At 39.6% G+C, this 144,179-nt stretch overlaps 4 protein-coding genes and 1 non-coding gene across 13 annotated transcripts; 2 read left to right on the top strand and 3 right to left on the bottom strand.

The window, feature by feature from the left end:
- Window positions 1–8,086: 8,086 nt before the first annotated feature.
- On the bottom strand, window positions 8,087–78,745 carry PARG (poly(ADP-ribose) glycohydrolase). 4 transcript variants are annotated; one of them, XM_086616251.1, is made up of 19 exons: window positions 78,574–78,745; window positions 75,286–75,352; window positions 72,471–73,442; window positions 70,625–70,627; window positions 69,781–69,967; window positions 68,495–68,617; window positions 67,105–67,188; window positions 65,939–66,013; window positions 48,726–48,818; window positions 46,072–46,229; window positions 32,728–32,807; window positions 30,516–30,576; window positions 29,761–29,836; window positions 27,163–27,310; window positions 21,468–21,546; window positions 20,541–20,649; window positions 16,134–16,239; window positions 11,369–11,497; window positions 8,087–10,603 (listed from the first exon to the last, which is right to left on the bottom strand). In XM_086616251.1, exons 1-19 carry the CDS (start codon window positions 78,743–78,745, stop codon window positions 10,440–10,442), a joined length of 2,886 nt encoding a protein of 961 aa, XP_086472377.1. In that variant the 3' UTR covers window positions 8,087–10,439. The 4 variants fall into 4 exon arrangements, with proteins under 4 accessions (XP_086472377.1, XP_086472375.1, XP_086472379.1 ...); XM_086616249.1 differs by lacking the exon at window positions 70,625–70,627; XM_086616253.1 differs by lacking the exon at window positions 70,625–70,627 and having other exon boundaries at window positions 69,781–69,964; window positions 78,574–78,643.
- A 427-nt stretch (window positions 78,746–79,172) lies between these two features.
- Window positions 79,173–98,547, top strand: LOC104381328 (mitochondrial import inner membrane translocase subunit Tim23). Of its 2 annotated transcripts, none has more exons than XM_086616434.1 (7): window positions 79,173–79,269; window positions 79,829–79,887; window positions 83,418–83,511; window positions 83,734–83,818; window positions 86,128–86,186; window positions 88,773–88,883; window positions 97,886–98,547. In XM_086616434.1, exons 1-7 carry the CDS (start codon window positions 79,173–79,175, stop codon window positions 97,999–98,001), a joined length of 621 nt encoding a protein of 206 aa, XP_086472560.1. In that variant the 3' UTR covers window positions 98,002–98,547. The 2 variants fall into 2 exon arrangements, with proteins under 2 accessions (XP_086472560.1, XP_086472561.1); XM_086616435.1 differs by lacking the exon at window positions 79,173–79,269 and adding an exon at window positions 79,598–79,747.
- On the top strand, window positions 85,305–85,507 carry LOC147528261 (small nucleolar RNA SNORA74). The gene has a single exon (XR_015222350.1). It is a non-coding gene; the product is annotated as a small nucleolar RNA SNORA74 (small nucleolar RNA).
- A 3,949-nt stretch (window positions 98,548–102,496) lies between the features above and the next one.
- Window positions 102,497–115,703, bottom strand: NCOA4 (nuclear receptor coactivator 4). Of its 5 annotated transcripts, none has more exons than XM_086616310.1 (10): window positions 112,167–112,371; window positions 109,448–109,601; window positions 108,856–108,996; window positions 108,646–108,734; window positions 108,031–108,139; window positions 107,350–107,421; window positions 106,523–106,666; window positions 105,287–106,291; window positions 104,867–104,956; window positions 102,497–104,271 (listed from the first exon to the last, which is right to left on the bottom strand). In XM_086616310.1, the coding sequence occupies exons 2-10, from the start codon at window positions 109,586–109,588 to the stop codon at window positions 104,266–104,268; spliced, it is 1,797 nt and encodes a 598-aa protein (XP_086472436.1). In that variant the 5' UTR covers window positions 109,589–109,601; window positions 112,167–112,371; the 3' UTR covers window positions 102,497–104,265. The 5 variants fall into 5 exon arrangements, with proteins under 5 accessions (XP_086472436.1, XP_086472435.1, XP_086472433.1 ...); XM_086616309.1 differs by having other exon boundaries at window positions 106,523–106,669; XM_086616307.1 differs by lacking the exons at window positions 102,497–104,271; window positions 112,167–112,371 and adding an exon at window positions 115,656–115,703 and having other exon boundaries at window positions 104,278–104,956; window positions 106,523–106,669.
- A 13,004-nt stretch (window positions 115,704–128,707) lies between these two features.
- Window positions 128,708–130,513, bottom strand: GPRIN2 (G protein regulated inducer of neurite outgrowth 2). Its single transcript, XM_009985023.2, has one exon. It carries the CDS (start codon window positions 130,511–130,513, stop codon window positions 128,708–128,710), a length of 1,806 nt encoding a protein of 601 aa, XP_009983325.2.
- Between the last annotated feature and the right edge of the window lie 13,666 nt (window positions 130,514–144,179).

Below are 144,179 nucleotides of genomic sequence, written 5' to 3' on the forward strand. Positions count from 1 at the left end.
AGGCGCTGCCCGTGTCTGCTGGACACCGACTGAGCCGGGGACCCACACGAGTCCCTCACCTCCTCCCGGCTCATTCTTTCATGAGAATTTCCCCCACCTGGGGATGTTCCAAAGACTCATTTTTGGAAATACTTTAAGATACAAACTACTAAATAAAATGTTAGGCTACTTTGGCCGCCAGTTGCTGCTCGCAGTATGTCTCAGCCCTAGAGAAATAGGAAAGTGGCAGAGAATACCTGGCGTTTTTTGTTGTTTCAAGATGCTGGTTGTGATCCATACGTTCCTGCACACACCGTTCAGTAAAACATTAGCCAGGTATTGCTGGAGAACAGAGTCCGAAGTCGGATTTAACTCCCTTACGTCGTAGCTCTGCCAGGTCAATCGCCACACGAATTTTCAGAACAGCAAAGCCTTCCTCTGCTCATTTAAGTATATAAACACATTATTTTGGTTATAGATTAAACAGTTTTCATAGGTACAATTTTACACAGATCTGTCAGGAGCTTTTACTGGACTGCAGCAGAAACCAATCTCAAAGTAATTTATTAACATTTTGAGGCTATCTGAAGGTCACATATAATCAAGATTTGAGGCAAAAAGAGGGTTGTTGGCTTGTTGGCAAAAAGAGGGTTTGAGGCTTGTTTAAAGCAAACAGGAATTTGATTAGCCTTGAAACACTTCAAACTACTGGGGCCAAAAGCTTTCCTAGCAGGCAAAGGGGGTTCCTGCTGTCAGTCAGGGTAGCAAAACCCTTCCAAAACTGACATGCAGAAGGTTCAGGTTCATCTGAGTGTTTCCAGCTCTCATGCCAATGACTGACAATTTTAAGACTTCAAAAACTTTAGAAAAGCAACAAAAAAAAAGCCAGTCAAAAGATTTAGAGCCCCAGATGCTGAAGTCAGACGACTTCAGGAAGTACTTGTTTATCATTAAAAACATCTAGTCCTCATGATTGCCTGCAATCAGACGGTCAGGTTTCAGATAGGAGAAAAAAGCTCCAGATCTGTTGCATTTTAAATTTGATCTGCTGAGTTTGGCTGCTAGTTTTTGTGTAGATGGAGTTGGCGGAATGAGGGAGGGGTGGACTCAATCAGTAGGTCTTTTTTTTTTTCATTATGAAAGCTCAGGGAATTGTCAGCACCAACAGTAAAGTCTAAACACCACTTAGCTGAAATTTACAACGTGGAAGAATTAGAAGCCTCCTTTTCTCAAAGTTATGGTATGTTCATTCCTTGCTCAGACAACACTGATTTATTTTTTTTTTACCTTTCTTCTCGAAACACAAAAGTTCTGATTTTCCACAGAATGTAAAATCAAACATCCCTTCCTTCCCGACCCACATTTGCTGCAGGTCAAGTAATTTTGAATGAAAATGCCACTTTGTTTATATGAGTTCCGTTTATGACAGAGATTAAGCTATGAAATTTGTACTCCTGGCATCTTATTAATACTGCTCTGCTGTAAAATTCCTCAGGCAACAGGCAAAATAATGACTTAAAACTCCAACAAGATAATTACCTTACAATATAGGCATTTTAAAGATAGAGTTAGCTCTGGATTTGAAAATACAATTTTTTAGGACCTTATCCTTTATATAAAAGGGTGTGAAACACTTACCTTAATTATTTAATTATTACCTTAATTTATTTCCATGACATTTTGGTTTCAATCCAATCAATTCCTAGTACATTAAGGAAAATCTTGTCATTATTCAATAACAGGGTTTAGCTATTCAAAGCAATTTTCTTAACCTTTAATTTTGAAAAGGTAAGTCTTCAAATCTTAGCAAAATTAACTTCATGCTGTGGTGAAACACTTTGACCTACGCAATATCTTTATTGCATCTGGTGTGCCAAGATGCTTTGATGAATGAAAGAAATTAGCAAATTCAGCACTTCCTTTCAACTCCCAGCGTACGCATGCAGAGGAGCAACGTCCTCACTGATATAAGGCCACGTAGAAAGGTTCTTCTAAGCATCTCTAAAGCAGATGAGATGAACTACATCTAAACCTTAAGTGGACATTCTTCAAAATTAGTTGATTCGATTGAACCTCCTATGCTTTCAAATGGAAGTAAACAAAGCTTCTTTCTGCTTAGTGGTAATCCACACTAACATCATAGTTCAAGATCATGAACTTTCCCAAGCGACCCTTTGTAGGTAACAGCTGATGTGGAAATAGCACAACAGATTAATTCCACAAATGAATTTCCTTCATACTTGTGGGTCCTGCAAAGCCACTACATGCCAGTGGGGACACCCAGCCTTCTCTGCACACAGATATAGTTTCTCACTTGCCCAGTTACTGAAGATTACAAAACGGGACAGCAGCTACTCAGGACCATTAACATGGGGAACATTGTTGCTGATGAAGATGCACAAGCCTATGGAAATACTTCACTGAAAACCTACTTTCTGGTGTTCCAGCTACACAAAGCAAAACAACTTGACCTAACGAGGCAGCCTGGAGAAAACTTTCCATGAATTTCTTATTCCCAATTCTAAAGTTGCAACGTTCTGGCCATGTAAAGTGATTACACTTGTTGTTTCCCCACTGGGCTCCAAGATGAACGTGTCTAACTCGGACATGGTCATAGCTCGCGTTACTATAAGCCTCCAGTCAGGACAGTCCTTCACAAATGAAACATTATTCAAACAGGCACCTAAGGAAAGCCATACAGGTATTTCTTCTTGGACACCAACATGTGGGAGATGGGAACCCAGCAAATGGAAATACAGAAACAAAAATCAATTGCCTCCCTAAAGCGTTTTCTGCCCTCTTTGCAGAGACATGCCCTTTCCTGTAACTAGTCTTGATAATGATTGTTGAGAGAATCTAAGCATTATGTTTGAAGAGTATGAGCATAGCAGATTCCTGTAATAAATCTGAAAATGTTGAATTTACCCCACATTCTGCCTTTGTTTTCCTGATTTGTTTTTAACAGGTATTATTAGCAATTTCTAAGAATGAATGTAACTGTTCCCTAACAATCAAAATAATGTTCTATATCTCCATAGAGTGAGTGTAAAAAAAGGTGAAAACACTGGCTTTGATCAAGAAAATTGCAGCTTTCCCCTTTTAACATGCTCCTCCACCCTGAAAAGCGGATATCAGATGCTCAGTAGCCATTACAGAACACATTGTGGACTGCATCTAAAGCAGCGTGGCCAGCAGGTCAAGGGAAGTGATTCTGCCCCACTACTCTGCTCTCGTGAGACCCCAACTGTAGTACTGCATTCAGCTCTGGGACCTCCAACACAAGAAGGACATGGAGCTGTTGGAGCAGGTCCAGAGAAGGGCCACGAAGATGATCCAAGGGCTGGAGCACCTCTCCTATGAAAACAGGCTGAGAGAGCTGGGGTTGTTCAGCCTGGAGAAGAGAAGGCTCCAGGGAGACATTCCAGCAGCCTTCCAGTACCTAAAGGTGTGGAATCATACATACAGTTACAGTTGGGGTTTGACCTTGATGATTTAAGCCTGTGCTCTTTCTGAAGTTGGGAAACATCGATAAAGAGGATATAAAAAGAAAAGGGAGTATGAGCAGCTGGCATGGGGAGTGTGAGAAGCTAGTGCAGGGAGTGTGAGAAGCTGACATAGGGAGAATGGGAAGATGATATAAGGTGTGTGAGAAACTGATATTTAGTTTAGTAATGCTTTTTTAGGCATAGCCAATAGTAAAGCTCAAATAGGCGCGTGCACTATTGTTTGTAACCAATCACAGCTGGGTAAGGGGTGTGTGGACACATCGTGGCTGGAGTGATGATCTATAAAAGCTGCTTGTAAAATAATAATAAAGGTGTCTCTGCTATCACATCTACAGAGTCTGTGCATTCAGCCGTCACATAAAGGAGGCCTACAAGAAAGCTGGAGAGGGACTTTTTGCAAGGGCGTGTAGTGATAGGACAAGGGGCAATGGCTTTAAACTGAAAGAGGGGAGATTTATATTAGATATAAGGAAGAAATTTTTCACTCAGAGGGTGGTGAGGCACTGGACCAGGTTGCCCAGAGAAGTTGTGGCTGCCCCATCCCTGGAAGTGTTCAAGGCCAGGTTGGATGAATCTTTGAACAACCTGATCTAGTGGAAAGTGTCCCTGCCCATGGCAGAGGGGTTGGAACTAGATGATCTTCAAGATCCCTTCCAACCCAAACTATTCGATGATTCCATGATTTACAGAGGTTTAATTTCTCACACACTTCATATGTTTTTCCTAATGTAAATTACAGTTTACACTAAAGCTAGCAAACATTGTACTTCCAGGCAAAAATACCAGTAATGTTTTAACCTTTGGCTAAGGTCAGACATGTTAAAAAAAGGGACAACACAAGGATACATGAAAACAAGAAGTTTGTAATTTGTCAGAACTTCCTACAAAAACAGCCTTCAGAATTGAAGTTCAACATTTGTGTAGGGACAGTGATCAAATGCTAATTCATGTACATATGTCCAAACTGGTAGCATCCTGTGTGGCACTACATTCTATTTCTTGGTAACTTTTAACATGGACTTTAGCAAATGCAGTTTTCACCTGTGCAGAATCTCACTTTGATAATATTAAGTGCAAAAGGAAACAGCTATAGTAGGTATAGGAATTCCAGGCAGTTGCAGGAGATATCTCTTTAAAGAACAACAACAAAAAGAGCTGTCATTGAACTGGGCCTTCTAAGAGAATATAACTGAGAACAGGGTAGACAAATGTCTGTAGAAAGTTCTGTACAGAGTAGGTAGGTAGTTACTTGCATGTTACGTGAGCTCTCCAAGAGGAGATCTACCCAAACCAACATTTACCACTCAGGCTGAAAGAGGAGTTGGGGCTTTTCAGTAGTCTTTACCTAATCAGACAGGCTTTTACCATTTTAGACCCAGTGAAGAAATCCCCTCATTGTATTCCACCACTCTGAAAACTTGAACATTAAAGCGGTCCTCTTAGACACTCAAAAAGAAAAAAAAAGGTAACAAATCTCCCATTTTTAATATCACCTGTTCAATTTACCATAAAAAAATTAGCAATCCATTTTTTCTGTTAAGCAAATAAGGTATGGAAAGGATTATCAGTGCAATCCACTTGACAGGAGAAGGGCTGGCTGTAAAGGCTGGGGTGTATGAACTGTAGACACCAACCAGCCAAGCCAGACCGTAAAGATACTGCAGTATCTCCTTATTGTGCACAAGTTCCACCGTCCTCTGCTTGCTAGATGTACACCTGATTACATACTAATGATCTGTACTCCTCGTAGTTTGTGACCGCTTCTTTAAGCCTCTGCAATGCAGGTATGAACACGCCAGCACGCACAGCAGAGTGTACGCACATCCTACGCATCCACAAACACCACCTTCAAGAGCACTTGGAACATACCAGCCCTTCTTTTAACTACGTACCAAGTGCCACTTACCAGAACTGCGTAATGTAACCCCAGCTGACAGCTCAGTTTAGCAGAAATTGATGGCATTGCTGTAATGGAGTTATCAGTGACAGATACCGCCTATGCAGCTTCCAGGTCACACTCACTTAAGCAATGATAAACGAGCATGAAACACTGTTAGCACAAAACAAGATCATAAATACTCAATTCGTAGTTAAAAAAACCCACAAGAACTTCAGACAGCTGCAGCATCTTGCAGTCTCCATGGTTTTATGGATGTTCTCACTCTTGTCAAAAACGTACCACAAAATAGTAAAAGGAGACTTTCTGCAGATTTGAAAAAAAGGAAAAAAATCTCCCAAAAACCTCTGTCATGCATCCAGAGCAAACATTGCGTCACCCTACACTGACTAATACACAAATACATTGGTGAATCTTTCAGAATTTATAACAGCTTTTGATATCCCAAGGTCTGACATCCATCCATCCTTTTGTCACAGAAAGCTGCTTAGGCTGAGAGGATGCAGACTGTTTGGAATGTAAGCATCAAAAGTTGTGAAATCCATTTGTCTGGGATCCCTCTGTCTGAGTACTGACATAGGTGGGAAGCCAATGGCTTGCAACAGAAAGAAACAGAAAAAGTCCATGGGGAAGCAGCCCTTGCAAATGTGCTTTATCCCTAAGGAGTTACCTCCACAGGCTCTGATTGCTTTTAAGAATTAATAAAGTGTATTCCTCCAGGTGTTTGCTTCTTGCAGTTAGATCAGTGACAGCTTGGGACAGGAGAGACTGGCAGCTGCTTCCCCACTGCAGCAGCAGAGTGCGAGCACCTTCTCCTGTTTCCCCATCACCTGAGATTTACAAGGGTACAACAGGAAGGGCATCAGCCCTTCTCCACCCAGTCATCATGCCACCGGAAGTCTGTCATCTCCAGGTTATCCAACACTCAGGCAAACATGTCTTGCAGAGAACGGTATCCTTTTGGCCATTTACATGAGAACTAAATCCAAAGCCAGGAATGACACAAGTCGTGCTTGAGGACGAACGGAGACCCGGCGTGTGGCAGCCCGCATGCTGGCACCCAGAGAGCGCATTGCACTGGGTGCTCCTGCTCAGCCATGACCAAGCTGCTCGGTCCTGCTTCGGCGGCCGTGCTGCTGCACTACAGACTAAATCCTTCAGTGTTAATGCTGCAGACTTTGCTAAGCTTGGCTACCTCTAAAACCTTAGGAGCTATCAGAAATTATATTTTATCCTAAATTTCTGTAATGCTAAAAAAGGAGTTCCTTACTGGTTTAAAACAAGATTTTTAAAAAATGGTTGTAAATCTTTTCATTTAAGACAGGATGTCAGTCCCACTTTTACAAACCATGCAAACATTTATGCAACATGTTAACGATTTCTATTTTTTTCGGGTTTTGTTCACTTTTATTTAGTTACATGTCCTTTATGCAGTTCGAAGAACAATCAAAACGCTTGCTTAACAAAAAGTAAATTGGGAATTAACATAGAAATGCCTGCGAGTGGCCATACACACGTATGAAATCCCACACTCCTGCTAACATCCTTCCAATTTGCAGTAGTTACTTCCTTTTTACATTGCTATGCAGACAGGAGAAACTGCTACAATATCATACCGTAAGAACAAATTGCTGAGCTATATTTTATGGGTTAAAATACTTGAGTTATTAAATCTGCTACTAGAACTATCTTTAGTATTGTGCCATGTACATTCAAGTGTCCTGGAATTTCTCTGTCCTGGAAAGTATATTATGAGACAAAGAACAGTATTGCTTCAGTCAGAATTTTTTAATTGTATTCCTACAAAATCATGTAAACATTCGCATACAGATCCAGAAAAAACAATATAATATAATGGTGCATAAACTGCAGGTTTAGAAGAATGTCAGGAACACTTCAACAGTTTATAAATTAATATATACAGTAATGGGTACTCATCATTAGATAAGAACACCTCAAAACCGAGGAATTTAGGTGCAAGAGCTGTAAAACAACAGAAGTGCTCCGACACCAACTGACTATTAGGCAACACTGCAATCTACATGACTGCCTGTTGTTGTTTCATATTAAGCATTCAATTTAACTGCTAAAAAATATAAACCAAACGTTTTGGTAGGAAGTTTATTTTTATTTTAAATCATATAGCAAACACCCCTAAAGTAATAAAAAACCCAAAACCCAGAATGCTCCATAAACAGGTTTCTAGAAGAGTGAAACTGAATCTTACTAGGCTGCACAAAGAGATCATCAGCATTCTCCATTCCACACTACCTCAAACAGAGCAGCACCAAAAGGCATCTCCAGCTAAAGAAAACATTTCAAATAGTTTATAAATGAAGACTGCTGAGTGGAGGCAAATAGAAAGAGGGATGCAAAATTCCTGCTTCCAACATGCAGCATTCTGGGCAGTTTAGCTCTTCATTGAAATAGAAAGTCATAGGAATGTAACACCATTGTTAATTTGTTAACTCTGGGCTATTGTGCTTAAAAAAAAAAATAATCCCCAAACAACCAAGAAAAAAAATAATCTTCAGCCTGTCTGCAATCAAAGTCATATTCAAAGTGTTCTTACAACATTGCTCTTTATGAGATCATGGACATACAGTAAAATGCAGGATATATCACTCTTATGCATTAAACAGAAAATGAGTTATTTTCCTTTGCTCCTATCCATACAACCATATTTCACGGGGTGGGTGGGTGGGGGAGTATAGTAAACATATTCTAAAGAATGATCTCAAATAAAAGGCATTCTTCCCCATATTAGAAAATTCTCAGATATCACTGAAAATACAGACTGTGTAAAATAATTAGGATTATCCTGGAAACACTTGACACTGCAAAAACTCTCTTAACTGGATACCCTGTAATATAAATTCCCGAGAATCTTTCCAAAGTTAAATATATTTTTATGTTTCTAGAGTTGAAGTAGAATTTTATGCCATCTTATTTTGGTACATTTTTCTTACCTGACGAATCACTTCCCCTCACAATGAAAATTAATATTGCACTAATAAAGATGTATTTATTTACAATAAAGGGGAGGCCATATCTACCCACCTAGAGCTTTTGCTATATTTTCCAGTTGTTTAGGAACAAATTCTGTTCACCTTTTCTATAGGAAATCCTGAGTAGTAAGGTGAAGAAGGTTTGGCAGATAGCACCAATTTTCCATCACCTATCTTAATTAACAGGGTACATATATCATCGGCATTGCATCTAGCAGCACTATCATAGCTGAACCTAAATGCCCAAATAAAAACTTATTACAAGACACTGTTATTCCTATTGCCAGAATCCAAGCCGACACTGAAACACCAGGAGCCGGAGAGAAGATTTCTGCTGAGGACACAAGTTGCAAACACAGGAAAAGGCCCGAAATTCTATCCCAAATCTTTTTCTTATAATGGACAGGGCGGAGAAAACTACAGCTGGTGGGAAGAATAGGAAGAAACCCTTAAGCTGCTGTGTCTGCCACCTTCTACGCAACACACTTCCAAGCTGCCCGCTTAGCATAAATCCAAAGATGTAGCACTCTGAAGGTGTTTATAAATGACCCAAACTCTTTGCTGTTGCTTCCTCCAAAGCAGCTCAAGCAGCGAGTGCTTTATTAGAAGCCAGACTGCCAACAGCATTTAATTACCATGTCGTGTTTTAGGCTTGGAGAGGTTTTATCCGATATTAGCCGAAAGGATTTGTTGATACTAGAGCCTTAGCTCACTACATTTCGTGCTGTGGTTTTTACCTGTATTGCTAGACTGGTAGTAGCAACCATGACAGACCAGAAAATCTAACACAGAAGAGGCTAAACTTAGCAATTTGGGCTTAAACTTAAACTAGGTTTAATCTACTAAGAGACAAACGTTTCATTGGATTGGCCCCGTACATAGACCTGGAAAAGTTTTATCACAGATACATCTGAAGTTTTGTGTAAACTATTAATGTACTACATCAACACTAATTTGGTATTCACAGATGATAATAGCACAGTTTTCACACATCTTTTGCCCTCTCCTCGTTGTTGTCATTCCCATGCCTAAAGACACAGGCACAAACTCCTAATAAGACCTTATTATCCGTAGCCTGCAGACTTTCCTCCCACTGATATGTAAGCAATTTCCATTTCCTCACTTACATTGTTCCATGGGGTTCTTATACTCACATTTATGCATATTGTGATAAAGGAGAACGGATATGACAATATAAACACAACTAGTAGACCTTAATTCAAATTATATCGCCAACAACAGTGAAACCTGAGACACTTCAGATGCACTAACGTGTCTAAGACCTTGTTCAATGTAACAGCACCAGCAAAATGGTTTTGAAGAGTTTCATGTGAAAATGTTTCCCTCTGCTTCCAACTTTGGTCACACTCTTCCTTTTCCCATCCTCCCATACTTTGTTTTTTCTCTACTTCTTCGTGCTAACTTTTATGTCTGTTTTGATAAAGACAATGCAGTTTTGAAATGCATTATAGCTCCTTCAGTATCTTTCCATTTTTAACCATTTATTAAAAAAATAGATTAAACCCAGGACATTTTAAATTAAATGAATGAAAAAGTTGATAAGAACAATGAAGGTACCGTGGTAGTCTTAAGGAGGTAATCAAGTTACGACAATTTTCAGTAAGAATGATCATTACAACGCTTCTCTAAAATCACTCCAGGAGTTACATGGCTACCTGTACTCCAGCAGTAAGCTTACATGAGAAATCCAGGTAAGATCTCTGAAAAATGAAGACAAAGGAGTACACAGAAATCTGCTGCAGTCTTTCAGCAATCTCTTGACTGAAATACAAATATGTTCCAAAATATCCTGCTTACAAGGTGTAGCACAAACCAGATTTACCAAAGAAATCTTTTCTGTACATACATGAACAAGGTTTTCATGTATGAAAACATAAACCAAAAAAAATCTTGTCTCTCAAAGGTGGTTTTTTTTTTTCATTTGGATGCAGTCAATATATACTAAGCCAATTCATACATTATACTTAGCAATTCAAACAATATACCAGTGAGAGGAGATGAACAATATTCTGATCAAATACATTTATTTTAATCCTCAATGCATAACCCTTTTTCTTCATCATCATCATCAGAATCTGCATAGGACTCAATGGTGTTGTATATGAAAGAGTACAGCTTGACATCTGGTCCTGAAGTAGAACAGCTTCTGCATTCTTCATTGTAATATCTCAGTAACAGCCTATAAACGTCCCCTTAAAAATGAAAAGAAATAATTTTTTAAAATGTAAGATCATTCCATAAGAACGTATGACTTGAACTGAAGACTAGAAACACACACACACACACAGTGGTTAGGAACATCTCTTTAAATTAACAGTGGAAGAGGAGGTAGACAACTGTGTAAGGGGAACACAACTGTTTTCAAGTTTGTTCAGAACAGAGTGGGCTCCCCCAACTTTCAACTGAGCTTTCCGCACAAGCTATCCAAACGTTAGGCTTGCGTACATGCTACTTACACTGCCGATTGCCTAGCTTTGTGCTTCTGTCCCAGAAATTAAAGACTTTTAACAATTACAGTGGGGCAATGGATACAGTGCTTCTCTTGTATTGCTACTGGATAACACTTCTGACTGCTAACTCATCTTGCAGGATCAAGCCAGAACCACTGTAAGACAATTCTATATAAAAAACACGTAAACAGATTTTCCCTTTTTAAAGCATTTTGAGTGATATCAAAAACTTCTGCAAATCTCCTGTCTACTGCATGTATCTGCATTTTCCAAATTCTGGAGTGTAACTCAAGTGAGTTACAAAAGGATTCTAGAAGTCTTCTAATAGTTTAACACTGTGCAGTTGACCCTGAATCAGAAGAGTTCCCTGCTCTGGAAACAGGTGCAAATAAACTGAGATGCATTTACTTGTGTTCAGGACTTGATGACAATAATTCTTATTGGACAATGTCCAATTGTATTGGACGGTTGTTTCTCTGCTGCACGAAAAGATTTCTTTATGCTCACCAATAGTTTGGCCCTTCTCACAGAGAAAAGTATGCATGCTGTAAATATCCCGCATCAGCTCCGCATCTCCAAAAGTAAAATAAACAACATCACGTCCAGCTTCAGCAGCTGCCAATATCTGTATTAAGGCTGAAACAACAAAAAAGATTACACACATGAATACAGGGTAAAACAATTTGCTGAAGGGAAAACACACAGCCTAAGTTTACAGCAAATAATGATACCACCCATCTCCAGGTGAAAGCTGCAAAACAGTTTGAACAATGGGTAGATAAGCACTACTTCCACTTTTAAAACAACGTAAAGAACACTGGGCACTGCAGCTCAGAGTGTTGAGGTATTCTGGTAGAGTCACTAGTGACAACCACCCTTAATTTCCAGATAACCAATGTGCTTAAAAATAAAAGGTTTGGTTTTTATTTGTACATGTCCCTGCAAGCAGCGTGCAGCCATTAATTATCCAATAAACTTGCACAACAGCATAAGAAGACAGAGCACCCTCCTACATCCTCATTTAAGCTACTTGCATCAAGTCACAAACAGTGAGGTAAAATGCACCCATTAGCACATCACAGTTTCCATTCTTCCACCTGTCAGAAGGAAAGGAGCCAGCCCTTCCACTAGGTAAGCTACACAAAGCAGGAGCTGATCTCAACTTCTAGCTCTCAGGAGGAGACCTATGGTTCTGCAGCCTCTTACTGTGCAGTTTAAGGTGTCCATTTTACCTATAATAGAAGCATGCAACATGAGATGATGGCTCATTCTGACCTATAAAAAGTAGGTGGTGATGCTAAGAGCCAGAGCTGATGCAAGGGAGGGCACCAGACCATACAGCCAAGAACAGGGAAGGGGAGAAGAGAAACCAGGACCCTTTTACGTAGCACCAGACTATAACAAAAGTGCAGCTTTTTCAGCAACCAGTACTGCGAGGCCGGAGCGTCACAGACGCAGGCAATCAATCACATCTTAATTTCAAGTAATGTTACAACAGTCCAAATAACGTACTCCCACCAACTATTTAATCTATTGCGGCTTGTATTATTTCAGAGCCTATGGATGCAGTTCCGATATTAATTCTTTCCTTTTCTACCTAGTAGAGTTAATTAAAATGTGATTAATATTGTATTTGTAAAGACTAATTTTAAATAAAATAGCATATTTACTGCATTACCACCTGCTAGTGGAAACTAAATAGAAAGCTGTTCACAGCTCAGCTCAAGAATCTTTCACATTTTTTAAATAGAGACCTAATAAAATACTGCATTCTTTAATCAAAAAAACTGCTTGTAAAACCATAGATAAAATTATAAATTACACGATTCCCATGTGAAATTAATCTCAATCTGGGAATGATATTTTAATTAAACTACTGAACCAGCTGTGGATTTGGTAAAGCTTCAGTAGCTCAGCTTTTAAAGGGTCTAATTAACTAGCTTGCATAGGGGAACAGAACCTAATGAATCTTATTATTCATCCAAACAAACAATGCAGTTTCACTTCACAGAAGATATTAAAAATATCCTACTCTTTATTTTGAATTGCTATGAATCTTACGAAACAAGGGTCGACATTTCTGTCAAGAATCAGGCTTCACAATCGTCTGGGCATTAATGATGCTACCTGAAATTTCCACACTACTGATACAGAAAGGAGCATCACAGGAAGAGCAACAGGGCCTGTGGTACATGGGACTGGAGGGATTTGGGCTGTCTTGCCCCTTGTACCCAGATGATGTAATTCTATTTAACTCTTATGGACTCACACTTGAAGGAACAGCTGTGCTGACATACCTTCTTCTACCACCAGCAAGGGTGGTAGAAGTATAATACAAATCCTTCCGGGGACCCAACTATCCTCACAGGCCCTAGATGCTCAGCCCCTTTTATCCAGAGGAAAGGATGTTATCACCAAGGACACTCCTACTGCAGCACAGCCGAAGTCCAGAGACTGGTGCAAGGCAAACGGCACCAGAGACACAGCAGGGGCGAGCAGGACAAAACTCCACTGCCGCGGGTGCAGCAATGCTATGCTGGGTTAAACACCCAACACTCCCTGTGGTGTTGCCTGTTGTGTAAGTTCAGAACTGAGTACTCTCATGGTAGCACCTTGATATCGCACACATTTACATGAGGCAAGATGCATGATTTTCTCTCTTTCCACTAATCCTACAAGGGTCTTTTTAAAGCTGATGGCAGTCTTCCTATTGACCTTTATTTTCTCAGGTAAATAAGAACACCAATTCAGCTAAAGAGTACTTTCTCACAATCATTAGAAGTTAAATTCATGTATTCGTGAGATGCCTCATCAAATCCTTTGCATTTTCAATAAAACAACACTTTTCCAATCTTTAGACGTCATCTGTAACCTTGAGTGAAACCATATTTTATACACAATCATATTCCTTTAATTCATGACTAAAAAAAATCATGATAAAATATCATAATGTATTATGGCACTTATCCAGTTATATCCAATTACATCAAATGCTTCGGTGGTTCTGAAGTCTCTGTTACAGATCCAGATACTACTTCTGAAAGGGCAAGGATGTATATTTAAGAACGTTAAATGAAAAAGAAAGATTTTAAACTATGAAAACTATTTTGTCATTGCAATACACTGTCAAGCCTGTGTAGCCAAAAGCTATTTATCTGGGTTCAGTGAAACTGACACCAATAATCTCAGAGTTTTCTAAAACACTCTGAAACGAAGAACTTATGACTCCCTATGAAGTGTAAAAGATTATTCTCCAGTGTTAAGAAGTTTGCTTATAATGAAGGGAAACCATTAAGAGAATTTCCAGTTCAGAATAACCCTATAGAGTATTTTAGAACCAAAGGGAGAAATGCTTTGGCACTTATGACTGTGCAGGGAGTATCTGTGAACTAGAACAGACTTCATTTGGTAATCACACATCAAACGCAACTCTATTCTGACAAAACCACACATGACAAACTACTGTACTCTTTTTGTAGTTCAGTTTACGAAAAAAGAACGAAGCCATCTTGTTTCTAGTCAGCATCAGCTCAGAGAAAAAGGTCATATAATAAATGACTAGCTCCATATCCCATAGCATACCACCATCATTTAATTCTCTTTATTAAGTATGAGTTTTTCATAGTCAACTAAGAAATCAAGATGAGTTTACAAAAAGAGTAACTTAATTGCAAGTTAAACCAAAGTCTGTCTTTGCAAGGTCTGCCAAAGGAACAGAAGACTTGAGAGTACACACATAGATTTAGATAAATTTTTCATAACAGCAGCAGTGCTGTAGCTTACTGTTAAGTGTTAATTCTTGCAGACTTTGGGAAAAAACAATAAGGTTGATTCAAAACCAGAGGAAAAGTTACATAAATGAAGGCTCAAACTAAAATCTTAAGTTAAAATAAAACTGAGAGAATGCACAACTCTTTACGTGCTGTTGTTCTGCTCGGAGTTCATATCCAAGTTACGAAGCACCACATTTCATGGCTCATTTCTTTGTCTACAGCAAGGACGTTTCTTATGGACTACCTCACCAAATGGACTTGGCTCTGATGATCTTTGTCAGTAGGATTCAGTTTTGAGCTCTGACCGATGGGGAGAGGAAGTACAGCACTGCAGTGTGCAATCTCTATTCTAAAAGTCACATCTAGTGTTGAACAAAATGGCTTAGATCAGATAAGCAATATTTTTATCAGAAACTCATACATTAAAAAAATCCAAGAGGAAGCCTTATGCAAATAAAAGCCTTTATTAAACCTTCCTAACAATCATCAGGTGTGATCAGATCCTGCAGTAAATAATACTTCTGATATTTATGATCTGCACTTGGCAGCCCATTTTATCTAATGGAAATTAAAAAACAACTGTCAGGAAATCGATGAGCATTGAGAAAAAAAGAGATGCTCAATGAATAAAACACATTAAGAAAGAAAACTAATGAAGCTGGCAGCCTGATGATTGTTTGTCTCGATGTAACTAAAGCTGTTCAGAAAAGCATATTAAATACTCTCCAAATGTTTTAAAACAACAAAATGTAAATTTCTACTTAGAACTATACGAATCAGGATATCAATTTAAATGTCAGGACCCATCAGTTCATGACTTGACAGGAAAAAGTCTTACATGAAGGTGGGCATGTGATATCTGCTGCATTATACATACTCTCATTAAAAATAAAAGAACATGAGAAAGTGAGTGACATAGCAGGCAAGTCAGGAAAGAAAGAAGCATGTCTGAGTGACTGGAGAAAACTGGCATACAGCAACATATTAAGGAGCAAAACTAAACATTAAGCATTGCCAGCAAGTTTGTGAAGCCTTGCAAATTACCAGGTACCTTAAACAGCTTTCCTGAGATAAAAGTTTTAGGTATAATCTAAAACAACTGCTCCAGAAAGATCAACTGATTTATATGACTGAGGACTGCAATGAACATGTTATTTTGTGAACTAATATTGCGTGTCCGCGCTTTTGAAGATTTCAGTGCTACTGGTCCTTATAAACCCAGCATTTCACCATCACGTACTTACCTCAAACTTTAAACTGAAAATAGCATATAAAAGAAATGTGCATTTTTAGTGTGTAAGGCCACGTTATTCATGGCCTAAAGATCAAAGCTAATGAACCAGTTCTATGGACAGTTTAAGTATTATTCTAATCCTTGGTTAAAAAGTATGAATTCAAACAAAACAAAAATGTACTTGAACAACAACAAAAAATTAAGGCCAAGAATCAAAGTCTAAGTTATTTGATTCATTTGGACCTAATGAATTGCTACAATTTACCTTTTAATCGGGAGTCCCCTCCAAAGGCACCACATCCCCAGTTTCCTGTGGCTATTGCAGAGAGATGTTGAGGTGGAACATTGGGTCGAGAGAAGCCACAGTAGGCCTGTGGGCAGACAAGAGTCAGAAGATGAAGCTGACAGGCAATCTGATGTGATATTTTTGAACAATAAGATAATACTAATTAGTATTATCTTCTAGCAATACCAAATCCAAACTACTCCAATACACCATCAGTCTTCCATTAAATTTAATGGTCAATCACTAAACAATTTAAGGTGAGAAGAATTTTGCCTTATTTGGATCCAAGTGAAAAAATTAGATACAGGTGCTGACTCCTAGGGATTTCACTGTAGCTATGGGAAACTTTTCAGGATAGCTAGAACAGAGAATAACTTGAACAGTAGATTGCATCATGTTTGCTGCTTTTCAGCCCATTTAGCACATATGACAGCTGAACTGCTGTATCCAGTATTACTGAAATTCCTCAAAACTGGAAACAAAATACAAAATAGCATCTTAAGAGCACAGGTTTAATGCAAAAAATAAGGGTAGGAGGAAAAAGTGTGATATTCTCTAAGAAATCTTGAGTAAAGGCAGGTGCTTCCATGTAGAGGAAAAAGGATAAATCTCTTATTTATTGAATTGGTACAATCACCTGGTACCGATTGAAGTACCCACTGTTTCACTCCAATCTGATCTAAGCTGCAAATTCAGACTTCCATTAGTTATAATTTAGCAGGGTACCATGATACAGTTTGCATAAGGAAAGCTTACACATCATCAGGTGCATGCAGCTTCTTGAGCTCTCTCAAGTCAGAGCTATGAGTGTGCTTAATGTCCAAAGCAGGTTTGTATGAAACTAGTGGGCCAAGCAAGCTAGTATTCTGGCTATGTGGCTAATAATTCTTCAGATTCCATCCTCCCAGTGAGGGAAATGGATTGGTGTTGCAACAGCACGCCATTTTCTTTCAGCTTTTACTTAATGGGCATGTATTTCTCAACTCGCCAAGACATGGAGAACAAAAACTGTCTTGTCAGACACAATAAGAAAGTCAGCAAATATGTAGAAGGACTTCAGAGGTCATGAAGAAAAACATCTAAGTGGTCCTCTGTCATTATCCAGCAAAAAAAGGATAAAGATAAAACTAATCATTTTTTTTTTAAAAAAAGAGACGATGGACCAATATTTTAAGTAGGTTTCATCTAGGAACACAGGAACATGAAAGCTTTCTGTGAAGTTTTAAAACAGTTGCTCCATATGGGAAGCAGAGGAGCTGTTCCTTTTTAACTGAATAAGTGAATCTGGTTTTAAGTTCGTGCAACTTCAAATATACAGTATCTCATATTATTTAGAAATTGTGTGATATTTACAATTGGTTTGTTTTCATATAAAACTGTTATATATAGTTCTCATAGTTAATGCCATTTGAAACATAACTGTTCTGTGTACCATAATTCTTAGGGAAGCATTTCTTGCCAAAGATGAAGCTGTAGCTTTTTTTAATCAGTGACTTTCAAAATAGGTTTAAATGACATTTATGAGTGGGATTGCAAGCCCAACTGTAAGTCAGTTGTTTCTTAGGATTTGGAAAGCGGAACTTGCAACTAGAAAAATTACTGCTAGTGAGCGTCTTTATTAGGCAATAATCTCAAGGGGCTAGCAAGGATGAAACAGTGACAGCTCTTACAAATATATCTACAAAACTTAATGCTGAAATCAGATAAAATGATTTTCTATTTATTATTCTAAACAGTTGACTTTAGACAATATTAATCTTGCTTTCTGAGTATGGGTTAAACCAGAAACAAGGGTCAGCCTCAGACAGCTACCTTTTGAGAAAACTACCCGAGAGTGACCATCTGGTTCTTTAAGACAAAAGGATCTTATAGAGGAGAAATCATATAGGCTTATAAGAAAATGAAAGTTGTAAGAAGAATCACTTTAAGTTGTTTCAAACATTTCCTAATGTTTAACAAAACAGCAAACAAAAGAACCTCTGAAAACAAGTGGACACTGAGTTGCATCTCCTAATACGTAATACACTTGTATTTCACAGCCTGTGTGCATACACGGTGCTTACTGAGTCCTGATTTAGTAAACTGTAATAGAAATAGAGTTGCAGCTTATTCCATCAACTTGTTTTCACCCACAGGAAAATCTTAAGGCTAATACTAGTTTTAAATCAAACTGAAAAAACCCACCACAGTACATTCAAAAATATTCGATTTGTTAAAATATTATAGAACCTACAATAAACTTAATGAAATTTTTACTGTAGTAAACAGAATTAACTCAGGCTTAAAATTTTCTTTAAATACCAGACAGTCCTCATCAAACAACATGAGCCAAACTGACACACTGTATAAAAGTGGCATGAATCTACCATAATTTATTTTAAAAATCCAAACCCAATCAATAATATTGAAAACTGTAGGCAGATCATAAATTCACTAGAGTAGGTAATTTGGATTTTGAACTAAGATATCACTGAAGTTTACAAAATTCATTTACTGTCTTTTTCAGGGCTAATTTCATTACCAACCATGAAGAAACAAGTTGATGAATGTTACTTTAGTCAAGAAGCTAAGGTCTTATGACTAAATCAAATTAGTACTTCAGCACTGTACATCATTTCTGGGAGGGGAAAGAAAAAAAAATAAATTGGCTTTCAGGTATACTTCTTTTCCCTTTCCAGCTGAGAATTAGGAACACACTGCCCTATGTTTGAATTTATTTAAAACGCATCCTATATTATTCCATACCCTCCTATACTAGAGAAAGCAGGAGACTAACAACAGTAGTATTGTGCCCTTATATCTAACACTCTAGCCAAAGCAGAGGCCCACTGCATCTATAAACACAGAAGTGCACTAAGCAGACTTCATCACTAGTATGTTTTGAACCCAAATATAAGCACACCGATACAGTATAACTGTATAAGCATTCTCGTACTCAACTGCCCAGTAAAAATAGCATTGTCATAGCTGTAACAGGCCACAGACCTTTCACTACCTATGCCTTATACTAACCATGCAAGGCCCTCATTCTGGTCCATTAGCTGCCTTATTAACTTAAAAGAATTTGCTATGTGAACTGGAGATTGATACCAGACATCTCTTGTTAGGAGATAAAATTTATGCGTGGAATAATAGCAAAGGCCTTGAAAACATTGGCACACATTGAAAGCTAAAGCCTCCGAACTATAAACAGCTCACTGATGGCAATTACTAGTCATTGAAAAAGTACAACCTCAAGAGCTGGGAAAGGCTGCTATAGCTTCAAGAAAACAAACAGCAGCAAAGCAAGAAGAATAACAAACACCACGAAAATCTCAGCCACGCAACATGATAAAGCACCTGCCATGGCTTGGAAAAGTAGCCCCATGTTCCCAAACATTATGCAGCACATAGCCCAGGCCAGAGACCAAGGGCTAGGAACCATCTAGAACCCCAAATATCTTATTTAAGGACAAGATCCCACATTACGGAGGGTAGAGGAGACAAAAAAGATGCCCACCACAGTTCCATCTTCCCTTGCCAAAGAGCTCTTCAGCCTGGCAACCTCGATGACTAAGGCTACCAAGGACCACAGCCATTGGAGCTAACTATGCAGTTTTGTATACACACAGCTAGCACAAGGTTAAGGTCAGGGACTGACTGCTTTGAATACATACTGATAATGAATAATCATGGGCAAGAACTATTAGTAGGAAGTGTGCTGTTTCTGAATGTCAATCTAAAAGTTTTGTTTAAAGGACTAAACCCAGCCTGATTCATCAGTCTTCTGAACACCTCCATCACTGTAAGCTCTAACTGGCATGTATATACACATATTCAGTTGCAACAGCCCTTGCACTATTGTGCGAATAAAGACAGGAGATTTGTGAACAGCTGGATCTGATCTCAAGAAGACATCAATATACGAAAAGTTAAACTCCCAGGTAATACGGCAATACCCCAAGAGCAAACAAGAACGGTGGAAGAAAAGCAAGTGGCACTGTATTTATGAACTGTCACCGTCTTAAAACATGAGGCACTCCTTTCTCCACCTTGCCTGGAGGGCTGAGTACGATTCAGCAGAGCCAATCATGGGAAGAGAACTTAAAATCATAATTTAGAAGCAGGACAAGGAAGATTTAACAAAATGTACATCCAAATTTTTTATATTTTTGGAAGTTAAATAAAATACACCTTTGAATAGTGTATCAAAGGATAAGAGTCATTCTATTTGACAAGTTCTCTTTTAACACTGGACAGCAAAACCCTGGAATACACCTTTTATAAGAAACACAACTAAGCAAAATCTTCTTTGGTTGAAGATAATAATACAAAAATATTTGAAAAGATACTATAAACATTAATGAAACAGCCTTAGATTGCAGGCCATTATAAGAAGTTACTGGCCTTGTTGAGCTCTCTCCTAATTTTCTCCGGACTAAACTGATCAAGGAAACGTCGGAAGTGAAACGCATCTATAGCAACAATTTCAGTGTAGCGTCGCTGCCATTCATCCCTAAAATTGGAGGGAGGAGAAAAGTAGATGACATTAGTTGTTTAATATTTACCATATAATCATGATCCAAAACGAGCAATTCCCTGCAGAGCTTCTCTGTTAGAAGCTACTAGAAAGGCGAGCTCATAACAGACAATTGAGCATTTCTTTTTCCTTTGCAGGTTGGGAATGAAAGCAGCATCAGAAATGAGACAGGTCTCCCTATAAATTTAGAAATGCTCTGGGTAGACTTTAGGCATGAACTGAAACAAATCCAATTACACAGCACTATTTATTAAGTATCTAAGAACATCACAAGGTCAAAGAAAAGCACTTTGGCTCTCTGTCTTCCGCCAACATTTAAATGAGAGTACATTGTGTATGTTTTATACCAAATGAATAATTTTGTGTATATGCTATCATAACGTTGTTGGAGAAATAAATTCAAGAGCTCAGAGCTTTCTACTCAGATTCATGATATTAAATCTTATTTTGCCACACATCAGCTGCACTGTGGCACCTGAGGTATCATTGTCAAACTTCGTGTGACTCACAATCTGCCATTCAGCCAGTATCTTAACAAAAATTTGGATTAAATACATATAGCTGTGAAAGATGTGGTTTAAGAACTGACATATTGGCAGGTACCATTTATTAGCATTAATATCTCATTATTAATATAAGATAACTTTCTTAGCTTGTTGGCTCTACTGAAGAGAGCAGGATCAAACAGTCAAACTCTGTATTAAGACAAACGCTAGGAAATTCTTAAAGCACCAAGTTTTCAAATTTATAGCATTTATGTATTCCTTCACTTGAAATCTTTTTTGGAACTTTACCTTGGTGTCTTATCTTCGTGGCTTCTTGCCCACCGGTAAGTTTCTGCATAGCCTGTATATTCACTGTACTGCTCAGTACCTGAAACAAATGGTTTTCCATATTACATATAAAATATGTACATACTTTTTCACTCGGCAAATTTTTCATAGGAATCACTGCTTCTCCAAATGAACACGTAGCTCCCAGAAGCAATGGAAAATAGAGATTCATATCTGCACCAAGAATACAAGATCTTCTTGTAACCAGCAGAAGCTCATTCTCCGCAGATGATGTGTAGTATCCACCATAGAACATTACAAGTGCAGACCTATGTATGCTGTCCAGTATATAATAAGATAGTTTTCAACTTTGCCACTCCAAAGTTCAATAGCTTCTCAACAAACTGCCTGTCATCTTTAAAGTTTTACTGGCCGATATCTGGTTAACAAAGACTGCGAGCCTTTGCACTACCAGTATTTTGCTTTTCTTTTTTCTTTTTTGAGGCTACTACTGGTAAGCATGATGATAAAAGAGTCACTCCACTATTGAAAATGTGTCAACCCTACTTCAGCACAATTTAGCAGACATCTGGGCTGACAGTTTGGAAAATATGAGAAGAAAAATGTAAAGAAACTAAAAAAAAATCTATGTTGAGAGCTGTGTGTTCATACATTTTATTTCTCTAACAAAATTAAAAGCCATAAAGCCAAAGAAAACTCTGATGGTCAGAAACCAAGCAGATTTCCAACACATTAGTGTTATCCAGTTTGCTGCCCTACAGTCTCTTGAGGGCAGCCTTACATAAGGACAAGTAGGACTATTAAGCTTACTAGTCTCATTGCCCAATAAGTCACCTCTTTCCCTTGTTATCATTTTGTTTTGCATTTGTTCAGCATGATTGCTGCACTATAATTCCTGACCTGAATTCCCAGATATCACAGCAACTAATGGCACTGAATGGACTGAAAGACCACAGCTCTCAGCTGCGCAGTCAGTACCAAGAAGCTACTTCTGTAAAAGCTTGAGGATACACAAAACCATGGTATGGAACATACTTGGCTGCTCTGTGAAAAAGGCCAGCAGGGTACCTCAGCAAGCATTAAGGGCTGTAAGAAAGTAGCTCATTAAGACCTCCAGTAATTTTAGCTATTATGCTCTGCTATGCAAACTCCTTTTCAAAGGTTTATCCCAAGACCAAGGAGGAGAGCATTTTAACTGAAAGTAAGGATCATAACCTTTCTAGAAGATTGCCTTTCACCTCATTTTACCAAACTTCAAGGCCTTGCTTCAAAACCTAGGGATACACAAATGCTTCAGAGAAATACTCCTAAAGTAATGCCACATCAAAATAATAGCTTTCTCCCCTGTTTTGAGCTTGTAACAGCTGAATTTCAAAGGTAGAGGACTGAAAAGAACACCTTGTTTGCAAAATGTCAGCTCACACGGGAACAGTTTGGCAGAAGTTATAAACAATAAGAGAACTCTTAAGCAACCTCTTAATTAAAAACAGTGACACCAGCTATGCCTATAAATGCAACAGAAAAATAAGTTTTAGAAAGATATGTAAGCTGACAGCACAAAACATCTGATTACTAAGACAAGAGTAACACCTAACTACTGCACGGATCGGTGATACTCTGAGAATACAAACGTTTAATCTCAAGGTTTGGTTTTTCAATCTCTAAATAAAAATAAAATAAAAGTTGAACAATTAGAAACATAAAACTATTCACTTTTAACCTCATCTGACAAGGGAATTGGAATGCTTGCTTTCAGCATTCTCAAGTGTAGGAAACACAAGTTCTTAAAAGCTATTTAAAATTATGCATATACTTTAAGATATTTTCCCCATTTACTCAAATTCATTTAAACTGAAAAGACCTATCAGCACTTCTTTAACTCATCTGCCCTATTATTCACTCATTATTTATTTAGATTTGTCAAGATGATTAATCATACTGAGGGCACACAAACTCCACGCAGGGCTATTTTGAAAAGTTTCTAGGCAAAATGAGTAGGATGGTAAAAGACTCCTCACTAAGAATCCACTTCCTGTTATAAAAAACAAAGTTCTCAAAATTGTGATGGCAGAATATGCCTATATATTCACACACATCCATGCCCTTGTATGAAGGACTACTGTGAGCAGCTTAAACATTCAGAAGTCAGCCTTCTAATCAGATTGTAGGCTAACAACCTTCAGTATGACTTTTCTTAACATAGGTACAATTCAGTTTTAGTGATATGCTTGGAAAAAGTGTCTGAGCAAATAATAAGAAAAAACAGGCGAGGGAACCGTGTGACTTTTCTGAGAGCTCTCTTTAGGGGAAAACCTAGCAAAACTTCCAACTTTGAAAAAGCAGCATTTCCTTTGATGTCTAGCATGTGGAAAGAAAAGACTAGGTTATCAAGATATTGTAACAGGATCGATTAAATGACAGTCAAAGTATTAAGCTGAATTTTTCAATGTTCATTGTTTTCATTAACTTTTATGGAAGTGCAGTGTCTGATGACGAAAGCACCAGGAAACAAACAAGCAAGCAAATACACACACATATATTAAAAAAAAAAAAAAATCAATAACAGAAAAACCTCAAAGAAATCACGCAAACTCTACACTCATGTTCCAGAAACCCAGTGTTAATGAAAATCAATGGGTTTTCATAAGTGAAGCTCTGGAAATTTGTCAGAGAACAAGTTTTTCAATTGGCAGCACTTTTGTTTGTGAACTACTGAGGTACAAACTGCTGTTGCTGGGAGAACAGAAAGAGGACAGGATAAATTGGATATGATAATGTTTCTGGTGAATCTTTTTTCTTCCTATTAAAAAAAATAAATAAAGGGGTAAAAAAGCCAAGCCACAAATACAGTATAATAGCACAGTTCCATCAGAACTTTAAAAACAAGCTACGAGAACTGCAAAAGCCTATCTAAAGTCAAAAGAAAGTATATACAAGTATTATTCAAAAATACAGTCTTTGTAAAACTTGTAATAGTTACAGCGTCAAACAGTGAAATTGCCAAGTTTAGTGCTTATGGGACCTCATCCATCGAGAAAGAGTTGCAATAATTACTAAAAATAAATACACCTTCCTCAGACTCCATAGTCTAGCTTTCCATTTGCATACGATCGGTATGGCATTATAGAGTTCCTAGGGACTGGGGAAAAACCTCACCACACTGTCCTTCTAGTATTTCTGATGAGCTAGAAATAATACCTCTGAAGAGGCAGTACCACTAGCACTGAATAAAAAGGAGTACGTGTGAAAAGTACAAAAGCATAGTTTCACAGCCACCAATATAAACACACTTTTACTGCCAGAAGTGAGGGGAAGATCCGTCTCTCCCTTTCAATCAGTTCTTCTGATCCTTATCTTGCGCCACCATTAGTCTCAAGTCTCATTGGCTCTCCAGGCAACTGCACGATCAGCCCGCTAAACCCAGCTCAAAACCAATTTTTTCCCCTCTGAGTAAATTTTCAGCTGAACCAATTATCTGATCTCATTTGCTGCACGGGTAATGTGCTTAGAAGTCCCTGGAAACGCATCGCTAAGATATGGTCAGGACTGGCCATTGCTCAATCTGTAGATTTTAAGCAAACATGGAACACAGCTTCATCTGCTCTAATGCTGTCCAAGTATATGTGAACTCAGAGGGGAAAAAAGAAAAAAAAAAGAAAAAAAATTGAATGAAAAACACTGACACTTATTCACAGAAATGCAACTGTGGGAATCTTTGGCATTGCTGCTGACATTTCTGTAGGCAGATGTCTGTGTTGAAGAACTTGACTCTGCATGACCAGTCCCATATTCATTACAGCAGTGATCTTAGCCAGATACTGTGCAATCACAACAAATTTAATTTCTCTCCAATTTCTCGGACTCTTCTGCAAATTTAAGCTACACAGTTATACCCATTAGGCCACTGAGTCAAGATGCATCACAAAGAATGTAATTTATCAAGAGGATTGTGACACGCAGTGGAGACTTGGCTAAGAACCAAGGTGGAAGTGCTCCAGGGATGAAGTGAAAATGATGGAATGGCTATTTCCATTAGAGAAGACCAACATATCACAAATATTAATTGCAAAACACTATAAAGTACTCCAGAAAACTAAAAGAATATTGCTGCAGCAAAAAGACATCTTCACCTTTATTTGTTCATGCCAAGTCACTACTTTTTGCAGGGGAATGGAAGAAGGTCTTTCAAAAGCAACACTCCCTTAGTGCTTTCCCCCAATCAATTATTACCCAGACTGGTAGCTGCGCTCTTGTTTTTACCCCCCCGAGAAAAGCCTCACCCCGAGGACAGTGCTTCAATGTGTTCATCTTGTTACAGTATCATATCCAAAATACACAGCAGAAATCAGTGATGGTCAAGAATTGTCTGACTCATTTTTCAAAAAGGTAATCACAAAAGCCATTTTATCAAGAAGTTTTCGCAGAAAAGGCATTTATTTTGGCACAGTGGAAAACAATATAAAACATGGTCTTAAAAAGATTACCAAGTATAAGACTGAAAACAAAAGACGCTCTGCCCAGCACAATCAATAGCTCAGGACAGAGTAAGATTTGCAAGATTTAAGCTCAAATTTCTACTCTGTACGCGTGTGAGAGAAGTACTTTGGAAGGACTTTTTCAAGAAATGTGTTCTAATATCTGAACAAATTCCTGACTGTTGAGGCAGCTCAGGTAACTAAAAATCAACATTTTTACTGTAGCAGACTAAAAAAAAAAATATATATAATCTTACAATATTTGCCTAGAGGATCTCTCCAACAAATATTTTTTCTTTATGGCTATTCTTCAAGGTAAATAAAAAAATACTATAGCATCATTTTATTTTCCAGTCATGAAGAATGCTCACTGTGTTCCCATGTACAGAACTCAGACACACACAGCATGACCGAGGCCTCTCCAGTTCTTAATAGCAACATTAGGTGTTGTGATGCTAACTGTTTTGATCCAGCGGATAATAAAACATCTCAATTTCTATGACAGTGGTGGAAACAAAAGGAAAAACTTTCAGCAAAGCACTGGACAGACAGCACATCTCCATACACAGTCTCTCAATAACATACCGGAGGAGTCTCTAGGTTTTGATGTTGTACATCATGAACCCCTAAGTAACTTACAAGTAACACGAACATATGTTTGTAACTTACAAGATCAAAATCCTTAAAAGACATCTCCTAACTTTCTACCCTTTTTAATGGATGCTGGTTTTCTCCTCCTCTTTATGGTAACCAGAAGGCAGCAACTCTTCTCAAGAGTTTTCAATCCCACTGATCACATGCAAAGTTACAAATTCCAGACAGGCACAAAAAAAACCCACCTGCTTTAAAGTAACAGAAGCATTACCTGCTCTTAGCTGGGACTGGCTAAAAGCTGGTAATCGTAGCTTTTACTATATTGGCCAACAGTATTCTTTAGCTAGGCCTAAAGACACTGAGTCCTCAAACACATTTATACAGGATAAAAAAAGTTCTGCTTGCTTGCTGTCACTTTGTTTGTTTGTCTCCTTCATAAAACATCTATTAGAACAGCAGCCCCATTGTCTTAAGAGGTGAGGTGAAGCAAGCAGCTCTTTGTCAAAAGAGTATTGATATTTTTCCTTTTTTTTTTTATCCCTACAACGTTTAGACATACTAAGCTTTAATTTGAAATATTTTTGCTGACCAGAATAAGATGTGAAACACTTTGCACGAAGACTAACCTGTGATGATAAGACATTCATTGTGATCCAAGACTTCAGTGATGAGCCTCGATACAATCAGTTCTGGGTTGATTAAAAAACGAATTTCTTCTTGAACTAGTCCTGCCCCGGTCACGCCACCTCCAACAAAACGGTTTGCAAAATCAACCTAACAAAAATATATTCAGGAGGATTATGAGATATGCAAACAGCATAAAATCCTTTCATCTACCAAGGTAAATAAAGTCCTGTACAAATTTGTGTTGAAATTTGCCACTGTCACTTAAAAATACAAGCAGCAGAACAGAACCTGATTAACAGCATGCCTTTCTCTTTTTCTCCTTTCTACTTTTCAGAAAACTTAAAACTAGACAAGTGAGATATTACACAGTAAAATAAAGTTCTGTATCTCACGTGCTCTGAATCTAAGTTTTGCAGGTTTTTGTTGAAGAGCACATATTTAAGCATAAAACACATTTCAGTAAACGTGAAAGATGAAAACAGTAAATTACCACATTCTTTTTGCATTTTACGGACATTGAAGAATTATTAAGCTGTCCTTTAATAAGCATTCTGCCCCAGCTGTACACACTGAAGCATTTTTAGCTCAGCACTGCCCCTATACCAGTTGTTTTGTACCTAAAAGAATCTCTTAAGAATTCTCCTTGAAATGCACTTAAACAGAATCACAGAATATTAGGGATTGGAAGGGACCTCCCTGCCTGAGCAGGACCAGTCAGGCTGGTCAGTCATTTTGACCATTAAAGGTTTCTGCTTGAAACAGAGAAGCTCTGGACTCTAATTTTTGCTGCAATAATACATATTTTACAAATCACGCTTCTGTATAGACAACAGTTTTTAAATTAACTGGTATTCAGTAAAGTGATTACTATTTATGTAAATTAACTGCCTGTATGAATTTATTATTTTACAAAGTCACTTCATCTTTCCAATGTTATTAGCTTCTTACTGATTTTTATTTAGATAGCTGGTGAGAGCACATTTACAGGAGGGGAACAAAAGTTGCTAGAGCAACATGAACATCTGCATAGAACACAAACTGATTCAGGAGTCAGAGTCAAGGCTAAAGCACACAAAGCCAGCCACTACAACAGCAAGCGTTCCTGAAGCCTGTCCTGGACATACCAACGCACTTCAGTTGTTTAAGACTTGCTGAAACTTGACTGTGATGCAAAAAAGTAACATGAAAACCACTCAAATGTTCAGTGCATCATGGCCCCAAGTGCACTTTAACTGTGCTGAGCAGCCTCACCTTGACCCCCATCCTCACCCTCGGCACACGGGTCCAGTTCAAACACACTCCCTTGCTCTGGACCTTGCCTGAGACACATCACGTATGGGCCCATGCCCAGTCCTGTCCTCTGCTGATGCCTACTTGCTGACTGGACATCTAGGATTGACCTTGGTGATCCGACTCATCACCTTGCATTTGTCTGATAAGTTTGGCCTGTCAGCAGAAACTGTTACTGTCACCATCCGGCTCTGCTTGTCCCAGCCAGTGACCCCGCCAGCCTAGGCTGGGATCACTGTGGACTCCTGGATGGTCTTGTCTCTGTCATCTTGTTCCCTCCTGCAATGAGTGCTCTTTGTCTGAGCAGAGATATTTTCTTTGATAAGACTTGAAATAGCCAGGAGGAAAGATATCACTCCCTAGGCCACGCTCAATCTTACAGGGTGTAAGAGAAATTTAAACAGTACACGAAAAAGCTTAATTCAAGCGTCTTTTACCTCTGAGTTTATAGAATGGTTGAATAGGCACAGCAGAAAACTGAATATTGTTGAGCTGTTGCTGAGTTCATAATAACTTCAACACACACTTTGAGAGCTGAAGTTTCATACAGTCAAAAGACGTTTTAAAGTTTTAGGAAAAAGCATTGCAGAACACCAGACCAGTAACCCACCTGAGCTACAGTCTCTACTAGATGCATCTGCTCTTTCCAGAGAAAGTCCTCTTCTTCCTTTGCACCAATTGCTCCTGGTTAAAGAAGTTCTAAATTTCTTTTGGTAACTGAACTCTAGAAGGCAAACTGTTGTGGTTTTGTTTTCGTTTTTGTTTTTTAAACAAAACACACAAAAAACCCCAATCTACTTTGAAAACTCAAATGTGTTCCTTGCTGCAGACATGGACAGGATATCCTTCTTATGAATCTCTTTAAGCTAACTGGCTCTGAGACTGAAACAGTGACGTTCACAGCAGCAAGAAAGTCTCTGAACTACTGACCTGGTCACTGTCTAGGGCATAAGAATAATTTTTTAAAAATAAACTGAAACCCTTGACAACTCATCAAGATCACAGTCTGAAACTCATCTTGTCAATCTTTGATCTTGGTTTGAACCAAAAGACCTGAAGCTGTCCATAGCTTGTGATTTTCTGTCAGCTCTTTTTGTAACAGGTACATGTGCAAATCTAGATGAGCTGGGGAATACTGACAGTACTAAGACTGCCCATGGAATTAATTTTGATGTTTCTTTTACACTGCATAACATCTTGCCATTTAAGTCAATTGAGGATAAACAAATAACTTTGTTAAGCTGGCACATCATGAAAGTATGACAAAAACATGACCTAAATCCACATTTACTGTTATATGCGCTTACCTGTAGCATACCTTGTCCACTGCTTTCAATTGTGCCTTCATAGGTGACATGCAATCTAGACAGTTTTTTCTGAGATCTATCATTGAGGAAAAATATTGTACAAAAAGGATGATTACAGAATCTCCACAGAGACATCCATTTTAAAAGAAAATCCATCCAAACTCAAACTTCTTATACACTTTATGTTAAAGTGGTTAAAAAAAAACCCTGATGTTTTAAAGAACATGCATGTGCCTTTCCGAAACAATTTGTAAAGGTTTAGCAGTTTCTTCACCTCTTTCACCATAAACCCCCAAATTTGAAATTGAAGTTCTATGTTTTTCACACAAGTTTGTCATGCATTAACTTGTCAACCAGCAAGAAAGCTGCAACACTTCTGTTTTCATTCTGATTACTACCCATACTTCATTATATTCCCTGTCATTTCTGAAATGAAGTCAGCTCTCTCTTCCCTGCGCCCCGCCCCCACCCCACCCCCCCCCCCCCCCAACTCAAGCAACAGCAAAGATGTGCTACTGCTTTAAAAATTCTCTTAAGGCTTGTTAGCTTCATAGGCAAATAAACATATTTGAAAACTCAGGGTGCTCAAACTACTTGTGGCAGTTTACCCTCCTCCTTCTGTACTTCTCTCCATAACAATCCATACCAAACATTGTTTTTCATAGTACTTCCACGTCTGAATCAATTCCATATGAATGGTGTTCAGCTATCACCAATTTAAGAAATTTCTTAGATTATGGGGATGTTTGACTTACCTTTCCCAGTCTGGAAACTCCTGGAGACACTGCCTTGTAAACGTCACCAATCCCGTAGGTTCTACAGGCAAACCAACCCCAGAGGAAAACGTATTAACTGTGGGAGCTTTAGTCCTTAGATTATTTTAAGTGGTAAGGCTTTTAAAATTACAAACATCATTCTTGGCAGAAACACAAGAGCTTAACTTTCCTCAGGAACAGCTTTGAATCCTGCCAAATTCCAAATCAAACTGTTCTCAGCCCTGCCAGGATATTCGTGAAATTCACTGTACTGCAACTGGGAAAAGACTCCTGCCCTCAAGAGAAAAAGAGGAGCCATTGCTCATTGCAGGAAGGATGCATTATCATCTTCTCTCCTTACTTTACTCAAAAAAGTTCAGTTTTGCAACAGAAACTATCAATCTTTTGCTAGGTGATGTCCGTCATCCTAATAAAAACTTCATTTGAGACTTACTTCTTTGTTCCAGTGAGTTCACTGCACTGGCTTATGAAAAACTTTCAAAACAGTATGTAAAACACAAACATATCCTTCCAAAAACATTAAATAATCCTATGCTTTTCTTCAAATTTATAGAGATTTAGGTGAAAAAAAGCATTGCTTGCTCTTAAAAAAAAAAAGCATACAGCTTTCAAGTAATCAAATACTTTTTCACAAGGGAACTCTGGTATCAGCGGTGATATTTTACAAATTAAGCGTTCACCTTTTAAGGACAGAGCCTTCAGCTGATATAGTCACCACTACGTTCTTTCACAAGGAATTCAACTACCATTTACAATAAAAAGAGTTGCAAAATTACTACAGTAATTTATAGAGCTAGGTTACTTCAGTCTTACTAATTCCTTAGACAAAAAGAACAAGAAATGGGGTCTTCTAAAGGTATGATAGGAATTCGTAATTCAAAAGAGAGCATTCAAGAATCTCATTAAACAATATTTAAAGTTGTAACACTAAGAAATCTAATACAGTCGTTTCATAAAGCATGTTCCCAACAGATTTCATATGCACAGGCAGTCAGGGACAGCTGCATAAATTTAGGGTTTGGTTTGCATGAAAAATTACTCAAGTATAAAAAACCCCTAGTACACTATATCTCTTCTCAGTCCCACACATAGATCACAATTTACTTTTTATCTCAGAGATTTAGTTCTATTGACATCGCTCAAAGTTTGATATCTGAAACAGGATGTAGCTGCATTTAATTTGTGGTGAATTAAAATGATGAGCTGAAGATGGACTGAACCAAGTAAAGGGATTTTTATTTGCAATAGCTTAAAGCTGTCTTTCTTTTAAAACAAACCCTTCTGAAAGAATATGAAGCTAACTGGCATGTAAATACTGGCATGTAAAGAAAAAATTCTTGTAAAAAAATACTATAAGGATATTGCTGCAGATGTGATGCATGCTACTACAGTAAAATCTTTCTCCCACAAAATACAATATATAAGCTCTGATACAGTTCTCACAAAAATAAATCTATTCTTGAAAGCTTATGCAGATGTTCAAATTCACAGTAAAAACAGAAGATCTGACTACACACACTTAGGAAAATATCACACTAACTTCTAGAAGAGTTGGGATTATTCTCAAGTCTTGCTATCACTTGTTTTATTTGAACCCTGCAAACTTCACACAAGTTTGCTTTAGAAGAATAGAAGGGAGAAATCTGAAACATCAACACAAGTAGGGGAAAATCCCTCAGAACTACAAACATTGTCAAAGGACTAAACATGCATACTGCAAGAAAGTATTGATTCAGACTCTTTAAGCCTGTGATTTTAATGACTACGTATGGTGCTAAGGTCCCTCTGCATTCTTGCTCTGACATGGTGCAGCGAGTAGTTGCATATATTACAACAATTATACATATGTATGTTTATACAGACACATTTATATACACACACAATTTATATATGCATATAAATATACAAAGGGAGGTGAAAATATATCACTATTTCACACATCCCCTCAGACATATATTTCAGTAAAAAAAACCCAAACAAACCACATGACAGAATAAGCTCCAAGCAAAAAATTTAATTGCATGCATCATCTATACGAGAAGAAGTGACATTAATATGAATATCAGTGTACTTAGCAAGCTGGCTTTTGTTACACACTTCCATCATAATGCTGCATAGCCATTTCTAAATTTAATGGGATTAAATTTTTCATGTTCTGCTTTGTAGTTCAAAAAAAGAATAAAGGATATACTTTTTTCTGTGACTCTCCTAAAATAGCAGAAAAGGGTCTTAAGTTTCTCAGGCTTCCTTGGTGACCGTCCTTCAAACAATCTGAAAAACAAGAAATATAAGCAATTAATTAGATTTCAGAGATACAGGGCATAGTATTTTGGCTACTTATCAATTGTGATTTAACCATTATGAACATATTTCAATTAGCCTTGCATTTAAATACTCTACTTCAGAAAGAAATCTCTGGACAGCCCCTCTGTAGCACGGGTCTTTAGGAGTGACAAGTTCATTCACTTGCCAAGTTTCTGATGAAGATGCTAAGTGAATACCTATCACACACTGATTTCGTAATATAAAAAAAAATCATAATTTCAATATGAACATCCAGGAAAGCTACTAGTTTTATTTGCAACAGACTGGCTTGGGTTAAAATAAGTGACCAAGGGGTGAAGACATATATGTTGAGTAGTCCAGGATGCAAACGTCTTACCCTACTTTCAGCTCAGTGAGTTACAGAGAAGAATATAATGCAACCATACTGCTTTCAAGAGTTGCACTGCACCAGCAGCATTCTTAAAGAAAAGAATCCACCCCCAACAGAAACGGCTTCATCCACTGGGCTACTACTGGCATTCTAACATTCATTTGTAAAAACCTAAGCATTAAAAAGAAGCATCCTATTTTTAGCCATTAAGTGAACGTATTCTTTTAAGGTAGCTGAAATACTTTTCCTGCATCATCTACCCTGCAGCAACTTGAATACACATTACTTAATTCCACTTCCCACAGAGTGACAAGGCATTGTTATTGGCAACACATAATGGAATATATCTGGAAGGAAGAATAGCAGCGACTTCTGAGATAATATCCTTTGAGTAGGAGGCCCACTCAAAGATGTCTGATACAGTGAAAGCCCTGAGGATGTAAGATTCCCTCCCAGTAAAGAGTTTAAGTAGAGCAATGACACAACATTATTCATTTGTTTCCATGTACTGGAATGACAACCTGCCTTTAAAACCAGAATGCTGTCAGGCGAATTTAGTTTTCAGTAGTGAAATGAACTAGATTTTTTCAGTATTTAAAAATTCTTATGAAGTATACATGCTGAAGAGATTAGTTTCACCTGAAATCTATACCAAGTCACAGAAGACAACTACGAAAATGTTAAAAATCTTTACGAAAATTTTTTTGTTCTTTGAACAACTAATCAGGACTTTAGGAAGGTAAACTCCAGACTTATATAGTCTATTTTAAAATGGACCAATATACAGGTTCTTTTGAGAGGCTGTGCTTACACAACTAACAAGAGGTTTGTAAAAGAAAGAGTTGATATGTATGTGTGTGTGTCTGTGTGCAGGTTCTTGCCTAAATGCGTAAATTATCTCTGACCTTTTATCTGGAAGTTCCATTTGGTATGAATCCTTTAAACTAGTTAATTTATCTGTTAACCCAATAATGCTTTTACTAGTTTTTTGCCTCTTTACTTCAAATGGGAATCTTGCTTATGTTACAAACTCGCAGTAGAGAGTTCGTCATGTCACAAGGGCAATGCATGATTTGGCATAACTAGCAGACTGGGGAGGAGAAGTCCAGAACTAGAAAAACTGCATCTGGAATAAGCCAGATCAAGCTAAAAGGTAATGGCAAGGAAGATGAACTTGGTTTCATCCATTACAGCTACTCACCAAAATGCAGTCACTGTCAATTATGGAGTTTCAACCAAATATTTTTTTTTAAAATCTGAAGTGCTCAGCATTTGCGTGCCTTTTCTTTTGTTAAAAGCTGCAATAAATACCTCTCCTCTTTGTCTCCTGGTGTCTAAGCTAGAGTAATGATGATTAGCCTCTGAAAAATCTGATTTACAGCAGATAAACATTTCCAAAACACCATCTATAATTATAATAACAAGAAGAGACATCTGTATTTCTGTTCTAGCCCTGTATCGTTGGGTAAAAACCCCAAGGCAGCACAAAATAATTTGAAAGGCCCTTGGTTCTGGCACAGGCATCCCTTGCTGTAGAGGGATACTCCACACTATGGGGATAGAAGAATACCGTGGTGTTCAAAATTATCTACATTTTGACCTAGTAGCGATATGCATCCAGAAACTACACCCATCAGATCTTTTATAGCAGCTAGCACAAGAGCTCTCATCATCATCCTCTATCTCACAGTATTTACTTTTATTTGCTATGACACAACATAAATTGCACTTTCTCTTTGAAAATCCACTGCCATTGTTAAAATACTGAAAAATAAATATGTTTAACTGGTTAATTACTAAATTACTGATTAATTAATTACTAATTAATTACTAAATTAATTACTAAAACCAAAAGCAGGCAACACCAGTCCTGAATACACGTTTGTCCAAAGTAGAATACACTCATAAAAGAATAGCCATTTATGGCAGGTTGAAGACACCATGTCTTAGATTGATATGCTTGGATTCACCTCATATTTTCTGTGTCTAGAATTTACCTTTATTAGTGAGCTAGTGGCAAACTGAAGATGGCTATCTCCAAACATGCTTTTTATTACATATGTTTGCAATATACAAACCACTAGACTATTACTTGCACATTTTCATATAATCAAATCAGAGAACTTTTGTCCTCACCTATTTTAATTAAAAGTTCTTTACAACAATAGGAATTTGTTTTAAAGGCCAATTGGACCAGTGGAAAAATCCCCACAGATTTTAATGAGCTACAAATTATTCTTAGCATTATGGTATGTAATTATTTTAAGTTATTGATATTCATTCAGTTGAATCTGACTGCCTCATGTGTTTTTTTAAATTTCCACAGAAATCGTATCACAATGACATCAATGATTCAGCAGACTTCCAGCAAGCTATACTAGTCAGAAGCAGAAAGAAAAGCACAAGAGAAAAACCAAACCCTCCCCACCTCCAACACACAGAGGCAGCCAAGCCTTCTTAAGCGCAGCGCAAAGTAACCAGTCATCTTTGTGAATGCATTGAACATTGAGGGTGGTGAGGCAGTGGAACAGGTTGCCCAGAGAAGCTGTGGATGCCCCATCCCTGGAAGCGTTCAAGACCAGGTTGGATGAGGCTTTGGGCAACCTGGTGTAGTGGAGGATTTCTCTGCCCATGGCAGGGGGGTTGGAACTAGATGATCTTTGAGGTCTCTTCCAACCCTAACCATTCTATGATTCTATGCAACAGTAAAAGCAAATGATATTTACAAAATCGAAAACGGCCTAGTCCTGTCCCGTTAATTTGAGGATATAACACGGCAAAGTTATGAACATTTCAAACTTAAACTCTACTTCTAAAATGACCAATTAGGCAACATTATCAGTTTTACTTCTGAAGCAAGTATCTCTATTTTGAAGAGCAAAGCTAGATGAGGGCATCAATAAGATATTAAATAAAATTCTTCAAGCTCTGAGACACAGATCCTACTAAAAAAACCACCCCAAAATGTAAGCAGAAACCACATAATCAATTTCCTGACAGAAGCGCCCAAGGCCAAAACCCATTAATTCCAATTAAAGAACTCATCCAAATGAAGTGCACTGTAAATCAAATGCAAAGCACCGCAAGCCCACTTGCAGTCGAGGTAATTGAAATATTACTGGCAACTGCATATGTAAGCTGTTTTGCTTTGTACAAGATGTTCCCACTGCCAGGCAGCTAACTTGAATTTAGCAGATACAGGAGCAAAGAAAGCTTGCAGGGCTGATCATCAAACACAGCTGCAAATTTATCTCTGGCTCTCCAGCTTCCAAGCCAGGGTAGCGGTAATGTTAATCAAATAAAAGACTTCTACAGAGATACACTTAAGTATTCAAGGAATCAAGGTCAGATATTAAAAACCATGAGAAAGTAGATGTGTGAACAACGTCATAAACACAAAAGAGATTGTTAAAGTCATTGTAGCTAAACAAAAATTCTTTCCGAGCAAGTATTCAGACACTTCATTCAATGGTTCTGAAGAGAAATCCTATATATGACAAATAAAGTATTAAAAATAATAGGAACTGATACTGGGGAAATGTAAAAAAAAAAAAAATTAAGTTATTTAACAACTGTCGGTAATGATATAGTAAAGTTACAAGGCAATGGTTTATACTGTTTCAATAACTATTACGAAAATGTCTGCATTTGTTTTGCATTAGCATTTTCCCTAAAATTTTAGAGGGGAAAAAAGTATTTTAAGTGTAATCAATATTCTGTTTTTTGCAGTCTCATTGACTGCAAACTCAAAATTGTCTTAATTTCAACCAACATTTCCACCTTACAAAGCTGAACTCAAAAGATCTAAAGAACCTGCTCCTAAGTCCTCCAAGTGCTGAGACAAGCAGCAAGTCTGCAAGGTACTTCAAAGAGTGCATTTCCAATGACACAACATCAACACGATTTAATGACTTTAAGAGCTACACAAAAGTGACCCTGGCACACATACAGTTTACTGGAGAAAAGTTGAGCCAGCTTAAGTAAACAGTTCTAAAATACATTGATTCGATTAAGGTTTAATTAAAACACAGTAGTTTACTTGTAAAATTTAATTTCTAAGGAGTTAAATTGATCCCTTGATGTTACTTGAAGTACTGGCTCCAGTAATTTTTACAAGTAGAAGGAATCATTACAATCGCGTGGTTTAACCTCCCAGTTAAATAATTTCATATTGGTATTTCCATCCCCAGCTTGTATTTTCCCATCCCCAGGCTGGGCTTCCTTTGAATGTTTCTTTTCAAAGAGTATAATCCTGTCTTTACATTGAAATCAGAACCAGTCATAAGAGACAAAAGGCTGTCCACGCTGTGACAATAAGCAAAAACTTGTAGTATAATCATACTTCAAAGAATACTCCCATTCACAAATCCATGGCATTCACGTGTGCTGTTTGCAAAAGCATGGATACACACTTTTATACTTATGGTCCCCACAATTAACTATGTGTGCTTTTTCTTAACTACCACAGGCAGTGAAAAGTGCCTTTTTCTTTACTACTATAGTTGAAGACACGCTTGTATTGTTTCTTGTATTTCAGTGTGATCTCACTAAAGGTAACATAGCATCTAAGCAAGCGCAAGACATTTTCCTAAAACCTCATTTTTTCTCCTACAAATAGAAGGGGAAGCAGGATTTACAAGGAAGTAGTATGGATAGGTGAATCTCACCCAGAAAAGCGACTGAGCAGGGGGATGGATGGATGGAAAGTTAAGACAGAAATTAAAATACTGAACAGACATTACCTTCGACCTCAAGAAAAGAGCTAATCACTAAAGAGAGCTTTAGTCTAATCTATAGGATGACAGAACACTTGGAAAAGAGAATAAACCAAACACCTTGCTTTTTGTATCTTGTTGCATTTCAAGCCTAAGCTTATCAGATGTATACATGTAGGGGCTGGAAATACTGTGCTTACGTGTGTTCCTGTCAAACTTGTGTTACGCTCCATATGATTGAGGGCTATTTCCATCAAAGGCTGAGCATTCTCAATTGCTAGCAATCTTAATGGGAACTACTAAAATTTGACACTGATATATGAACCCTAAAAGAAAACTAATATAGTGTTGAATGGCACAATAAACTCATCATTTAGTATTACATCGGTGGCACTGGGGAGCATCTCTTCCATATTTCTCCTCTGATTTTTTTCTCCCTGGGAAAGAAAAAAGGCGGAGTTCCTGAACAGAAGAGAAAAATAAAACACTCCCCTTTTTCAAAAACAGTATTGTATTTTTAGTGAAGTATTCTTTTAAGCTTTGCTTTGCAATGCTAAGCACAGTTAATCAAAACACTTTGTTCTAGAGTTCTGTCACTATTATTTGACTTTTTTATTCAATTGTGCTCAAGGTAACCTTAGTTATGCACGCATTAAGGACTATCTATAGATTATTAGTGTATCTCGTGTCTAGCAAATCTGTATGCAAGAATGTGCACAGAGAGAGAGAACCTCATCACACAAGAGTTGGAATGTGTATATAATTATGTGTGCTTATCACATGATTGCACAGGATAGAGAACAATCTCTTTCACTCTCTAAATATACAAAAGGAATTCAGCCTGCCATATAGGAATAATTGGATTTACGTTAATTACCTGTATCCTTTGCCTGAAGTATTTTCTGAGGAAGCTGTTGAAATTGGTTATGTACTGGGTGAGGTTCCCTCCCAAACAGAAGTATTTATCTTCCTTTTCAGCCAGAGTGCTACATCACTAAGGCTTCACTTCAGTGAAAAAGATGGAAGACAGTTCCAGTCAGTTACTGGTCAAGGATTTTCCACGAAGAATGGAGCTGCAACAAGTCTTTCATTGGTACCATTTACACTCCCTTTATCAAGATAAATTAATCACACAATGTTTTGTTCCTGCTTACATACCTGTATATTCTGAATAGCAATACCCCAGACCCACTCTGGTCTCCAAAGCACCCCAGGGGGTGCGCAAGACAATCCACTAGGATGCAAGAGGAAAATATTTTCGGACCTTTTATAAAATAAAAAAAATATAGAATCATAGAATCATAGAATGGTTAGGGCTGGAAGGGACCTTCAAAGGTCATCTAGTCCAACCCCCCTGCAAGGAACAGGGATATCTCCAACTAGATCAGGTTGCTCAGGGCCTTGTCCAACCTGGCCTTGAACGTCTCCAGGGATGGAGCATCCACCACCTCTCTGGGCAACCTGTTCCAGTGTTCTACCACTCTCATAGTAAAAAATTTTTTCCTAATATCCAACCTGAACCTACCTCCCTCTATTTTAAAACCATTACCCCTTGTCCTATCATAACTGGCCCTCCTGAACAGCCTCTCCCCATCTTTCCTGTAGGCCCCCTTGAGGTACTGGAAGACCGCTATAAGGTCACCCCGGAGCCGTCTCTTCTCCAGGCTGAACAGCCCCAACTCTATATATATTATAGAGTTGGGGCTGTTCAATATATTTTTAAGAGTGTTTATTTCACCTTTATCTCATCCTTTTTCCTTTTTTATGCATGCTTTAGAATGTAATATATTAGTACAGTAGTATATGTATGTAATTCATAAATAAACAACCATGCATGCTAAAATTTTTTTTACTGATAAGTATGTGCGATCAAAAAAGTTTGGAGACCATTGCCCTAGGCAGCTTTTAATACTTCAACATCAATTACATAATGTAAGATGAGGAAACCTTAGCAAATTTGAAATGGGAAATTCTTATATCCAACAGAAAATATAAACCCTTTCTACAAAGTCCTGCAGCCATTTAAAATATTTTAAGTGAGAACTAAAAGTAAAGCTATTCAGAACATCAAAACATCGACTCATGAAATTTGGACTTAATACAAATTAAAAGCAGAATGATCCAGATGAGAAATTCCTCCCAGAGACAAAAGGCAGACAAATTAACTACCTCTCTGACAACACAAAAGGAAACACCACTGTCCAGATCTTGCACTTCCTGACAGGAAAATGCAGTGCAACCTTACACCAGTCACCTCCTCCCCCAATCAACCCGTGACGTACAGCAACGTCAGTTCTGCTATTCTGGTGACTAGTGTATGTCTCTTCCACTTAATAACATGAATTCCATCTTTCTGTATTAAAACTGCCTTCCTTTTCTCTGTTTATACAGGAAGTAATTTAGAGTTTTTGAATTCCCTTGGCATCAAGTAGGAGAAAAACAATACATTCAATAATTCAACCCCGTAGGCAATTTCTTATTTACTGTCATGTGTCATAGGTACAAGCTGTTGTCATCTCTAAGCTATTTAAGAATGTTGTACTATTCAACATCCTTATGTTTAATCACAACTTCATATTTAGATTGATTTGTGACTTTTAAGATTTGTAAAAACAAAAAACTGAACAACGTAATTTTGTTGGTAATCTAGACGCAAAAAACTATCTTTCCATCTCAGACATTCACATATACCCACATCTCTATTCTCTGTGCTTCTCATTTTGTAATTTTGTTTATTGTGGCACGTAGAGAGAGAGAACTTGGAGAATCACAACCTATTTTAATAAAAAGTTTTAGTGATTCCGGAGTCTTAAAATACATCCGATTGATACTTGATTTTGATGAAATGACACGATGCTAACTCCAAGAATGCAACACCAAGGAATAGCAGGGTAAAATGTTTTACCCTGAGGATCTACAACAAAAGACATGCCACAGCATGGTACAACTAAGTTCAGGACTAAACGACTATACTTACTAAGCTCACAAAAAATATTCATATTGAGTACTGCTTTAATCACTACAGCAAAGTAATTATGCCAGACTTTTCAAGAATGGTGTGCTTTCAAATTTGTCTATTTAAAGGGTACTTCATCATTTACCACACACAAATGCTGATTCTAAATTTTTCAGAAAATTATTCTCTACTTCAAGTATTCCATTCAAGGCTAATTAGAACATATACCTAAAGCAGGCGTAACAGAGTCAGTTTTGTAGGATCAGTGTCTTTAAACTCAGAAAACCTAGAACCAGTCTTCAGAGGAGCTATGCATCTCTCAGTCCAAATCAAGTTCTCTCAAAGTCTAGATAATTTATTCCCCAGAGAATACTCAATTAGTGTTGCAAAATTGATGTTGTTTATGAAGAGACAATTGCATTACTGGTGAATTAGATTTCAATTCTCCTGCATAAACATACTATACAGTTTGCCCATTTCCTTTCATATATTACACATTCCACAAAAGACATATATATCTTAACTAGTGGGTTTTCCCCCCTTGTTTCCAATCACTTCAAATTACTTTAAAGGTTTGTTTGATAAAGATGAAGAAATTAAGTCCTAGTGGAAATAATGGTGGTTTCAGACCAGAGCATCCACTAATTTCTGTGCCAAAAGATCCACCAGGCTTACGTCATTAGACATACTACCTTCAATTATTAATTCAATTTCTTTGATGGGAGCTATTACGGATGCATAGTATCTCCAGTTTAACTACAGTAGTTTTTTGAAAAACAAAAACAGAGGAATTATTGTAACTTGACACAATAGCTAAGAATGGATACATAGCAGGTCAAAGACACAGCAAAAGCAAACTGGGTCCTTGACAAACCTGTCTCCTTTTCAGTCATCCAGACCACTGACTCAAGATTGCAGGTTTTTTCCTTATACTTTGCTTTTACATACAATCAAACTAGGTTGTGTCCTAAATTACCAAATTCTATAGTGTTAAGGTACAGGTCTGATAAATTGGTCAACAGAAGGAAGAAAAACCTCTAAAGTGCAAAGCCTTGTGGGACAGTGAACATTATCCATTACAGCATCTTACAAAAAAAGAAATGCAGGAAGGCTTAGTTCAACCTTATCTTTAATATATTTCAAGAGGAATATATTTTTTATGAAAGTACTATGCTAAACCACAAACTATTCACAAAGAAGATTAATTATAAGCATCACCATAAGAAACTACTTAAAACTGTGCAACCAACATTGTAATTATAGAGATGATCTCAGAAGAGTCAATGCAATTCATGCTCTAGATTCAACCAGCATACAACTTCCATGGAAAATTTATCAGTAAGGAATGAAAAGGCAAGTTTAATTATTTCTTTCTTTTGTGATAGGATATTTTTGCATAAAGCTGTCTGATCTATTGTCATCATATCTATTATAAAAGTGTTTTTAAAAAGAATTTTAAAAATTGAGCTCTTTATATGTAGCTTGATATTTTGAACGGAAGCAGTATTTCATGCTACTTAGTATGATCTAATATTTGGCCACTGAATGGATGTCATTCTATCTACTAGAATTCATAAATACTGAAGTTCTCAAACTACGGATTCCATTTTATTAACTACGTTTGAAATGAAGTTATTAATGACTTAAGAATCATAACAGGCCTATCCTTGCCAAGTACAAAAGGGAAGAATTCAATTAGATTACTGAGTATTTCATTATACACAGGTGACTTTCAGTCTGTAGCATGATGAACAATCAAAATAGACAGTTGGTGTCACAACATACTATTACGTAGTTTCAGTGTAAAAAGAGGAAGGCTCACATTTTTTCCTCCTCTCATCTGGCAAGACCAACAGGCAAGAGAGGAGAAGAGAACTAAAGCATAGATGATTTGCATTAATGCTAACACGTACAACCGCCTTCCTTCCAATCAGCTGCAGTTATTAGCACACGCAACAACACTCAAGCAACTCACCAGCATCACTGTAGTCACAGGAGAAGAAACAAACAAAAGAGATGAAAAAAAGAAAAATAAAAAAGGAGTAAATTCTTGATATTTGGCACTGTTGTTTTTCCAACACATTTGTATGGGTGTAGGGGTGGAAGTCACAATGTTAGTTAGTACCGCATAAAAACCTAAAGCAGGGAGAAGTCTGCGAGGGAAGAGGGAACATGACAGCATTTAAACGCAGAAACTGTAACTATTTTATCATGTATAAAAAGGTACTAATGTTTAAGTCTGCATAAAGTGAATTGCTAAATGACTGCTGTGTAAAACTGGAAACACAAGAAAGAAACAGCTTATACTGTTCTGTTTCTAACTTAAGGCACAAATTTTATCTTTCAGTCCCAAAGAGTTGAGAGGAGGGGTGGAAGCCTTTTGTATGAACATAGAAAGGGCACGCATAGTGGAATCAAGGAACACATTTACTAAAGAAAAGAATCTCTCAAATGCTAGCATCCACTCAGTAATTTTGGTTCGTTAGGGAACCATGGCAGATTATTTTTTTTTGTACCCAAAGAACAAAGTCATTCATTCACAGTCATGTAGCAGATGAATTATGCTGAGGAAAGAAATAAGTCTGGAAAAAGCTGCAGACCATAATACTGTGGGGAAAAAGGGTTGCTGTATGGAAAAATCTGGTACGCCCATCCCTAAGCAGACAGAGCAAAGCAGCAGCCTCCAAAGCCTTTACATCAAAACACCATTATAAAGAGGAAAAAATGTCACAAACATTTTAACTTCAGTCATTGCCTATTGCCTTTTATGTATATCCAGCTCCACGAAGGGTGGAGAAGAAAATACACACTGCAATGGACCAAACCTTGTAGTCTTTACAAGTCTGAAACAGTAGCTTAAAACATAATTTTTTATTGTCTGTTCTTGCTATTAAAGAACCAACTTTTCAGGGCAAGAAAATAAAGGGATGACAGGAGGAAAAAGAAATAGGATACTATCCATCCTCCTTTCCCCCCCCTCGTTTTAGATTTCAACTACCTCAAGTTACATGAGTAGTGTGATACAAAATCACAAATTCTTGTAGCACTCTCTCTACTACTTGCTCTCTTGAATCTCCTTTTGCTTTTATTCTGCCAGTCCCCCTCTCACTGACACACTCATTTTATACACTGTCATCTCTTGTATTCTACTTCACTAATCTGCTCATTATCAAATGCAAAATACAAAGGGAAGGGAAATTTTGGTCCAACTAACTGGACCAAAGTTAAAAAAAGGACTGAAAAAGGAAACTGTAATTATACAAAAATCACATAAATCGGCAAATACTGAGGAAAAGCCACTTTTAATCCTCAAGAACCAGAGGACATCAGCTTCTTTTCTTTTCTCCAGTTTGGCAACGATATTCTTGCACTTAGACAAATAAAATTGGCTTTCTACCCTATGTGACTAAAAGCTGAGCATTACCTCATCCACAGTGCAAGAGGAAGGCCTGAAGGTTGTCTGCTGTATTATCCCTTTTAAGTAACATTGTTGGATCTTAACTATGAGTGATAACACTAGGAAGCCAAGCCAGAAAACAAAGGAGGACTGACTGGAATAGGGCTGAAAATCCTGAATAGCTAATACTTTATACTGGTCATTCTTTAAGTCTGTGGCAGGAAACTATTTACCTAATAATTTGCCAGGGCTTTTTTATTTAAGAGTAGTTCAAAATATTATGCCCTGAGTTAACCTCTAGTATTACACTGTACTACTGTGATTCTACATTGCTGTGCAACGTTCATAGACAAGAATATGGATTTACTCCAGTGATTTAACAGCATTTTATTCTGTAGTCGGTAAGAATTCAACTGCTTGATTCATAATATGCTTAAGTTACAACAAAAATTGGTACCTTAAAGTCCCTTAAAAAAACCCATCAAATTCAGCTAGAAATGTGCAGCTGGTGCAGCCAAACAGAACTTTTCCCAGAACTTTATTGCCCTTTTTCATTGCTCTGAACACAAATATTTTTTAATGCATGGATGGTACCTTTCATTTATTTGTTCTTATGAACTAATGGTGGAAAAATATGCTGAATTGTATCACACATTAGTGCCCACCCACACTTCTCTTTTGTAATCCACTGCACTGTTGGAATAAACACCAAGACAGTGACCCTGGTCTCTCTTCTGAAATACACAGTATAGAGAAACCTGTGCTAGCCCTTAAAGACAGCAAGAACCAAAACCATTATTAGTATGTTGGCACACCTGACAATTTATTCTGGGAAGTTCTAGTCTAATACAGCTCTTATGACACAGGTACCTGTGATCAGGATACTTGGGTAACAGTATTTTTATCTCTCATCTCAGTTTTCAGAGCATATACACTACATGTTAACTGGGAGTAATAATAAAAACTCTAGATCGATAATCTGTCCAAGCTCCAGCCTAACAAACTTAAGGTTGATCTACACAGCCTTTATGGAAGTGCCCAGAAGAAGACAAACTCTTTTCTAAGCTACAAGTCCACGTGTACCATAATACTTTGCAGCAGGAAACGTCTCTATCCTCTTCCTCCATTTAAGACTGAAATAAGCATATTTAAAAAAATTAAACGTGAAGAAAAATTTCTAATCAAAACTGCCTGTATGCTAGCGTCAAGGAAAAATAATAAGTGTTTGTTTAGAAATCAGAGTATCTTTTAATTAAACTTTTATTGTGGTTTTGAAACCTTTTTAGGCTATCTTGTAGCAAAAAGGACATGTTTATTCTACCATGCAACTCTACAATTGCCTTAAAATGATAAGAGATTGTATGGATGCTGAAGGATTAAGTCCTATTGATGTGACTTAATGCGCAGATCACTACTGCTGACACAAAGGAGACAACAGAAACATGGCTGGGGAAACAATGACCGTTAATTTAAATACATGTAGAACACTGGGAGCACACTGAAATACACTGTTTCTCTGGCATAATTAGGCTGATACAATTCCCTACCTCCTCATAAGCCATTTGTCTGCAAATAGTGTATCTGTGTGGGTGCATGCACGGAAGAAAAAAAGAGAAAAATTTGGAATATTCAGCATATCTTCCTGTGCACAAGATCCTTTCTTACACATAGTTTTCTTGTCCCTTAGAGGTAAAAGGAAAAGACAGAAAGCAAACTACCAAAGCAAGAGAAACAATGAGTTTCTCCTCTAAATGAGAAAACCCTTCAATGAAAATATTGTTATCAGCTTCATTTACCCCAGGGTGCCATACCTGTTGAAGTTAATGTCCGGATAACTAGAATACTCAGACTTCATCTTCGCATTGCGACGTGGAAAAGTACAGAAGAAAGCATTGGCTAGAAAACTAGCAATCTGTTCCTGTGACATCGTGATGGAGTGATTCATCTTTTGTTTCAGTAGAGGTATCGGCTACCAACAAAAGAAGCGAGGGGGAGGGAAGGGCAGGAGAGAAGGGAGGGAAAGAGAGAGAGAAAAATAATTAGCTTACCCGTTTTAAAAGAAAAAATGGGCGCACAAAATTACATTTGTTAAATTAGAGCAAGAGTAATTTAGGCCATTGGTGAACCCTTTAATCAGCAGCACCATTAAAGTCAAGAACAGTTTATTCAAGACATTTCAGAAAAAGCTTGCTTGACAAACTGCAGATTTCTAATCGATAATAAAAAGAAAGACCAAGAAAATGCAACTTATCAAACAAAACCATGGGGAATGGAGAGGGGGGAAAAAAAACCAACAGTTGCAAATCCTGGGCAATCTTAAAAACTGAAGTAAAATCCTCTTTCAATAGCTATATAGGTAAGAACCCTTAAGGAACGCTTTCAGCTACAATAACCACGCTTTATACTTTACAGAGAAACGTGGAAGTCACACCACAGATCATCACTCTATGACTTGCTTTCAATTTTTTTTCCATCATACTTGAAGAAACAACACTGATAATATTTGCAGAAAGTGCATGATTATCCATTGTTTTATAATCTGAATGAACAAAAAGCTCAGCTTCACTTTGGTCTTCAGTTAGGGTTTTATTTGACTCAAGTTAGAGTTTCTTTAATATAAAAAGAAACAAAGGGGCAGGGGGGAACCAAAAAAACTCTGAAGTGTTATACATTTTCCATTTTATCAGGCTTTAGCCTTCTGATTTGGAATTTTTGCTCAACACATTCAGGGCATTTTTTTTTTTTTTTTTTAATTATGTGATAATACTGAGGGAAGGGAATGGGAAAAATATTCTGACTGCTAAGGGGTCCAGTAACAATTACGATAAACCCTCTTGACAGTAAAAAGAGAGCACAGTTTTCACCTCTTCTTCCAATATTCTCAGCCATCATCATTAGCCTAGCTCCAGGAGAGCTGAGCAGCTATGTTTTAATCCTTTTAGCTGTGAATAAAGAAATTGGTACTAATTTAGACTGTTGAATACACAGCCCTGTTTATTTCACAAAACAAACAAGTTTTCCTTCGTTCTTATAACTACTACATTCACATTCACCGATTCTTATTCTGTCTTCTGGCTATTTAATTAATAAGCTATATTATGATGTCTGAAGCCACACAGCTGGAAGGGGAGGGAAAAAGCCCGAGAAGCTCTCTCTAGTAAGTTCTATAAGCCTATAAAACCAGGATATTTTGGACAGCATGTTACATGCTGTCCCCCTTTAAGTCCTTCCAGTACCTAAAGGGGGCCTACAGGAAAGCTGGAGAGGGACTTTTTACAGGGGCATGTAGTGACAGGACAAGGAGCAATGGCTTTAAACTGAAAAAGGGGAGATTTAGATTAGATCTAAGGAAGAAATTCTTCACTCAGAGGGTGGTGAGGCACTGGACCAGGTTGCCCAGAGAAGTTGTAGACGCCCCATCCCTGGAAGTGTTCAAGGCCAGGTTGGATGAGGCTTTGGGCAACCTGGTGTAGTGGAGGGTTCCCTGCCCATGGCAGGGGGGTTGAAACTAGATGATCTTTGAGGTCCCTTCCAACCCTAACCATTCTATGATTCTATATTAGAACAAATTCAGCTTTATGTCTAACCAAAAAATGTCTGAAAAAGTTTTCTACAATTTACAGTGCCTAACAGTACATTATTTTTATAAAAGGCATTGCTACATGAATTTGCAAGTCTTGTACTTGACTTTGTGTTCAGAAACTTCAGAGCATTCTCAAAAGCTTCCCCATCAGCTAGTAAAAAAAAAAGAAATATTCATACTGTTTGAAATTATATATCTACTGTAGGATCCTTGCAGCATAACAAAGTAGGGAGTGATTCTCCCCGCTCCAGTCCAACAAAATCAATTTAGAAAATTGTAACAAAGTAGATCACAAATTAGAGTCATTACCCTGCTACTGTGTTACTTATCACACATCCCTACTTACTTGATCAGACCAATTCACTTTTATCAGCTTTACTACCTACAGAACAGATTCGCGTAGCAACAAAAGAATTGGTTAAGGTTTGTATGTGCACAAGTATTATGATGCTCTAGCTAGAATAAAATATGCTCTCAAGTAAATGAAGGCTTTATGAGAATACTACTTCTAGGATTAAAAAAATTAGATGTTTTAAGATTATTCAAGTATTTCAGTTTATAAGTGTGATTTTCAAATCTCAAAGGTTTCATGGCCACTTCATTTAAGAAAAGCAAGAAGAAACTCCAGCACATAGAAACGAAAGAGTTACTGAAGTTCAGACTAAAAATTTGACAGCGACATACACTCTTTTTAACATTCCATTATACCATTATAGACACGTATTGTCCATTCTGCGCCCTAGGCCTCAGCTACATTCAACACAAAAACTACAGCTTTTATTAAGAGTATAACATGATCCTGATGTTTTCACCTTAGCCATTAGTTGTAGTTTGCAGAAAAGTGGTCTGCCACAGAGCACTCAGCAAGCTGCGCTTACTTACCTGGGTGCAGATACTAGGGAGACAGAGTGCCAGCTTGACCATATCAGGAAGAATGGACTGGAACAAATGTTGAGCCTCTGCATCTTCAAGAACCTGTTAAAAAAAAAAAAAGAGGGGAAGAAAAAGAAAAAAGGCTTTTTACTTCAGAAATAACGATGGTACAAAAAGTTTGTGAAAACAGGACTCATCCAAAAGAAACGAGAAGAAAAAAGGTCCTATTAGTTTCATGCAACTCTGTAGCATTTTTCATGGTAGTACCTCACTGCATTTTACCTTGCAACAATCCTCTAAATGAAATACAGAAACAACTCTCAAGAGTTGTAGCTGAGACAACATGTCACCAAACGTCCTATAAAGAAACCTTGAATAAGTTATCGTTTGACTCTTTCCAAAGCAATGAACTGAATTCTCAACTGATAAAAATCACTACCTAATCACAAAATACTGGAATGATGTACTTAACTTTCATATTCAGGTCACAGTCCAAGACAAGTATCTGTGACATTCTCCTGTTAAGGACACATGAAACACACTGCTGGGTCGGATCAGTGGTCCTCAGCAGCAGCAACAGGAAATACCATGTAAGAAGAGCATGCAAGCCTGGGCACTTTGTGCTGTCCACCCCTCATCATGTTCCCTTAAGAACTACAGCTGTTGGATTACATACGTTAAAGGGTGCAGCCTGCCTGGTCTCACATGCTGCAGTTGCAATCTTTTCAGTCTCTTCCTGTAAGACAGCCGATGCCATGACTATTTTAGCTGCCCCTCTCTACCTGCTCTAACATTCTTCCTGAGAAGGAGAGAAGAGAATCAACAACATTCAAAAAAATGGGCCATTCAAAAAGAAGTCCATGTATTCAGAGGAAGTCCAGGATCTCTCTTCTAAGTGACAACTGCCGGTTCCAAGCTCAACGTCACGTATGCAGGGTTTAGATGGACCCACCCATACTCCCATTCATGTATCATACACCTACTTTTAAAAGGCGCAGAAGTTTCTTTATGGTGGGCAATGCTCTAAAAGAAACTAGGATAGACACATGAATGGGAGGTTGTGAAAAGAACAACATAAAGCAGTGTAGCTGCAATACACAAAGCAGCACAAAAGCATGCCAGACCCTTGAAAAACTCACATTCTGCCATATGAACGGGCTGAAGTAAGATCAAGGAGAGAAAAGAACATTCTCCATCTTGCTGTGCAGTGATACAGTTTTTCCCCTGACCTCAGGATCCAGGCACCAGATGTGACTGGCTGTTAGACTTGCAGACTGCGCTTAAGGCAAAAAGCGGACAGAAGAGAACACACAATTTGCACTATAGCTGGGGAACGGAAGACAAAGGTCACAGCTCAGCCTTCTGTCTCCCTCTTTCCCCTGCATCCAGAGAATCTGTATTCAAGACAACTACCTTCTACCAGTTTTCAGATTAAAATCATTAAAATTCTGAAACTGTGGCTTTAAAACTATAGAATGTTATTTTTCAAGTGAAACTGTTAGAAAATAATTCAATTTCCTATCAATTTCACACAAAAACAATAGCAGACAGAACAGACGGAAGAGCTTCAAGGTATTATCAACTTTACTCTCTGCAACACTTGAGACTAATTGTGAAATCACAGAAAGTGATCTTTTTAGTCATATAATCAAAGCTTTGTAATTCAGACTTCAATGGAAAGTTTCACACAGACTTCAGAACGTAAAAAAGATACTGGCAATTTTCTTAAGAGGAAAATACAGTGCCTCTGATTCAAAGTATATTGTTCCACACAAACGCCAAGCTGAAAACACTGTTTGAAGGCTAACAACTTCTTTTCTTCCAAGATCACTAAAATAACTACAGAAGTATCTCTGCTCTATTCTCTCCCACTCCATGTGATATAAAGGCATAAGAGTACTCAGGAAGTTAGAAGGCAAACACAAACAAATGCTCACAGGACAAACAACTTATGGCAGGGAAGGGAGGAAAAGAAAACAATCCCAATAACTACAGAGTTACTTTCCATGCATTATGCATGCTGCTCATGAAGACATACAAACAAGGTTTTAATTTAAAGTTTTAAATTGAAACAAGAACTTACAAAGAACAGCAAGCCTAGGAAACATGAAAAACAATTGATATAACAGAGGAGGAATCTAAGTACTATATAAATTATTACGGAAAGTCAACTTTTTTTAAGGTTAAGAAATGAACAAGATGCATCTCTCTCCTGCTGTTGGCTGCCTATGCACCTGCATATTTACACAGCACAAGTCAGATACTGAAAATTATGACCTAGCCTTTAACATCATATGCTCCAGCAGGAAATTTTGCTCTGTTCTTAGGCATAATGTTTTTAAGAGCCATAAAGTAACAAAATGAACATTTAAAGGCTGGAATTTCAGATCTCAACACATAAAATGAATATGTAAGTTAAATCTATTCAAAAGATGACATTTAACCTCAGATGTCTAGCAAGCTGTCAAATTCTGATATCCTCTCCCCTTCGGGTAACACTTCCTCTCTTTTAAAATTGACATATAAATAGTGGTTGCTATGCTTTGCTGACTGCCATGGACTATACAGTATCACTTATCTGGTGACACATTATGGCACTGGACTTTGTCACAGCTGTCAAGACTTCAACCTTTTCTTTATGCTACTTTGAAAACAATATAATAATAGTATGAGACAATTTCTTCCCAAAACAGAAGGAGGGCCAGCAATTGCACAGCTCAGCTCTAATATAAAATGAATACCTACAAAGTTCACTTCCTAAACTCTGAAATTCTACTTTTTCTTCTCCTTATCTTCCTAATGTTTTACCAGAATATGCTCTCCTCTCTACATTATTCCTATGCATGACTTTTACTAGACCTCCACTAATGAAGACTTCAAAATTTGTAGCTGTTAACGTCTAGAAGCACTCTGTAAGACTTCAGACAGATTATTCTCACATGTAAATGACAAATAAGGTGTTTGGGTTTTTTTTTGTGAAAAGTGTTGAGTGCCATGAAAACCTTACTATATCTTCACGAGATAGGTCACTTAAAAGACTCCACAACTTTAAAAAGATGATCATTGTGAGTTCTAAGTTCACAGATCTTGCCAAGAAACTCCTAACTCTCCATCATTCTCTAATCAAACCATCAAGCAGCCTAAGCATCCCTGTTTTGAGTACTCTCCTATTTAAGCAAATGTCTAAATATTGCAGGGAACCACATCAATAGTTCTCAAGCTCAAACATAGTAAGTTTCTTACTGGAAATATAACTTTACTCACTGCAGCAGCTATTTTGTGATCTAAGAACTCTGTTGTTCAACTGCAGGTGCTGTGTTTTGTTAAAAAAATAACCACAAAAACAAACAAACAAAACCTTTCTCCCTAATAAACTTTCTCCCTAGAAATAACTCCTTGGTGAACTATTCAGTGCTGTGCTTCCCATTTATATCTTGGGGCTATAACCTATTATTAAACAGTGGCAATAAGCCAGAAACATGTATCCTTTCTTGCTTTAAGTTTCTAATACAACTAAGTAACTTGAGTCATGACCACATCCGTGTAATCGTAACTTCTCTTTTCTGTCCATGGACTCTTCCTTTACGGGTAACGTTTCTATGAGGTTTCCAGGAAAAGGAACGCCTGCAAACCCCTGGCTGTGTGGCCCTCATCCTCTTTTGACCACTAAGCCAGCATGCCACCACAGCTGCAGCTTTGTAGACCAACCACTGCATTGCATATTCTCAGCTATGCTCAGTGTAACACAGAGCCTGATTTTATCTGTTGCAGTCTGTTTAGATTTGAAAGCAGCAAAAAAGAACACTCAATCATGGAAAGTAAAAAGATTCCAGGATGCGGACTGCTGACACCGTAGCTAGATCTGACAGACATCCCACGAGGCAAACGCCAACCTGGGAAAACCTAGCAACAGCACAGAGAATACCCGGTCACAGAACTGAATGAAGATTTATTTAGAAGAAAATTCTCTTCAGGGAGCAGCGACTTGTACTGATGTAAAATATGGCATATTTAGTCTCACATTACATAGTCTACTTATTTGTTGCTACTGGAAGAGGGATGTGTCATTCTGTTTCCTCAAACACACCCATCCACCCACCACTACATTTCACTAGCTCCCATGCTCATTTGATAATTTCCTGAGATACTTCAGCTTGCCAACACACAGAAAAAACTTGGGAGGGGCAGGTAGCCTTCCTCTGCATTAATGAGTTGAACCAGCCTACCAAAAAGTCATGCATTATTAGATGTTGTGCAGGGTGGGCGGTAGCTGAAACAGAACCAGTTACACCCCTTGTCAATGGGCTATAAAGGCAGATAACAGTTGCAACTATTCTCACTGAAAAAGCAGTAATATTCTAGTTAGTATGAACCTGTTAAAACCAGCACCTCACCTTGAAGTAAATCTCCTAGCACAAGAACATCTGTATTGATTCAGCCATGTGCTTTTAACTGTCTACAATCTTTTTCAAGGCTACAACTATGTAAAGATTAAGAGAAAGGATTGGATTTCCATTGTTAAAACAAAATAACCTTTGTTTTAGAACTCAAGGAATTCTAAAATATAAAATGGTTGTCAACAATTTTTGATAAAGGTAAATACATTAAGTATCATAGCAATTTTGTTTTTAAACAATTGATCATTTTTCTCCTTTCTTTATTATGCATACATGTCCTTTGCAGCTTCTTTCAGGATTTGAAATAAAAACAAAAATATATTGTTGACTTTATTCATAGTCCTCCAATCATGCAAAAAATTACTTAGGAATGAAATAAAAGCAAGGGTTATACCCCAAGGGAAAAGCATACAGAATCAGAGGTGCAAAGCATGACTTGCCTTTTGCCAAAGAAATCACTTGGCAATTTTATTGGTATTTGCAGTGGAGTGGCTGATTAAATGAGCATGACTTAGGGCCCAATTCATGAGACGCAAATGGTTCAGCGAGCCGCAGCAGAGGTAGGAGCTCTTGGCTAAACTTGCACTGCAATTTTGCAAAACGAACATTTATAGCGCAGCAGAGGCCTGACTAAACGCCGCCGTAAGTAATGGCCTCTTGTCGCTATAAACCAGTCCTCCAAAGCGTAATGAACGAGTACGCCTGGCCGTCCTAATAAGAAGGATCTGAGGTAGCATGGGGTGATAGTGCTGGTAGAGAGCTTAAATCTAAATCCGACAGCTCATCAAACCCAACAAGCTGCACACACGGAACACAGATTTGGACAGCTCTATCCATCACGCAGGAAGGTAGAGCCATCACACCAACAGGCAACCAGCACGCTAACACCGCAACGGCTTGATGCTTTCAATTTGTCTGGTTTTATTTCCCCATGTTAACTTTTGTGGCAGGACAAGGACCAACCGAACCATGTTCTCAAGGATGAGGGGGAAAACCAGAGTGCTTCCTTCAGACTGTGTGTCTTATTTCCTAATCCTAATGGATTTTGACCTTCCAACTTTTTTCTTCCCAGCTGCAGTAAGGCCTCATGCCCTTTCTTAGAATTACTTTGTTTGTTTGTGTTTGTAAGTGCTCTGTACCATCTGTTACCACAATGAACTGTCTTTCCAGTATAACAGCTTTCCTAATTACTTTAACATAAGATACCATATAGTTAGAGGTGGTCATAGCCTAATTAATTAGACAAACTGCATAACTTATGTACTTGATTCACAGTAAACTCATTCTCCTAATTTCAGGAATAATGTTTTTGGTTTTCTTTCTTTACCGTCTTCAATTGGTTTCAAATAAAAAAAAAAAGCTCTGTATATTTTTACAGGCATTAAGACCCACACGATGAATATGTCCAAGCTGAAAAACTTGGTTGCAAATAGAGGTGTAGCAAATAAGGGCATATATAGACTACCTGGATACAACATCATTACTAAACCTCCTTCGAGTCTGCAATTAAGAAAAAAAAAAAGATATGTGAACAAAGCAATACTATTCACATTCTCACAAAGAGAAAGATTTGCTCAGTGCCACGCTCAAGGAGTATGCAAGTGAAACACGCCACAAAGTCTAAGACAACTCAGAATGGTCTCCTGAAAAAAATTTCATCAACTTTTTTTAATTTTGCAATTTTGGTGAGGCTAATGGGGAAAGTAGAAAACTGAAAAAAGTAAAGAAATATTTGGAGCACAAGGACAATAGGAACTTGTGTTTGAAGGCTTAATTTATTTTTAAGACTGTTAACAGTCTTGTTCTACCCACAAGCATTTAAAATGCTGCTTTTTTTTTTTTTTTCATTCAACACATAGACTGTACCTTCCTTCCGAAAGCTCCCATTGCACTGTCAAATGGAATGGAAGAGTTCAATTGTGCTCTTGCACTATTCTACAAGATGTTGGTTCTTGTGCACTTTTGGATAACTTAAGAATTTCTATTTCCCTTTTTTTTTTTAAGTGTATTCCACAAAAGAACCTCCCAGACATCCTGAAGTATCTCCCTCACTATTCCCCTCCAGCTAAGACTTTCCTTTGAGATGACAATTATACAAAAACTTGATTTTACTTAAGCAATCACAACATGTGGCTGCTCCTTTACTGCACTAAGTAATGTTGTTTTCATTTTCTCTTCCTTCTAGAGAAGCCTGTACTTATTTACTTGTTCTCCTGCCTCATACAGAAGTCACAAGTTTTTTGTATGTTGTTTGTATATTACTTAAACATGGTGGAGTCTAGATCCATGCCTAGAACTCCTTGGTGCCAATAAAACAACCAAGCCACTGTCTATGACATTTAAGCCTTTTACCTGAAAGTAAACCAACCTCAGACTGCCAACCTGTAATCCCTTTCTTCCCCTAATATTTTCAGAAGTGCTTTTAAACATTATACAATCCTAAAAGCAGACTCCTTCAATCTGTTATTTGGAACAAAAAACCTAAATAAGATTTTATTGGGTGACTTTGAAAAGTAATATATTAACTTAATACACCCTCAAAAAACCAAAACAAGCTTCAAAAAGTCATACTCTCTACAAAGTCTTTTCTTCTGAGCAGGGAGTAGATGAATTCTTCTTAAACATATTGTGCCACAACTATCAGTGTATCTGATCCCTAGACAGTGAAACTAGGCTGCAGCCTGCTAACTTGTATGTCTACGTAAAACAGACTCTTTGTCATAACATAAAATATTTATATATATAAACAAGATTGAAATCTAGAAGCAAAGCAGGGGGTAGACATGAGGGATTTTAGTTACCATTTTATTAAGTTAATGAACTTCCAAAACTGCAGGTGAGAATATTTCATCTGCCTCCTTTAGTTCCCTTACAAAACTAATTCAGTAGGAAACATACTTAGCTGTCAAATTCATCCCATTTCTTGAGCACTTGTCTGATTAGAAACCAGAGGAAAGACAAAGTAATCTTTGGAGGGAAGCAGGAAAAAAAAAACCTAACACTGGATTATGCAGAGAAGAATCTTATTTGAGAAGAAGAATGCTTCTGACATTTATCAAAAGCACAAACTGACACTTCAAAAAGAAAAAAGATGACAGCTTACAAGGCAGAGGTTAATTCATTTTTGTTTATTTCCCCCCCTCCCCTCTGAAGGCTCATTCACATCTTCTGCCAATCCAACCCTGGAATGATCTCTCAGGTGTATCATCCCTAACAATGGCAGCTTTGTTCTCAAAGCTTTTCAACATTCTAAATAAAATTTGAGAGAAAAATGTATATTTCTATTTCTATCTGCTCTTAATGGTTTTAGAAATGCAGTTTATATTTCTAAGGTACTTGAAATCTAACCTCAATCATTTTCATTATCAGTGAGTGAAACCTCAGTTCCGATTCTCTACAGGCCACCAATAGACTCTAGCTGCATGGTCTTGCAGAGCGATTCTATCATGAGTAGAAGCATCACAAACATTTCCAAGGCAGTGGCAGAGTCCTCGGAAGGAAAATCTAATACTGCTTTCTAAATACCTTTGAGTTACTCTCGGGAAGTAAAAAGCAGCCGAAAGGACAATGACCTTGTTTCTACAGTAGGGCTGTAACATGAAGGGAAAAAAAGTATCTTTCATCTGACTGACACAAGCTAAAGGTGAAAACAATCCATTTCCAGGTTAATTCAGAACTTTCACCTCTCTAAACACAGTACCGGGGGAAAGAAGTGTTTAATACTGCTGTGATTTTAAAAACATCTGCTACGAACCATAGCATGGAAGCATCCAAAAGCCATCAGATACTCAACTACAATCTTTTCAACCACTTTTGAAACCTGTAACATCGGCATTAAAAACTTTATGAGAGCATATAGCTATTGCCCTTATGAAAGCTGTGTTTTCTTTAACATTACCAAAAAAAAGTCAAGCACAGACAGAAGCAGAAAAAGAAGGATCAACTAAAGATAAGACAACAGCATTGTAGAGTTCAACAAATCTGTAGGCTATTTTTTTGATTGGTTGTCAGAATTATAAACTCAAAACAACCAATATCTTGAGAAAAATATCCAGTAATTAAGATTATATTGGCCAAATATGACCCTCATACCATCTCCAGGGTACACACTGTGTCAGCTTTGCAAACCTGCTCTTTAAAGAATGCACAGCAACTAATAAGCTCTGCAAGGAAGCAATATAAACAAATTCAGTTTTTCAGATGAAAAAGCATGAGAGGAATTGGGAATATAGTTACAATACGCTTGATTTATGCCTTCATAGTCATTTTAACAATGGCAAAGCCTCTTATTGGTTTCCTACTTCCATGTACACTTTTTCAGAGAGTGCTTCTCTTGGAAGCTTTGGCCCTCCTCCATTTCTTTTATACTAACTACTCCAGACATCAAAAAAAAAAAAAAAAAAAAGAAATTAAAGGCATAGAGCACCTAAAGAAAGCCACCACAACCAAAAGGAGCTTCTCTTAGTCATTCAGAATAGATAGGTGAGCACAGATAAAAGACGATTTACACATAATCCAATGGAAGCAAAGAAATTTGTTCATAAGCCCCCTGCTCCCAAAACAAAACAAAAAAGCAACTACCAGAAGATAGCTTTTAAAACCAGAAAATGTCTATTTACTAGATTTTTTTAATTTTATTTTCTGAACATGAATGTTCTGAATACATTGAAAAACTATGGAAGAGATTCTCAGGATGTATCTTTACCTTGCCTCAAAGCACTAAGTATCCACAAACACTTAAGACATAATTAATAATTAACACATATTATTAAAATTCTACACTTCGTATGTGTAGATATCCCTTCCCTGGTAATTCTGAGTCAATAGTCTGATGCAATAGTCATTGCAATGGTGCTTACAAAACACCACCTAAGAGATACTCAACTGTTTTGCTGAGAAAGTACATAAAACTAAGAATAAGCCTGTAATTCAGTACTCAATGTTATTTCTCCTCTACAATGCTTAGCTTCTAATGTCTTGAATCTGTACAAGATGTATATTTCCCTCACCTCAGAAAAGCTCACATTTTGTTCAATATGGAGACAAATTCCTTTCTGCTACTGTGAAAAGAAAACCCTTCAACAGCACACTCAGAAGACCTTTTCAGTTTAGATTTTAAAAAGGTAATCTGATGTAATGAAAATTGTTTGAAAACATCTGGACTAAAATGAAATCCAGCAAGGAGCAACGGATAGGCTATTTTCAGCCTTGGGACATTTTGTTTCTTGCTTAAAAGCCTACATTTGTAGTGCTGACATCTCTGTACAATGCTCACTTCTACTGTCCAGACAATTATAAAAATGATTTATCAAAAAACCAGTCACCAGAACAACTTGGTACTTCAAAATTCCTTCTATTCCAGTACCACTGATTACAGCAATCATTTTTTTTTAAGCAGGTTGTTCAAATAACAACACATATAGGAAAGACTGACATGGTTCATAAGACCTATTAGGAGACAAGAATAGGGTAAAGCCTTACTAGAACATAAAAATCTCCTAAGATATGCACATACTTAACAGTAGTGGCTGTTCTTAAACAGTTTGGTCTTTTTGAAATGAGTGAAAATCCAGTCCTTGACCATAATCCAACTAGACCATACTACAGTCACATCTTCAGATGTTGCATTTACAGTCTTTGCTTAGATGAAAAATGGAAATAATGATAAAAAAGCTGAAGTATAATTGTCCAGGTAATTTCCAGAATCCCTTAAGGTTATTAAGGCTAAGACCACACTCACTTAAAGGCTGTGTGGTTCTGTGGCTGTTTGAAATTTTGCAATTTAAGTACAGCATTTCATTGACAAGACAGTTCTTAATTTTATTCAATTCAGCTCAGTGATCTTGAAACGCAATCAATTCTGCTTAGAGAGGAAGCAGACATACTGTCAATATTTGCACATTTGATTTTTCTTCTCAGTTCTCAAACATTTAATATGCTCCATCTTAACTCAATTACTTGCAGGTGACATTTTCTGTAAGTACCAAGTTCAGGCCAAATGTGCTAGTATACTATGTAGCAGCTCACATTCAAACAAGAAACTATAGTTTGGCCAAAAAAAATGCACTAAGCACATTCTGTAGATATTGTCCCAGGTTTTACTAGGTTCGCACCACATTCAGTAGTTCAATAACACACATTTATTAGGTATTTCAGTGAAACAAGAGTTTTCTTCTATTTATTTTAATTACTCCTACGTGCAAAGCATTGACTGATAGAAACAAGATTCATTGTAATATGCTCCACCACTCTTCACTTTAAGAATATTCTCCTATATTCTGGAATCTGTGCAGAACATCTGCAATAGAAAAAAGTGTTATCTTAGTATGTGTACGTATCCATATGAATATTGCCAGGCCAAAATTAAAGTAGTAAGGATTTGTGCAAGTGACAAATAATTTCTAGTACAATAATTAACTTCAATTTCTCAAGAAAAGGAAACCAGACTTTCGGAAGAGCAAATAGTCTGTAACATGGATGTGTGATATTTATGGAAAATAGAAAGAGTTGTGATTATAAGTGAGTTTATTTACATATTTTTCTTGCATATTATATATTAGTACATTTATGTATTCGTAAATGACACTTATTAAAAATTGAAAGAGGTATTAAGTGAGGATCCAGAAATATACAGGTAGAGAAGCCTCACATCCTGACTGGTCTGGATTTCTAAAAGAATCTAGCATCCAGAAGTATGATCGTCATGCAAGTCTAATGGAAAGAAGCAGGGAGAAATGTGACTCCTTTTTTAATCCTGTTTCAAAACTAATTATGGCTGTAATTATAAGACAAACATTTTTAGTTATGCTTTTACATTATATAGCATATGGGCTATTAAAAGGTGAAGAAAAATAGCAATATATTCCCTCAGCTTGACAACTGACCTTGTTTTCTTGCTACACAGCTTTTTATCAGATTTTAGGATAAGATGAGATTTGTGCCATTAAAAAAACAACACTAACAGCCAGTTTTGAGGCTAAAAACAGTGAACTCATGCTTGACTGGAAAAGGAGAAAAAGGAGCAGAGATAAAGTGGTCTGGTATATGCTTCCTTTTCCTTCATGCTGAAGGTTCTTCTCTGCAATTAAGTATAGACAGGAGAAGAGACTGGTCTTTTTAAAGAGCATTACCATGTTTCTTTCAACCTCATTGAAAAATCCAAATGTAAACGTTATACAGCGTCTCTCATAATACAAAAGGATTTCCTGAATGCTGAATCTGTATGGGAATCAACAGCAAAGATGCAGATCCTGGTCATTAAATAGATCGATTTGCTTCAAACAGCTTTCCCAAAAGACAAAAAGATAACAAAACATCCATAAACAGGCACTGCAGACACACACACATTTTCCTACACTAAAAGCCAAATCTAAATTGGAAACTGAGTATTATACAGTGGAGAATGAGAATGTCTTTACAAAGATACTGAGAGCATATCCCCTTTAAGCCTTCCTACTTGCATAAAGTTTTGCAGAGAGCCTGGAGAAACAAAGTTTTCCAGGCATAAGTGCCTTCACGTGAGGTTCATTTAATATGTCAATTACCTTTATTATTTTATCCTCCTAAAAGAGATTAGCATATAGATGCCCGTGCCTTTCTGTCGGCAACATCTTTTATCAGTACTACACCACAATGCAGCCTGTGTGACAAGGTCACTTCTGCCTCTCAGAAGTCATAAGAAGTAAAAATGGACAAAAGTTCATGAAAGCCCCAAAACTCGTCTGACAGTGATCAACAAAAGATGACCAGAAAAGCCTAACAGCAAGAAAAGCAAGTAATCAGCAGCACTTCCTCACAACACTCTTTACTTGTAGTAATCAGTTTCAGAAATTTCCAGAGTCCATCACAGTATCTGTGTAGATGTCAATGTGATCTTTCTACCAGTCATTTCTCCAAATCCCTTCAAAACCTGATGTAAAACCATAGCATCCTCTACATCCACAGCTTTTTATTCAGTATCTAAATAAGTAATTACTTTTGTGTGGTTTTGAAACCCTTACTTGCTAGGAACACTCATCTGGTGTCCCTTAATTGTTGTACTAGAAAAATGAACAGTCATTTCCTCTTCTTCCCCCTCTCTTACATTCACTTTGGACATCACTGTTACACCTATCCCTCACTTCTCTCAACTAAAAAGAAAAGATGAAGCAGTCCTAGCTTATTTAGATGTTCCTCATATGGAAACTATTGCATACCTTTACATCATTCCTGACTTCCCTCATTTTATCTTCTTAATTTCACAGACACTAACTTTCTAGCAAGATGATCAAGCTCAAAGAGTCCAGCCAAACACAAAAATAGTTACGGATACAATGTGAACATCTGTAAGATATATTGTGAAGCATTTTTCAGATGGCTCACAGAAGCTCAGACAATCACTGACTATGCCACAGAAATCTACCTAATCTTCAGTCTACGCTTCTTAAGAGATCAGTCAAACTGATGTCTAAACTATTTGCAATTTCCAATACACGAGTAATCACCAGAGATTACAGTTTGTCTTTTAATGACATGCCTAAGTACTGAATTTAATCCTTTTGAGCACTGAATAGCATACAGACATTATTTCACAAAGTAAGTTTCTAAACACAAATATTTGGGGACTCCTAAATGTTAACAGTCATGCATATCTAACATGAGTCTCTCTTTTTCTGCTTTGCACATACAAAAAAGCATCAAGAATAGCTAAAAATCAGGTAACTAGATCCGATTCTCTCCTTTTACTGAAGCATATCAGAAAAGTCTATAGCTTAGATAATTTGTGAGTAAGAACTCAAAAGTATATGAGCATATTTCTTTGTTTTCTGACGCTAAAATGAAGTAAATACTATAGTTGTTCTTCAGGTTTCAAAGAAGTTTAGAAGAAGTCTGAAATTAAATGATGTGAGCAATAATAGTGCCCATTGCTGCTTCACTGCCTGCAGGTTCCTTTTTGTCACTTTCAGTGTTTGTCTTACCTATTTTTTTCAGGAGATTTGTGAGATTTAGCAGCAGTAATTCAGTAATTAAGTTCTAGATGGGACAAAACAGCTCAGTTTGATACAGCTCTACAGTTAAAGGACAAAAACAAGTTGTGAGGATGGTCACTGACTGGTTTACCTCAAAAGAGCTCAGATTTTGATGACACAGGTTCTATATCAGGAAGGTTCCTGAAGCTTTACAACATAAATCCTGATGACTTGAGTTCTTGCATACCATGCAACTAAAACTGAATTTAAAAGAAGGATCACCTTTAAAGAAAGCTATGCACTGCTTATACAATGTCATATATTTTTCAGCTTTAAACACCCCTCAGTTCCTGAAAGAGCAGGACAGATGCAAGCAATGGGGAATAGTTCATGAAACTATGCTTAAACTCCAAGAGACTCTAAAGCAACACAACAGAAACAAAGCATTTCTAGAACAAGCAGGTAAAATATAAAGCAGCAGACCGTGTGACTGTCTTAAATGATAAAGTTCTACTTTTCCCTTTAAACAAAGTTGCTGCTGTTGGAAAACAGTCTAAGATATAAGCCTCGAATGACCTCACTAGACTCTTTATTTCATGCACTTGGAAAAAGCAAAAGAATTTGGTCTTGCCTGGAAGTAGAAGGGCAAATCTACAAGAAAGAAAAACAAACTACCACAGTACATAGCACTGTTGATCGAAAGCATGTAATAAATTCCCAACCTATCATCATTCACATAAATAAAGCTCATCTACAAAACATTGTGGGTCCTGAGACAGCTTCATCCACAACGGTTTCCTTACGTTTTCTTTTCTGCTTGTTGTTCACTCTTTCCCATCTGGCTTCTAGGTAAGTTCTGGGAAAAATGATGCAAGGCTGACTTTCAAGTGACAAGAATTTTTCAAGTAAGAAGAAAAATGTTAGCACTAATAATTTTGATCCACTAATAACTTGAATAAATCCTAGGCCTGTTTGCCAATATCAATAAATAGACGGCAAAACAAATCAATACAACAGTGTGGAAATTCCACAGAGGACAACAAAACTGTCATGTGTCTGAAGCAAATAAGCTACCAAGAGCTTTACACACATTACTGATGGGTGCTATGAACTTTTTAACTAAAAAAAAAACCAAACCAAGCTTCCAAATTTAATTCGCTGTACATATAGGAATTTTACTTCCAAACATTAACTGGCATCCAAAAGAATCTTTTGAAAATAGTGTGAGGGCTCCCTCTTCTGACAATGCTTTGGACAAACTGCAAAACTGGTCAGCCTGTACACGTCAAAGTACATTGTTTTGGAAAGAAATCCTGGCTTACATACATGATACTTATTTCCCATTAGTTAAGGCTGATAGTATTTTAATCTCAAAGGAAAATAAACTTAAGTCCAAGAAACTGGTAACTATTGTTATTACCAGGACATTGATTTGAATCTTACAGACAGGATTTTAAAATAATGCATATTTTGACTATGTAACTTTGAAGGAAACTATCTAAAATAGAAAGCACAATGTAAGACTGACATGAAAGCATCTAAAAAATTGATACCGTGAGCTGTGTCCAGAATCAGGAGATGAAATAACAAATGGTACTTTATAATATACCAAGCACAGAGCTATTGAAGTAATACCTGAATACAGTGGCCTCAAATGAATCACTAAAATAGACACCGTCAGATTTGTGGACCCAGCTCCCTTCTAAATCAGACCACAGAATTCTTGGTTAAGAACATGTTGGAACTCAATAGCGCCCAAGAACATAAACAGATATCTGAGGATCATAGACTCTGTTTTAATCCTTTTCTTTTAATATATATTTATGACTATTTCTCTCTGTTGAGCTGTTGCCCCTCCCTTTGGGCTCATTACTCAGGCCAGCTTTGCTTTCAACGAACCCCTCAACTTTTGCTGAGCAAATATCACCTGAAGCATTTCCCCTGTCCCCTCAAAACCACAGGACAAACAAGAAAATACACAAGCCAATAGTAAGCCCTGAATCATTAACTCTCAAATACAGTAACTTCAAAGGCTACACTTCACTACAGCTAGTACATTTAGGTCATTTCCACAGAGGAACTCCATTTTTCACTCAACAGCTGCTCACTTAAGCAGACTGCAAACGGTCTTTGAAAGCAGATGCCTTGTTAATTTAAAAAAAACTTGAAGAGTTCACATATCCCTTTATCATAGAAAAGATTTAAACGTCCCTCTACAAGATGTATCCCCTCCACATGTTCTGTTCACTAAACTCAATATATTCAATAAACAAAGCCAGGGTAAAATTTTGTTCCAGTGGTCTACAAGGAGCCACTGTCTTATAGTGCTTCACTGTTCCTTGTTTAATATACTGCTGCACACTCTTCACCTCTGTCTAACATCCGTGTTTTGAAACAGCTCTCCCTTCATCTTGGAACTTCACAAATAAATCATCATTTCTAGGTGACAGAATTGCCTTTTCACTCTCAGTGGAAGATTGATGCCCAATATATAGTTTATTTCCCTATTGTTCCTCTTTTCTTTGGAAACAGCATATATTACTTACTCTCCCTGGCTGATGATCTCTGAATTTAATCACCCATAGCTTCCAAACTCCCAGATGCACAATATGAACACATCAAGACAAGCTCAGTTGGGTTTGTAGCAATAGGATGCAAATGTGGTACACTCCTGAGTCAGATTTTTAAATAAATAGTTTGCTTGTACTTTAAAACATTCTAATAATTTAAATACATATTCTTTAATAAGAGTGAACAGTTGAATCAGCCGTGTTAATTTCAGTTAGTATAGAAGCCAACGGGAGTAAAGGAGCCAAATGTCCACAGCCTCTACCATCCACCACAACAGCCTGAAAAACAGAGAGACCTCCACAGATGAGAGGAAGGAGCACTAAATTGGCAAGATGGTCAAACACAGTAGCTCTCATGACTGTTATTTTTATAGATATCTTCTGTCAGTAGTAACAATACTGTGTTGCAGGCAAAACAAAACTCATTCTGTTAAATAGTAGTGCCTATATGCAAAGGAAACAGTCAATAAAAAGAACAGTTCCTCTGATCACATGAATTAAGCAGTCATATTTTAAAACACACGTAACTAACAAAATTAACTTAAAATCAAATTTAGTTTCCACTGAAACTTAACATAGCTTAGCAAACCTCTCCCAAGAAAACAAGCACATGTGTTTTAAAAAGCACTTCTGAGCTGGTGGAGGAAAAGTGCAACAATTTCTATTTCATCTCGTTTAATCTCCTAAACCACTTGAATTAGCATAGTTTCTGATTGTCAGTCAGGATGTACACTAATAATAGTCCAACTCGCATTTGTCACCTACTATTCATTTTTCTTTCCATCCTCTTCCAGAAAGGTAGCATGAAGTCATAAAAACTACCCCAATCTTTCAAAGGCTCTACAGCTCAAACGCACCATCTCAGCATACAGCAAATTTTACTGCCAGACCAGCAAAGCCCAGTCTATACAAACACCACTGTGATATAACATTAAAGTTGTTTAAAAAGGGGAAAAAATAACCCAACACTTAAAAACAAGAAATCATTACACTGGAAATATTAATACTATTTATTAATAAATCTAGTTTTCATAAAACAGATATAAGGCATTTCTCCCTTACCTTCAGTAACCTTAATCTGGATGCCTCAGTAACAACTATCTGGTTAAGATTTAAAACAAATCCAGTTTTATAAAGTATAGTTATCATTTCAATTGAAGTTACCAGCCATATGAACTGTCCATACAGATGACAATTGCAAAACCTTTATTCTTGAAAGGGGAATAAAGCCAAAAGCATTGTGACATATAAACATAGTAGTCTCTTATATTTTACTTTTCTTCCTATTTTAAATCAAGTTGGTTTACCTTCTCACAGAAGTCAGCAAGAGCTGTGAAGTCCCATTTCTTCGAATACGCAACATTGTATCTCAGTATAGCCTCCTAGGGAAAGAGCACAAAATAAAGCTTAGAGATACTTATTAACAGAAGAAAAAACGATTTTTTGAAATTTCCTTTTTGAAGGAACAGTACCATCTAGTGGCTAAAACCTGTTGCAGAGCCCAACAAAATCCATAAAACTACTAGTTCGGTGTGACTCCATGATACTGAATCCTGTATCTTAGTTTAGCATTGAATAAGCTTTAGTCTACAGGTTTGTCCTCCTAGGACAAAACAAGACAAGGCATGCTTGGATCTACCTACAACACACAATATAAACATTCCCCACCCCATGCTTGCTCTCTAAAAACACCAAAAAAAAAGGTCCCTCAGCAATATAGCAACAGTTTTACCAGTTCAGGAACTTAAAGAATTAGAACCACCACAAGATTAAATAGGCCTATTACAACAACAACCATCTTTAAAAAATTCTCAAGAAAAACCACTAAATAAAATAGTATTATCACAGAAAGTTTCATTCGTTGCTGGGAGAGTGCTGTTTATTTGTTTAAAGTTTATCCATAGCTTTTGCATCCTCCTCCTTCCCTGCCTTTCAGGTATAATCTAAATTACAATATACTTCATATAAAACTTAATAGCCATTCTAAGCTGCTCCAAATCACAGCTCATTAAAAGTCAAAGAGAATGATAATTGTTATCAATAGAGCATTAGTCTCCAGAATTTACAGATTTATTTTTTTTTCCAGCAGCGTGAATTGTCGCAATTTTAGTGAAGTCCACTGGTGTGAGCAGTTACTGTTTCAAACTCTCTCACCTGTGCATTGCCCTACCATCTGGTTACGGAAAAATCCTACAGGCTACGTTTACCACAAACTAGCAGATACTGCTGGACACACACAGTTATGCGTAGACTTACAAAATACAATTAATTTTCATAATACTTAATAAATTCAGTGGTAACACTTAAGATTCATTAATTAAGACCTTTAATTCATTAGGGAATCCCTTGAACAGCATAATTTTTTTTGGTAAGTGATTAAACAAATAGGACTGAGCCAGAATCACTAACAGTACACAGAGAGCCTGAATGCACTTATACATATAAAGAGTCAATTTCAAATTGATAAGCTTACCTTCAAATCATGTGAACAAGTAAATTTGTTAAGTAAGGCAGTTTGGATTAGCTCCCATCGACTTCCAGCAGTTCTATCTCCATTCTTTAAAACAAAAGCCCAAAACAAAGTCAGGTTAAGTTACTCAAAATAGACATATTTACTAATAACTGTCTTCCTTGTTGCATTTTTTTTTTAAAAAGTTTGCTTTATTTGTGAAATTCTTTAAAAATAAACCACATATTTTGAGTAACTGTAAAGTACTTCTGCAACTTCTAGACTATTGCATTTTACTTGAGAGTTTGTTTTTAATTGAAACATTCACAAAGAGCGCTTTTCACATATGCAGCACTCTTCCTGCCATCTCAAGAAGGACAAATAATGTTCAGTATGTTCCTTGTGAAGAAAGTGGATTTTACAGATAAAACATGACCACAGTTCATAAAATCTGCAACCTAAAAATAAAAACTGAACTAACCTTACAAAAATACAGTATTAAGAACGTTTAGGGTACAGATTATAAAAGCATATTGCTATGGCTGACTATTGCATCAACCCACACTTAGGACATCCTGTAACATTTTTCCTCAACAGAAACTCTTATTGCCCATTGCAAGCAATAATGGTATTTCTTATGGGACTACCACAAGGGCAGAGACAACTCATCTTGCTCAGAAGGCAACAAAGATCTTATCAACATTTTATCTTTGAAACATCAGTTAAATTCATTTTATACCGTATCTGTAAAATTGACAAATAAAAAGACACAATGCTTCCTGGAGGCTATAAAAATTGTCTGTTCCAGATTCAAGTCTCAATAACTGTTACACAGTCTTCACTACAGGACACACTTGCTCATTTTATTTACCACAGTCCAAGTATTTCAGTGGGTATGTATAAGTAGGTCTTGAGCAGTGACAAGAAACACCAGATCAACAAACCGTGCAGGGTCAACTCTAATGTCTCCACCATTGTTTTAGCAGAGCAGCAGCCAGATGCCTTGCAATCTACCAGAAATATCTGACAGAATATTATAATCAGAACGTGGTTACAAATTCATTCACAGCGGTTGGCACCCCAAATGGCTTCACACAAAAAATAAAGATATATCATCTAAACACACGAGTATATAAATATATAACTTATATGGAATAAAAGCTTATGTTCCATGTAAGTATAGAAATATATAGACCATCAAAACAACGGCTAGGTAAAATAATTACTGGGGGGGGGGAGAAGTCGTCTGCTCTGCCTGAAGCATCATGACCCAGAAACTAGCTTTTCAGTCCAGGTATGTCTGTCTTCTTGATTTTTCAATTCCATACACACAGTTTGCCAACTGAGCAAATAAAAACTCATCTATATGTAAACTAACATAAATTATTTACAGTTGTGTAATAAAATATCCTACCTCATCCTCTACAGGGTATAAATTTTGTTCTGAACAGGGCATTTTAACATGTTTGTTGTCCCACAAATCTTTGTAGTGAGTTGGAAAAGGTTTAGGCACCTCTCCCTCCCTCAGGAGATCTACCTGCAATGCAGAAGAAGAATGAAAAAAGTGCAGGCTCTACTTTGAAGTTTTTAAATGGAAGAAATTAAAAGTAAGCAAAAACATAGTTAAAAAAAGCTCTCATCTACAGTCACCGGTTTTGGAAAGGGGAAGCTACCAATCAAGCACATGCAGCAGAAAAAATTCCAGCTGTTATTCTTATGTTATACCTGGTGAAAAGAACACCACCTTATCATCTGACCTCTTAAACACACTGAAGTAAAGGTAATATGTGCAATTATTTTATGTTCAATTATCAACTAAAGACTTCCTCATTTACGAATTTAGGTATCTACATAGCTTCATCCAAATATTTCCAAAACATAGTTTCAAACGTAACCATAGTCATAGAATCATAGAATGTTTCAAATGTAACTATAGTCATGTGCAGAAATAACATTTTTTAACCTAACACTGAAGAGAAATCATTAAGATATAGCAATATTTCGAGTTTACTCCACAGAATATCAGAAATGTAAAAATAAATAGCACTATGTTCTTAAAGACTTAACCTGCCACACTGCCTTCTGGCAGCACTGATTCTCTCAGAAATTGCATTTAAACTTAATGCGTTCTTCTTTTGTTTGGGATTTATCCATGACCCTACAGGTTTCTGGCCACATGTTTTATTTCAACAATAATTTGACTGCATACTACTCCAAAGGATTAAAGGCAAATATATCAGTTTTGATCTTAGGTGCAGTAGTAAAATTGCTAGAAACTCCTCTTCATTCTTTGTAATTTTTTATATCTTGAGCCTTTTGTATATCTTGAACCCGAAATAAAATCATATTACAATGAAAATATAACATGAAAATGTTGAAGTACAAATTTTACTTGCAGATGTATTTAAAATCCCACTTTACAACTCAGACAAGGAAGTACACATACACCTATGCAAAACACTTGTCCCTAACAAGCCAGGGGCAGTAAAACCACGATTACATCTTTTCTGAATCTTAATATCATAATTATGTGCATCAGAAAACACAATTTTCAGGACAGCTGCCCCAGTCTGCTCACAAGGAATGGCAAAGAAAGATTTCCACAACCTGCTAATACTATAAGACTAACATTTGGCATTTCATATTATTGAACAATTCAGAAAGAAATTTGATTTCAGGTAATACAATGAATTATCATACTCTGACGGTGACTGTATGATTGGCTGAGGGTCGCAGATGAGGAAGACGGGCCCCACACATCGGCATTCTTCTCATCTCTTCAATTGGTGTCCCAAACCATTTCTTATTTGTTGGAAGAGGAGGCGGCATATATTTAGGAATCTTCCTTCCTGGCCTTTGGGGCTTGAGCTCACACTTTTCTTTCCTGCTGTTAAAATAAAACACGTTGAGACACTTTATTTCCACTGAAAAACCTAGTAGGCAAACACATGAACTCCAACTCCAGGGTTACATCAATAACAAAGTCAGTTTATTTGCTAGCCTTTTCTGTGGTCCCAGGCCAAAGCTTTATTTGGGGAAAACCCCCATCACCAACCACCTCCTCCTCCTCAACACATGCAAGTACATGATATCAACCAAAACACTCTTCTACAGGCTTACAAACTCCTTCACAGAACTGCAGTGGGTTAGCAAGGCAGGGCTTTTTCCTCTGCAGTGTCATGCTCTTTCACAACAGGATCCATTTCCCATGGGACAAGAGACAGACTCATTAGTCTGCATTTGTCAGGATACCCTCTACAGCCCCTTCTCAACTGTTAGGAAACAAATGTGTGCATGCACGTATTCCTTTTTCAAACTAAAAAAAAAAGAAAACAACCAACCAACACTTCTTAATCACCCTTTCTCGCTAGAGTTGTATTTTTCATGTCAGGCATACAAAACTTGCAATGGAAGTAGAAATTTAAAAGAAATCCAAAAAACACCTGCAAAATTAAAATATATGGAAGAGCAGATGAATTAATCCTTTTTAACGATCAAAGGTATTTGCATGGATCTGAGATATTTTGGAAAGGAAAACCTGAACCTGCTGTATGTTTGATGCAACATACCAGATATTTCTCATGCAAGAGAACATTCTCAGAGTACAATGCAAAACAAGTTAAAAGCCTACACTTTGAGGTACTGCTTAGACCTCTAAATTTCCCCTGGCAAGTTTATTCCACCCTTGGATAAAGATGTTGTCCAACCTGTTTGCTGCGCCTGTGCATACGCCGGCCTGGTCAGGTGCAGACAGTGCCTCCGACCTGGCAGACTGCATCCCAACGGTGCAGACGCGTTGGCGTGACACCGGGTTCAGGCCCTCTGCGCGCATCCAAGAGCCAAAGGATAATTCTGGCACAGTATTACCGATGACTGAAACCTGTTTGATACTCTACTGCTTCTTTCTCTGCAAATTAAGATCTGAGACACTCTATTATCTGCTTTAGACCTGGTCTAACAAGAACCAGGAGGAAAGCTTTAAGATGTTCTGATTGCCTTCTAAGCACTATAGACAATATCACTATTTTGCCTAGCACTGTAGTTTATAACCTTCACATCATCTTGTTTAGGCTCCAAAAAGAAAGGGGGAGAAGGAGGAAATAAAAATCTCTCTACAGCCTCATACTCTACCTTACTAATTGTTCTGTAAAGTGTTGCTAGGATTCCCACCTACCCACATAGCAAAACTTTTGCAGGAGTTCCTTTCTCAAACATGGATTTATTGTAACACATGATGCCCTAGCACTGACAAACACAAGCCTTAAGCTCTGCTGCTTTGTTGCAACAGCAATTCATTTAAATTAGTGAAAAGAGTACTCCCTAAACTCATCATTTTAAACTTTATAACCTCCTTCTCCATACTTTTTTTTAGCAAATTCTTCATCCAACCATTTTTCCTAAGAACCACCTTTTTTTGTTGTTTTCCAAATCCACTCTCAGCCTACTCATCTGTTAAGATTTCTCAAATGCAAGCTCCTGCTGCTCATTAGCACCCTCTGTCACCCGCTTGGTCATTTCCTTGAGAGGTACAGTTTGTACTGCTCTTCACATGCAGAATGGTCCTCCCAGCAGAGATGTGCAAAACTATTTTTTTACACTACTTTAAAAAGGCATTGTCTACCGAGACAATGGCTTATTACACCGACACACACAGTCCTCTTGTTTCTGCTTACTCTTTTGCTGTTTATTCACTTTCTCAGCTCTCACCGAAACCTAAGCTCTTCCAAGCAGAGATTATCGTTACACAACATCTAGCATAAGAAGTCCTGGGTCACACTCAGGACTTCTGCTTCCATTGCTGTAGTGTATAATCACCAGTCCTTCCTTCTCCTAAATTATGAATAAAGCCAAAAGAAACCCTTTTAACACTCTCATAGACTTCTAAAATTGCTTTCAAAAGTGAAATTTTTTGTGTCTATTTCAATCAAAGCATCAGTAGCACTGATGCTTCAACAAAATAGATTCAGTACTTTTTGACAGATGAAACTAAAAAAAAAAAATCCCAAGAAAACATCAGTTTCCTAGAGTATTCTGAATGAAATAATGAATGCTAGAGCTACACTCTATAAAGCACTCCTGTACCATGATTCGTTTTCAAGCATTAAAAATCCCACGGTCTTAAATCACTTCTTTGATAAATAAAATCAACTTCTTATACTGTCTTTAATTCCCAATTTTAACAGACCTCCAATGACTTAAAAAATTGCACCGGACAAACATACCATTTAAAAAAACACAAGTAGTCCCATTAAAAATAAGTTACTTCAAGCTTACGTCAAATTTGTCTTTGTGTCTTAACATACATTTTGCAAAACATTTTATACAATCCAGCACCAAAAAGGAAATTTTTGAGCATGAAAAAATAAAGAAAGGTGCAGACAGAATATTACCTTTTTTCTTCAACTTTAGGTATCCTCATGAAGTGAGAGGTGATTTTGGAGTCTCTCTTCACACCTTGTTTTGCACCTTTGCATTCTGATGCTGGAGCAGGAGAGATCCCAGGTGACTTTGTATGCAGACTGTCCTCCCTAACAGAATTGTCTATTTCCTCAAAGCTTTCACAGCCCTTGGCAGAAAAACGTGACTTTCTTGACTCCAGTTCAGCATCCCCATATTGAATTCTAAAAGATTTGTTTATGGATTTTGACATATCTCGCTCATCAAGAAAGGGACTTGTTTCTTCATCAGGCTCTGACCCATGACAGCTATTTTTGGAATTATCTACATCCATCGGTGACTCTGGTTCACTTTCTTTCTCAAAAGCAGGTGAATCTCCTGAACTGCTCTGACATTTGCTCAGTTTCCCACGACCTCCAAGATCAGATACACAAGCATCACAACCAGCATCTGAAAGGGGACTTTCTGGAACTACATCCCCGTCATCTTGGTCACCCATTAAACAGACAGAATTGCAACTCTTCAGCTTCTGTGAATTGCAAGAAGCCACTTGTTCATCTGTCTCAGTGTCTTTTGAAGAAAGTTTTGTATTTCCTGTTTTCAAAGACTGGCTTGATGATAATTTCCTCTGAGTCCAATTGTCACCGCTTCCTTCACAGCCTCTCTGAGCCTGCTTGCCAGTTTTGTGCATCTGATCGATGTTGGCGTTTTTAAAGAGGTCTCCAGACTGTGTCCCCTTCACAGGCTCTGTGTCTAAGACCGGATCTTTGTCCTCATCCTCCCAGTTACACATGCCGCCAGTCTGATGCAAATTTACATGCTTTGCACTTTCTAAAGATATTTTTGAATAATTCTGCTGACAAATGTTCTCCAGCTTTTTCACATCATGCTCGCAAAAGTTCTCTTTTTTAATGGAAGTCATCTTGGGATTTGCTTCAGTATTGTTATTAATTTTGCTGTGTAAGCTGTGGAAAAGAAGTAAGGGAATGTAATGTCTTATCTCCAAATGAAATTTCTGTGTATATTTAAATTATTGTTTAAAAAGGAATTATTATAAACATACAATAGAAACTACAGAATTTTACTCATTATACTGTGTAAGTGAGCATTACCAGGACCAACAAGTTTTACTGCACTGGGGAATGTAGCTCAGTAACAGCCTATTTCCACTTAAAAGATTCGGCATCCTTTGCACTTACCTTAGAAATCTATTCCAGAGATTCATTAGAGTGATTTTCAAATCTAAACAGTATTAAGCTATTATTTAGTTATTTTGTCCAGATGAAAAAAGTTAGAAGTCATGATAAAGTCCTCCTTAACTTTCACTTTAATCAGTTAAATACAGTGAGCAAGGAAAGAAATGGTTTTGTAGTCATTCCCTCAGAGCTACAAATTCAGCTTTTAGAAAAGCAGGACACAGTAGTCCATAATCTCAAAAACATCCTATTACTTCCTTATTTCTATAGGCAGCTCGTGACTCAAAAAAAAAAAAAAAAAAAAATCACAATACAAAAGTCTAAGAGTAAAATGTATTTAGAACAGATAATAAAAATTAAAAGACACATTAAATCAAATATTAAAGAGAAAAATAACCTAATTTGTCCTGCTCTGTCACACACAAAGAACAGACAGAAGTGTGTCCTAACAATTATCCCAGGAAACAAAACAAGTTTTGTAAGATCAGCTGAAACTCCTGAAGATGACACTGGAAAGTACTTTCCCACTTACATACTAATTTTTGTGTCAGTGTATTGATAAAGCAAAATACTTACACATCATATGAATATTTAAAAAAATCTGACTAGTGTTGGTGAATATATCACTCTGAACAGTACCTTCTCCTGAATGTATTGTTACAACTCTGTATATGACCAGTGCAAACCAAGCATGCTAAACTCTGTGTCTGGTCATTGCCCAGTTTCCCATCTACATTGAACAGGAAAACACGTAATTATCACACAATCCTAAGTTCAGCAATCGAACATCTTAATAGATTCCTATAGATTCCTTCCCATTAATAGAAGGCATTAATCATCAAAGAAAAATAAGCCACCACATTTACAATTGTCATTATAGAAGAGTAATATTGCATTTAATTGTAATGCTGCCTTGCAAACACTGCTCCTGACAGACTACGTTAACAGAAAATATCAAACTTCACCTGGGGCTATTCAGCAGCAAAATTTTCATAACATCTTTCACAGAATAACTTGAATGCACATTTGAGCACCTCTAAATTCTGGTCCAAATTAAATCAAGTTACGCATGCTTATACTACAATCACAGTCCAATGAGACGAACTGAAACAGACATTTGTCTGTGAATTAACAACAGAACTGTGAGTTGAATGCAGGACCATCAGCCAAAATCTGTAACTCTTATTGCCATATGTTAAACAAAAATAAAAGCAGAGCTGTTGACTACGGACATACTCTGATATTACAGCTAACTTGATCTAGCATTTGGCTGCCACTGGAAGCAGCAGTTCCACTCTGCCTTCCCTTGCTGCAGGTTCCTATCTTTTTCTTTGCAGAAACAACAGTATTTATTCACTTAAACAGTGAGGTGCTTCAGGAAGCCAAGTCAGCAAAAAGTATGGTTTTGGGGGGTTAGAGAGGAAGAGTCGGGGACTGGTTACCTTTTTGTAGTGAAAGTCTGCCAGTTAGTTACACTCCAGTGGTGAGGAAAGCAGCAGAAATGGGGTTGCTTTTTGTTCAGTAGCTAGCTGTACTGGCAACCTGCACTTTCGGTTCCCCATAGGCCCACTTGAAGAACACAACTTTTGAATAGGTATGCTGTGCATTTTACCTTTTGGACTCGGTTGTCTTGGGTCCTTTATTCTCCAACCAAGTGGTAATCGTCCGTTGTTTACAAACTGAAAAACACAGTTCACTACATTATTACACGAAACATGATAAAACTGCAACATATATGTGAAATAACATAAAACCGAAACATGATAAAACTGCATTTTTTCATAGAACTGAAACATGATAAAACTGCATATGAATAAGATAACTTGTACTGGATGCAGATAAAAACACCTCAATAAGTCCTCATTATCATCTCTGCTATAGGGAGCATCCACACGCTAACACTATTAAAATTACATGTGATGCAACATTTAATTCATATCAGTTAGCAGCTGTAGCTTTCATAATAATCTTTATTAATACCATTTGGCTTGGTGTGTGGTGGTTTTCTTTTTTCATCCAACATATTTTTTCTATACAGTTAAAAACACATAGTAAATATCTAGATTTAAAAAATAAACAAAAAACCGCAACTTGAACTTTCCAGCTCTTGTTCTCACCTTTAGTTACCACTGCAGTGAACCCTGAAAGGCTGAATTTTGGAACGAAGAGGCAACATGACATAAATTTAAACAAACAAACAAAACTAACAACTAGCATCTTAGCAGATCCAGCTGAGAACCTTATTTGTATATAGCATACCGTGAAAGATGAGACTTAATATAAAGATTGTACACATTGGAAGTGACAAACGCTGAGAAAAGGAATGTTTTTCCCCCCATTCCTAAACAATCTGTAAAGCCTATCAATGTTCGCTCCCCTAAACAACAAAATGTGAAGGACATTTCTTTCAGATCAACAACATAGCTCCACTGAATGTGATCAGTCTTATCTCTGTGATGTTGCAGTTCAGACAAGCTTTCAACAAAACAGAAACTAATTATATAGTGACTTGAGGTAGGAGAACACGGAAAAAACCTCAAAAAGTTATTTCACAACTGGAAAGTAATTGTCATTAGTATAAGAAGGGTTTCTTCGTTTTGTTTTGATGTTGTTTAAAAGCAATTCTGAAAATCTGACAACTGGCTTCAGTTCCCTTTCTTTCCATTTGCTGAGACAAGTTATCTACCTGCGGCTGCTGACTGTGCAAGACGTCTGCTCACTGCTTTCAACGGAGTAGGTAAAATCTATAGTTCCCCTATTGAAACAATAGTTTTGCAGAACTTAAAAGCAAGTACAGCAGATCTGGCTATTCTGACTAACAGTCATTACTGAAAGACTCAGCGTTTTGCTGCAAACGGAGGTTGTGTAACTTGTAGCACAGGTAGCTTAGGCCATAGGTAACTTAAGAGACTTTGTCTGATAAACGCTTTCCCTAACATTCAAGGCCTTGAACGCTTTTCCACAATTGGTTATCAAATATCCTCATCAAAAGTACAGAATTTCTAGAATGCAAAAGTAATCTCCAGAAAGTATTCAAATCCTTTTCAGTTCTTCTGAAACAGCACAAACAATACTGCAAAATTGCCACCATGTGACCAGGTCACTACGCAGTAACGCCAAGCCGTACATAGATTAAAAGCACAAGGATACCTGTGCCATGCTCAGCCATTTAATTTTGCAACAAATGCTCACCTTCACCCCACTCAGACAAAAATAATAACTTGATGGATTTTATGAACTAGAAGATTCACTCAAACTGAAGTATATTAGTCATTCTGTTTACCAAATTTCACCTTCTTATATTCAAAGTGTTAACCCAAATTGCCTACAGGAAAGGGGAAAGAAGCAGCCAAAAAAAAAACCTGAAGAGACATGTTAACACGTGTGATGAAAAATCCTCTCCAAAGGCAGCTGACTACCTCTTGAGGTACAAACTTGCATTGATGAAGAAATACTTATTCATTAGTACAACAAATAGACATCATAACAGCAACATCAGAACAGAACAAAATGGTTTTGGTCTGAACTTTCACATCTGATAGCCACTTTTCCAACATGAAAACTTTTCCATTTCTGATAGCACTATAACCAACATGACACACATCATTTTCCTTTAATACTACTAACATCTCTTTTTTGCTAGGGATAAGGTGATAAAAACACGAGGCAATAAAAAGACAACATATGCTTATGTTCAGTGTAAACAATAAAAGCAGACTTCAGTGAAATTCTTTTTAAAGTAGCCTCTAAACTTCTATTCAAGATTCCCCAAATCATTCCCATAAAACAAACCATTCCTCAGAATCTATCACTGAGGAAAACAAATGAATTTTAAAAAGATTCTTATTTATCACTCTGTAGGAGTGCACACATACAAGGTCAAACTATTATCTACTCAAAGTTGCCTCTCAGTTACTTGTTACTGAGGTTTAACTCGTCAACGGAAGATCATAGCAAATCTGTTTGGTTATTTTTCCTTCCCTGCATTCCTTTCTATTCCTGAAACAGGTACTTTATTGCGCATTAAAATTTTATTTTGACAGCATTAGCTCCAAGTAAAAACAACTTAAGGAAGCCATGTGGGAGCTTTTTCCACGCAGCTTCGTCACACTGCAGGAGGGACACCCCACACGACCCGGGGCGCAGCCACATGCCCGTGCAGGTTTCCATCATTCACCCTCAGCTCTCCCTGCCGTGACAGCCCGGCACACACCCCGCTGAACGTCGTTTCACCTGCAGCAGATATCTGTCCTCTCACACACGAAACACGCTACCTTGAGCGGCTCACGCCTCACTTGGATGGTTGCACCGTCACTGAAAGTTTGTAAAGAACCAGGCACAAAGCCAGGAGGATAAGGATCCTGTACCCAAAGCCGTCTCCGGAGGGAAGCAGCGCGCAATGCCCCGCACCACCGAGCTCGGCTACACGGGACACGCCGGCTGGGGAAAGCAAAGTTAGAGACGACTCAAACCGCGACGTCGAAGGCCGGCTCCGCGGACGGCTCCGCGCACCGGCACAAGCGGCCTCTCGCCGTTTAAGGCTGCCCAACCATCACGCGAACAGAAGCGCAGCAGAGACGCAACGCGCAGCAGAGGCGGACACCGCAGCTCGGCGGAGCCCCCGGCCCGGCCCGGCCGCCTCCTCCCACCGAGCCCCAGGCGCGGCCGCGGCTCCAGCGGGGGCGGGACGGGGCGCCAGGGGCCGCCGAGCAGCGCTCTGGCCCGGCTTGGGCGAGTCCAGCCTTGCCCGGGCTTTGCAGGCAGAGCCGTCCCGGCCCCCCAAAGTCGCCTGAGCCGCCGAACGCGGGGGAAGAGCCCGCGGCGAGCCCCCTCCCGCGCCCAGCCCTCACCTGGCCGCCGCCCCTGCCCCGGGGCGGGCGCAGACCCGGCCGGTACAAACCTTTGTTCCCCACGGCGGTGGCGGGGCTGCTGCCGCCGGAGCTGCTGTCCCCGGGCCCCTCCTGGCGGGGACCGAGCGGCGGCGGTCGCTCTCCCTGGGAGCCGCCGCCGGGGCTGGTGGGGCTCGGTCGGGCTCTCTTCCGAGGGGGGTCCCGCCCGCAGCCTGCACTCATCCTCGGCGGGCCCGCCTCCACCGCCCGGCCCGCCTCAGCCGCGCGGGCCGGCCAGCGGCCGCCGGGGCCAGGCGGCAGCCGCTCCCCGGGGACGGCGCGACGATGCGGCGGCGGCTCTGCCGGTGGCTCTGCCCATCCGCATCCTCCGGCCCGCAGCGCCGGACTCGTCTCGCCGGTCACCCCCTCGGCGGGAGGCGCGGAAAGAGCAGCGGGGTTGGGGCCGAGCCGCGTCCAGCTAGGCTGGCCGGGAGCTGCCGCCGCTCACGGCAAAATGGCTCCCCTCCCGCCTCACCCCTCTCACCATGGCGACCACGCTCCTCCCCCGCCGGCGGCAGGCACGCGGGCCGGAAAGCAGCGCGGCGCGCTTTACGGCGGCGCGCTGAGGTCGTTGCTGCGGCGGGCGGCGGGCGCGGGGCCCGGCGGCGCCATGGAGGGCGGCGGCAACTCCAAGGGCACGGGCCTCGGCGGCCTCTTCGGCGCCGGTGGCGTAGGGTACTCCCACGCCGACCTGGCCGGGGTGCCGCGTGAGTACCGGCGCGCAGGGGCGGCCGGCGGGGTCTGCGGCGGCGCCCGTCCGCGGCCCGGGCGGCGAGGCTGGGGCGGAGGGGGGGGCAGTATCCGCTTCCCCTCGGCGGGGCAGGGCCGGGCGGCCGGTCCCTGCGGGCCCGGGGGTGGCCGCGCCGCTCTCGGGAATCAGCGTGGCGCGGCCTGGGCCGAGGGCCGGGCCGGGGCTCTGCCGGCCGCCTCCCCCGCGGGAAGCCGAGTCACGGCGCGTCGTCCCGCTGCCCTGCCGCGGTGGGGGGGGCGGAGGGAGGCGGCTTCCGCTGAAGCCGGGCCCTCGGTGGTGGTGGCAGTGCGTTACGCTGGTTACGGAGGCGTCGTGTCCATCCCATCCGTGCTGCTCCTGTAGCGCATCCTGAAAACTGGGGGTTGTCAGTCGGTGCCGTATTTTAATCAGTTGTGCCATTTAACGGCAGAATTTTCACCGCTTCCACGCACGAGGTCTGCCCTCTTTTAACTTGCTGGATGTGAAATTCCTACTAGGGAAATTGATGTTACGATGTTCTGTTTTTTTCCTTTCAGTAACCGGAATGAGTCCTTTGTCTCCGTATTTAAACTTGGACCCCAGGTATTTAGTACAGGTGAGAAGGTGGCTTGTTTTTATTGTGTTGAACTCGAATTCCGTTGTTTGTATGGTTATGTGTGAAGGCCTCAAAAATCCTGCAGTGCTGTGCAGTGTGTACTGAAGTCTTGAACTGATGAACAGTTGAAGGGAACAATTTTTTCAGTATTGGTCCTAATTGTCCTGGTTTCATTTGGGACAGAGTTAGTTTTTCTTTTTTAGCAGCTAGATTATCTCTGTGTTTTGATTTTAGTTTGGAGTTTGCATGGCTGGGACAAAGGGCCCACAACTGCCCTTATGATTTGAATTTAGACTTAAGATTGAGGGCCAAACTGGCCAACAGAGTATTCCATACCATGCAACATCATGCCCTGTATATAGATGAGAGTTGGCCGGGAAGAAGCAGCTTTTGCTCTTCTGAGAACTCTCTCTCCCTCATTCTCTTTTCGGGCCTCTCACCCATCCAGGATTGCGGTGTTGGGACTTATCTGTTTCAGCATAGTTTGCTGGGAAGGGACAGGCATTGGTCACCTGGTGGTCAGCAATTACACTATGTGTCACTTGTTTGTATGCATTATTATTGTTACACATATATATTAATGTATTATCATTATGACTTTTAATTTTATATTATTGCTGTTATATAAATTATTCTTATCTCAACCCACGAATCTCCCTCCCTTTTCCCCTTTAATTAGTGTCCTCATTCCCTGGGAGTGAGCAAGTGACTGCGTGGCATTTAGTTGCTGGCTGGGGTGAACTGTGACACTAATAAAAGCTTGCAGTGCTATGAGATCTAGGAGAAGAAAACTATTTTTCATATACAGGATAAGTAAGACTGCTGTGTCAATATAAGCCGGCCACTGTGGAAAAGAGATCTCCCTCCCTACTCTGAGGCATACAGTCCCAGTGCACCCTTGCACAAGTTTGTCACACTCTCCACTGAGCCCCTTCCATCAGTAAGAGCAGCCAGAAACTCTCCACTCTTTTGATGGATTAGTTTTCTGTACTGCCATGAGGTCATTCGATTTACAGAGGTGTTCAACCAAACCTCAGACCTGATACAGGCTTGGTCATTCTATGTGCTGTCATCACAGCAGCAGCAAATTTCACACCACTTTCCTTTTGTCATTTCCTAGCTGAAGGGAGACGATCATGAAGTAAAGCTTTCCATTTTATTCTGCAGAATGCAGTTATGGTACTAACACAGCTTAATAGTAGTTAACATAACATGATGGCCCATAGGCCACTGTAAGGAAAATAAAATAATTTACAATCCTATAATATTTTGCTGTCTCAACAACATTGACTATAGCTGAAAACAGTTTAAGTTAATCCAATAAGGATGCATGTCTTAATGATTTTTTTTATATATATATGGCTTATATTATCTGAGAACATTAAATTTCACAGAAGTAGCGCTGAAGGTCAACAGTTGTATAGTATCTGCTAATCTGTGTGCCTTTCGTTTCATGGTACACTGGGTCAATGCCTCTTTTGTAAGTGGAAAGCTCTGAATGTGATTGTGGAGGCGTTTTTTTATATTCTCCTTCACTAGAAGCCATTACAGTCAAGATTACAATGTAACATTCCCATAATGATAGAAAACAGGGGATGTGACTGTTTGAAGTAGATTCACTAGTGTGATTATCTTGCCTGCTATTGTTGAGTGCTCAAAAAAAAATGCTAAGTGATTATATTTAAGACCTCTTCCAAAAATATCATCTAAAGTTGTCTTGTTTAGTGAGTACAGTATATCTGGAAACATGCTGTTGTTAAAAATGGTTTAACAGTTTTTGGAACAGAGTGTGTGTATACTAATAGATTACAAAAAAAAGGTTGCTTTAAAAGTAAAGATATTGGCATTAGTGGCATGAGTAACTTATAAAACAGTTCTAAAAATAGCTCTTGACATAACACTGGAGGCTACAGTTTTGTGTTGTAACACTTCACTGCTCTTATGTTTAGCACTAGCTAGTACATTGAAATAAGAGGGAATTCCATTTATGTGTGAGAAAAAATATTTTTACTTGGACAAGCTGTAGGATCCCCATCCTTGGAGATGCACAGAACCCGGGTACAGCCCTGAGCAGCCAGTGCTAGCAGACCCTGCAAGGGGGTTGCACTGAACAATCTCCACAGGTCCCTTGCAATCTTAACCGTTCTGTGATTCTAAAAATTAAAGGAAAAAGACATAGCTAATACTTTAAAATACAAGAACTAAAATTACTAGTCTTTTAAATTGGTTTGTCCATGAAGATGTGTGTGGAGGGGTGAGGGTCTCCTGCATTTAAAGACCATCCATTTGCTTTCAGAATGCAGAGAGAAAGTCAGCCTTATTGTTGAGAATCTCACATTTTGATCCTGGCCTTCGCGTAATAACAAATGTTACAGCGATACTCACGACTTGAAAACCCACTTTCTTTGTTAGTCCATTAATGCAGGCACAAACCGAGGTATTTTCTGCAATGCTTTTGTTACCTTCAGCAGGTAGCCATTATGAAATAGCATGCCAGCCTTTGTCACAAACCTAGAGGATGGGCTTCCTAGGTTGTTGTCTCTGCAGAAACAGAGAGGTTACATACAGACGGTGATTGCTTCATCATTTTGGACAATAGGGAAAACTGTAAGAAACTGCTGACTAGTGGGCACACTGAATTTCTCCAAATATCTAGTTACAGGGAAGATAGAAAACGTATTATAGGTTCAGTTTATCAATAAAGTAGTCACAATTTTAGAAGTTGTATATTTTTGTGTTGCCATCCACATTTAGTGCCAAGTATGGACTAAGAAAACCCCTTGGCTCACCTTGTCTCTCCTCATATGCTAGTTTATCAGCCCATTTCTCTAACTTTTTACACCAATCCAATTTACAAGAACACAAGCCTGTCCCTGCGGGAGAAAGACACACAAGTGAAAAAAATACCAACCTCGCATATTTCATGCCTGATCATCACTAGTTTTGAATGAACTCCTTGCCTTTTTCATGTGTTCAAAATAGGTCAGTTATTTCAGTGGAAAGGAATAACTTCTTTCAGTACAAAGGCAGTTGTTCTTTAGTGTTAGTGTAGTAGGAAAACTTAATGCATTACTGCGTCAGTATAGGTTGCTCGGTAAGGAAACAATGCAGCAAAATCAGACAATAGGAAGGTTTTTAGAGGGCATTAAGTCTTGTATTGCCTCCGCAAAATATAATAAATAGTAAAGCAAATAGTCATTTTAAAAATAAGAAACAAACTAACAACCCACATAATGAGTTCCTTAGCTGCCTGATGAAGTTTATTAAAAATTAGAACAGCTAGGGAAAAGAAAAAGCTCTCAGTTTATCTTTTTAAAGTCGTTTTTTCATCCTTATTCAAGTATGCATATAGTATATTCCATCTCTGTGCTAGTGTAAACAATAGTTTTCCAGAAACACTGGTTGTATCCGTTTTTAATTTAGTTCATTGTATGGATTAAAGAAAAAAATCTTAATATGACCTACATTTTGAAGCGGGTACACTTGGCAAATACAAAGGTGTGTGTTTGTTTTGTTTTGTTTTCCCTCAGGATACAGATGAGTTTATCTTGCCGACAGGAGCCAACAAAACTCGAGGCAGATTTGAGCTGGCCTTTTTTACCATTGGAGGATGTTGTATGACAGGTAGGTGGCTATGTTCTTCACTTTTCCCAGCTCTCCAGGTAACACCTATGGACTACAGTAATTGACAAGATTGTTAATGTCTCGTTCTGCAATCTAGCCTTACATAAACAGCTGTTTGACTTCAGTCCATGTGCTGAAGTCTATTCTCAGTATTCACTGCTAGTATTGTTCTTTTGTTCCTTTTTCTTCTTAAAAAGTAGTAACTGATATTGTGCTAACTAGGGGCAGCATTTGGTGCGCTGAACGGTTTGCGACTTGGCTTGAAGGAAACGCAGAATATGGCGTGGTCAAAACCTAGAAATGTACAGTAAGTGTTTAATCTCAAAAAAAAAAAAGACCTTGGGGACAGAGTTGTTTCTTCCAGCTTGTACAGAGTTATATCTGAATACACTGCAAAAACAAATATAATTTTGTGGGGAAAAATAAGAGTTAGTGTTCATCAAGCTATGAAATGTTTTGAATTATAATGATATTTAGTTCAAGCTTTTTGCTTTTCATTTAGTGACAACCGGTATGTCCTCTGACTTACCTTAAATTTTTGAGAATAAATTACTACTTTGATATTTACTGGAAATCTACTTCAAAGTCAAAACAGTGTTTTTATGTGTTGAAGTATTCCCAGAAGAACAATTTGGTTTGAGCTATTTTTTGCTGTGAGTTCTCTCATTCCCAAACGTTCTAAAACCAGGAAGAGGTTAAAATGCAGAAGCTGGGCCTGCCTGAATTTGCATTAGGGAAGACATAGGTGCGTGTTGCTGAGCAAGTGTTGCATGGTGGAAGATGTTCTGGATTACAGCATCCACAAACACCCATGGCATTTCCATGTTTTCACCTTACCCAATTGTTCGAAAGAATGCAGTAAAGATAGGAACATATTTTTTTTTCCTGCAGTATGCTTCTCCTACTAGAATTATTGGTAGTTTAGACATAACTAAAAAAACTTAAGCATCTGTGAAGAAGACATAGGAGAGTAAAGGAGTGAAATAACTGAGGGAAACCATTCTCAATTGCACATTACTTTGGAAAAAGGGAATTTTAGAGGAGGAATTTAATATTTCCTAGTACAGTTGGTACTGGCTCTGCTTCTTTCTTCATCCCCTTCTTTACGATCTCTAGAATTAGAGATAGAACCAAATTCCCCACTATAACTATGACTCTTCCATAAAGTTCTAGATGAACAAAATTGTATTTTATGTGCTTGGAACGAGCAGAATCAGACAAAAACACTTTAAGTGCAACCTTTGATGGGTCAAGGCCAGCAGGTGGCAGTCGATGTGCATGCTGCTGTTAGGCCTTGCCCTTCAAGGGAAAAGGCCTGTTGAAGGTCATCACCTTGAAACGCTGTATTAAGTACCTTCCATGTTTTCCTAATCAGATGCAGGAAAGAGCCTTGCCTAGCTAGGTTTCCTTCAAATTTATCCTAAATGTACATGAGTTTTAATTTTTTTTAATGAATTTGAATATTGCTGTTAATCCCGTGTCATCAAATATCTCACAGTATGTCACGGTTATTAAAACTATGAATTTTCTCATCAATTCAGAATTGATGCAATGTTAACAAAATGGGATGGGGGTTGTAATTAGGGGGAGGTTGTCAATACCCTAGTCTCTTGGATTTATTTCTCTTGTTTCAAAATGAAGTTTTCTGTTATTGTTTAGTTCGTTACCTAACCTGTTAGTAACAGCCTGTGTCTTTTAATGGAAATTATAGAAGAGGAAAAGCAGTAGAAAATGAACTCAAATCAGAAGGAGCATAATGTGTGACACTCATTGCTTTAAATGATAAACTAAGTTCCAGTGGTAGTCAGCTGTCCAGGGCAGTACTGTGCCTGTGATAGTGTTACACTGCTGGGAGAGAAAGATCGGTCGTTTCTTCTGGCTGCTGTTGTCACCGTTCTGGAGACAGCTGATGCCAAAAAGAAGTGGCATTGTGCTTCCCTGAGAGTGCGCTAAAGATTTGCTTTCCCTCTTTAGTGCTAGTCTGGAAGCATACATACAGAAATACTCAGGATGCTTCACCTTGTGTTGGGTGCTATGTCTGACAAATGGAAGTGCAAAAGATTTGCTCTTCCTGACTTGCTTTGGTTCAGACTTGCTTTTAATACTCACCTCATTTTTTCAAGCATCACCATGCTTCCTGACACGTAGTCCCTGTAGTGCTTGCACTTTCTAGAAGAGCACTCTAGCTTTCTTGGAGCTCTTTTACCCAGTTAAGTCAGCATAAGTGTATCAGTCATTCTCAGTGACTACATGTAGTCACCACATCAGGAATATTTATCAACTAGGGTTAGAAAGTCATTTGAAGGGAAAAGAGATTGGATTCTTGGTAAGTTTGACTTGAAAAAAGAGAAATATTTTCTTAAGACTTGACAGGACTGAATATTTACCTTCAGTACTGCATGCATTACTATTTGTAGTATGTGTGGTAGAGGAGATGATGTATTACCAAGCTGTGTGCTTTTTCTTACTGTTTTGTTTTAAAAGGCTTTTGCTTCATTATTTGAGTTTTAATAATCAAATGTATAGTGTAAACACATTACATGTACTGTCACAAACACTGTCTCAATGTAAACACAGAGAGCTAAATTTTTTAATACCTTTTTAACTCCTTTATAGAATTCTAAATATGGTGACAAGGCAAGGAGCGTTATGGGCTAACACTCTGGGATCTCTGGGTAAGTTAAATTGTTTTCCTTACAAAATAACAAGCGTAAGATGTAACTGTTTGATGAGCAAGTATATTCTTTAAATACGTATTATGAAATCCATCAAGAGAAATTGCAGGGTTTTTTTCTTTGGGACATGAGGGCATTTCAGTAGACATCGAAAAGGAAATTAATGGCTAAAATAAGATTTGAGTAAGGATTTTGATAATTAGCCGAAAGCCAGTACTTAAAACCCGAAATTTATATTACAAACAAGAACTCTAGCTGTGGAATATCAGGAATAACTGAAAATTTTAGGTGATGCTGACTTGTTAATAAATTCCAGTTAATTCACAACTTAAGGCAAAAAATATAATTGAATACTTCTGAAATAACTTTGATAACCTAAGAAGACACTCAGTGGTCATGTGGGCAACTGCCTGATATCTGTTTCCAGTTAAAGTCAACAAAATGTTTATCCATAGAAGAAATGGGATAGTGACTACAAAGATTCATCCTTTTATGATGGTAGCTTAGCTAGAAAAAAGTCACATATGATACCACCCGCTTGAAATCTAAACATTGCTTATAACTAATATGAGTTATAATAAAGAGAAAAGAAAATGATCAAAAATCTGATGTGTGAGAATGACACTTCTGTGAACTGAAGTTTGGGGCGAGAAGGGGGGCAGAAAATCTAATCACATCATTTTCCTCAGAAAAACAACTTCAGATGATTTCATAAAAGTCAGTGGAATAACTAAGGCCCTAGAGAATACAAGCTCTTTGGCTTCTTTCCCTCCAGTCTTAAAAGAACAAAGTGTGCTCAGTTATTTTGAAAGGAGACATGTAAAACTGGTGAACCTATTTTGAAAATTAATGATGGACCTCATTGCTCCACAAAGTGGTAGTAGAAATTAACAATATTAAAATGGGGATTACATCATGTTATATTACCCAGTCTACATAAATTTAAATTTTGAAAAATGCAAAGCATAGTTGTGTTTCTTACATTTTGTTTCAGTCTTGTTCTTAAAGAGTAGATTGGCTTGCCATTTAACTCAGGCATTAACTTTTGAGACATAATATAGAGGCCATGGTTAGAAATGGAATTCTGAACTACACTGCGAATGCCACTTTTCATCAGAAAGGCATATAACCTTTCTGAGTTTTATGGTGGGATGTTGGATTTTTTGTTTAGGTTTTTTGCTTTTCTTATTTTCTATTCCAAGTCTAATGAAAGCATGTCTGAAAACTGAAATCCAGGCACACTGCAGTTCAAAGTTCCAGGTTAAGTGACACATTAACAGTTTTCTCAGCTGTGTTTGAAGAAAGATTACTGAAGAAAATATTTGTGCATTCCAGTAACAAATTGTTATTTTTCTTATAAAATGTGACCTCCCAAGTAAGAGTTAAGCAGAACTTGATATTTTGGGATTTGGTGTAACTCTGCCTTGTCCTAGCTACCAGAGAAGTTCCTTTCAAGGACCTGAAGTATTTTTGCACCTTATTTCACTTGTGCAACATTTGTGTACCTCAAAGATTCCTTTTGTCACTACTGACAATTTTTTGGTCATTTTGTTCTTGAACAGAGGTAGCAACATCTTTGTTAAATTGTTTTGAAAAAAGTTGTTGAATTCAGCTTTTCCTTCCCCTCCGTGTTAATACTAGACACTACTGAGACAAGGTAGAATACCATTGCCTGCACTGAATGGAGAAAAATGCTACTGTTCAACTCATTGACATTAATATGGTTGCTTATGAAGGATTTACATGCTTTTTAGCAGAAGTAAAGATTTCAGATTCTGGGAGGACAAAGGATGAATTGAAGCGACATGGTGTCTTTATCGCTTTCAAATGATGACATACTCCTCTACTGTTCCATGTCAGTGTGAAATATGTTGCTATCATGAGGGGTGATGCCTTCTCCCTTCATCAAAAGGCAAAGATTATGTATGCATTCATACTAAAAGTCCATGCATTTCTCTTTCTAATTCTTCCCAGGACAGTCCCCAAAGTTGTCCCAAAGCAAAAGACCCTTTGGAGGACAAAGTTCACATAAGCAGACAGAGGTGAAGCAGCTGTAAATGTCAAATCCCAAGCAATCTAATAGTAATTTTTAAAGGAAACATAGGCTATTGACTCCAGTCCTGAATGCTACACTTCACAACTTGCATTTCCTCTCAGTCGCACATGGGCAACAATTTGTTCTGTTACCTAGAAAGCATTTTTGATTTTAGTTTCATGTCATCTGCAGAAAGCAGTATAAAGCCTGCCAGTACAAAGTTAAACCTTCAGAAGCTTTTTAAACAAATTTGAACTAGCAAAACAGGCTTAAACTTCAGTCAGTGCTTTATATCACATTTATCACATCTTCAGGCAGTAGTAGATGTCATGAAGGATGCTACTTTATAACCAGACTATAGCAAGAAAAATTATGTGTAAAATAGAAATAAGTCTGGAAAAAACCAGCAAAGACAGGGTTTGGCAAAGTATTCCTCCCCTTAAAATAAACAGAAAGTCTATACTTCAGAAGCATAGTCTAAAACGCTAAGCCTTGTGCCTCAGAGAATGGGAGTTTTAACTTAATTTTTTTAATACATTTTTCTTTCCCAGCTCTGCTTTACAGTGCATTCGGAGTCATCATTGAAAAAACACGAGGTGCAGAAGATGACCTGAACACCATAGCTGCTGGAACCTTGACAGGAATGCTGTACAAAAGCACTGGTAGAGTAGCAAGCATTTCTAGTTTTCCTCTTCCTTGTGCTTTGTCCTAGTTACTAGGATTCTCATTACTTTTACTAAATACTGTCTTACTCTTAAAATTGGCAGTGTAAAAATGGTACACTAGGAACATAGAACTAGAATGTAGTTTTTTTGCAGCTCCAGGTACATGAATCACTTGTAGTAAGTTGCATCTTGATGCATTCAAGCTGTGCTCTGTGTATTCCTCTCCTCTTCTCCCCTCTCCTGTCCCCTTTCACTTTGAAAGATAGTTCCCGTTTGCCTGCATCCACTCATGGACTTAAGAAACTGTTGGTTTTAGTCCTGCTATACTTGAAAAACATGGCTAAGAATGAGCTGAGTATGTATTTTACACATTCTCAATATAAATCTGAGTAAACATCTGAGTGTTTATTCAGTATATGTGTATAACAGACATAATTTGGCTTCCAAGATTATTGTTAGTTCTGTGCAAGTTGAAAAGAATCCAATTTAATTCAGCTGGATTTTTTTTTTAAAGTGCAAGTTTTCCTTAAGTAATCTTAGCTGTTTGAAAGACAATGTGTGGATTAGGGGATATTGAACTAATAGGTCTTAGTTACCTGTTAGATGCAGTGCAGTTAAGTGTCTTTTTTCAGTTAATTGAAATAATTTTTTAATGCCAAAAAAAAAAGCTTAAATTGATGCTCTCTACTTCTGAGGTTAAGCAACAGTAACTAGAAATACTAAAATGAGATTGCTTTCTCTTAGCGTACATGAAACAGTGGTATTCATCCAGTACAATCCTAAATCAAGTGCAAGACAAAATTACTTTCCAAATAAAGGTTAATAAAAAATTCACTCCCAAGAAAGTGAAGATCAGGAATTTAAAATTAACATGGATTATTTTTTTTTCTCCTTAAGACAAAAATTTTGGTCAACCTGTTTTACAAATTCACGTCATTAAATATAGCAGTTTCTTCCTGCATACTTTATAAAATTATTTCTTGTTTGTGAAACTGTTGTCTTATGGTAGGACTCTAGTCTTTGCATAGTGGTCAAAACCAACAAACAACGTTATTTGAGAACAGCATGGATTTAAGGTTAGTTTGCTGATGCATACTGAATTGTTTGCAGAAGAGAGGGTCTAAGCTTCATCAGCAAAACACCTGTTAACCCATATTGCAAGCTCAACAATTGGAGGGATCATCTTTTTTTAGATGACTGCTGCGTATCACAGATTGACATTACCACAGGAAAAAAGTATAAGGTTTAACTACCTTGATAAAGGCTCACCTGTATGATTCACTTGTTATTTACTGAGGAGATAATTCCATAATTAACCTATGTACTTTTGCATGTCTAACTGAGCCTCAGGTCTTGGAAGTGTTCCTGAAGGCCAGCTTTATACGGGGCAAAACCGACATTTGAGATGTCTTGTTTTTCTATTGGCCTAGACTAATTGAAACCAGAAATAATTGGCTTGATCTGCCTTCATAAATACTAGCTTGCACACTTAAGCTTGCAAGAGCACATAGCTCCTGTGTATTCAGTTACTTATTTTGGATTTCATGAGTACTATGCTGGATCACCAACAACAGCCGGATAGGGTAGCAGTATAGAAGTCTAACATTTTCCATAGGAAGTTACTAAGAAGGACAACTGCCATCTTACACTCCAGCAGAAGCTTTCCCCTTACCTTTCAGAAGTATAGAGCTGGCATTGTGTGTAATCTTTTTTTGGCACAGTGCAGCCACGGATAACTGCTCCAGTCACGTGCAGTCATCTGACACTACAAAAATTACTCTTACAAAAGCACAGTGGGACTTTTGTTTTGTAACATAAGATCTATTGAGCCAATAGTAGCACTGATAAAGGTAAACGTAGTCAATTAGTCTGTGTTCGTTACAGTATTGTATTTCAAGTATGTGTCGTGAATTTGAACTGTAGTGCACAGAAACTCAAAAGAAATAGATTTTTCACCATAGGCAGAAGTAGACCTTAAGGGTCAAGGATTAATTCTGGAAGTGAAAACAGTGATATTCACATCTGTGTGAAGAATTTAATTCCAATCTTATTTTCCATTTTTTCTTTCATGCTCAGTCCCTCTTGCTGGTTCTCCCATGCTTCCTCTCCTGTCACCTTATGCCAAAATGCCCTTCCTAATTCTGTATGGTAAAGCTTCCCATAACATTATGCCTTTACCCAGCATCAATATGTATTTACCTAAGAAATCTTGAATATTTAAGCCATAGACAAATGTTCAGTTCACATCTGTGACGTATATCAAGACTGGAATCATTTCCTGCGTTACATGGAGTGCCATATTGTGTTGGCATTAAAAAATTTGGAGACTGTCAGGGACATTTCAGTTATAAATCCCCATATTTTAGTGTCAGCTGGAAACTCCCACAAACACACCATTTCAAATCAAGGCTGTTCTGTAATCCACAAAGGGTGGGTACAGAGTTGGAGGAAGTGCTGTTCAAATGCTCAGATTTCCCACTTCCATCATTCCTATTTTGTAAAGAGATCAGGAACGTATCTAAGAAGAAACTGTATAAAGTAAGGCAAGTATTGTATTATGACTTTCTGGTTCATGTTTAAACATAGCACTGATAGAAGAATCACATCAGCAACCCTGCTGCATTGAACACACTCGTGTGCTTTACAAAGCCTAGACTGAATTTCTGAAACAAATGATTAAGCCTTTGCTGAAGGGGATAAGTACACAGGGGAAAAAAAAAATAGCAGGAAGACTTTTTGAAGGCTGAGATTTCTTGCCCTGAACTGGTCCTAGTTTTCACAATTTGTCCTTGTAGAGGTATTAATCATTACCAAAACGCCAGCAGTCGAACAAAAAAGGCTTTCCAAAACATCCACGTTCTAAAGCCGTTCAATGGTGAGCAGTTTTGTGCAAGGCTACTTAACACACAGCTTGCGTGTGAGAAGATAAAAGAGCATTAGAAAGTCTGCAAGTGAGGACTGTGGAAGCTCAGCCCTCCTGTGTTCACTGGAAGTGGCGTTAGTCACTGAAAGTTCCCCATTGCAAGCCACTAAAGCAGTGAAGTCCCCAAGACTTCTGATGGTCCGCCTTGGAGTGAGTCAGATACTGTTAACTTGCCGTTATAAATCAAGTGTTAGCTGGAATCCACCTCGGCATTCTGTATGGCCTAGGTTACAGATGTTGAATTGAGGTTGAAAATAAAACTGATTTGAGGAGCTTTGAAACAGCATACTAGTTGCTCCCTTTGACCAACATGATCTTTAACTTTCATGATTATTTGAATTGAAATTTAATATCCAAGATTACTTACTAGATTTTAGCCCAAACGTAGCACTGTGAGTACAGTATTAACTTGTTACACTAGGCTTGCAACTTTCTGGAAGCTGTGTTTTGACCTCACAACTTTAACTGAATGTTCTGGGTAGAAGTTGAGCGATGGATGAAAGAAAACCTTTTGTGTTCCTTTGCCAGTAGCATACGTAGTAGAAATGTTGCAATTTGGTCAATCCTGTTTGAGTTCTGCTAAAAGAGAGTCTGATATCCTAAGTCCACAAGGATGGCTTTTCCATTTAGTAAGATATTATTCTTTATTCTTCAATTTCAAGCAAAGGTAGAAATTAAGAACTGTTTTGCCAAGTTTTTTTCTGATAAATATTACAAAGCACAAATACTAACATATCTTAAAACAAACATTTAGCCCTCTTGCACGTTTTCAACCTCTTTTCTAAATCAAACATTTTGACTGTTTTTTTCCATAATTGTATTAGTCTCTGAAAGTAGCAAAAATCAAAAAATTATTGTCACTGTGCACTATGTCACTATTATTCCCTCCCACCATGAAAATGCACATGGTTCCAGTGATCATGTCACAAAGGATCTTACGCTCCTCCCCAAGCATGCAGGATTGATCACGCAGAAAAAAGATATGAGCTAGGTGGGACTTTGGTCTGACCCAGCCTGACAGCCATTAATTTCTCATTGAAATTCCTGACAGAGACTTCAGTAAGCAAAAAAAGTTAAATAACCTTTACTTCTTATCTGAGGGTTACACAGGTCATAAATGTTCTTTTTCTTGGATAATTTTTTCTCCCCTCTTGAAGTTAGGAAAAACAGTAGCAAAAATAAAGTAATGCTTTGGGCAAACTAAATAGTTCACTGTACTTCTGTGCAGTAGGAGCCCAGCAGTAGATAGAGCATCTCATGCCTTTTGCACAATAGAAGTTACATAATTTGGTATAAAATGGTGCCTCTGAAAAAGAAGGGGATTGCATACTAGCCATAGCTGAAGGGAGCTTCAGTAGTTGTCGTTTTAAGACCTCAAAATACAACCCTGAAAGGTCAGTACTTTATGAATTCATTAAGAAGGTCTAACTGCTTTATTGCTAGCAGTAAAGTCTAGCCAGAGCTAAAGATAAGTTTTGTGACACTTAGTGGGTAGGAGTTCAGGGCAGTTGTGTTAGCTAACTACTTCTTGAGCTACAAAAGCTTCTTCCCTTTGGGTTCAATCTGTGTTTTCCTTTGAGCCAGAGAGGGTTGTGTTTTTTTTCGTCTTGTTTCTGTTTGGTGGGGAGGGGGAAGGAGGAGCTTTTTACAGACTGCTGCAGGTATGGCTCTGGGATATCTTATTTTTCTGCATTATTTGGAGAAAAGCTAGTGAAGGATTTGCTTCTGAACTTTGAAGTTCAGGGCTGTCAGGTGTTTTAGAAATTAAGAACTTCTGTTAAAACCTGCTTTTAGCAGGTCTAAGGGACAAGTCTATGGGACTATTAATCAAATGGCATTCAGTGAAAGGATTTTGTTTCAGGTCTGAAATAAGGAAGAGATAAGGGCAAAGTACAAACAGGTGCTACAGGTAATAGCTGGTTGAGGCTTTCTTTGATATTTGAGGGCTAATGTCTAAGTACACGTGTTGCCACTGAGAGCAGTGCTGCCTTCTGCCCAGCTCTGCTAATCAGCAGCAGTGAACAAAGTTCTCAGTGCTGCAGAGATTTGCAGGATTCTTGCAGCCATTTGCAGCTGAAGTAGTCTCCTGTCAGTCAGGTGCTGCTGCTTTCACTCAGTGAGAAAACAGGGAGTTTTAATAAAGTTTGTAAAGCAATTGCAACAGCTTTAATACTTCTAAACTTATAAATTAAATTGTAAATTCTTACTGTTTTTCTAATTTAGCCTTCCCACCACAGTAACTACAGGAAATTTTCTGTTTCAAGCTCTGTTATTTCTGTATTTTAACCACAATACTGTCTTAGCTGCAGCAGTATGAAAGTGGAACATGCTTTTCTGGAATGTATCTTGTTGCCAAAAAGAAGTTTTATCAGTTTCCTTAGTAATTTCTGTACCCACAAACTTTGCCAACACTTACAGGATTTCATAAAATGACTCTTGTGGAGCAGCAGGAGGAAACTGTTCGAATTTTCTGCTGACATAGGACCACTCACAGACGTTCAAACAAATGTCTGCCTGATGGTTCAGAGGGTCTGGTTAGCTACCACTGCGCTTGAATTTGCAGCAAAACTGAGATTGCCTTGTACATTTGAAAAGTCAAGCTCTTTAAACCATTTAAAAATATTTCTGTTCCTGGAAGCCCTGAAGGAGCTTTGCATTCTGAATATCTAAGAGAGAGAGAACTGGAAGACAGAAAACTGATCACAACTCAACTATTACACTTCTTTTGTTTGGCATAAACGCATGGTGGGTCTGGGTTTTCAGTTAAGATATTTCTAATGTTTGCTGTTGGATGGTTCTTACTTTAAGTATCCTAGGAACTATCCCAGGATAGTGGAGTGACATTCTGAAAATAGAGACAGTAAGGTCCTAAATGGAAGATTTTCCCCTCATGTTACACAGTACAGATAATGGTTTTACCTACTATACAAGTCAAATTCAGTGTTAGGAGTGGATCATGCCATGAAGAAACATAAAGGTGTGCTATTAGAATGCCTTGCGTCATTGCGTAGTGTACTCTGAAAGCTATTTTAGATGCATAGAAGAGGGACAGTACTCTATGGTGAACGGGTGCAGCCACTAAAGCCAGGTAACTAAATTCTCATTTAGAGAGCATCAGATTTATCTCTGGAAACCTGTAGCAGTTCTCAACTATTGTACAAGTTGCCCGATCTCAAAACACCTGCTTTCAGAAATGTTTGTCAGCAGGAACTTCAAGTTATCTTACTCAGACATGCAAGATTAGAGGCTTATGACCATGTTTCTAGCAGGTTTTGTCAAGGCGGACTTGATATCAGCGGCTTGCAGGGAATGATTGCAGAGGAGGGTGGGAATGTGTTCTATCGTGCAAACACAGCTGGGACAGAAGTGAAAAATTTTTTTTTTCTAACAAGGTAATCTTCTCAGAGGGCTTAACATTTCCTGCCCAGCAACTGGGCTGCATTCTACAGTGCATTACTGTTTGAAGTCCTCCACAGACCTGGAGGTATTTACTCAAATGCAAACCTAACCAGTTAGGTAAAGGAAAGTTTTTTCTTTCCCTTTTTTTGTAATTACTGTGGATAGTTCAGAAACCAAGAACAACTGCTAAAAAACAAGTTACTGATAAAATTTTGTAGCACAGGGAACCTGGTAAGAAACACTTATTGCATGTTTTGTTTTGTGATTTTTTTTTCTGACTCAGTAATGTATCTGTAATGGCTGCACAAGTTTGGTTCCTGTTCATGAAACAGACTTCCACTGAAAGGTCTTCTTCAGCAAAGTCCCTAAGTTGTCTGCAAGATCTACAGACTGCTTTAGGCCCTGTGGTTGATGCTTTGTAAGTGGATTCAGCGCTGCCATCCTCACCTGACTGACTTCAGCACATGAAAATACTAACAACATTTTCATGTAAGGAGCAGTACGTCTTAGCAGCACTGTGTCTAAGTCCACATGGATGCTAGAAAGTGGCTCCGTCATCCAAACTAAAGAAGATACCTCTCGTACAATCCTGAGTTCACAGAATCTGAAACCAGGCTTGATCAGCCTTCAACCTACCTTTCTCCCATAGGAAGAATGGGATTTTAAGGGGAAAGGAGAGGAATTGAACCTGGGGGCTGAGGGAAAAGTCTACAGGAAGAGTCATAGCTCTGTACTGTGTTGCATTCTATGAATATGTTCCACATTTCCTGCATTTCCCTGTACACCGTAATGGTTAGGAGCCCTCTTCGAGGGTTTCTTCTGTGAGCAATTGCTTCCTAATATGAACAGCAGAAAGTCAGGCTCTCTAATGTTTATTCATTTTTCCCCAAAGTAACGAGGAGTTAGTATTTTTTACAGATTGTCTCAAATATTTGTTTTGCACAAAGTGTCCTTTAAATTTCACCTGTGGCTTTTTGCCAGAAGCTGCTTGCAGGTGGTTAGTTCTGTGTACCCAGCTGCAGCCCTTCATGTGAAAAGCTTTTTGTGCAACAAATTCAGGATGAACTATCAAAAATATAAGTCTACATTTGCATTCCTAAATCCTGCTTTAGTCTCGTAGGTGCATAAACAGTATGGCTTTCCTTAGACCTTTTGAGTTCTCAACTATTAGGGCAGTGAACTCAGTTAGGCTTACATCCCAAAAAACTCTTGAATTGTCACAGCTGGCCTCACAATGAAGTTTCTAGAAACTATGGCTAGAGGCAACCTCTAGTACCGAATCTAACTTCTGCAGCTTCTTGGTTTCGTTACGTGCTTGGACAATGTGAGCACGTTTAACAACTCCATTGAAATCCATTTAATCTTGCAGTTTAGCTGACACCAACAGCTTCTTGCTCCACTACAAGCCTAAATGCAATTCTGTGAGACAACTTTATGACCCATAATGGGGAAAAAAAAAAGTCACCAATTACTGAGATGCATTTCTTTTCTAGTTTGAGGAATCTGAATTCCACTGTCAGTACCAATAAAGAGGCAGGGTTTATCTAGCTGTAAGCAGAAACTGGCCTTGTTCTATATACTGTACACATTATCTGACCTGCTTCAGCTGGGATTGATAAACATTGCAGAATCAAATTCAGTGAAGTTTTCCTCGTGTTGAGGGTCATCCTCTCAGGTGTTCCTGTGCATTTATGGTACATTCTGGGAGCTTTACCAAGGCACTTTCTCCTATTGAGAAATAAAAACATTCTGCTGTTTAGAAAAAGCAACAGAAGTCTCTACTTCTGCCCCTGTACACCACAACCCTCGAGTGGGTGGAATGGAGCTGTGATGCCATCTGACTCTTAGCTCCAGCCAGGTGCAATAGCTGCCTGTAGTAGCCAAACTTGCCCTGTATTTTCACCTTCACAACTTACTGAGCCTTCAAGACTTGAGTGAGCAGTTAAAAAAAAATTTTTTTTTAATTGCCTGTGTGACTCAATTTTTGCCATTGAAAGATGATAATTTTGAAGATTAACAGTAGGAAGAATAAAGAAAGTTGTTCAAAGCATGTCCTAAATTCTTCCCAGTTGATCCCTTTCATCTACTACTTTATTTTTTTTTTTAAAGTTTTAAAATTCCAAAGACACAAAAGCAGTGGTAAGTTCCATGTGATGGCCCTCACGAATCTCTGACACCCAAGGTCATGTCCACATCAGCTGTTGTGTTCACTTATTTCCCTCCTGCCTTTTCTCCTTCCCCTGAAACCTAGTTAATATAACTGACAAACATTATTGTTCCTTATCTGAAATCCTAAATGGAGGAGTTCTTAAAGCAGGAAGAGATTGTACCTGCCTGTAAACACCTGTGTTGAGGACAGATGGAATAGACAAAGTAGGACTCGGGAAAAGCCAACTTTGCTTCAGGTGTTCACTCAGGCAGTGGTGCTAACATAGCTTGAGAGGAATTCATAGCAGCAGAATTAGTGTCAGGATCAGGAATAACCTTTCTTGAGCCTGGCAGCAGGTTTGAGGGGAGAGTAGAATTAACACAGGTACCTTTTCTGGAAAGTTATTCAAAACAGAAAAACTGTTTCATTAAGATTCCTCTGGATTTGAACAGCTTCTTGGAAGTTGCTGTAGCTGACCGCTTCCTTGGATGTAACTTTAATGAGTTTTAATCTGTTTTGCTTTTTCAGGTGGAGTGCGTGGGATAGCACGAGGCGGTATTGCAGGTCTGACGCTTACTGGCCTCTACGCTCTCTACAACAACTGGGAGCACATGAAGGGCTCCATAGCCCGGCAGTCCCTCTGAGCAGGGCAGCCAGCGCTGGACAGAGGACACGCTTGCACAGTCACCAATCAAACCAGTTGCGAGATCTGTCTGGTGCCCCTTCCCATTTTATTTACAATTAGCGTGAAAGTGAAAGAAGCTGTGCTGGGAGGAGCCTCTTGACACCGTGTAGCTGGACTGGCCCTTTCCTTCCTGCCAGCCAGTCGCTGGAGGGGCAGCAATATTTGTTGGACCTGCAAGCGAGCAGAATGGCCACCAAGACAGACTCTCCCTGACGTGCTCAGCAGCTAGCCCTGGGCCAGAGCTACAAGGCATGCTCACCTCCCTTAGCTCTGCCTGCTGCGCTATCAGGCTTGTTCGATTTCGTGTACTACGACGATAGCGCTGCGTAATAAAGTCTGTGTCCACAGAGCTATTCACTGCGGTCTGTCGGCGTGCATGGCCCGGCCAGCCGGCGCCTGGGCAGCAGGAGCCTTAAGCAGCAACTGGCACAGGGCAAGGCTTGTTATTCTGACAGCACAGGGTAAGCTGTAAAAAGGGACATCGTCATCAATAAAAAGGGTGGTATTTACGCAGTAATGTGTCTATGCTTTGCTGTTCCTACTACTGATAAGACAAAAATGTGCCACATCCAATGACTCTTACTTTCAGTTCTGTTTTGAAGGACCGATGTGATAAAATCCTAGGTGAGTTAGTAGGTGAGGGGAAGTGAACTAACAGGCTGATTGTCTCCTGATGCGAGGTGGCGGTGAGGCGTACCAGGGCTTGACTCCAGTCCCTTATTTGCTCTAATAAATAAGGAACTGGTTGTTTCTGGATGAGGTACAGTTGCTGTTGCAGAACAGCTGCCAGTGGATTATCAAAACACTCAGGTGCTGCAGGATCTTGGAACTCGTTTAGCCAACAGTTAGAAACCAAGCAGTATAAATACTCCTCTCATTGCCTATTACAGAATTTTTAATCAGTGACAAGCTTTTTCCCCAAGTAATGTTTGTAGGTTATTGGCAGAATGAAAATGTGATGAGCCTACACCTTCTCCAGTGTTAAACCATCTACCAAGCATTGTTTGCAGGTAAATGAAGCAGTAAGGTGTGAATTAGTTCAGTAATCAGTTACTGTATAACAGCTCATTCCTTAAGTTTTTAAATGATTTAAACAGGTCTGAGACAGTGCGAAGGCAGGGCAAGGGAAAAATAGGAATCTTACTGCTCAGTAGACAACTTAATGCAAAACAGGAGTTTACTACATCACACTCAACAAAATAGAAACTTCAGAAAAACAGTAGAGGGAAGGAGGTAGCTCTTACCTTCCTCTGAGAAGAAACGCAGCTTTGCCGAGAAGCCTCTTTAGGAGGAGGTGACTGCTGAGACTAGCTTTTTATAGAGCACATGGTCTAGCTAACGAGCTTTCACAGTTGAACGCAATTAGCTTTGCTGGGATACCAGGTCGAAGTAGATGCTATATGCCAGCACTTAACTAGATGTAGCATAAAGGAAAGAAAATGGGTCTTTTCTTACCTGTTTTGTAGATGCTGTTTCTTGTTAAGCCTTTTAGTGAGCTGTGCATTACCATTGTGATGTAAGAGCTGGACCTGCTAGCATGCATTTTTTGAGGGCCGTGCCACCGAAGAAACTGTCCTACTCACAGGCTGCAGAAAGGTGCAATAGGCACCAGCTGCCCAGTGCTGTTGGGTGGGACATAGGGAAAGGCGTGAGCTTTCTTCCTGAGCTGCTTTTTCTCTACCCATTGGCATCGGTGAGTTCCTCCCCGCCCGTGTTTCATGCCGTTAGCAGGACATACACACTTAACAATTCTGGGTGAAGGACTGATAGCTGCTTTGGGGGCTGATGGTGGGTGAAGGTTGCTTTTTCAAGTGTCAGGAACTTTGCAATGGTCTTTTAGTTTTCCTAGAGTCTTTCAGGACTGAAATATGACCCAGGAGCTCTCTGTCCCTGATTGAAGTGGGAAAGTTGTGAAGCTCAACAGCTTTCCTCCTTTAGGTGCACTGGAGATAACACAAGAACAAGCTTTTGTAAGCTCAAAGTTGCCACAACCTTAAGGCTACGCTGGCTCTTGACACAACTTAGCATGTTATCTGGTGTGCAATGACCTCAAATTTCCTAGAATTGCTTGCCTCAGAGGCAGAACTGAGTGCGTTTTTCTGAAATAGCTTTGTTTCTAGGGCTATTAAAAGCTTTGGTTTATAACCTGTTTGTACGTGGAGTGATCCATAGCTTGAGCTATGAAATGCACCTGACACTGAGGCAGCAGTGAGGGAGGTGAATTCCAAGCATGGGATACAGAGAACATCATAAAGATGTTCTGTGTCAAGACTTAACGGTGTTCACAATTTAATGGCCAACAATCAGTACAAAGTTGCTACTTAAAGCTGTGACCAAAAGTATTTCTGAGTTCAGTAGGAATAAAAGGAAGTAAAACCAAATTACAAACAGGTTTTGGTGAACGAGTTATAGTCCTCCCATGCAGTGTTACATAAACGCGAGCATGGGAGACCTTGGCCACCTCAAAGAGCCGTGGTTTATCCTCTTGCAGTGCCGGTCACGGCATCTAGTTTTGCTGATCGATGAGACAGACAGCTTTCCATGCTGTGGCAGCAGGTGAGGGAGGCTGAGGCTAACAGGTAAAGCTTTTGGAGTCTTGTAAAGCCATTTTTGCGAAGTCTGGAACAGAGAAAGGCAAACCACTGCCACCATTCCTTGTCAGCAAGTGACTTCTCTTACAGTTGGGGCAATTTGTTGAAAAATGACGAGTCATGTGGTAGGAATCTCCAACTTCCTCTATGAAGCAGAAGCTGCTTCTGAAAACAGGGAAATGTGTGCTAGGGCAGAAAAAATGATTCAGTGGTCGTTCCTTGTTTCCTCTGACCTAACCTGGTCCTGAAAAAGGAGGGAGAATGCTTAGGAAATTGGTATGTTTTAAATGGAGCTTTGTGTACTCGAGAGTATTGGCCCGTGCTGTTGAATGCCAGGCACACCAAAGGGTACTGCAGCCTTTTTGGGAGTTTGACAGCATCCTGCGTTCCCATCGGGTATCTCTTCCCCCGACATCGGCTGCCTTCTCTCCCTGTCCTGTGAGCACAGCTGCCTGACCTGCATCACAGCAAGTTGGAGTCGGAGGAGTGGAGCAGCCTGGTGCCCCAGCAGCCTGCAAGCAGCCCTGCTTCAGGTAGGTACTCGTGAGGGAAGTGCTCTCCTGCTCCTTCGCTTACAAGGCTCTGCAGTCGCGTTGACGCGCGCCTTTGTGAAGGATTTCCCCAGGCTCCACGTGTGTCTAATCGAGGAAAGGGCAGTTTGCTTTCTTGGCTCGCCTAGTCCGTACCGCAGCCTGCCAAGCCCTGGCCCTTCCCCTCTCCTCCACTCTCTGAATTCCCGGGCACCTTCCCCTGCTGCCTGCAGCGGCTCTCGGGGGCAGGGATGTAATGGGCATTCACTAGGCCCACTCTCAGCTTGTGAAGAGCCTCCCAGTTGAAATTAGCCGTAAAGCTCCATACTTTACCAGTGCATAAGTTATGTGACCACAAAGCATTTCAGTTATTTAGCACAGAAGCAAGTTAGGAGGATTCATTGCTTACAGAAACTCAGCTAAGGGAGAAGTGGGAGGTAACTGCTCCAGCTCCACAGGGAGGGAGAGAAGTGGAATTAAGCATTCCTCAGTACAAGCACCAATCTGATAATCCTGGGTTTTTCTAAGAAAGCTCTCCAAATGTTTGAGAAGCCACAAATAGTGTTCTCTGCTCCCACTACTCAGGCTTCTTTGTATTTTTTTCCCTGTCTTCGAAAGCTAAACATTCAGGATACATTTGAAGTTCTGCTTGTGGCTGCTTCTAACAAAGAACCTCTAATCCAGTTAGAAAAAGTGTGTGTGCACACCCACACATGAAATTTGAGGTAGCGTGGCCGAAAGGCTGCCAGGCCCAGCTGCATGCTGTCTCATGAGAATGTTCTCTTAATGGTACAAGGCAGCCCGGAGTTTAAAGGAATGGAAAATCCTCAAAGGAGGAACAAAACACGCAGCGAGTCTGATGTTCAAAAACCAGGAGAACAGAAGAGCCAGAAAGGAACTAACTTCCATTGTGCAGCCAGACCAGAGATGTGCTACAGCCATGGGAGAAGAGGACTGCAAGCTACTGAAATCCATAAATCCTCCTTAATTACTTGAGTGATAAGAAACAAACATGTACTTTGGTTTAAATCTCTGTTTGTCACAGCAGCTGAGGAAAGGCCAGGTGAATTAGACATGCCAGCCATCTGCCCAGGGGCCTGTGTGGCAGTGCAGTGACTGACAGCAGTTACCCACTGGGTCTGCCCCTGGCACCTGGCTTTGACAGCACTGCTCCGCACAACTGCACGGAGTGGTGAAATAACCAACTACAGCTTATGAATCCTACACAGGGATGGAAGCGCAGCAGCAGCAGCATCCAAACAAGTTAACTAGGCAACGCGTCTCAGCGTTTTGTTAACCCTCTTTGCAAAGGAGACGTACCACACCCTTTGGTTGCAGTTATTTTTTTAATGGAAAAGACTAATCAATGTTTTACATAAATATCAATTAGTGATAACAAGTCAGTCGAGTAAGGAAAGGAATACATACCCCCAAGTTTTAAAGGCTCATAAAGAACTGACAAAGTAGCACACAGTGACAACTACAAGGAATTGTAAGAGGTGGGCTGCACATCAGTCATCTTCATTAGGCTAACTGCTATCAAATCAGACTATTCACTGGAGTTGGTCACAGTGCAGTCTTCCCATGCAGCAACAAGGACACGTTAAAAAGGGAAAGTGAACTTCAGAAACATCTTTCTGCTTCCAGCAGAAAGCCCCAGCTATGAAAGTACAAAAGCCTCAAGTGGTCCACTGACGTTTAGTCCTTTGGGCTCTGGTTTCAGATGTGCACCATCCCCCTCTCAGACAAAAAAATATTTTTAACTAAATGCACAGGTCCTATCAGACGGGGATGTGTTCACACTGCAAAGCGATACCAAGGTTGGATCTTGCTAATAATTTCTTTTCTACAGTGTCGTGAAGAACTGAAATCACTTTTATTCCCAGGCGGGCTGCAGGGATGGGGAGAAGGGGAGGCTATCGTTATAGTCGTTAAGAGCAATTTGTTAAGTGAGCAGAAGCTGCACCAAAGACTATGTAACCTCACAGTTTTTCATGCAAGCTGACAGGCGTGATCCACGTTTCCATCTGACATCTCCGCACTCCTTCCTACAGGCTCAAAAACACTGAACACCTGAAGAGGTATTGCTCATATTATGTCCACAGCTACAGCGATCGGAGTTACTCGACCCCACTTTCAGATGCTTAACGACATGGAAATCCACAGCTTATGTATCTTTAAAATGGATCAGTGGGAGCCACGCAGTTTGCCAAGTTAGTGTTTGCCAATTAAACAGCACAACATTAATCTGATGAGAAGGCATCAAATCCCCCAAATATTACCTTTAAATATTATGTGGCTAAGATGCCTGCTTTCCAGTGGTTTAGTCAATAAAAGTTCATTATGAATTATCTAAAACTAGCAGAAAATTATACAGATTTCATCTTACAGCTTTTTCAGTGAGATTCAATAGTTATTAAATGCTGGGGACATGGTAGGATCTGATCTACCGATGCATGAAAATTACCTGTTCTATGAATGGGTCAAAAATTTGCAAGAAAAGTTCTCATTCAAAACTAAGTGACCAATACTCCCGTCATGTGTCAGGTCCCATAAATTCATGTCTTTTTCAAAATCGAGACTATACATGCACCAATACAAGATGCAAATGAAACCTTTAAAAATTAGCAACAGCTCAATAAAAGAAGTTGCTTCCAAATACAGCCTAAGTTATCTTGCAATCCCACTAAACTGGAACCCAACTCATGACAAAGTTGTAGCAGCTGAAAGGAACAGCAACGCTTGGAAAGTCACTGCCAAAGGTGGACGTTTCACAGCACCAGAGAGATTTTGCTTTAACATACTTCAAGTGACAACCCATTAAAGAAGATTCACATAGTCCCATAACAGATACAAGTTTACTAACACCTCTATAGCATCAGATTGCTTATGCCCAGTGGGTTTACATTTCAGAATTAATCATAAAAAGGTATCTTCTTCTGCACCATAACTCTGTTATATGAGTATTTTTTCTTTTTGTTATAATTTTAGAAGAAAAAGCAGATGGCCAAACACAAACACAAGAATTCAGCTGTCTGCAGTCACTCAGCGTGATGTGCGATTGATCAGCGGGAGGGGGACGACTTGGATGCTTCCAGTTCTTCACATCTAAACAAATTTAAAATGGAGTTATTGTCTTTGAGATAAACAGAAAGCAACACTTTTGGAAAAAGACGTGTATAAGACACCTTGGAGAAAAAAACCCCACAACATACTAAAATACTTGCTAGAACTGAGTATCTTGCCTTTTAGGGTTTGAAGTATGCCTCCTAAGGAGGACTTCTATCATGAACTTCAAAAACAACGATAAAGAGTTGCCTCGGCAGAAAGGAAAAACATGACATCAGCTGTAAATATGTTACTGAGATAAGAAAGAAGCTGCCTGGAAATTTAGACATTAATCGCACGTTCTAGTTACAGTAGAAGTTACCAAGATTTTACCAAGTGCCAATCAGCTGAAGAGTGATTTACTCCAGAACGTAAGTAATCCCCTCCCTGGCTGTGATCAAAGAGGAGGAATAATGAAAAAGTAGAACAGTCCAAGCTGTTCAAAAGGTATGCAGGGAGAAAAGAAAAAATCACAATGCTGTTAAACATTACATATACAGAACTCTGAAGACGACAGTTTGCTGCCAGCATCTGTACTGTGTACCCCTGAGTCACGTCTGGGCCCAGCTGTTCTAATACACTCTGTGCAACCCACCTGTAAAGGAGTCCGATACAGCCATTTTTCTTTATCTCCACTGAGTTTCATACAGGCAAAAAGGTCACAAACTGTAGGAAGGCCAAAGTCCTGAAAGAGAAGTCACCGTAATTACTGATCTCCAAACATCAATATGTTCTGATGCATCTTCAAATTCTATCAAGTGCGCTCAAAAAGAAAATTGGGGATTAATACTTTCTTCATTTAGTAAAACATAACTTGTTTTGTGTTAAATGCTGGCCTCACCCACTTAAGTATCTAAGTAATAATCACTGAAAACATTAAAAGAGCTACGAAAACTAAACATGGTCTATCAGTATTTCCCAGAAGAGCTATGAATTTAGAAGACAGGCATTAAATTCAGTAAAACGATAAACGCAGCCCACTCAAGACACAGCAGTAACAAAAACTCATGCTCACTTGTGCTTTCTTGCGTAGAAGCCACTTATCTTCCGCTGGAGGCTGGTTAGCGTTTCCTAGGTTGTTCGAAGTCAACACCCAACTGTTTACGTTCAAGGGCAGGTGGAATGGAGCCAAGAGGTCTAGGAAAGGACTCTTGAAATTATTATCTGCTTTTTCCCTGCTCGCCTTTTCTTCTGCGCTTTCTGTGTTGTGCTCAGACTTGGCCAGCCAGCTTGTCAGAGGCCTTTCGAGCAACACTTTTAGGGGTTCCGCGATCTCTGCGGAATAATCCGCTTTCTCTGCGCTAACGGGTTCCCCTGTGAGCTGCTGTGCAAGGTTAAGCCAGGTACTGGCAGCAGACTTGGTCTTCTCATGCTCAGCACTTGCTACTTCTTTCTGGCTGACTGCAACTCCATTTTTATCCTTCCCTTCTTTCTTCAGAAGCCATTTACACAGAGCCTCTTTTCCACAGTTTTCATCACACACACACTCTGAAAAGCTGGCACACAGCTCGTTAGCTTTGCACACTTCTTCCACCTTAAATGGGGCCTGGGGATGCTGAAGCAGCCAAGCATTTACAGGATATGTAGTGGGTGATTTCTTTCCATCAAGATGCTCATTCAGGCACTTCAGATTTCCCAGGTTCTCAATTTCCACACTTTTGATCTGGCTGCCGCAACAACTGGTACATGTTTCAGCTTTGAGGAGCCAATCATTCGAATTAAATTCTTCCCTAAAAGGTTTGAATTCATACTTGCATTTCTCATCTGAAGCACTACTTCCATTTGCTGGGTCAGGAGTAAGCAGCCAGTCAGAAAGGTCCATCTCTTCTTGTCCAAGGGATTTCAATTCCTCCACCTTCTCAACAGCGGAAGAGTTGAAAGTAGAGGTGGAGTCCTTGCGTCCCAGGGCGTCTACCTTCCCAGCAACATCACGCTGTTGATTCTGCAGGAGCCAGTTTTCCAAATCTTTCAGATTTCCCCAGGCTTGCTCAAAATAACACACTTTGGCAGAATTTAAATCCTGATAAAGACACATTGAAATGCATCTATTAACACTAAAAGACAATGTTCAGTAGCTGTTTGCAGTTCCAGCTTGGAGCATTCTGACAGTAACTGCAAAAGTATCAGTTGAACATGAGGCAGAGTGAAGAGAATTACAGAAGGTTTAATTCCCACCATATTCCACCTGCAATCAGATACTGTGTTTTCCCCTTTATTGAAAACCAGGTCAGTAAACCCACAAAGGGCTTACCTGGCTGGGCTCCGACACACATTTTTGCGTAACCCATTCTTCAAGATTGGTGCTGGGAATATATGGAGCCTGGCAAGCACCCACAGGTCTGCTTCCAAGTAACCAGTCAGCAAGCGAGGCACTCACTGTCCCACACAATGTTTTCTGCTGAGAAAGAATGTTCTTGGTTATGAGAAAGTCTAATCGCTGAGGTAATCTACGGTGAACATCAAAACAGGCATTCAATGTGCATTAGTATTTCTGAACCAGAAGAAAAAACAGTCCCTTCTCTAATGAAGGAAAAAGTAAATCTTCAATCACCTGTACAACTTTAAGCCACTACACTGGTAGGTATGTTTTGTGTTCACGGATTCTTCAGAGAGCAAATGACAAGAAAGAGAAGTGACAACTTCTACAACGCACAGTTCTGATACGCATAACCCAGCCATAACCCTGCTCCTGACCACCATTCCAGTTACTCATTTGCTACCCTCCTTCACTGACGCTGTTTCTGTGCAGAGCCCAACATAAGATTTCCCATGAATTTCTGCATTAAAAGGAATCGGATAATTCTGAGTCATGACTTGACAACTTCAAGGAATATTCAATTAAAAAAATTCTGACTGATGGTCACACTCCAAATTCACTTTCATACTATGTTCTCGCACGTCTGCTCCTGGAGCAGCTAGAACATCGGATTACTAACGCTCACCACAGCGACTGTTCTGGTTACTCAAACATCTTAAACGAACAGAAGTCATTACTCAAGCAAGCTAACATATCGTGCTTGAGTTCTCCTTTTCCCTTTAATACAATTAAACGTTCACACACACAAGTCTTAATCTTACCTGCTCACAGTTTATTAGGGCACAACTCTGCCCTGGGAACCAGGGAGAAGTATTCTCTCTCTCTGAGGTTTGCTATAAGGAAAGAAAAGTGAAAGTTAATTTAAATCTCAATTTTGTCCAGTTTCTAGGATGAATTCTACAATAAAGCAGAAGTAAAGCTCAGTTACAGCTGGTCAGTTCTTAGTCACTAAAAATTTTCTCAACATTTAAAAACAGAATGGAGAAAGATTTGCTATAAAAATACTACCTTCAGTCTGCTTTCTTTAAAAGAATTATCTCCAATAATACAGGAGATACGCTGCTTACATAATAATGCCAAAATATTTACGGCACTGAAAATCTTCTGTGATGTGTAACTATTAATATCTAAATAAAACCATAACATAAATTTTATGTAAGATATACAGAGTAAGAATATAATCATCATTCCCTTAGTCTCAGCCAAAATATATTAAAATACCATGTAGGTAACTAGATCTAAGCTCAGTCAAAATCAGAACTACACGCAATAGTTAATAAACCACTGTGTATTTATTGTACGGCTAAAACTATAAGACTCGTACACAAGATCCATTCAAGCTATAACTAAAAGTAGAAAAATCACTTGGAATGTATCGCACTACTGCCTCAAAAAAAGATTTTTTTTCAAATATTCCAACCCAGGAAAGTCTTGGTGCTTACCATCGTTTTAATTGAACCAAATGAGGTAATAGCCTGGCGAAGGTAAGATGTGTCAGCCTCAAAATTCAGGATGGAAGACTCCTCTGGTTTAAGGGTAAGACTTCCCAGTCTGAAAGAGTAAGAGGATAGTTACAGAAAAGGAAAAAAAAAAAGTTACAATCTTCTTTGGCCATCATGTTTCAGGAATCAATCCATTATTTCATAAAAAGGCTTCCAAAGTGACTTGGCACTAATTAGGTAACAGAAAGACTTCTAATACTTGCATAAAAATAAAGAGATGCCTATCTGCGAACTAAGAAAAGAATAAATAGCTAGCACGTAATTTTCTCTTTCTTACTTCAGTTGCCATGAACAACTAATAATTGAAATAATCTGCACAAATGAGTACTTCCACTGCTCATTTTAGTCCTGTTTTTTTTTTTTGATTTAAGATAAAAAAGATGAGAGAAATCATATCTCAGACTGCTTTAAAGATCTTATTTCTAGGAACCATTAAAAATGTGGAAACAGTGAGTTAGATCTATTATTAGTTCTATCATAATAAAAAAATCAGATTAAATTCATAAGTCAAAATAAATACCAACTGCGTTAACCTGCATCGTGAAATACATTTACCTCTCCAGGCAAACTGAAATCTGTTTTGCCAGTTCGTTACTATAGGAGCGTTCCAGCTGATGAATAAGGCAATTGAATTGTCCCAGGTACTGCATGGAAGGCAAAACACATGTTTATTGTTTCGGTTTCTAAGATGAAAATAGAGAAAATACTTGCAAGGACAAAGTTTACTTAGAAATGCCAGCGCAACAATTTACAACCAGATCTTACCCAATAGAGCTGCTGTGCCTGCTGCTGCAGCGCCTCCTCCTTCAGCTGCTGAATGAGATCCACCTGCTCAAACAGCCACACTTCGCGGCTGCGCAGGCATTCCAGGTGGCGGCTTATGTGGCTGTGAATCTTGGCTTTTACCTGTAAGGTAACACGTACTGTTTCTAGAACATCTGCCAAAGAGTATGAACAAGCACATGCTGCACTGATTACAAAATAATATTTGTCACGGACAAGCGGTATTTTTTGAGCAATTTATTTCTCAAAAGTTAACCACAGTCACCCACAGCACCACATGACTCAAGTCAGTGAAAGTTCCAAGGCTACCTTTAAAGAAGTATCAAAGAACAATGTTATTTACAATATCTCTCTATTCCATTTCCACCAACAGCTTTAGTAAATTCTGTGTGTCTAAGCTAGTCACACAGGAACACCTTTACCAAGAGCATGTCCAAATTACACTGTGAGATGCTCGCAAGTCTCTAGGAAAATTTCAGATCATCATCATAATAGAAAGTACTCTGAAATAATAAAAACTGTCATTAAAGTCATGTTAGTTATTAAAACATTTTTAAAAATAATTTAAAATTACCTCTTGCCAGTTCTCTTTAATTTGTTGTTCAGCTTTGACAATTCCAGATATAGCTGTTTCCAAGTCCTTCTTTGCTTGAAGGCACTTTGCCAGAGGCTCACTTGTGCAGGAATTTCTACTTCTATCTTGTGGTGGACTCATTTTTGAACTGTTCCTAAAACACAATGAAAAAAATATTTCTTAATAATTTCTATTCTTCTTTAATGGAAGAGGAAGGGCATCATATGAAGAACCATTGGCTCTACTTCACTATAAAGGTGAACAAAAAACCCGCCCTACACCAATGCAAGTTTTTCTAAATGTAGATAAAGCTTTCTCCAATGGTCTCTCAAACTCCTCCGCCTACGGAATTTGCACAATCACAGGAAAACCAACGATATTTGACAACAGCTTCAACCACAGGAGCTTAGGCAATCCTCCCCTGCCATTCACCTTCCTCTGGCTTTTATGTCTAGCCAGCAAACTCCAGCAGCTGAGGGCTGATTCCAGCAAGGCTCAGCAGCTCTGCTGCAGCTGGGGCAGAATGGCCTAGCAAGGGGCAGGAACTGTTTCAATCACCCTTTTTTTCAGCTGCAGGCAAATGAGCTGGCTCCATAAATGAGAACATTCTAATATAGGTTGATCAACTGAAAAAAACAAGTGTTGATACATAGATCACTCTCCACTGAGCTGGAAAGGCCAAAACTTATAGCAGCTGCCCATTATTTTTGTCATGGTCAGAGCCATGGTAACTTAATGAGCTTCAGCTTATCCTCCAGTAAAACAGGCTCAGATACAAAATTTCTACACAAGTTACACTGGTAAGGATTCTGCAAGTAAGGGAAAAAAGCTAAATACGGATTTTTAGTAAAAATAGGAAGCATCAATATAAGCATTTTTTCTAAACAGTGGGTATTCTGTTACCAAAGAGTTTCAAATTCTCATGTTAGTTTCATGTGGTTCCTAAAACACTAAGTAAAGATTCATAGTAAACATTCTATTTAAAGCAAGTCTTCTGCAATGGCAGCTACAGAAATGCCCAGAAGAATTAATTACAGTGTACACATGTGCCAATCTAAATATTTCATAGATTTTACCACCTCTCTGGAGGGCACTGAAAAGAGGATATTGAACATGATGAGACAACCACAGAGCTCGTGTTACTGAGCAGCTATTTAGTCTCCAATTTCCAAGCCCCATGACCGTACAAACTGCAACCCAAAAATCCTCCTACAGCCAAGACGCATGTAAGTTGTGTATTTCAGAGAGCAGAGGGCTAGGAGTGGTTCACAAGTGGAAGTTTACAGAAAAAAAAGCAAGGTTTGCTGTGAGGCAGCAGCAGAGGCTGCATCTCCCTTGGTTCTCTCCACACCACGGGACTGTCGTCTCCCAGGTGGCCCCAGCCATGAGACACGGAGTAAGCATAGAAGCAACACCAAGCCCCTGCACACAACTCAATCCCAGCCTCACCATAACATCTCATCTTCTAGGAACTGCAGAGCACAACTACAAGAGAAGTGAACTTGAATTTATACTTTAATCTTATGTTAATTCTACACCAAATTTGACAGAGCGCAGATGTCCAAAATACATCGTTCTCCATTCTGCTATGAATGTCAGTTTTTTCCTTGTATTTGCATACTCTAATTAATTCACAGGTTCAATTCTGATAGGTTTCACGATCTTCACCGTATTACACCTACTGGTGTTCAATAAAAGGTAAGCTTTCTTTTCACAACAACCTTTAGATTTTACTTTGCTTGTTAACCGTCTCATACAACCTGCAGAAAAATGTAAGCAGGAGCCCTAGCTCTCACATGTAATCTAAAAGTACTACTGCAAAGCCAGACATATACTCAGCCAAGAAAACAGGAATGTTAGACATATTAAAAGCTGTCATAGGCTCAAAAGTAAAAAAAAAAAATATCATGTTGTTCTTTATTATTTCATTCATCATACTCTTACATAACAACCAAGGCTAAAGTCTCATGTAATTGTCATGTTTACTCACACAGTAGATAATGTACTTAAAAGTTTTCTGAAAATTACATTACGCTGTATATCTACAAATGCCAAGTCCAAAGTATGCTGCATTGCCATTTCTGTGTTTCCTGAATTTATGCCACTAGGGAGCTGGGCTGAATGCCTGAAGAAATGCTACTTTTTCCACACTTTTCATTAGTAACTAACAGAGTCACATTTAAGAAACTTACACACACTCCTCTAATGATCTCTGAAAATACTTGCATTTCTCGCTTTTCTGGTTTTTTATTTGATTGCAAGAGTCTCTCTCTAAAACAGAGAGAATGAATGCTGCTTTCATGCATCCAGCCAGCTCTTGTAAAATGGCTGTTCTTATGCTTTGTCAAAAATTAGCCAATAAAACTAACATTACAGTTGAGGACGACAGTCAATCCACCTTTCTTTTTAAATTTCCACAAGCCTCTAACAAAAACAAGTAGGGGTAACCACCTATTTCCTTGCTTCCCAATTATCACCAAATAGCACTAGGAGTTGAAGACATTTTCAGGTTCCGTGCTATGAAATACCCGAGACCACACACTCAGGCTCAACAGTAACAAAATAAATTACTTCTGCAACAGGATACAAGGTTTCAATACAGAGTCACCGGTTTTGCCAATTTCTACTTCATCGACCCGTTTCCAACCGCACGGAGGTATGCCACCGCGGGTACACTGCGTCACGGGATGCACACCCCATCAGCTGAACTTGCACTTACTTTCCGGGCGAAGGAAGCAACTCAGCAGCGTCCTGCTTAGAAGGCTGTTTCCATTTGCAACCCTCTGTTCTGCAGAAGCGCGCTGTTAAACAGTCACGTGCAGCTGTTGTCAGTCCCGCTGCGAATTCCGCTCCAAATAACTCGCTCGCTGCCGCGGACGCGATCCGACCCAGACCACGGCAGGGGGAAGAGCCGGTGCGCAGGGCCGCCCGCCCCGGCTCCCCGCAGCGCCACCGCCTTATCGGGGCGGCCAGCCCGCGCCCCGCCCCGCCGCCACTGCGCCCGGCCGCGGCCGCACGTCGGCAGGGGCCGGGGCCGGGGGAGGCACCAGAGCCGCCCCGGGGGCGCCCGGCGGGGCCCCGCGCTGCAGCGAGCCCGCCCGCGGGGCCGGACCGCAACCGCTTCTGCAGGGCCAGAAGCCGCGCTCCCCCCACCTCCCCCGTCCTCTCGTCTAAAATGCCAAGTGCCTCCTAGCATCCCACTGGCAGTTTAAACCGCAAAACCAGAAAGTTTTGCAACGAAACCGCTATTTCTTGCAACGCCAGATGTGTGGCAATGCGCCTTTTTCACATAATAAATGCAACAAAGCACACGCGAGCGCTCAGGCATTCAGCATGTGTTTCTTCTGCAGCAACAAGGGCCCACAGAGCAGCCACACGAAACCTTCCACCGCGGCCACACATACACCCCAGCACCGAGAGGGTCCCAGTCCAGCACTGCACCTACAAAGTTCCAGAAATCCTTCTCATAATGAAGCATTCAGACGCGGTCAGCTCCTGGAGGGACCGAAATGACACTTGCACACGCAATTTTTATCACCTCTACTCTTGCTTCTACAATTTCATGTGCAGATGAGGAAAGCACCTGCACACGTACATGTCTGCATGCAATTAGTAAACAAGGTACAGCTATGAAACCAAAAGAACTGCCCAAACGAGGCAGAAAGATAAAATTATTGTTCCTAATTGCAAAATAACTACCAGTCTTTACAGAAAGATTACTGGCTGTTTCCGTTAACACCCAGAGGCCTCACTGCAGAGGGGTCACTGAAGAGACCCTGCAGCCGAAACTCCCGGTCATAGCATTACTTCTAGTGCTCTGTACAACCTCTCTGGTCTTCAAACAGGCTGCCTGCCCCTCCACTCCTGAGGTGTTACTTCCCATACTTGTTGTCTTTTGTAGACCAGAAGCTGCTGGACGAATTTTTTTTTTTAGATTTTAATTAAATATCACCTGGCTGAGGAGCAGAGAAGGAAATGACAACCAACCCTTCCTCGCCTACGCAGTCTGCAAACAGGCCCGCACAAAACTGGTTTTACCAGCTTTTCACTTTCAGCACAACCATCCCGGCTGCACTTGGGAAGACCATTGTTTTCCATTTCAAACGGGGGTTGAATAACCCCAAGAAGAGGGCTGTGCCGAGCCTGTGCTGGGGAAAAGCTTCTGAAGGGAACAAAACCTCACGTCCAACAGGCTCCAGTTAAACATGTGGAACTTCTTTCAGTTGGCAGGACAAGGCTGTTGAAAAGGTCTCTCTGACCTGACTTCATGGGGTTTTAAAGCAGCTGGCTTGTTTGAACTGAAATCCCTCTTCATTTCCATTTTACCCCACCAAGAAACAGTAGTTCCTCTTAAGTAACTATCTCAAATTAGCTACGTGGGAGTTGTGGTCAGGGAGTGAAGTACTGTAAGTACACAAGCCAAATCTCAGAAATTTCCATTTGCATCCAAATATAACAAGCGTTTTATACAGTACAGCATCAACATCACGAGCCAGTATCTGATCTGAGCTTCTCTTCAGGGGATTATTTTACTCCAAAACACATATGTACCACTGTATTTTGTAAGTCACAAGCCACATGCAGAAAAAAAATTACCTCTTACAGTTCTGAGTAAGAGAGGAGATGAAATTAACACCTTAAGGAATAATAATTTTAAAAGTTTCAGGTAATACGTTTTCTAAAATTCAGGTAGTTTTTTACCTGCCTGCTCCGTACTGGATCTGTGCCACGGACCTGAACACACAAAACTGCCTTTTCAGCCTATTTTAGCCCTGGAAGAGCCGGTCAGTGCACAAAGCACATGTACTGACACGTCTTCACAAAAGCTGGGTTCTGGAGAGTGGCAAGCCACCAGTGCAGCTGAGACAAGAAGCATGATCATAATTACATTCCATCCATCATAAATACATTTTGATATATACCACAGCACGCACATAAGTACAATCACAAAGCAATTGAATATGAAGACCTGAAATCAAGATGCTATAATTACACACAATACTAAAGCATATATCTCAGAGTGGAAAAGACACACTTTTATCTTAACACAGATTTTACATTACGACGCAATTATCTTTCAGACTTTTTCATTTAAAACCTTTTGGAAAACAATTGGCAAATCCCTTGCTCTGCTTGAAGCATATGGCCCCAAAGATAGCACTGCCACACTCTTTGTATATCCGTCAGTACAACATTATGCATTGCAGAGTTATGAACGGTATTTTTTACATGACTAACAGCTTTTTTTCCTCTCCCGTGACTGCATACCTTACCTAAAACCCCAATGGAAGACAATCTTGTTCCTATGTCAGCTTTTCCCTTTAACCCCAGCCACAAATACCAAGTTTAAAGCTGCAAGAATGTCTCACAAAATCCCTGAAAGCTCTGGCTCAAACCACTTACTAATTACCTAAAAACCTACGTTTTCCAAACGTCCAATAAACACTGTGCACGACAACTCTCTGATCGTTCCTAATCCAGACTGTTACCGCTTATGCAAGCTTTGAAAAGAGCAGCTGTTGACAAAAGATTTTGACTTCTCAGTTAAGGAGTGAGATGGCTTTAGGAGTGCTAGCACCTTAACTTCTCACGGACATAAGAAGAAAACGAGACCAGTAAAAAACCCCTATGTCTTCGTATTCGACCAATGTCAGCCCTCCACTACAGTATTTTAATTCCCGACTGACCTGCCCAGTCACGGCCCAGCGACTTTCAGCCGATTTCTCCTAGGTCGCGTCCAAAGAGGGATGCCGGGCCCGCCCTGGCGGCGGGACACCTCACCTCCCACCGGGCCGCGGCTCTGCCCGGCCCCCACGGCTGCGGCTGACGCCGGGCACTACCCGGCACGCCGGGCCCGGCAGCGCTGCCCCGGCTTTGCGCGCCCGCCCGCACTCCCTGCGCGGAAACGTGGCCTGGCAGCGCCGCGACACGCGGGGGTGCAGCCATCACCCCCTCAGTAACCGCGACGCGCGTTTCCCATCAATCGGCCTGAAGCAGGTGGCGACGCCGGGACCGCTGGCAGAAACCCCTCACCGAAATTACCGACACCCCCTGCCCCCGCGGCAAGGTAACGCGCGTGTCCCGCGCACACACTGCGCGCAACCGCCGCCAACCCGGCCCGCGGGGGACCCCGGCCCTGCCCCCCGCCGACCCCTTCTCCCCGCCGTCGGCCGCAGCGGGCGGCGACCGCCGGTGAGGCCGCGCTTACCGGTGACCGGCGCGGCGTTCTCTCCCTCAGCCCAGTGGCCCCGCAACTGCCCGGCCGCGAACGGCCGCTCTCGCGAGAGCGCCGCCCCCGCGCGCCCCCTGGCGGCTCGGCGGAGCGGCTGCAAACCCGCTGGCTGCAAAATCGCCGGCGTGCGTTGTTCGGCTCGACGTTGGATCTTTTTTTTGTTTGTTTTTGTCCTTCCCCAGGTGTGAAGCGGAGCAGAACATCTCCTAATACCTGCCGTCGCAGTTTTCAGCTGGGAAAGGGATCCAGTTATTATTCTGGAGGGTAGCAAGAGCGGGTTGCACTGCCGCTGCCCGTGCTTTTAGCTATTCAAGGCGAGGAGGTCTCAGCCTTTCCAGGACCCCCCTGCGAGTGCCTCCAAAAGCGCTGCCTTTCATGGGTGTTTGCACAGTACTTAAAACGTACATTAATAGAGAGAAAGGACTTCAAATGGAAACCTAAGTAGCTGTGCAGCTCTGCATACATGTGGTAGCTGAGTCACCATTTCCTGCACACACGAGCTCCTCTGGGCATGGACCAAGTTCTTTCGAACAGGATCTTACTCTTGGGTAGGGCTCATGGCTGCAGACAGAGTACAAATAATTCAGCATTGACATAAGAGAAAGTAGAAGTCAGCCACTTCATCCAAGATGTGCTGTTACCCTAGGAACCTGCAGTTCAGGTATTTGGCTGCTTCATCTAAACACATAGGAGACAGAGGCTGTGCTATATAATCCTTCCAAGTGTATTTGGATTTAAGAAAAAATAACACTGACCCTGTCTGACCTTGAAAACCAGTAGTGCTCATATACCTGTTGTGTTCCCCCCATCCGGTTACCCAGCAGGACTGTCCTGGGTGAAGTGAGCAGCCTCTCTGGGACAGGCAGGCATAGTGGACAAAGCGGTTTGCTGTTATGTCTTCCATAGGCTTGACCAAGGCAGTATCATAATCCAGATGGTTGGAGTCGTTTTCGTGGAACCACTCATGCTGGTGGATTTCCTTCACGCAGTACACTCTCTGTGCAGATTCATTGTGGCTAAGGTTATGCTTTCCTAGGAGGATTTGCCAGTTGGATACACCTTCCATCTTAACCCTAAAATAATTTCAGAGTAAGGAACCAGATGCATATTTTTAATGGAGTCTTTTCTCCCACCACTGATGGCAGTACATGCTTCTCCTCCCTGTGCCATACCCTTAGCCACTCTAGATGTGCCTTTTTACCCAAACCTACATAGCGGATCAAAAAATGAAATTTAACGTGGCATTAGCCTAAGCAAGGGACAAATTGGTAGTCTGCTAAAATAGGGGCAAAAGGTAGGGTAGAGATGTGATTTCATGGAAAAACAAACAAGATGATCACTTCGTGTTCAAAGAGGAGCAAAGGTGGAGGCTTATGTGCTGTGTAGCTCCTCAGTATTGACAGTAAGCCTCCAACCAAAGTATGAAGAGAAGCATTTTCGATGCATAAAAGGGATCTACATGCACATCAAAGAGAGTTAATGAGAATTAACACATGAGACTTCCCTTGGGAAGCATATGACACTGCACAATGTGCTCCTGTACCCAAAATTCAGTACTACTTGCCAAACAGGAATCATGCACATAGTCCTGCACCATGAAGCCCATCCTTCCTGACAAGCCACCACTGGGCTTTGCCTTGGTTTGGTAAAAGCACTTAAAGACCCTCTTTGTATGCTCAAAGACTTCTTCCTGCTGGGCTGCAATGTGAGAATAAAGGGCAGAGTGGAATTCATCCCTCCACAGCCCCTTGAAACAGGAGATTCGATATAGAAGTGGAAGCTTTTCCTGCAGTTCTTATGTATCAGCCTGCCAAAATGTACTACTCTGCACCGCCCAAAACACAAAGAACTTGAGGAATGTTCTCTGCTGCAATGATTTTATAGCAAATTTTATGAGGTTTATGCACGTGTTCTTAAAGAATGTTTCTGGTTCCTGTTTAGACTGTTCCTCTCTCAATAACTGCAATAATTTAGTTGAAGAGAATCAGTTGTATTAACTTCTATGTTTGATGCCCCATAATGTAATTTCCCAGTTCTGCAACTCTACCATGCAGTTAATTGGCACATTGCGGCTGTTTAAAAGGGAAATGAGGAAGTGCAGCACACTGGCAGCGGCACAGCACGCACGGCACAGCTGGAGGCAAAACCAGATGCCAAGGCAGACTAACAGCGGCTCCTCTCAGAGACAGCAACGCTTCCAAAGTGGAGAATGAAATTATGGAAGAGTCGTCATTGTCAGACGTCAGGGAAACTCTTGCAGCCCCCAGGGGAATCGCCAGTTGCTTCAATTTGGTGGCTGGAAGCAGGGTGTTTTCTCTGTGTCCCTGCCAGCCCGGGTGCGTGGCCCTCCCTCCCGCATATCCCCTCTGACGTCTGTCCTTGGTCCCCTTCCAGGTAGGTCGTGACCTGGCACTCGGTCCCACAGCTGGGTGCCAGATCCATCCCCAGCCTTCTCCCAGAGCTCGTCCTGCCCGTGGCCAGAGGCTGACCTCACATCCACCAACCCACCCAAGGACCGGAGCAGGGCAGCAGTCAGTTGTGCTTCAGTCCAAGGCTTTACTTCCCTGCAGGGGATTTTCAAAGCTCTCTGTGCTGTATTTACTCACATTGAATCTTTGCTTTTTGTGTTGAGCTACCTCAATGCCAGAGATAAACTAAATATTTTTGAACTCCCACACAAACGGTTTCATATATAGACTGTAACCAGATGTTTTAATAACCTTTTCCTGCATGCCACATTTTGTCGCTGCCATGCCGGGGACGGAGAGAAGAACGACACAGAATTCAGGTGCAGGAGAAAATGCCAACGCCAACAGCAGAAGCAGCAGCAGCAGTATCAGCCGTTTATTAATTACAAATCCGTATATATATATAATATGGTTCACAAGGATGCCCAAGGCAATTGGTCGCTTGACCATCCACCTCCCAGAGTGATTGGCTAAATGCTACAACACCCATTTCAAAACAACTTTCCCAGTGTGCCATAAATAAGACTGCATAACAAGCTACAGGTGCAAGATAAAGTCTTAGTTTACAAAAACCTCAAACTGTTTCTCAGCTAGCCTGCATGGGAAAAAGAACTTTCACAGGACGCTGCAGTAGCTGGAAAATTTCTGCTTCTAGCCTTTTTGTATCCATAACATTTGGCCTTTTTCCTTCCTCTAGTTTAAGGATTTCTCATTTCTGCAAGCTTTTTTCAATTACTATCTATTCATCTATCCCACTTCGCATGAAACAGAAGTACAGAATACACTTAACATGCATCTTTTATTTAAAGAGGTTCTCAGAAAGGTTTTCTGTAGCTTCTGCAGGAAGCCTGACTGAAGGCAGAACTTACTTCTGAAAGCAATGGGCTGCAGTAAGAACCCAGCATTTGTGAATAAGAGTCCTGCCACAGACGTGAACAAATCTCTTACTTGTTGTGGTCTAAACCTATCAATGCAAAAAATAACAATAAAAATTTTAATCAAAGAAGCGTCATCCCTGAGCAGAGAGACAGAGAAAAGGAACAGAGTAACTTGTGATAACAGAAATAATTTCTCTTGTGCAGTAGAGGTTACTAGCAATTGTAGAGGGAAATACCTTTAGTAATGTACCACTTCATCATGTATGCAATGAAGGTATTAGGTCTCCATACCCTAGGCACAGACATGTTGGTAAGCACATACCCAACATTCAGGTGTTTGTCAACACAGCATCTTTTGTGTGATAGATGCCTAGGCGAGTAGGTTTTCCTAGGGGTCCCACAAGTTCTCTGAAACAAAACTATGGGTATGGCCATTTTTAATCCATTTTTCCTGCCCCAAACCCTTCAAACCTTCAGCTGGTAGATGCGTCTCAAGCAGCAATCACTTCATATATACATATCTTTTTGCAGAAACAGGAGATTCTTTGATGGTCAGAAATTGAATGTCTTCCCACCTATCAAGCAGAAAGCACACTCAGTTCAGATATGATGGATACGTACTGCAACTCACATGTGCTTTACAAACAAGAGGAACATCCATGCACGTTTTGTGAGTTACAATAGGCTTGACCACATCTTCAGCAACAGCAGGAATGGCCCAATAGCTACGCAAAAACGTGCCAACACAATGTATTATCTGTCAGTAAGTGTGTTACTGACTTCATCAGCAACCTCTTCGAAGACATCGATATTCGTGTCACTGAAAAATTGTAAAGGCTGTGCGTATCTGTAATGAGACTTGCCAAGGCCAGGAGTGTGGCTTTGCTTCAGTGCCTGATATAATTCTCCCCGCAGTGCTTGGCTGAAAATACCCTCTGCCACAGTTTGCTGGCCAGTCTACAATACACAGAGAAATACATTCAGTAAGCAAAGTCACATCCCAGCAGAGGTTCATTGATCCTAGAGTCCATGGCTCCTACAACTTGAGATATGGAGGAAGGAGATAAACATTAAACAGAAATCCTTAGTCATGTTCTGCATACACCACACAGTTGTGGGTTTTTTTTGATAACTGCCTGGCGCACTTAGGACGTTAAAAACGCTGTAGATTTAAGAAATCAGAACGTCAATGGAAAAGTTTCTCATGCAAGTGCAGAGCTCACAGCGAGCTCTGCACTTGCATGAGAAGAGCTGAGTTTGGGGTTTATGGAGGATGGCTCAGACACAGGCTAATGGACAGCAGTTAGTGTTCAATAAACTGGGCATGAAACTAAGTTTGAGGTGGTTTCAAGACGTTATCTCTGAAAAACTATTCCCCGGGACTCATTTTGCATTTTAATTAGAAAGCAAACAAACGAACAAAAAGCACTTGATTCTGCACAATGTATTTCTCCAGATCATTCGTTACCTCCTGCTTGTTACAGCAAGATTGAGGAGATGAGCTTAAACTAGGTGAGATTATTAATCGTCTTTGGCAAAAGACAGTTGGCTTCTGCTATGCTAGAAAGGGGGGAAGGTGATACAGGAAAGAGCTGGTGTCTGGCACAGGGCAGGAACCTCCAAATCTAATATCCCAAACAGAGGGAAGTACTTTATTTTGTATAAAGGCATATAATACCCAGATATTCCATTTTTCTATAAGAGAAATAACAAAAAACTTAAAATAAGATCTTAATGAGGAGAAAATGGGCGGGGAAGGCGCAGACCTGGTGACCCAGGTGGGACACTGGCCTCACCAAAAACACCTGTATTTGAACACGAGGAAAGGGTCTCCAGGGAGGCAAAAGCAGAGGAGATGCATGTCCTCCCTTTCTGCAGCCCCAGGCAAGGTCTCAGTGTCACCAAAGGGCTCTCACTAGGAGGGAGGAACGCACGTAAACAGCTTATGATTTCAAACAATTTTAACTAACCTAAACCCATTTTGAAAAAGCTTCAACCTACTTCAGAAAACTTGTTCTATCACAAACACAGATTCAGTCTGTAGTGAAACAGCTGTATGACTTTGGTCACTAAACATTGTGAACTTTTGTCCCCCCCATATATCTATATATGCACACATATTCCAGTCAAAATTGGAGCAGGAGAGGCCTCTCAGTGCAGGCTTCCAGCACAAGGGCTGTTTTTCCTGACAGCTGTGCTATGTTATGGCTCCAGGGATTGCTCTCATTTGAGCGGAGAAGTGGGTTGTTGAACAACAGGCATCACAGAATCAAAACAGCTCACTTCTGCTTTCTCAGAAACGCTTGTCTCATCTTTTTACCAAGATGCTTTTAAGAAAGCAGCTACAGCAGCGTGGCACTAAATTAACCCCTGATTCTACTGTTAGAGTGAGGTTGATGCTGAAAAAAGCATAAAATTTAGCAAATGTAGATTGCTATGAAAACAAGGAAGAAATTACAAGAGAACCCATCAAATTAATGTACAGGCTCTTCTACAACTGGATTCTCTGAGACATGGCATTTGTAGGATTTTCCAGACAACATGAACCCAAGACAGCATTTAGCTTAGCTACATGCAGGAATTTCTGCTCAGTCCCAATCTGGAGTGAAGCAGTTTGCACTGCAGCCAGCGCCAGAGGCAGGCTGAGCAAATTACCTACAACCATTGCGAAAAGCAATCAGAGGAGAGGAAAGGACTGGCTTTTTCTGCATGTGTCATTACTGAGGGTGTTGTGTCCGTGGCAGGAGAAGGACCAGAAACACCGGCTCCTGCCGTTGCTGTCAGGGCTGTACAGTGCAGGTCAGATCACGGCACCCAAGCCTGGATAGGTCTGTGTGCTACGTGCACCGCGAAGAGCTGCCTGTCAGCAGTTTTGTGCTGGAAAGCACAAACAAAAGGGTGTTTCGGCAAGGTTCATCTCTGCTTTACAGTAAAGATTGAAGGAGGTGAGCAGGGACCAGGAAACGCAGGGGAGAGCGAGGGGGCTGGCACTGCCAGGCTGCTCACCAGCTGTCAAGCACCAGGTGGAGCTGGGAGATGGAACCCGGGGCAGCGGGAGCTCACCAAAGCTCCTGACCCAGATTCCTTATGTTACGCTGCCTTTAACATCGTGGGGGACAAAACCTCTCCTTCATTACAGCACTGAGCCACCTGTGACGCCCTTGTTGCTGGAGCTGTCTTTTCTACCCGTAGGTGAGCAGAAGGTGGCTGGAACGGGATGGAGGTCTGTGGTGTCTTTTCCTTGGTTGTGTTCCCCAGCTTTGTTTTCTAAGCTTCCTCCACACGTCGAGTGGTGTAGCCCGTAGTATATTGAAAGGCTGATAATAAGACAGATGACATCTGTTTAGGTCACATATTAGATAGGATTAATGCTTCTAAAGACTTACAAGCTACAGCTTAGCACTCTATCTGAAGACATTGGCCCCTGTACATGTGATGGCTGTCAGCTCAAGACCCAGCACTTCTATAGCTTGAGAAAGATGGAAGCTGGACATCCGAGTGACCATGGCAAAGGATGTGCACCATTCTCTTCACTGATGCAGACCTGCAGTAAAAGCCACAAGTGACCATGTGCTTAGTCTTGTGAAGGAGCTACCAGAGGAAGAAATGACTCTGCAGCACTGGTTTTGCCTCGGGCAGGGGTGTTGCCCCACAGAAAATAGATACACTCATTCCAGCTTGCAGAGGTGAAAAAGGAGCACCCCCATTTTCATATTGGGCAGAATTTTTGGCTGCAAGTTTCTTTTCGAGTGATAAGTGGAACAAAATTTTCACTAACCCACGTCACCTACAAAGCTTACCCATCTCTTCCCTTATATAAACCATGCAGCTCTCCAGAGCTACTCCTGTAGAGACGGGCAAGGGAGCGGGATGCCCTGGACTGTAATATTGGCAGGAAGCACCTCGGCTCTCTCCCTCAGCAGACACACAGTACTTGCAGACACGAGAAGCCCAGGGCTCTACCCACAGGCTCACAGGCATTGGATTCTCCTTGTTTGGAGAGGGTCAGCTGGATCCTGTGACCTGTGTGAATAACAAGGCTTTGGAAAGAAGCTCAATAGGCCCGTTACGTTCTTCATTTTAGATCCATAGTTCTGAACGGAGGAAAAGAAATAAAACTTGGAAACCAAAACTCACTTCACTCTTGGAGTCTTAAAGTGCCCTGAAAGGGAAAGACACAAGTGACCGATGCAAGTTATTTACACGCACAAGTGACTCACCAAGTTATTTAACTGGTACCGTAGGAGTTAATTAGAATTATTTATTTCCAACTCATAAACCCACATGCTGCCTCCTTCTCTCTTGCCAATTAACAGTATTACTTAGCACTAATAGACTGCTTTCATTTTCAAGGGGCTTAAGAAGACAAATTAATCACCTCAACATGTCTGAAAGGAACAGATGGTAATGAAGTATTAACTTTGCAATTTCACAGTTGGAAAAGCTCCTGAGAGAGGGGGCTGGTAGTGTCTGGAGGGCATTTGGCCCCGCTCCTTGTTTGGAACCGGGGTTCCTGGGTCTCATCTCTGCTCCGAGATTCTGCTGTATCCCAACTTCACCACATGTTGCTTTTTCTATGCAAAATTATATGTTTTTTCTTATTCCATTTTCAACAGGGAGTAACATCCTTCCAGAAGGCCTCTTACCTCAGCATGTCTTCAGACAGGTCATTACTGCTTTGGATTTGAAAGACTAAATGTCTATCCAATAATGCAATTAGTCCAGCTTGCCATTATTTCTTACTGGCTATAAGCAGAGATGTGATCAGGAAGAAATACATTCCCCTGTCCATACAGTGGAGATGCTTTTTTTTTCCCTCAAACATCTTTGGTTACAGTTGGGCACAGAACAGCTGACTGCATTTTCCTCCCCACTCGCTCCTGTCTCAGAGGACCATGGGCATGGAGCAGTTTCGCTCCACTGGGACTTTTGGCTCAGCTGTACAACATAATTTCTTAAGCTACGTCTGGAAGGAAGAGAAGATCACTCTAAAACAGGGGTTCCTACAGCAAAACCCGTGTATGAAGGGTGAGATCCACGGCCATTCTTAGCAGAACCAGCTCAGAATCCAGGCTGCAGCAACTACAAGGTCTCTTCCAGCTGCATGATGCCAAAGGCAAGCGGTCTGCAAACGCTGCAGACTGAACCAGCGGTGAGAGAGAGCCCACAGCATCCCGTCACGGGCAGCCAGCTTCGGAGAGCCCCTCAGCTGGAACCCCCCATCCCTGCTGCTGCCTCCTCATTGCCCTGGGGGCAGCAGGAATCGATGGGAGGTTTGCTATGGGGACACCCCTGTTACTGAGCCAGGAGTGAAACTGGTTAGGTGGCCCTCCTACCTGATCCCCAGCCATTAAGCAACATTTCACAAACGCAACTCTAGGAGGCCATTTCTCAGAAAAAAATGACATTTTCCAGGAGAAGACCAAACAAATTAATACAATGATTTTAAAACTAACTGATATGACATTGACTAAGTAACTTTTTAGGGTTTTTTTTTTGAAAGAATTGACTTAACCATGGAAGGTTTTTATTTAAAACATTTAGAGAATATCCTCTATTTCGGTAACCCTGCAATCAAAGATTATCTTGAATTACAACAGCGCAATATTAATAAAGTCAGTCAGTAGCAAATATCTGACAGGTTTTGGCCTCTCCTTTAGGTATGGTAAGAGTAAATATCGTGATACATCTTCTTTGTTACTAGAGAAAGATAATAATTCAGAGTGAATTTAATGATTATAACTCTTTTGCAGAGCTATTTCATCAGTACGCTGATATCAGTACCAGTTCCCTTCATCCTGTGCTGAAACACTGACCTAAGAATCTCAGCCCATTGTCAATCCTATAGCCATCAAGTATCATATACAGCTCAGTACTTCTACAGATGTTAGTTAGCATCTAGGGATGATGTAACATATCCAAAATACTGCATTACCAGGTGGCTGTTCCTGTATTTCATGGGAAAGTAGGAGCACTGAGGCAAAGGGGTTATGCTCCCAGTGTGCCAGCGCAGCCCTCACTGCAGATTTGTGTGAGGCAACCCCAATTTAGCTGTAAATGGTACCTGAGCATTCAGGCTGGGGAGCAGAGGCAATGTGATGCAATGAAAACTGGTTTTCAAATGGGCTCAAAAAAATAACACACTCTGATTTCATCCTAGCTTGACAAGCATCTGTGTTGAGCATGGACCTGCTCAGTTATACATCTAGTGTAAGTTCTACTTTATTTATATTTAAAAGTAGAATGTAACAGGTTTGGATTTTGCTAAGTTAGAAAACATTAAGAAACGGAGATAGAATTCTCTCATTTACAAGCGCAACTCTTAACAAAGCACTAATATGGAGAATACTTAATATACAACCTGACTGTATTTAAATTTAAAAAAAAAAAATTGAACCCAAATGCAAAGTGCATCCAAATTCCCTTTTTCACGAGGTATCCATCATACAAAAGAAACCACTTATTTTATCCATGCAGTTAATATTCAGATGAGTATTTTGTTTGGGTTCCCCTCCCCAAATCTCCATTAATATGCCTTGTATTTTAATCTTTTCCAAAAGCATAGGAAATCCTCAAACACAAACACTATTTTTGTTACCAACAACGACTGCAGTTAGTATCCTAAAGTCTCACAACGCCTGTAATGAGTGAGCCTTTGTTTTTCTTGAGTAGTGAATCATTGGTGTCCTTCCCTTTTGCACTCTTCCCCTGCTCCAGCGTGGGGTCCCTCCCACAGGAGATAGTCCTCCATGAACGTCTCCAATGTGAGTCCTTCCCATAGGCTGCAGGTCTTCACAAACTGCTCCAGTATGGGTCCCTTCCATGGGGTTCAGTCCTTCAGGAACAGACTGCTCCAACGTGGGTCCCACAGGGGGTCACAAGTCCTTTCACCAAACCTGCTCCAGCATGGGCTCCTCTTTCCGTGAGTCCACAGGTCCTGCCAGGAACCTGCTCCAGCATGGGCTTCCCACGGAGTCAAAGCCTCCTTTGGGCATCCACCTGCTCCAGCATGGGTCCTCTATGGGTTGCAGGTTGATCTCTGCTCCCCTGTGGACCTCCATGGGCTGCAGAGGGATAGCCTGCCTCACCATGGTCTTCACAAAGGGCTGCAGGGGAATCTCTGCTCCAGCACCTGGAGCACCTCCTTCCCCTCCTTCACTGACCTTGGTGTCTGCAGGGTTGCTTCTCTCACATATTCTCACTTCTCTCTCTGGCTCCAATTGCTGCTTTGCAGGTTTTTTTTTTTCCCTTAGCTATGTTATCCCAGAGGCGCTACCACCATCACTGATGGGCTCAGCCTTGGCCAGCGGCAGGTCCATCTTGGAGCTGGCTGGTGTTGGCGCTATTGGACATATGGGAAGGGAAGCTTCTAGTAGCTTCTCACAGAAGCCACCCTTGTAGCCTCCCTGCTACGCAAACCCAATACAGAGGGGTGGGAAGGAGAATCAAGATTATTCCACATGTCAAATAGCTTAAAAGTATGGATCCCTACGGTCACGGGAGCAAGGTACAGTTTCTATTTTAAAGCTTTAGTTTGACTGTTCAAACCTTTAATTCTTCTGCACACCCGAGGACAAGCTAACAGGCAACACAAGGTTTTAGGCTGTTATAGTGCTTAAAATTCTCAAAGTGTAATATTTGAAGAAAGAAAGAAATCCATGTTTGGCAGTGCTCATGATACCCTGGACCACAAAATAAGCCTGTATAGAAACTGTTCAGCTAAATGCTAAATAACAGAAGTGACGATTTTTAGCTACTCATTACTTCTTTACCCCTGGTAAAGCTTTAAGAAAAGGAACTTTAACATCTAGAATCATTATCAAAACTTGGATGCTCACAGTTACAGAGGCACCTTGAATAAGGCGTCATATTATAGTGGTTTCAGATTTGAGTGGTTTTGAGCTCAGAATTTATTGAGGGCAAAGTCCCAGGGCCTCAATAAAGCTTCCTGAACTAAGAGCAAGTTTCACAGGAGCCAGCTCTGTTTAATTCCACTTTCACAGAATGATTTGAGTTGGAAGGGACCTTAAAGATCATCTAGTTCCAATCCCCCTGCCAGGGGCACCTTCCACTAGGATCAGGTTGCTCAAAGCCTCATCCAACCTGGCCTTGAACACTTCCAGGGATGAGGCATCCACAACTTCTCTGGGCAACCTGTTCCAGTGCTTCACCACTCTGAGAGTGAAGAACATCCAGGAACTTTGTCCAGGAATGAAAAATTTGATCTTGAACTACTCTTCATTATTAAATTAATGCATCATGGTGCATTCCAGCTAGCAGGTCCTATATTTAAGGATTTTCTAGATGAAATTTTAAAACTATCCTAAGCACCAGGGGCTCCTGTTCATACACAAACATCAGGTGAACATTATGTAGGCAGCCTGCTAACTTACTGGAACAAAACCCAAACCAAAACAGCAAAAGCACATTTAAAGAAAGAATGGAAAATTCCACAGCAGGAAGTTCTCTGACATTGCAAGTTTTCCTTTGAGACAGAAAGGAATGTTCCTCCTCTCTCTTCATCAAAAAATATGCACAATCCTAGTTTCCTTAAGAACCTTAGACATTGACCAAAGGCTACATATGACACTGGAAATATTTTCAGCTGCCCATATGACCAAGGCACTTGGAACGAATAACCTTAGAGCTGTTCTTTGGTCGAGACACAAAGTCTCACTTTCAGCAGACGCTTGACGGCAGACCAGAGAGAGAACACAAAATGAGCAAAGGTTACATGCAAATTATCATCTTTCATTTATGCAACAACAAAATAACCACTGTTCAGGACAGATGCACATAAAAAGAACTTACTGGAAATTACTTTTAATTTAAGCAAAACAAAACTGCTTATGATTTGTAGGGTATGATAATGTGACAGACTAATCTGAACAGCTTTTGTTTCATGTCTCTAAAACAAGCACTCAATAAGTAATTCCCATTACATGAGTCATCTTTGGTAATACTGTACATTTGTGTTAATCGCTTGGTAAACATTGGTTCTGGATATTTAGAGTGCAATTCATCATAACTACAAGCTAATCTGGAAGTTGCAGGAGCATCTTCCAACTGTACATCAGCTTGCAAAGGGAACAGTTCAGACTAGCAATATCAAAATTACTTCACAGAGTTATGTAGCAAAAGTTACAATTCTTTGTCATCTAGCATTACACTAGTTTGACATTTTGTCTACAGTTAAAGTGGGTTTACAGTCAGCATTATTACAAATTAACAGCAAAGTAGCTCCCAAGGCAATTTAAGGGAGTAGGATTGAAAGCTAAGAACTTTGATTAAAGTATCATTTTCTAACTTTGTTTTCTAACCCTAAATTATTAAAATACAGAAAAAAAATCATCAGTATTTTAAAAAGATGCATCATTTATAAAAGAAGTCTCATTCCTTATGATATGATTTAAAACTAACACAGAAGAATAAAGCGGTGCTACATTAAATACAGTCAAGAGCATTCAGATGGCATAATGTAGGTACAACCTTATGTCCTCTGTTTCATGGCCCATCCATTCATGTTTTTTCCCTTGCTCTGGTGTGTATTTGATGGTCACTGAGCTTTTCTTACTTACCCTGAAGTGGGTTGTCCACATGTGCTGTGTTAACACATAAAAGCCAGCATTTATTTAGATTTTAAAAGCAGCACAGCTGTCCTACAGCTGTCCTACAGCTGTGCTCACTCCACCGCAGTACTGGAACGAGCACAACAGCTCGGATATCTCAAGGAATGCATCATTGTTCTGAATGGCCTTTTTTTCCCCATTTTATCAGAAGATGGCTCCTCATTACTTTTCCCAGTCAGCTGAACAGGCTCTGTCTGGAATTGTTCTATTTGAATCTCGAGATGTTTTTGAATGGCTAACCCAAGGACTTCTGGATCCACAGATGCCCCATACACTTCCCATGTCATTCCTTCGTCATCCCATCTCACTTCACGTACTGGAGATTTGGGGGCCTCCAAGTCTTGCTCCAGGTTCACCTCTGGGAACACATGTGAGTGGCCTTCTGCTGCAACCGCTGGGCTTGTTGCCACAGATTTGCATTCCATGGTTGGAAGAGTTTGTACCTCAGCATCTCTGCGCTCAAGAGCTGGCTTCAGTGCTTTGGTTAAATCATTCATAGAGGTCATAGTCCACATATCCTTAGTTGTCATAACCATGTCTGCACCTTGCTGGCTACTAAAGGCAACACAGGCAGCCTTTGTTTCTGGAGGAGCACTCTCCTGGTGAGCACAGTGTTGAGCGTGTTGCAGTTGTTCTCCAGGAATGCTGCAGCACTTCAGGACTCTCTTAGCATCCAGGCCCGATTCACTCACTGAAGAAACCAGCTTAGGATATGTCAGAATGTCTGAAGTAGAAAAGGAATGAAAATAGCCAGATGCTGCCTGCTCTTTTCCCGACTCGCTAACCGAGCATACCAACCGCGGAACAAGTTGTATAGATGGTATGGGCAAAGAATGGCAATAGGCAGGAACGGTGGCACCTACTTTCATACAAGAGTCCTGCCTTATAGTACAGGGCCCTGGAGAATTGTTATGAACTGTCATCACCATGGGGGAGTAGGCAGAGTTTGGAATATTACCATAAGTCAGACCACCATGAATAATCCCAGTGGCCTGACTGAACATTGTCCTGTTTGAGAAACCATTTCCAGGCATGTGAGGTCCTAGAACAGCAGTGTGAAATGTTCCAGGATCTGTGTAAACAGTAGTATTACATGGAATACCACCGCTGTCAAAGCTATTTGTGGGTACTTTTTGGTCTCTAGGTAGAACTGGAAGATGAGTCACAAAGTTTTGACAGTGAGATGTATTTTCACTTGCTTCTGATCCATATCTCTGTGTTTGGAAAGACATCCTAGTCACTGGTGGACCATGCCTGCAGCTAGAAGAGCTTAGGCTGGAGTGAGTAGCAGTGGTTTCTATGTGAGTGACATAAGTCTGCTGTTTGCAACTGCAAGTTAGGTCTGAGTGGCTTCTCTGAAGGGCAGTTCCTGGTTCTTCCACTTCACACGTGCTTTGCTGGTGTACAATGCAGGCTGAAGAAACATTCTCAACAGTGCTGCTCTTTACATACATCTTAGTGTCCCCCACTTCCCAGGATGCTGGGCACCGTTCGGCAATAGAAAAATGGTTTGGAGTCTTAGTTCTGCTCTGTGAATTGTCATCAGCTGACTGATTGCTTACAGTTTGGACCTCCGATCCAAGTCCCATCATCCTAGGCTGTGAGAAGGACCACCCAGGACTCAGTGCACTCCTGGCATCGCTCTCATTTTCCAGAGTATGGCAGATGGTGCTACTGTGGCTTTTCTTCAGCTCCTGTTTGTTGCTTTGCCTTTCCTCTAAACTTGATTGCCCAGTACAGGCCAGACTTGACGAGCTCTTTGACAGGAGGTGACTGTTGACATTCAAGAGATTGTGACAAGTAGAACTTAGTGTGTCCTGGTAGGAATGAGTGTGGAGCTGGTGGCTGTCAGCTGACATGGCAAAAGAGATTGATCTGCAAGAAATGGTGGAGGAAAAAAGGCAATTTGAGAAGGAAATATATATATATAAATATAATCTCTGTTGTCTGCCTGGGCTTCTTGCTTTTCATAGATCATAAATATTTTTTAAAAAGCACTGTACTGTACTCTCTGTGTACTCAGACTGGTCAGTTTCCATTTTCAGTTTCTACAAAGGGTTTTTCCCTGAATTAGATTCAGGATTTACTGAATTCTGGGTTTTTTTTCCATTTCATAAAACACAAAGTGAAAAAAAAGTCTTCTTGGTTTCTACCTTTTAACAATAGCAATCTCAACATTGCCAAGTATCATCTCCACTGAATTTACTGGAGCCGTTTTTGGGACATCCAGAGATGTCATATATCTTAAGCAAAACCAGAAGCATTTGTAAACGTCATAGCTTTTCACCATGGTGCTCATTAGCCAACGATGTTAACTGTATCATAGAAACAAAAAACTGTTCAGTTTTTAGTCTCTTAACATTGCCGTTTTGGAAGTTATCTGATCACCGCTGCAGCATTCAAACATTAACAAAGCCTCAACAACCGAACAAGTTCTCCCTTTTCCCACTACGCTTCCTAACAAGCTTCTTTGAATTTCATTTCATAAGAAGATCACTATTTTAGTCAACAGTTTTCCCAGAGTCCACACAAGTATGCAGTAGACGTGGACAAAACTCCTTCGATCACCTGTGGCAGAGGAGACATGACATGAAACCCAATGAAATGAGCTCTGCCAGGCCCGTGTGGAGTCGGTGCCAGTGTTCCCAGAACAACTAATGCTGGGCAGCATGGGGCAAAGATACACAGCTGGCCCATGACAGAGTCAGCGGGCTTTCCAGCTTGTGCTTACCACTGGCATGATAGGAGGTGGCAGCAAAGAGGAATCCAGTGAAAAGTTGAAGATGAAACTCCCCTAGGAACCACTAAGCTGGACAGAAAGTCTGCATCTCAACACTGTCTGTTCAGTGCATGGTTTAGGCTTCTTGTGTCAATCACTTTTGGGAATCCATTAGTTCACACTCGTTGTGGAAGGTACATGCTGCACCAGAAGCAGGCTAAAAACAAAACAAGAAAATCCTTAATCAAAGTATTGAAGTTGTGTCCTTTTTTTTAGTGCACTCAGTCACTTCTGTTGTTAGAAAACACTTCATTCTACTGGTTAGTACAGTATGCTATATGCTGTTAACATTTATGTCAGCACTTTCACATCTAAGAGAAGTTGCAGCTGAAGATTTTGAATATAACCAGATTGAGTGATGGATCCATTTTTGATTGAATCAGATCTTCTACTGGTTGACTACTCACAATCCCTTGGTGTCTCAGAGATCTTTCAACATTTGTATAACTAAGTTATTTTAATATGCTGATACATCTCTATCTGTCTACACACATACATATAAATATGCCTCTTTCCTAAAAGAACCCATCCCATTGAACAGAAAATTCTAGAGCATTTATTCATTGCTTCCAGGTCAAGTACTACTGGATATTTTGTTGTGCAGAAGTACAGTGGAAGCCACAAGTTCTCATTTTAGAGAACTTTCCCTCAGATGCACTCTATACACTCTGCCTCCCTAGCAGGACTCCTACAGAAAGCGTCATGATTTCTTGTGAACAGAATCACTGAAATAAAAATGAACGTGTGGAACAAGAAATGTGTGTACAAGTGGCGGACAAAAGCACTCTGTAAACCTAACAGGAAAGTTCACTCGTAACACCAAGTGACCGGTGGCTGCAAGGGCTCATATTCAAACCTCTCAGTGAGAAGCTTTTAATATGTGATCCTTTTAATATGATGGGTCTAGAGAACAAGTTTTACGAGGAGTGACTGAGGGAACTGGGGTTGTTTAGCCTGGAGAAAAGGAGGCTGAGGAGAGACCTTATCGCTCTCTATAACTACTGGAAAAGAGGTTGTAGCGAGGTGGGTGTCAGTCTCTTCTCCCAAGTAACAAGGGACAGGACTAGAGGAAATGGCCTCAAGTTGTGCCAGGGGAGGTTTAGATTGGATATTAGAAAAAATTTCTTCACTGAAAGGGTTGTCAAGCATAGGAATAGGCTGTCAAAGTGGTGGAGTCATCATCCCTGGAGGTATTTAAAAGACATGTAGACATGGTGCATAGGGACATGCTTTAGCGATGGACTTGGCAGTGTTACGTTAACAGTTGGACTTGATGATCTTCAAGGTCTCTTCCAACCTAAACAATTCTGTGATTCCACAGGCTCAAAGAGTCAGCTACCAACATAACTGATAAAGAGCACGCCTTTTGCTCCATCCACAAAGAAAGAGCTCCATTGCTGATCCAGACAGCGATCAGTGCTTACACTTGTATTTTCATTTGTGTTGTTAACCTTGGCAACCTAATAGTTCAGGTTGCAATTTTCCCATCACCTGAAATCCACTTGCGTTGGTTGTTTTCCATAGCAAAATGAAATTGAGCAAGACAACATTAAAAAATAACAATATTTGCAATCACTTCTTTGAGAAGCTTCTCATTGTAGGCTGTGTAGTAGGGACTTGGGATTGGCAGCAATATGCTCTAGCATTAGGGTTTGCTCAAATTCGGACTGTGTGTGGAAACAAGGCAGTTTCCCCTCGTCATACGTGCTCGTTCAGTTAGAAGTCAAACTCACTACAGACTCCACCCGCACCAAGCCTGCTCTGTATGCCATGCAGCCTCTCTGGCCTGTGGGACTCCACAGGCTGGTGGCATCTAAGAACAACACAAAAGTATCTTTTCTTCCAGGAATGGAATTTCAGACTCCTGGATTAGAGGGACTGCTGAGTGCAGCTGCAGTCAAAAGCAACCACTTCTTGCCAGGCTGGTCATCAATGTTTTTCAAAAGGCCTCACAAAATCTCACTCAACACTTAGAAGGGAAGCAAGAACGGGGAAAGTGACAGTTTTAAAACACTTCACTCATTTTCTCCAACAAGTTAGCTATCCTGCAGCCATTTACACATATGGGTATAATCTGCCACATAGAGTTCAAAGGAGTCAATCGGATTAAACACCAGAGCATAGCTGCCTGCAAGGTGGGGACCTTACATTTAATCTCTCTAAAAGATCACACCTGCAAAGGCTCTCACACACACTGGGATGAAACAACAATTACTAATGGAAATCCTGTCACAAATATTGAGACTCGGGTGAAAGGAAGCCTCAAACATATCCTGTTACAGATGATATAAGGCTGTGTAAACTTTGAAGAACTCTTACAAAGTTTACGAGGTTCAAAAATATATATATACACAGATACCAAGACCTCTATCTATCTGGTTGCTTTATGTAGCATTGCTGCAGAAACCTCTGTAACTGGAAGAAGTGATGCAATTTGCCCACCCACATAGACTCCAACTGCAGCTGAAATCAAGACCAAACATGGGCCAATGCTACATATATTACACATGTACAAATACCTATATAACATTATAACCAGCAACTATCAACAGCATTTGAACATCTCTTTGCTCAGATAGATACTCTATCCATGCTAGCACAATTGTAACAATGATCTTATGACTTTTGGACCTTAAAAACAATGGGAACAATTACCATTGAAGTAAAACAGCATCCCATCTGATACTTTAGGACACAGTTAAGGATGGGAAAAAAAAAAAACATTAAAAAAGAAAACAAAGCCCCATTCAAACAAGATGAATCAACTTCCTTTATCCTATCATGTTGAAATCCAATGCTATGTTTTCCCAGACAGCACTTCCCCGTTCATAGGCCACCTATTGCCTTCCCCCTCCATTCCATGCTCCTTTTCCCCCACCCTGGAAAGACCTGTGAGCTCTTACACAACCAGCATGTTTTGCCCACCTGGCAGAGGCAGGGCCCTGAGCCAGACTCACGCAAGCGGAGCTGTGTGTGGAGGGTGACGGCTGCACAAATCCATGCCGGGTAGACCTGGCCTTTCCCCACCTCTGCTGCAGCCAAATGTTACCACAGCATTTCACAGTAGCATAAGTGAGCATGCGGGTGTGCCACAAACTGTATCAGCTTGCTGACCAGGATTTTTATTTATTTTTATTTTTTTTTAAAAACCAGCTTAACTCTCACTACATCAAATCCTTAATCCAGACACATCGATCACGAACATCAGCAAAGAGAGGAAACAGAAGACCATTGTCCTCTGTAGAAACACAAACTTACTAGTGGCATAAACCCAGAGCAAACCAGTACATGTGGTGCCCTTATTCCTAAGACTTTGAAAGTGGCATGTAATCCCATACCCACCTTCCTAAACTCTACATTTCACGCATGCAATGCTGGTGCTGGTTCCCCAGGGTATACAAACATTGCTACACGTACATATACATCCCTACAGAAGAGACAATGCTGCATGTACTCACGCTAGAGGAGCTGTACTTCCTACATGAGCTCATGCAAGAACTGCATCCAGCTGATGACTTCTGAGAAGGGGCAGGAAGCAGAAGTGTCTGGGTGGTTGTACCAACACATACACTAGGCAGGGACAGGTATTGAGAATGGTGTGACAAACTTTTTAAAAGAGCAACTGAAAAAACCCAAAACATGGAACCTCTGTTGAAACTGTACAATGCCCCTGTATTTTGTGAATCAGCTAATCAGGAATGGATTACCCATGCGAAACGTGGATATAAACACAGGTGACTTAGTGAGCACTTAGGGACCTAAACCAACTTTTGTCTGCATGTTACATGAAGGTGACTACTTTGCTTAACTTTGCTTTCTAAAAAGTAAATATACAATCTACAGGAAAGTAATTTTATTTAAAAATATCTGTTGTAGATTCTGAGTTGATCTGAAAGATTTCAGCTTGGAAATTCAAAGGAAATTTATATGTGAATACACAAGCAAGAAAGCACGAACTTTGAGGCAGATACTCTGCTATGAATATATAGAAAATTGTTAGACAAGCAGAGAAAGGATTAGGATAGAAATGGAATTAACATAGACTATTTTTGGCTTAGCTTCAGATAGCTTATGAGAGGATCTAGGCTGCTTTCACTAATTCCACTGAACTACTTTAAAGCAACAAATGTGTATTTTGCTATGACTTATGATTAAAGTTGTGACCTATTTAATGCAGTAGTAAATTTAGTCTCAGAATATTAAATATTTTGTCTGTTATCAACTGAAAGATGTTCACTGGTAAACTAACTGTAATTCTAAAACTCTTCAGTATTTTTATATTGCATGCAGGTACTTTTAATTACAATTTTGACAACAAACACAAGCGGATATAAAGTAGAATAGTTCCTTTCTATCATGTCAATATGTAGAGCAAGCTTTCATGTAATATATAATACCACATGATATTTCGTATTTAGCTCCTGTATTATGTATTTGCTAGAGATTGCTTTCTTCCCTGCATTGGCAGGCTTCACAAAAGTGACATAATAAACAAGACATCCACAAAACAAATCATAGTTTTCATAACAAGGGTAGTATCATGGGATATTAACATAAAAGGATGTATTAACAACAAAAGAAATCCAGCCATGCTTTCATTTCCTCGAAGAAGCAAAGAAAGAAACTACAAAAATGCCATAAAGGTAACTCGGATGCTGGATCTTTTATCCCAGGAAAGAATTTTTTTTTATTTTGAGTACTGTCTCGAGGAAAAATCTGCACCACAACTTCACAAGTTATACCACACTGACTATGCTCTTTCATAAATACTCCGTTACTACAATAACTAAACATATCATAATGTGATATGAATCACCTAACAAATTAAACAATATGAGTTAGTTGCTGAATTTGGGAAGAGACAAAGAGGAATTTAATTTAAAATGTAATACTGTTTACTAGAAAAATACATGCAATGCCAGAGAATTATTTCTCTAAGTTTTCCATGTTTTTTTTTTGCTTTATGTAACTGTTATGGTCAACCCACAAATCAACAAGAGTTGTAATAGTGACTGTAGGCTCTTTTACCCTTCTTCACTTTTCTGATCATACAATCAGAAAAAAAAAATTTTCTTCGTACATTTTATTTTGTGCTTTCAAACCCAGCATCTGACTGCAAAGTAAGTGATAAAATCAGAGCCGGTTTCAGAGTTGAGAGCATTAACGTGTAAGTGCGGAATTTGGAAGAGTTAGGTGACTTGATCCATACAAAAATTTTTGGATGATGACTGTTAATTACAGGTACTGACCAGGACCCTCCAGGGTGAGCACTAGCACTTTTTGAGAAGACATGCAGCGTTAGGGGGTTGCCAGGCCTTTGCCCAGAATTTGCTCCTTCATTCACATCATTCTGACCCCGCTGTGCATCAGCACTTGGTGACCTGTACAATAATCAGCTTCGTAAGACAAACACAGAATTTCTGCAGTAGCACTAAACTCCAAGACAAACACACGCGTGTTTTAAACAAGGAGGATAGTGTGATTTTAATTAACTTAGGGGACTTGCTTGAATAGAAGGCTGCTATATGTAGGTTCTTAACTATTTAATCTTATTACAGATACCATGGTTATAAATTTGAAAAGGCAAGAGCAGTTTCTGGTTAAAATGACAGAACTTTGATTACAACCTAAGGGTCAGCTGTCACTTAGCCATAAACACTGCTGACACCTGGCTGGGACACAAGACAGCACACACAGAAGTAACTAAATTTATGCCTAAACAGCCAAGTTACCTTGGGCACTAGAAACAATGCAGCATATTCATGCTGTGTTCTCTTCACACCCGGTATTTTAAGCAATGTGTCTTCCTTATCAGCATCTACAACTGAACTTCTAAGACAGATGTTTACCGTGCTAAAATGACAAAAAGGAACATCATCTAATATGACATGAATTTCTTTTAGACCCGTACTCATTTTAAAGAGACTCATACTATCAAAATTTAAAAACTTGAGTGTGGTCACATCTAAAAGTTTGTCCCTGCTTGCCCAAATTAAGAATTACTGGTAACTTGCACATGATAAGAAGGATTTGTTTTACAGCTACACGAAGATTGACATGCTAGTATTACGAGACCTGATGGCCTAACTATGCTCCCCTGAAAGAAACAGTCCATTAGCAGTAATCACTAACATCTACTGTTGGGTGAGGGGAGTCAAACCACTTGAAAGGCATTGGCAAAACGGGATTAGCCATGGTAAAAAGCTTAGAGATTCAAGTGTCTGAGATTAGGTTTTTGTGGTTTTAATTGCTACTTTATTTTGTGAGGTGCAAGGAAAAGGACGAAATAGAAGAGTTAAAATAGGGGAAAAGGTATCACTCATCAGGGAACTTCAAAGACTTTCTCTAAATTCTGTAAATACAACTATACCAATGCAACTAGATCAATACAGAATCAGGTTGAGACCCCAATTACTTAACCTTTAATCCATCATCTTTAGGCTTTCCATTTTGGAATAGCATTATAAATTAACTATGCCTTGTTCAGTTCAATCTGCTAATGCTCTCTTGTAAATATTTTGGGTCATCTTACAATATTTCCAAGTATCAGATAGATCTACAAGACAGACTGCTCTGGGCATCTAGAAACACCATCAGATGCACACAACAGACAAGTGCATACTGTGTATGCAGATGAATGAGATTATTTATCAGTTCTGCACCACTCGAAGCACTGATGACAGTTGTGCATGTCACCAGGACCATAATTCACTTGTAGGAAGAGGAGCACACTTGATAGGCTGGAAAACACGAGAGCAGAAGAGTTACGACACTAAGTGCTGAGAACAGCAAAACCATGGATTGTGTGTGGTTTATGTACATATAAGCCGACTAGTCACAGCTTTTCTTTTATTTCTGTTAATTATCACTTTGCCCATCAGTCTTGGCTTGAAATTTTTGTCCTTGACTTTGTCTTTCTCCTCATCTGAATCTGAGCATACTGGACAGGCATGTCTCTGCGTTGATTGACAACAAGATGAAAAGGAAAGAGTGCCCTTTTTACTGAGTATTAACAAACCTCAGCTACTGCCCTACTTAGGACCCAAGCAGAGATCTCTTCCCTCAAGCGCTGAAGTTACCACGAATATCCAGATTACCAATGACCTCACCAGGGAATAATAAAATAGTTGCCATGTCAGAAAGTGAATAGGTTCAAACATTTGCCAATACATTCACCTGAAGGCAGAATGACAAGTCTATTGTGTCCACGATTATCCCAACAGCATAAGAAAAGTCATGCAAGAGGATGAGCATTCACTTTTAAGAAACAACAGGTGCAGCCCACAGCCCTGGTAGAGTCTGAGACAGGAAAGAAGAGCTGGGAACTCTAAACTCTAAAATGAGAGTGCCATAAGAGCGGAGTCTGAGAAGGATGAACCAAAGGAGACTATTTTAATGACAATTTTAAGTGAATTCCCAGAAAGGAGAATTTACATGAGGCTGTAAACAAATTATTGGGAAACCAGAGGAGTGCACTCTATCACAAGGGAGGCATGTGTTGGGATGTAGTCCTGACACACCACATGATACACTGTGCAACTATGGGTCCTCTTCACCACCTACCTTTATTTAATCATCTGTCCCAGAAACAACTTTAAAGATCTCTTAGGATTTTGATGCTTTTTAGAATAAATTTGTAAGGAAAACATCACCCCTGCTATGTTTCCATGTGCACACAGACCTACCTCAGTGTACAAGCTGCCCTACAATATACCAAACGGAGCTAAAATATGAGATATTGTGCAGTCATACTTGATGGTCACTGTTACTACTTGACAGCTCACTTCTTTAAAGCTCATCTCTTCAGTCAGAAGACTTAAAACTTTTTAATTAAAAATGAAATATGCTGATATGGTCATATAATCAACTGTTTTTGGCAGCTGGGGCTTTAAAAAAAAACCACATCAAATACCATGACAGCAGGCAACCCTGACCTCAAATCATGCTTATAGTGAACAGTGTGTGCCTACAGAAGTGGAACACTAATATAATTGCCTTTCTTTTTTTTTAAGCAGAATGGAATTATGCAAAATGAAACTTAACTCAACTGCCAGGTTTATGCTGTTAAGAATTTCAGGCTACTGATATCCACTTGCAGTACAAAAGTCCTGTGAGAAAAACATTTCATAATTTCTTTAGAAATTAATCTTTAATGAATAAAATTTGCGATGACCTATCTACATTTGGATTTGTTTCAGAGAGGTGGACACTAGTGAGCATTTTTCTTTCCACAGCAGACTATCAAATCCTTTTCCATCACATGTACCTGTTTGGAGGAGACGGTCAGTCAGGTACTAAACGACTCATCCTCCACAGACCTCTCTTTTTGGGTCCACTTTTCAGTGTTGAACAGACTATTCCAAAAGCAGATCCATTGATCTGGAACTCTGCAAAAAACTCTGCAAAAAACACATGGCCATAGCTTGCTCAGAAAGCCTCTACCCATCAGAGGCCCAAGTCTGCAAACTGGTTGAATCACAGTTGCCTGCAAAGCATCACAAACTTAATCATACAGAAAACCAAAAACCCAGTTATGGCCTCCTTCCAATCTCACAGCAAGGGAGCACAGCTACATATTAATGCTATCTGTTTACAAGAGGCCAGCAGTATCCACATCTAACAAACTCCATCCAAACCGGCTAAGTGATTTAGTTCTTTACTTAAATGACAGTGTTCATGAACTGTACACAAGACAGTGGAGAAAATAAAGATTCAAAAAGGCAATCCATCTACCTCCAGAAGTTGCTCTCAGCAGTGGGAGAAAACTGACTTCTAGATTGTAGATTGACAAAAGACTGACTTCTAGATTATAAAAAACAATTGCTCAGTAATTAGGAAGAGGAAACAATTGCCTTCTGTGTGCTCACTGACATACTGTAAGACCTTGAGCAAGTCATTCACTTCGTGACTCAGTTTACTCATCTGTGACTCAGGGATTAGATGCAGAAGCCCCTGATGTAGGTATTTATAGGCTTAACTCACGACTGCAGAGCACTCTGAAATCCCAGAATGAAAAATATTAAATACAAGACATTGAGAAGAATGTATTCCGGCCCTTTTTTGTAATATTTGTTTTGAAAGAAATAAATAGAGCATCTCTATGTGAAATTCTTGTTGCACGTGCAGAAAATACAAACACTATCCATGCCTCAAAGCAGCTGTTTAAAGCACTCCTTCCTCCAGCCTCTCAGCATCAGGTGAGGATGAGTAATCTTAAGGATTCCAAATGCATAAAACCATTATTAATGGAATTTCTCAAAATAGGTTTCATATGTATATATAGAGTATATCATAGGATATAATATGCATGATAACAAGATGCATATTACATACGCACAGTATATTAAGTAGCAAAGATTTATTATAAGTAGATTCACTATAACTTTATAAGCAGAGCTGTAACAACTGCAGACCATGTTGTCCTGCGCTGCTGCTTTCACTTGGAAGCTTTTATTTACTAAGATGAACTTTTCATGAAAATCTCTCCGGCAGAGAGATTCTGCAACAAATTCAAGCCTCTGGCTCACACTGCAAGCTTTTTTTTTACGTATCTTTAAGCTGGAAAAAAACTGGCAATGTCTACCCAGAGGGGTACGTGGTGCTATACACATATGGTCAAATGAGCACTGGAAAGGACTAAAAAGTAGTCTACCTAATCGTGTTTCATAGTGTTGCTAAAAGTTCCTATTGTCTTACTGTAGTGTAAGATAGCTTTGAAACTATATAAGCAAAGAATATGGGAGGAACTAGGAAGAATAATTTTCCTTTTCAAACTTGATATTATATCATAAATAACAGTTATTATGTCAAAGTGCGGTGACTGTCTCCCAAAAATGCAACCATCCCAGTTACTCTGCAGTCGAATCAGACCTATATGGGCAACTGTTATCTACAGTTTTCAGAAAACATCTGAAGGATGAAAGAGAGCATCTCTACTCTCTCAGGACTGAGAGAGAAGAAAAACATTAGAGCCTGGCTAGAGGAGAGCCCATCACAAGATGCTATGCAAATCTTGACACCAGAGACCTTAAGGAGAGAAAAACCAAGATGCAGTACAGCAGCAGGCCAAAGCTTGCAAATGTTGTGTCAAATCTGAGTATGTGAAGAACTTCCTCAAGAATTTATGTTTACACCCTGCTCTATGTAAACAAGCAAGTTTCCTCTCAGTTAATCTCAACCACAAAATGAGCTGCAGAAGTCTCTACTTCCTTATTAACATTTAACAATGTCAAAAATACAAGATATTGAAGTATAAATTTGGAACAACTCAGGAACTACAAGACAATGCAGGTTCCTGTCATCACCAAGGAGGAGGAACATCCCACCTGTACGACATGGACAGCTAGAGGATAACTCTTTCAGTATCTTCTGTTAACTGCTCACAACAAGATATAGATTGTAAAGAATTAAGTCTCTCTTACAGGAATTCTTTGCTTTTCAAATATTGGTCTGAACTTATTAATGATCTAAGTGGACAAAACCCTAGGAAAACTGATCTGACCTCATAGCTGGCTCTGCTTTGAGCAGGAGGCTGGAAGAGATAAGTTCCCAAGGTCCCTTCCAAACTGAATAATTCAATGATATTTTTTTAAATTGTTTTCATAATTTTGTGGTTTTATCTGCAACTGCCAATGAGAAGTTTTCATATAGCTTCTCATCCTGAGCCTCAAAAAATGCTGCAACGTGCAACCATTTTGCAATATTAAACTGTTTAATCGATTAGTGGAACCTGCACCTTTTACTGAAATGAGGCAAAATGGGAATGGCTTTTGATACAATGTATCGCCTCGCCTGTAGGCTACAAGGTGATACGTTTGAAGAGGCAAGGAACTCCGCAAGTTTCTTTCCAATCTGTTAGCACCTTTCCTGTTACTAAATCAACAAAAGTACTCCCCCCCCTCCACAGTTCATTTCAGAAAGAAATAAAACTGCTAAAACAAGATGTATCTTTTTCCTTTACAACGTTTCAAGACGTACTTATCCATCCTGTGCAGTCACAAACACTGAACTGCCCAGCAGATTCTTTGCGAAACACAGCAAAATAATTTTAAGAGTCTAAAAAACATCCAGTTTAGAAGAGTTAGGGTGGCATTGTGCATTCATCATCTCTCCAATTTCCATGTCAGGTTTGCTTAGTTTGAGCTGCAAAGGAAGTCGGATCTTTCAATTTAGCTCCGATGAACTGTGTTCTGTCAGTCTTACGCACTGTTGACTAGAGTAAAGCTCTGAAAGTCAAATGAAGGTCTTGCAACTGCTCAATCCCATTAACCTTCATTTGCACACTCAGGTGAGCCCTTGCTGAAGCTTAATTAGCAAATAAGCTGCAGATGGAGAAAGACTCCTTCTCCTTTCTCTGTTTTATATTAAATCCACAGTGCATAAGAGTTAAGCCATAAATTTGGAAGATACACTACTTCAAAGATGCCCAGAGGGACAGGCCAGTTCTGAGGTGATCTTTCTTATGATGCTTTCTTAGTGCAGAATGACACTTGGATGTAACCCATGTGCTTGATGCTCACACTCAACACCACACTAGCAAAACCCTGGCTGATGTCAACTTCATTTAGTTAGCCTGCACTATTCCCATGCTCTAACCGAGTATGTATATCTAAGCAGTCCCACAGTGATTTTTTTTGAGATTCCTGTTGCTAAAGGTAATTTCTCTGAGTGGAACTTTATTCTGAAGAGCTTTAACGGCTTTGTTAAAGGAAAGAGACCCCTTTCTTCCCATCATCCACTAAGGAATGAGAGAATACTCTTAAAGGACAGTTCTTGACATGCATATGAACTATTAGCTGTGTAGCTTTAGATTGGTTCAATAGTTTTAATGCATCCATAAGAAGCAGTGCATGAAAGACCTTAATCAGAGAATGGCTGGTTTAGTGTCTCCCAGTTCACTTCCTTCCTATTGTATCCCTCATGCAGATATCCCTGACGACTGTACTCCATCATTTATTTTAATTCTCTCTTTTTGCTTTTACAGAAAAGACCTCTCTCGCCACTGAAACATCCCCTCAAAAAATAGAGGAAAAAAGACTATTAAGAGTTTAGATGATTCAGATCTTCCAGAATTTTAATAGCTCAAAGAGAAGTGCTTTCACATATAATACTGCATTTGCATACAGCTTTACAGTTTACAGCTGTTAAAAAACTCTTTTTGCTGTAAAATGAAACTGCAAGAATTAACCAAAAGGCCAGTGCACAGGAACCCTATGGTGTTGCTCACAGTCAAAGGAAATGAAAAAAAAAAAACCAAACAAGTGCAAGGCTGAGAAGGAAAGTAAAGTATAACATCATTTGCAGCCTATGATTCATACTATACTGTTGTTCTTGGGCCAGAACAGTTTGGGACTATAAGCAACAAAATGTCACATACATCTGCCAAAGACGCAAATGTTTGTTTCTTCTAGGAAGTAAGAGAATTGTCCAATTACTTGAGGGTCACTTTCAACAATACGGCTATGGCATATGATAACAAAAATAGGATTTTTATTTTTTCTGATTCATTGAAAAATATGTATAGAACACAGAAAGTTAATAAATACCATATTAACAGCTCTCTGTCTGGTTCCTGAGCCTTTGAAAGCATCTTTCCTAGACTTCATTCTCCTGCAAATCATGTAACAGTTTGCGCTATCCAAATACAAGGGACTAATCAAATAAACTCCATCCTCATTTTAAAACATTAACTATAGGTGAAAATAAATAGATAATTCAGCCTCTCTAATCTCCAGAAGAGCTGCTGA

This window comes from Tauraco erythrolophus, chromosome 9 (assembly GCF_009769465.1).
Source record: "Tauraco erythrolophus isolate bTauEry1 chromosome 9, bTauEry1.pri, whole genome shotgun sequence".
NCBI lineage: Eukaryota > Metazoa > Chordata > Aves > Musophagiformes > Musophagidae > Tauraco > Tauraco erythrolophus.

What these genes read in the sequence shown, in the direction of transcription:
- LOC104381328 (XM_086616434.1), top strand. Translation starts at nt 79,173, where the DNA reads ATGGAGGGCGGCGGCAACTCCAAGGGCACGGGCCTCGGCGGCCTCTTC. An exon ending in ACCCCAGGTATTTAGTACAG is followed by an intron (nt 79,888 to 83,417) that starts GTGAGAAGGTGG and finishes GTTTTCCCTCAG; the next exon opens with GATACAGATGAGTTTATCTT. An exon ending in TAACACTCTGGGATCTCTGG is followed by an intron (nt 86,187 to 88,772) that starts GTAAGTTAAATT and finishes TTTCTTTCCCAG; the next exon opens with CTCTGCTTTACAGTGCATTC.
- NCOA4 (XM_086616307.1), bottom strand. Translation starts at nt 109,588, where the DNA reads ATGAGTCCACCACAAGATAGAAGTAGAAATTCCTGCACAAGTGAGCCT. An exon ending in AGGCACAGCAGCTCTATTGG is followed by an intron (nt 108,735 to 108,855) that starts GTAAGATCTGGT and finishes CCTTCCATGCAG; the next exon opens with TACCTGGGACAATTCAATTG. An exon ending in GTGTGTCGGAGCCCAGCCAG is followed by an intron (nt 106,292 to 106,522) that starts GTAAGCCCTTTG and finishes TGTCTTTATCAG; the next exon opens with GATTTAAATTCTGCCAAAGT.
- PARG (XM_086616251.1), bottom strand. Translation starts at nt 78,745, where the DNA reads ATGAGTGCAGGCTGCGGGCGGGACCCCCCTCGGAAGAGAGCCCGACCG. An exon ending in TATACCCTGTAGAGGATGAG is followed by an intron (nt 67,189 to 68,494) that starts GTAGGATATTTT and finishes TTTGTTTTAAAG; the next exon opens with AATGGAGATAGAACTGCTGG. An exon ending in CACGAAGATAAGACACCAAG is followed by an intron (nt 20,650 to 21,467) that starts GTAAAGTTCCAA and finishes CTCCAATTTTAG; the next exon opens with GGATGAATGGCAGCGACGCT.
- GPRIN2 (XM_009985023.2), bottom strand. Translation starts at nt 130,513, where the DNA reads ATGTCAGCTGACAGCCACCAGCTCCACACTCATTCCTACCAGGACACA.